This window comes from Mustela nivalis (genome assembly GCF_964662115.1).
Source record: "Mustela nivalis genome assembly, chromosome: 7".
In the NCBI taxonomy this organism is placed as follows: Eukaryota; Metazoa; Chordata; class Mammalia; order Carnivora; family Mustelidae; genus Mustela; species Mustela nivalis.
Genome location: NC_139026.1, coordinates 66,879,000 through 67,023,178, shown reverse-complemented (window position 1 = coordinate 67,023,178; position 144,179 = coordinate 66,879,000). Strand labels below are relative to the sequence as shown.

At 40.0% G+C, this 144,179-nt stretch overlaps 1 protein-coding gene and 3 pseudogenes across 4 annotated transcripts; 3 read left to right on the top strand and 1 right to left on the bottom strand.

The window, feature by feature from the left end:
- Nucleotides 1-43,356: 43,356 nt before the first annotated feature.
- LOC309870263 (MANSC domain-containing protein 4 pseudogene) lies at nucleotides 43,357-44,031 on the bottom strand (annotated as a pseudogene). Its single transcript has one exon. The product of its transcript is annotated as an MANSC domain-containing protein 4 pseudogene (transcript).
- A 9,037-nt stretch (nucleotides 44,032-53,068) lies between these two features.
- LOC309869081 (kelch-like protein 42 pseudogene) lies at nucleotides 53,069-54,645 on the top strand (annotated as a pseudogene). The gene has a single exon. The product of its transcript is annotated as a kelch-like protein 42 pseudogene (transcript).
- A 24,280-nt stretch (nucleotides 54,646-78,925) lies between these two features.
- Nucleotides 78,926-131,836, top strand: LOC309870262 (liprin-beta-1-like; the record flags this gene model as incomplete). The annotated part of the gene is made up of 24 exons (XM_082742445.1): nucleotides 78,926-78,982; nucleotides 80,239-80,334; nucleotides 82,033-82,107; nucleotides 83,044-83,157; nucleotides 84,081-84,212; nucleotides 93,179-93,271; nucleotides 93,594-93,686; nucleotides 95,040-95,154; nucleotides 97,000-97,032; nucleotides 98,374-98,435; nucleotides 101,580-101,664; nucleotides 111,768-111,922; nucleotides 117,101-117,216; nucleotides 118,190-118,246; nucleotides 119,551-119,620; nucleotides 121,823-121,994; nucleotides 122,458-122,490; nucleotides 124,621-124,753; nucleotides 125,040-125,168; nucleotides 126,660-126,810; nucleotides 127,495-127,606; nucleotides 127,755-127,843; nucleotides 131,448-131,570; nucleotides 131,810-131,836. The coding sequence occupies 24 exons, from the start codon at nucleotides 78,926-78,928 to the stop codon at nucleotides 131,834-131,836; spliced, it is 2,322 nt and encodes a 773-aa protein (XP_082598571.1).
- A 6,619-nt stretch (nucleotides 131,837-138,455) lies between these two features.
- Nucleotides 138,456-139,221, top strand: LOC309868696 (rab15 effector protein pseudogene; annotated as a pseudogene). The gene has a single exon. The product of its transcript is annotated as a rab15 effector protein pseudogene (transcript).
- Nucleotides 139,222-144,179: the final 4,958 nt, after the last annotated feature.

Here is a 144,179-nt window from a genome sequence, read left to right as displayed (position 1 = left end):
CCCATGGAGCCACCCAGGCACCCTTGAAATCTACTTTTAAAGAGATTCTAAAACTTTCTGCCCAGAAAAGTAGAATATCATTTAATATTGTTATAGTCCTTCAACTTCTTTATTTCGTGAAGCAAAATATGTCATATTCAATGCTTCAGTTGGTAGCATCTATAATGATTTATGAACTATAAGCTTTTTTTTGAAGATTTTATTTATTTATTTTTGCAAGATAGAGGGAGCATGAGCAGGGGGAGGGGAGGAGCAGAAGGAAAAGAAGACTCCCCACTGAGCAGGGAGCCCAGTGCAGGGCTCAATCCCAGGATGACCTGAGCCGAACACACACACTTAACCAACTGAGCCACCCAGGTGCCATGAACTATAACCTTTTTAAAGAAAATATGAATATGTTTTGCCTGAGAAGGCATATCTTAGATGGTTCATGTTATATACGGTAAAATTGTCATAAACTGTGTTTTCCACTCTATGAGAATCTTTTTCTTCTTTTTTTTAATTGGAAGTATAGTTAACACACAATTTTACATTAGTTTCAGGTATACAACGTAGTGGTTTCACAAGTTTTTGTGCTATACGGTGCTCACTACAAATGTAGCTAGCATCTGTCACCATACAGCCCTATTACAATATCATTGACTATATTTTCTATGCTCTACCTTTTGTCCCTATGATTTACTTACTCCATAACTGGAAGCCTTTATCTCCCACTCCTCTTCACCCATTTCTCCCATCCCTCCATGTCCCTTCCCCTCCAGCCACCAGTTTGTTCTCTGAATTTAAGGGTCTGTTTCTGCTTTTTGTTCATTATGTTTTTAGATTCCACATGTAAGTGAAATCATATGGTATTTTCTTTTTCTGACGTACTTCACTTAGCATAAGTATGCTACTTTTATATGCTACTTTTATATGCATCGCATATATATATGTTTAGTATTGAAAAACCGAAAAACAAAAAATAAATTGCTAAAAGATGGTAGGTAAAAAATGAGATGGTAATATGGAGAAGGAGTTGACTGCTGCTAGAGAGGGGTAAATGAAATTTGGAAATCTGAATGTTTCAAGGGATAAAAGAAAACAAACATTGAAGAAATTTATCATTTCTTTAAATGAAAGAAGGAAACTTAGTTTAGGGGTGTTTGGATAGCACAGTGGTTGAGTGACTCTTGATTTTGGGTGAGGTCATGATTTCAAGGTGGTGCGATTGAGCCCCACATTGGGCTTCGCACTCAATGCGGAGTCTGCTTGAGATTCTTCTCCCTCTCCCTCTGCCCCTCCCAGCTGTGTGCACACATGTGCACGTTCTCTCTGTCTCAAATAAGTAAATCTTTAAAAAGCAGTTTCTACTGAGGGTTGCTGGGGGGAGGGGGTTTGGGAGAAGGGGGTGGGATTATGGACATTGGGGAGTGTATGTGCTTTGGTGAGTGCTGTGAAGTGTGTAAACCTGGTGATTCACAGACCTGTACCCCTGGGGATAAAAATATATGTTTATAAAATGGTTTTCCCTTGGGAAAAAAAAAACATAGACCAAAAAAAAAAAAAAAGCAGTTTCTAGAACAGTATGAATCCATTTATGTAAAATCATATACATGTATCTGTTTTTTAAAGAGATGTCTAGAAGGATGTTAACCAAAGTGTTAAGACTGTAGAACCTTGAATAATTTTTAGTCTTTTTGTATTCCAGGGAAATTAAGATGATTAAACAATAATCTGTGTCCTTGAGTGCTTTTAGTTTTATAACTAAAATATGTGTACCTGTAGATTTTTGGCAGGAAGAGTACTATAAGAACAGCATTTTTCCCCCCACAACGGCCAGTCATCATAAGATACATCATGAATCTATATTTCCCAGAATTCATTTATTGAATTCATAACACATGTGACATAGAATTAATATTGTAAAAACTAGATTTTATTTATTACAAGGTTTGTTGTGCTTAGGATTTAGTTTTATGAAATTTTTATTTTATGTTTTTGAGGTAGTAGGTGAATTTATCCTTTAAATTTCTCTATTTTAGATCCCCAATTTTCTGCATTTAACTCCTGTAGCAATTAAAAAGCACTGTGAAGCTCTTAAAGGTAAGTGATTGTTTCAGTATATGAACTTAACAATAACTTTGAACATAAAAATTTCATTTCTAATGATAAAGGGGTCAGTTCATCAAGAAGATATAACATTTGTTTATGCACCTAAATTTACGCATCTTAGTTTATGCACCTAAGATAGGAATACCTAAGTATATAAAGCACATATTAACAGAACTGAAGGGAGAAACAGATGGCAGTATAGCAATAGGAGACTTCAATATACCATTTCCAACAATAAATGGATCAGTCAGAAAATCAGTAAGGAAACAATGAATATAAACTATATGTTAGACTGGATGGGTTTAGCAGATGTTTACTGAACGTTGCATCCAAAAGAAGCAGAATACAGATTCTTCTCAAGCACATATGAAACATGCTCCAGAACAGATCATATGTTAGACCAAAAGACAAGTCTCAACAAATTTTAAAATACTGAAGTCCTATCAGGCACCCTTTCTGATCACAGTGGTATAAAACTAGAACTCTATTACAAGAAAAACCCAGAAAGTCTTCAACAAAATATTACTTAATCAAATTCAACAGTACATTAAAAGGATCATGTCAGATCAAATGGTATTTATTTCAGGAATGCAAGTATGGTCCAACATAAAAATCAGTCAGAATGATGTATCACATTAACAAAACAAAATTAGAAGAAAACATAGGCAGTAAGCTCTTTGACGTGAGTTTTGGCAATGATTTTTGGATTCGATACCAATAGCAAAGGCAACAAAAGCAAAAATAAACAGGTGGGACTATACCAAACTATAAAGCTATAGCACAGCAAAGAAAACCATTGACAAAAGGATAGGGCAGTCTACAGAATGGGAGAAAATATTTGCAAACTTCGGGTCAGAGGTTAATATCCAAAATATATAAAGAATTCATACAACTCAGTGATAAAAAAATCCCAGACAACTCAATTTAAAAATAAATAGAGGATTGGAAGAATTAATATTGTTAAAGTGTTCATACTACCCAAAACAAAGTACAGATTGAATATAATCCCTATAAAATACCAACAGCATTTTTCACAGAACTAGAAAGAAGCATCCTAAAATTTGTATGGACCCACAAAAGTCCCTGAATAACCAAGAGTCTTGAGCAAGACCAAAGGTGAAGATAACACAGTCTCAGATTTCAGGATATACAATAAGCTACAGTAATCAAAACAATATGATATCAGGACAAAAGTAGACATATAGATCAATGGAATGGGATAGAGAGTCCATATAAGCCCATGCTTATATGGTAAATTCAGCTGTGACAAAGGAGGCAAGAATATGCAATGGGGAAAAGACAGTCTCTAATAAATGATGCTGGGAAAATGGGACAGCTGTATGCAAAAGAATGAAACTGGACCCCTGGCTTAAGTCACACACAAAAATAAACTCAGAATGGATTAAAGTCATAAATGTGGACCTGAAATCATAAAACTGCTTAAGGAAAACATGGGCATTTCTTCGACATTGATCTTAGCACTATTTTTCTTGATGTGTCTCTTTGGAAAGGGAAATAAAAGCAGAAATAAACTTTTGAGACCACCAAAATAAAAAGCTTTTGCGCAATGAAGGAAACCATCAACAAAATGAAAAGGCAACCTACTGAATGGGAGAAGGTATTTGCAAGTGATATATCTAATAAGGGTTATATAAAATATATAAAAAACTTACACAACTCAACACCAAAATATCCCAAATAATTTGATTAAAAAATGGGCAGAGAACCTGAATAGATAGATGTCTTTCCAAGGAAGACATACAAATCATCAGTGGACAAGTGAAAAGATGCTCAGTATAACTAATTGTGGAAAGATTAGTGCAAATCGAAGCCACAAGGAGCTGTTGCCTCTCACCTGCTAGAAATAGTTACCACCCAGAAGGCAAGGGATACCAAATGTTGGTGAAGGTGTGGAAAAAAGGGAAACCCTATTGTACTAATGGCTAGGGATGTAAATTGATATAGCCAGTATGGAATATAGTATGTAGGTCCCTTAAAAAATTAGAACTCCCGGGCGCCTGGGTGGCTCAGAGGGTTAAGCCTCTGCCTTGGGCTCAGGTCATGATCTCAGGGTCCTGGGATCGAGTCCCGCATCGGGCTCTCTGCTCAGCAGGGAGCCTGCTTCCTCCTCTCTCTCTCTGCCTGCCTCTCTGCCTGCTTGTGATCTCTGTCTGTCAAATAAATAAATAAATAAAATCTTCAAAAAAAAAAAATTAGAACTCCCATGTGATCCAGCAATCACACTTCTGGATATATATATGTATGTGTGTGTGAATATGTGTGTGTGTGTGTGTGTGTATATATATATATATATATATATATATATATATATATATATTTTTTTTTTTTTTTTTTTTTTTCAAAAGAAAAGGAAACATGGTATTGAAGAGATATCTGTACTCTTCTGTTCACTGCAGCATTATTTACCACAACCAAAAAATGGAAACAACCTAAGTGGGGAGTGCCTGGGTAGCTCAGTCATTAAGCGTCTGCCTTCAGCTCAGGTTATGGTCTTAGGGTCTTGGGACTGAGCACTGCATTGGGCTCCTTGCTCAGTGGGAAGCCTGCTTCTCCCTCCCCCACTTCCTCTGCTTGTGTTCCCTCTCTGTCTCTCTTTCTGTCAAATAAATAAATTAAAACCTTAAAAAAAAAAGTGGGGTGTGTGTTTGATATTATTTAGTTATTAAAAAGAATGTGAAGCAGACTCCTTGCTGAGTACAGAGCCTCACAGGGGACTCAGTCTCATGATTTTGAGATCGTGACCTGAACCAAACCAAGAGTCGGCTTAACTGACTGCACCACCCAGATAGCCCTCACTCACTTATTCTTTTTCCTTCCCACATGCACGGAGGTAAAGGCAAAGAATGTTTTTTTCATAGTTTTATGCATGTTTTCATATATACATAGACTCAATTTCTCATCTCATTTGCATTGGACTTCATACAGAAGGACATTAGAATTGTTTTAGGTTCACAGCTGTTAGTGATTGGTTGTGTAGTTTAATTCAAGAGTTAGTACCTTTGAATGAATTCTTCATGCTAATTAAAAAGGAGATATATAAATGCTCAGTACACTTGTTAAGGCTTTTCAGAAAAGAAATGAAATGCAAAAGCTCTTCGCAGGTAACGTGATAATGCTGGAAGGAGAAATAGTATAGTGATCATGATTATGATATAATTTGAGCTTTTGGAAGGGCCTTTTCTTGAGAAATGTAAGGAAGAAATAAAGAAGTCAAAAAGTAGGAAGAATGACTTTACTCTTACATGAAGGAAGAACAGTTTCTCCTATCTTCTTTCATGGATGTGGTCTTTTTGGGATAGTAGAATGCATTTGTATCCTTTTAGTATGTTTCTGTTTATATTGGTGCCTAGTGATAGACTGTCACTGATCATTATTCCAGATTTGTTCCTTGTTTGGCACAAACCATGTAGCACTTTTTGATCCTTTGTGAAGCCAGTTAAGGAATGTTCTGCACTGTGATAAATCTCATTTTTTTCCTTTTTAAACATTATTTTGGAATGTGCATTTATAATGTAGAAATGGGTTTTTAAATGAGGTACTTCTAAAATACTTCATAATTCTTAAATGAATGGTTTTCATATAGCACATTCAGAAAAGTTGCATTATATTTTAAGTGTTTAAGTGTTTAATCTTTCTTTGATTTTGTCTTTACACTTTTGCCAGCTTCTAGATTTAGCTTGTATCTTCCAAATAACTCAAAAGCTTTTAAAATATTTCTTCTCAATTTTCTTTTAAAGTAGGTCAGTTCAGATTTTATATCTAACTTGCAAGTGGAAAATCTGAAGCACAGGAAAGTTAGGTAATTTACCCAAACTTTAATAATCAGTGGTAGAAGTTAAGTAAAAACCAAGGTCTTTCGAAGTCTAGTCTATTGCTCTACCTATCAGATGAATAGGGGTCTATTATGTACTTTCCAGTTGGCTGTATTTTTTAGACATATAATCCGGTAATTTAAAAGTTGTAATTATCATCTGGTTATTGAAATGACTTCTTCAAAGTTATAAAAAATAAAAGAGTCAGTACAAACCCAAGAACTCATAAAATTCTCCAAACTAGTCTCTTATAAAGTGCTTGGCAGTGTGGCATCTTAGAGTGCAGGATATTGGAATTGTTCCATGATGGGAATAAAATTTAACTTCAGTAATCATGCTCTTTCCATTTTATTTAAATGTCAGAATTGTGGAGCTACTTCTTTCCCCTCAAGTGTGTGAGTATTGCTCTCTTAAGCAGGGTGTTCAGGGAATGGTGTGAGCTATACTTAATTTGTTACCATATATTTAGTTATAAATCTTGGAGAGTCTTTGTGGCATTTTGCTGACTGGTATTAAAGCCTATAAAGGGAGCTAAATATAGTACCTACTATAAGAAAATTGTTAACTAGGGTAAAGCCTCTGCCTTCGGCTCAGGTCATGATCCACGGTTCTGGGATCGAGCCCCACATCGGGCTCTCTGCTCAGCAGGCAGCCTGCTTCCCTTCCTCTCTCTCTGCCTGCCTCTCTGCCTACTTGTGATCTCTGTCTGTCAAATAAATAAATAAAATCTTTAAAAAAAAAAAAAAAGAAAATTGTTAACTATAGGAAATGTTATTGACAAAGTACCTTTCACTGTCCCTTAAATGGTCACGTGGAAGGGTTTCCACATATGCCTGTGCTTGTGACCAGCCTCTCCTGCAGTCATGCTTTTTGGAGAAAGCACAGACCCCCTGAGATTTAATAGGTTTGACCTAAGAAACCAATTACTTTTAGGTATTCTTCGAATGAATGAAGATTCTTAGAATGCAGTGAAATTTCCATGGAGGGGAGGCTGATAGTGCCAGAAGTACATCTCAAGCTGAGAGCCCTCTACCTCACTAATTTTATAGGAATAGGGCAAAATGAAATCAGCTACCTTCTTACGGAGTCCCTCAATACAGATAGCTGTAGGACATGCCAGGAGCTCTTTTTCTTTTCAGCCCCCTCTCCCCTATTCCCCACCCCTCCACTGAAGGCCTGAGTTTGTATGTGCTGTGGAGATCTGTGCTGTGGAGATAGACGGTGCACCACATTTTTGTCACAGTGCTTGAAACTTCCCATTGTGGCCCACTTCTCACAGCCAGTCCCATCTCCCCTTTAGGCTAGTTGTGTTGCCTGAATCTGAGGACAAGTCTGTTCCTTTTTCCATTTAGCTTCGTTGGCACAGAAGTCACCTAGAGGAAACATGAGTTACTGTAAGGATCTATTTAGTAATGCCCTAGCCTGTACCTGTTCAGTTTGAGGCCCTATTCAGCTCAGTTTCTGAGAGAATGGAGACCATATCTCTCTTCTAAGAGCTCTTTCAGAGCCTTTTTCAGTTCCCCTCAGAACTTTAGTAACTTTCATTTGGGAATGAATTACTATGAACTGTTGCTTTTCTCAAAAATAATTAACACTCTGAGCACTATGAACTGTTTGCTTTTAGTTGGTGAGTGAGGGGGGATTAAAGTGCCCCATAACTGGGTATGTGCAAAGCTATAATAAGCTTCTATCAAGTCATAGCTTCCTTTTAACCAAGCTTACTGCTCCTCACCAAACCCAAGTTATCTGAGTCTTTCATTTAATCACATTCCCTAACGAGGATTCATCTGAGAAGAAAAGGGGTGAAGGATGATGATGTGTTTGTGAGGTGCAGAAGAGAGTCTGCTCTTTCATTCCATGTAGCTCGAGAGTCATCTCCCTCAGTGATGTGGTCTGGTAGCGCACATTGCAACGAGAATGTACTTGGCGAAATTATACTTGAGATTATTTTTCTTAATTCTCAGATTTCTGCACTGAGTGGCCAGCTGCTCTGGACAGTGATGAAAAATGTGAGAAGCATTTTCCCATTGAAGTGGACACAACTGATTATGTTTCAGCAGGACCATCTATCCGAAACCCCAAAGCACGAGTAATAACCTTGAGGGTAAGGAATATTTTTCTAAAAATAAGAATTATTATAATACATTAATTCAAAATAACATTTTGTATATAGAAAACTGATACTGTAGAAAATTTGGAAAACAGTGAAAATTTTAAAGTATTAAATAAAATTGCCTCTAATTCTACTACTTATAAATAACCTTGACTACTGGAATTCATTTTAGTATATATATAGTCAACCTTTGTGTATGTTAATAGGATGATACTATATTTGATTAGTTATCTGCTCTTTTTTATTTAACAATGTGAATTAAAATTTTTCCAAGGTTATTAAACATTCTTTAATTTTTTTATTGAAGTATAGTTGACATACATTATTATATTAATACCAGGTGTACAAGCTAGTAATGATTATATACTCACTATGATAAGTGCAGTTACCATCTGTTAGCATACAAAGTTATCACTCTTTAATATTATTTTTTTATTTTATTTTTAAGTTATCTCCATACCCAAGGTGGGGCTTGAACTCAAAACCTCACATCCTCCACTGACTGAGCCAGCCAAATGCCCCTCTTTAATATATTATTAATGGCTACATAGAATAACGTAAATCAGGGTCTTTTCTATGCTAAGAGAGTGTTTGAGGCTGAACACTTATATATAATAAGAGACCAAAATCTGAATATTTGGGCTTTTTGTTTACTCTTTCAGAGATTTCTTAGGAAATGAGTGATAAATAAGAGTGGTTTTAATTCTCCTTTTTAAATATCTATACCTTATTTTTATCTTTTCTTTTTGTCTTTTTCATTAGGTGAAACTTCTAAAATAATGTTTATGTAGTCCTTTATGCTGTTCTATACAATGGATGTGCCTCTGGCTTTTAGCTTCTAAGTATACACTGGTATTCAGTTTGAGATAATAGCCTCTATTACGTTAACGATGTGTCCTAGTCCTATAGCATTTTTGAAATGATCTCCTTTGAATTAATGTAGTAATGAATTATATGGTTGTATTTACACTTACTGAAGTGTTCTGAACCCTGATTATTTCATAGTACATCATTCTTTTGCCTTCCTATGGATCTGCTCTGTTAGCATTTTCTTTAGGATCGTTTGTTGCTTGGAGAAACATTAAATCCCTGCTCCTACCCATCAGAGCATGTCACATACTATTGCAGTTCCAAGTGTCTTGCTGTACTAACTTCCAAGTTAGTATTTGAAACCACTGTTTTCTCCGGTAAGAGTCTTGATCCACATGGCATAGCTTTCTCACACAGCAGTCACAGAGCAGTTACCTGATGGGTTTTTGTTATTTGTTTTTTTGTTTTTAACTAAAAAAAATTTAGATTTATGGAAAACTTTCAAGGATAGTTCACAGAATCCTCCTATATTTCACACCAAATTTCTTATGTTGTTAACATTTTTACTATTGTGGTACATTTATTACAATGAGCCAATATTGATACATTATTAATTAAAGTTCATACTTTATTCAGATTTTCTTTTTAAAGATTTTATTTCTTTATTTGAGAAACAGCACTCATGAGACAGAACATGAGTTGGAGTGCATGGGAGAGGGAGAGGCAGGCTTGCCGCTGAGCAGGAAGCCCTGTTGACACCAGGCTCTGTCTCAGGACCCTAGGATCATGCTCTGAGCCAAAGGCAGATGCTTAACAGACTGAGCCACCCAGGTGCCCCTATTCAGATTTCTTTAGGCACCTCTTGACTGTGGTGGTTTCTCAGAATTTACTTGTTTTTAGTGACCTTGACAGTTTTGAGAAGTACTAGTTATGTATTTTGTGGAATGTACTTCATTTTAGATTTGTTTGATTTTCTTCTCATGCTTAGACTGGTATGTATTTTTGGGGAGGAAAACCTCACCAGTAAAGTGCCATTTCGTCATATTATAGCAAAGGTAGAGACTCCTTTTTTTTTTTTTTTTTTTTACACTCAAAAAATTAGATTTTGTACTCCATGTAGTTTTTATTTTAAATCAGAACAGCCCATGTTTGGGGTGCCTAAGTGGCTCAGACAGTTAAGCGGCTACCTTTGGCCAGGGTCATGATCACAGGGTTCTGGGATCAAGACCTACTTTGGGCTCCTTGCTCAGCTGGGAGCCTGCTTCTCCCTCTACCCCTCCCCCTGCTCATGTGTGCTCTCTCTCTCCCTCCCTCCCCTTCTCTCTTTGTCTCTTTGACAAATAAATAAAATCTTTTTAAAAAATGAAAAAGAAAGGGCTCGTGGGTGGCTCAGTGGGTTAAAGCCTCTGCCTTTGGCTCAGGTCATGATGCCAGGGTCCTGGGTTCGAGCCCCATATCAGGCTCTGCTCAGCGGAGAGCCTGCTTCCCCCTCTCTCTCTGCCTGCTTCTCTGCCTACTTGTGATCTCTGTCTGTCAAATAAAATCTTAAAAAAAAAATGAAAAAGAACATTCCATGTGGACTGCAAAAATATGTTGACAGTCTTGCAACCATTTTTACACTATAAGGTAACAAGTAGATAAACTTTAATTTCTAGAAATATTATTAGAGGTATATCCATGTTTGATTTGTAATTTTCTTTCTTTGAAAGGTTTTGGTATCAGGATTGTGCCTTCTTTATGAAATAAATTTACAAAGCTCGTCAGCCTTTTTTCCCCCCTAGAATAGTTTAAATATCATAGCATTACATTTATATGTTTGGAGAAATTGAAAATATTAAAATCACAAAAGACAATACATGTTTACTGTATAAATTTTAGAAAATCTAGATAAAGGGGGGGAAACCTTAAAATTATGCTTGGCCAACATTCCACAGGTTAATATAAATTGCCTAGGGAGTAAGGCGCCTGGCTGGTTCAGTCAGAGGAGCATGTGACTCTGGATCTCAGGGATGTGAGTTTGAGCCCCATGTTGGGTATAGAGATTACCTAAAAATGTTTTTAAAAAAATTTTTAAAAAGTACCTAGGGGTAATTAATACCTGATATTTTTTTAATAATTTAGTAAATGTTGCCTCTTTTTAATAATAATGATGATAATAACAACCAGCTGTTGTCAAGCTCCATGTTAAGTGATTTAAAAAATCTCTGAACTCAGAATCAGGAAATCTAGAATTTTGCCTTACTTTTTGTGGGCCTTAATCTTCAGTACCAGAATAGATATCCGGTTCCCTACTTGTTCTGTTTGTTTATTTTATTTTACATAAAAATAATCCGACTGCATTATTTGAAGTATCCCACAAGATACCACTTACCTATCAGGCCGCCATCCACTTTAGTCTCCTTTTTTAAAAAAATTTTTTTTAAAGATTTTATTTATTTATTTATTTGACAGAGAGATAGAGAGAGAGATCACAAGTAGGCAGAGAGGCAGGCAGAGAGAAAAGGGGAAGCAGGCTCCCCGCTGAGTGGAGAGCCCAAAGTGGGGCTTGATCCCAGGACCCTGAGATCATGACCTGAGCCAAAAGCAGAGGCCCAACCCACTGAGCCACCCAGGGGCCTCCTGTCTCCTTTTTGTGTTATACCACCATGTGAAACCTTCATCACTTCTTTGTGTTCTTTTCCTAACTCACATCTGCCCTTCTCGGACTCTTCACTCTACCCACTGACAGTTAAAGCTCAGTGGTGGTGTCCTGAATGGTATCATGTAGTTCAAGGGTAAAAGTAGGTAAAACAGTAGGACTAAAGCATGTGCATTCCTGTATGACTTATTTTTTTATTTTATTTATTTTGGGGGGGGAGAACATGAGAGAGAACCTGAGTTCTCTTCGGGGGTATAGGGAGGGAGGGAGAGAGAATCCCATGCAGTCTTCTTGCCCAGTGCAGAGCCCATTGTGGGGCTTGATCTCACAACCCCAAGATCATGACCAAAATCAAGAGTCAGATATTTAACCAGGTGTCGCCTGGCATGATTTAAAGTAATATTGTGAAGCCAGTCAAATAGTATAAAGTACTATATTAAGAGATACTCGGGGCCACTGGGTGGCTCAGTGGTTAAAGCCTTTGCCTTCAGCTTAGGTCATGATCTCAGGGTCCTGGGATCGGGTCCCGCATCGGGCTCTCTGCTCAGTGGGGAGCTTGCTTCCCCCTCTCCCTCTGCCTGCTTCTCTGCCTACTTGTGATCTCTCTTCTGTCAAATAAATAAATAAAATCTTTAAAAAAAAAAAAGATACTCAAATTTTTAAATTCAGAGAAAGAAAGATGGTATCATATTTTTCTTGATAGTCATAAAGGTAGTGCTGAATTAAAAACAATATTTGGGGGCGCCTGGGTGGCTCAGTGGGTTAAGCCGCTGCCTTCAGCTCAGGTCATGATCTCAGGGTCCTGGGATCGAGTCCCGCATCGGGCTCTCTGCTCAGCGGGGAGCCTGCTTCCCCCCTCCCTCTGCCTGCTTCTCTGCCTACTTGTGATCTCTCTCACTCTGTCAAATAAATAAATAAAATCTTAAAAAAAAACAAAAAAAAACAATATTTGTGTAGGACTTTTCTTTAAAAATGGCTTTCTTCTATTTATTCTCATTTATTCATGACAAAAATCCTGTGAGTACTTTGTTTTGTAAATGAGGAAACAGTAAGATCAAGTGATTTAAGGTCACTTAGCAAATAAAGTTGCAAATCTAGAAATCAAACCCAGGTCTTGTCTTTTGTATATAACTATAGTTCTTTAACTGACGTACTATGCTTCTAAATAGAGAAGGTACTTCACACAATTAGGTTTATTTCTCAATTTATGTAACTCTTAAATATGGGCATTTGAAAGTATATACATAAAACCATGATCTCCTATGATGTGAAATGTCAGTGTTGTTTTGGGGGATAATGTTAATACAGTATTGATGCTTTAAAATGTAGCAAAAGAAAAGTCCAAGCATTCTTTGGAATTTTGGAAAAAGAATGGTAATGATTGCTGCTCAATTTCAGAGTCAGACTGTTCATCTAGTTTAATGACTACAATTTTGCAGTGCCTTTGAGTGCTAGCAGGTGGCATGAGTGTACCACATGGCTCTAAAATATTTTGAGTTTCTGGCATAAACGCTGTATAATTTTTGAACATTCAAAGTGTTAATGTGAATGTTAGTTTTAAAGCAGTTACAATAATCTGCATTGGTGCCATTTTTTTTTTACTACTTCTTACATAAAAAGCTAGAACACTTAAACTTTTTAAATTGTAAATTTTTAAATTTATTGTTGAAAATGATTACATTGAAGGGAGTTATAAAAGGAAAAAAATCATTCCATTCTCTTATTCTAACGTAAAAACTATTCTTTGTACTGTATCTGTATGCATGCATATGTACAAGTATGTTAATAATTAGGGGTACATTCATTTCACTATTTCCTTTTAAGTAATTCTTATCGTTAATAATCAGAATTATATTTCTTATACCTCAAGCTGATAAACTGGTTGTTGATACGTATTCTTTCCAGGGTACTGTGGTAATTTGCACTGCCTGCACATAGGACCATTCTGTTAGGTTGATATTTAATAGTCAATGTTTTTCCTGCATTTATTCTTTAAAAGTATATTTTTATTTATTTATTTCCTATATTTTCTTAGTTCAAATAAAAATTCACAGTGCTTAAAAAAAACATGTATCCTTTCTTTTTTTCATTTATGTGTTCATTCAACAAATACATGTCATATGTTCTTTAAGTGCTAGGCCATCACCAAAAATGGGACTGATACCGTTCTTACCCTGGAGAGTTTGCAGGCTAGTGGGAAAAATGGAAAAATAAATAAGCTCTTCTGCTATAAAGGCTTGAGGGAAGTGCAGGGTTATTGAAGCTAACGAGAAGTAGATGTGATTGTAAAATCTTATTGAGCCTTTTTTTCTCTTCATATAGTTATGGATTTTTCTTATTCTTAATGCCGTCCATGGAAAAACAGTGTGTGGCTTACCTTACTTAACTGTATTCTCATATCTAACCTATTTTTCTATGTCAAGTCTAGTTTTCTTTTAGATACCTTCAATCCATGCCATAATTCTCTCCAAATTAAAAACTGTTCATGTAGTCCAGTGTTTCCCAAAATATGTTTTAAGGAAGACTAATTCCATGAACTGTCCCTTGAAAAATAGAATATGAGGTCAGATAAATCTGGAAATTGAAATTTCAGAATGCTCATTAGCATATTACCACTTCTAAGAAGTCCTTCTATAAAGAACCCAGTTTAACTCTGTATTATCTGAATATATTCAACAAAAATAGCCTTTTTAGAGAAATAATTCTTTTTTTTTTTAATATTTTATTTATTTATTTAACAGCCAGAAAACACAAGTAGGCAGAGAGGCAGGCAGAGAGAGAGGAGGAAGCAGGCTCCCTGCTGAGCAGAGAGCCCGATGTGGGGCTCGATCCCAGGACCCTGGGATCATGACCTGAGCAGAAGGCAGAGGCTTTGACCCACTGAGCCACCCAGGCGCCCCGAGAAATAATTCTACTTAACAGCCTCTGGGACTAGTATTAACATTTTGAGAAATGTTGAGCTGAATTTCAAATGTCTTGATCCTTCATGAATGCTCTATACCATCTTCCATGAGATACCTGTACCTTTTAAAATAAATACCCCTAAGCAAGTTGCAATGATAAAAGTCTCATAATTGCATGGTAGAAATATCTTAAAGCATTTTTGTTTTATCCCAGTATTCTTATATTCCAGCTTTACTAATACTAATTGAGTTTAATTCTTAGTGCTACTCATAAGCTGTAATATCATTTATTTAAGAGACTTATTGGTTTTAACAGGAAAGGTGCTAATGCCCAGAACTTTCAACTCAAAACAGTTTCCTCCTCCTCCTTTTTTTTTTTTCCCCATGAGTAAGATCAGGCTTCATAATGCATGCCGTTTGCTAACTCTACATAGACAACAGTACAGGTTGCAAAAGTTTCTTTTTGGTTAGTTTAACATTAAATGATATTGTTACTGGGTTTTGGGGTTTTCTTTTCACTAAACAAAGTATCTGAAATAATTCTTTTCAAATAATTTTTTCTTGTATTTTTAATGTTAAACTTTCCAGTTTGAATTTAGATGATCATGCAAAGAAGAAACTCATTAAACTTGTGGAAGAGCGATGCTGCAAGACTACAGATGTACTTACCATCAAAACAGACAGGTAAAGAAAACTTCAGCCAATTGGTCATTGTGTTGTTTTTATTGGTCATTGTGTTGTTTTATTATCTTCCAGTCTTCTGGCAGTCCTTTCCTTAAGAAATGACATTGAAAATCGGGGTATACATAAACAATGAATTCTGGTACACTGAAAAGAAATTAAAACAATAAAAAAAAATCGGGGTAGCCTTATACATCAACATAAACTAACGTATTAGGTCAGTGAAGTTGTCCCATTCATGTGTTTATTTATTTTATTTTTTTCTTAAAGATTTTATTTATTTGACAGAGAGAGACACAGTGAGAGAGGGAACACAAGCAGGGGGAGTGGAAGAGGGAGAAGCAGGCTTCCCACCAAGTAGGGAGCCCGATGCAGGGCTCCATCCTAGGACCCTGGGATCATCACCTGAGCCAAAGGCAAACACTTAACAACTGAGCCACCCAGCCAACTACATTTCATGTGTTTAATATCTTCACACTAGTCTACTGTTGCTGTCCTCTTTATGGACATGGAGAGGCTTGCCTAACTGCCTAGTTAAATTATTATTGTTATTTTTCAGTCTGGATTCTAATACATCCATGTGAATAAGACTCAGGGAAGATGTTAGAAGAGAACAAAAGTGATTTTTACAAAGTCAAAGATCTTTCAGTTCAAAATTTAAATGATTAAATACAGAAATTTAATTTACCCAGGCAATTTTGTAAATATGAATTTTAGTGAATTTGCTTCATAAAAACAGTATTAAATTTACCTCATATGAATTTATAAATTGTGTTATTTGAGGTGAAGAAGGGTTATTGGTATGTTTTTACAAAAGGGTTATTTTATTTCTGTTTCTGGAAGGCGGGGAAGGGTAGAAGGAAAGGGGGAGAGAGAGAATCTTAAACAGGCTCCATGCCCACCACGGAGCCCAACACGGGGCATGATCTTGTGACCCCAAGATCGTGACCTGAGCAAAATCAAGAGTCAGACACTTAACTGACTGAGCCCCCATGTGCCCCAGGATTATTTTATTTTTATCTACCATATTTGGCTGTTTCTGAATTATGTCAAAATATAAAGACCTGCCTTTAGAGAAAAGCAAGTGGGCAGATATCTTCTCTCCCTTCCCATTCTAGTTTCAAAGCTCTTGGAAGTCATTTAAGTTTTATGTCCTCCTTCTTAATGGTGAGAAGAAGTAGTATGGCATATATAAATGAAGGCAATAATGTGGGGTGGAAAAAACTTGGGAACCCTGGTTTTAGAGTATTATAGTATGGGGGAAAATAGATTTGAGATATATTAGTAATATTCTTTTTTACTGTCTTTAGAAAATGTAAAATAAGGTTGAGTTTTTAGTTTGTGCAGCTTAAAAAATTACTTTTAAAGTGTTGCTCTTTGAAATTCTGTAAGTATCTGACAGAGTTTTTCCCTAAGTTTTCCAGTGTTGGTGGGTGTGTGTGTGTGTTTATGGTAGCAACTATTTAGAGAACTATTAAACCTAAATATATAGAATAAACAGAGTACTGTTAAAGTGACTTGTCCTGTGATGGGTTTTTTTTTTTTTTTTAAGATTTTATTTATTTAATTGACAGAAAGAGGGAGAGAGTGAGTACAAGCAGGGGGAGCAGCAGGCAGAGGGAGAAGCAGGCTCCCCACTGAGCAGAGTCCAACATGGGACTCCATCCCAGGACCCTGGGATCATGACCTGAGCCAAAGGCAGATGCTTAACTTACTGAGCCACCCATGTGCTCCTGTCAAATGATGATTTTATTTTATATTTCAAGAAATTGGAATTAATGATTTCTAAAAGCTTAATTTGTTATCTCCTATATATATAGAAGTTTTATGTAGTATTTGGTCATTAATTCTATTTTTTTTTTTTTAAGTTTTATTTATTTATTTGAGAGAGAGTGGGTGACAGAGAGCATGAACAGTTGGGAGGGGAGCAGCAGAGGCAGAGAGAGAAGCAGGCTCCCTGCCGAGCAAGGAGCCCAATGTGGGACTCGATCCCAGAACCCTGGGATCATGACCTGAGCCGAAGGCAGAGGCTTTAACCCACTGAGCCATCCAGGTGCCCGATTTCCATAACCTTTTGAAGTACAAGTCTTCAAAAGTAAGGTGACAAAGTATCAAACTCCCTTTTTAGTAAAAACGTAGCATACTTGTTAGATGTTAGCAATGATTAGCTTACTGTTCTAGCTTAATGATCTATTGAGAAAATTATTAATAATCAGCAATCATAATTGTGCCCAGTTTATAAAAAATATCTTTGCAACAATTTGAGATACTTAATTTTCATGGATGTATGATTTATGTGTAGATTAGGTTTGCTTTTCATTTGATTATGTTTTCTCAAATATTTACAAAGTATTCTTAATTCCTTATTGTTTTGGAAGTTTTCCACAAACATTTGCTTCTATGAGTTTATTTCCTGATGCTAATTTATATTTGACTATGGTAGTATCCTCTGTATTATAGAAAAATACTGGCTGCTGTAACAGGGTACATCTCTTCAATGTGAAATGTATTTATGCATAAACTTCTGAATAATCTAATTATGCATAAACTAATATTACAGTGTTTATTAAAGAAAAAATAACTAAATACATTAATTGGATTCCCATGATGAGTCTGAGCATTGTTGTAGAGCAGTAACAATAAAGAGTGCTTACTTGCTACCTTTTCCTTGATTCCAGGCAAATAGCACATCTGGCCTTTATTTAATTTATTTTTATTTTTATTATTGTTATTGTTATTTTTAGAGAGGGAGCAGAGAGGAGAGAAAGAATATTTTTTTTTCTTTTTTATAAACATATAATGTATTTTTATCCCCAGGGGTACAGGTCTGTGAATCGCCAGGTTTACACAGTTCACAGCACTCACCATAGCATATACCCTCCCCAATGTCCATAATCCCACCCCCCTTTCGGAAACCTCCTCCCCCCAGCAACCTTCAGTTTGTTTTGTGAGATTAAGAGTCACTTATGGTTTGTCTCCCTCCCAATCCCATCTTGTTTCATTCATTCTAGGAAAGAAAGAATCTTTTTTTTTTTTTCCTAAGATTTTATTTATTTTATTTGACGGAGAGAGAGAGATCACAAGTAGGAAGAGAGGCAGGCAGAGACAGAGAGGGAAGCAGGCTCCCTGCTGAGCAGAGGGCCCGATGCGGGGCTCGATCCCAGGACCCTGAGATCATGACCTGAGCCGAAGGCAGCGGCTTCAATCCACTGAGCCACCCAGGCGCCCCGGAAAGAAAGAATCTTAAGCAGGCTCCAAATCTAGCACCCAGCCAGATGTGGGGCTTGGTAGCACAGTCCTGAGATCATGACCTGAGCCAAAATCAAGAGTTCGACACTTAACTGACTGAGTCACCTAGGCTCCCCTTGGCTTTCGTTTTAAAAGAAATTTTTAGTCTTGCTCCAGGAGTCACCTGTGTCTCTTTTTTTTTTACCTTTGCTTTCCAAATGATCACCCTAGATAAAAATAAAAAGGAAACCAAAAAGGGGATGAGGAGTGAGAGAGGAGCTCCATTTTTTTTTTTTAAGATTTTATTTATTTATTTGACATAGAGAAATAGTGAGAGATGAGCATGATGAGCAGGGGAGAGAGGGAGAAGCAGTTTCCCGCTGAGCAGGGAGCCGCATGCCGGTCTCCATACGAGGATCCTGGGATCATGACTTGAGCCGAAGGCAGACGCTTATCTGATTGAGCTGCCCAGGTGCTCTGAGGAGCTCCATTTTTAAAAAGTGCTTTAAAATGGTGTCTTTTTTCTGAACACAATAGTGTTTAGTGTGTCCATCCATTTTAAATTAGTACTGACTTTGAAGATCAGGAATCAGATTTATCTGTTACAACCTCTTCATGATATAAATTGAGAAATCAAGATTTAGAGAGATCCATAGTTTTTCTCAAGTTTACAGAGTTTGTTGGCTGAGGGACTCGAGACTTGAACTGCAGCTTCAAAGTTCATATTCTTCGCATGGTATCATATTTAGTGTTATTCAACTTTGACTTCTATTAAAACAGATTATTAAATAGGAGATGAAATCAAATCTGCACTTTAGCTGCTAGCTTACTATGTTCTCAAACTGAACAATTGACAGTTGAAAATTTATTTCCAGGGCACCTGGGTGGCTCAGTTGGTTAAGCCTCTGGCTTCAGCTCAGGTCATGATCCCAGTGTCCTGGGATGGAAAGCCCTCTATTAGGCGCCCTGCTCAGGGGGGAGCCTACGTTTCCCTCCCCCTTGGCCTCTCCCCCTGCTTGTGCTCTTTCTCTCAAATAAATAAAATCTTTTTAAAAAAAGAAAAAGGAAAGAAAATTTATCCCCCTAACCTGTTTTCAGGTAGTGGTTGCATTAGACTCACCTGGGAAGCTTTTTTTAAATTACGGATCCATGAACTCTTCATAATTAACATCTCTAGTGGTGAAACTCAGGAAGGTTTCATTTTAAAGTCTCCACAGAGGAGTCTGATATAAGTTCTGATTGTGAATAATTTCCCCAATCTTTGAGTCTTCTTAATAAAGAAACTACACAGAAGGCTGGTATATCTCTTTTAAGATGGTTTTTGTATATGTGTCTAGTATCAGTTAGTTGAGTGACCGCCTTCAGCTCAGGTCATGATCCTGGAGTCCCAGGATTGAGTCCCGCATTGGGCTCCCAGCTCCACAGGGAGTCCGCTTCTTCCTCTGACCATCTACCCTCTCATGCTCCCTCTTACTTGCTCTCTCTCTCAAATAAATAAATAAGATCATTAAAAAAAAAAAAAAAGAATAAGGGCAAAAAAAATTGTCCATAATACAGACTTTTTTGACTTGATGTGTTAGGCAATAGGCAGCTGTTCTGTATTCTTGGATGATGGCACAATTAAGGTGACACTTCTCTTTGCTGTCAGGGAAAACATCATATTACATCCTTTAAAAATATTTTCTCTTCCTGTTGCCTACTGCTACCACTCTGAGTCTTCATCATCTTTTAACTATAATAGCCTTATTGATTTTCCCATCCCGTCTATCTTCTGGATTTCTGTTAAAGTAATTGTTTCTAAAAAGCAAATCTATTGTGTCATATTGCTTTATAAAGTCCTTCAGTGAGTGGTTCCCTATTACCCAGGATAAAATCTAACCTACATAGCCTGTCTGTTCACAACAGTTTGCCACCTCATTACCAGTTCTCAGGAAATATAAGCTATGTATTCTGTATCTCAGCCGTAATGAACATAATGTGTTCTTTTATAACTTTACATATGCTGTTCTTTCTGCTTATGATTTTTTTTTCAAATTGATCAGCCTTGCCGATTCATATGAATCTTTTAATACACTTCAGATGTAGCCCGTCCTAGAAGTTATCAGTGTATCCTTTCCTCCTCCTCCTGTTAGCATTCTTCTTATTGCTTCTATGGTAATTGTCTGACTGACCCTGTTAGACTGTGAGATTACTGAGGAGAAGGACGTATCTTTCATTTATTGTTGCATTCCCAACCCCGAGTACAATGTCTGACAAAATAGCATTCAGTAAATTTTTAAAAAACCAATCTGAATTAAATCGAGTTCCTTGACATACTCAGTTAAACATTTGGCCATGGTAACTGAAAGAATTGGCAGTAGTCTTTCTTTTTTTAAAAAATCCACTATGGATATTTACCTCTTCTTATTTTTTATGATTTTCAAATAACTTGAATTTTCTTCTAATGCTTAAACTGTTTTTTCCTCATGTAGCACAATGCCTTACTTATAATCATGAGAAGTGGAATATTACTGTGATTCATGTTCTAGGCAAAGGGAGCTGTAATTAAGATGGTAAAAGGTGACAACTTTGTGTGTTCAGTGGAACAGCTATTTCTTTGCCTTCTGCTACATCAGAATACACTGACCAATGCATGGAATGCAGTGTTTTTCTTTGTATTGAATTTATGCTTACAAGAGGACAAAAAGGTGATAGATGCAATTAAATTATTCTTTTGTTCTTTATATTCTTTTTTACAGTGTATCTGTGTTCCTTGGAATATGTTGTTCTGCCACTAAAAAGCAGTATGATTTGGCAAATTATTTAATGGGTCTGGGCTTCAGTTTTTGGTCTATAAAGCAGATAGTAATAGTACTACCTCATAGGGTTGTTGTGGAAGTTAAGTGAATTATTGTATGTATGGTGCTGACATACGTAGTAAGTATTCTAAAGTAAGTATTCTAATAGCTATATTCATCCCATGCTGCTTTCCTCACCTTGGCCTCCATTCAGTTCCGTGATTATACTGAGGTCTTTGCTATCTCCAGGTCTTTCTGGATGCTCTTTTCTCTGCTGGGGTTGCAGTCTTCCATTTGATTGGCTCCTACTCAACTCCAGGTTTCCTACTAGACTGGCAATTGCAGGACAGCACAGTGTGTGCCTGGCAGGGTAGTTGTGCAATAAAGATTTATTGAGCAAATGAATAATTGAGGCTTTGTAGAAAGGAGAACAGATCGTGTAGAATGAAAGGTTGCTTCCTCTAGGGTTGTAGTCAGAGCAGGTTCTCTCGTTGTAGGCAGGGAAGAAAAAAGAGAGCCCAGATATGTGTATATGTATTATATACACACTCATACAAATTAAATGCTAAAATTATAAATGTTTAGTGGTTGAAGTATTAAAATAGGAGTCTATAGGTTAATCAAACTCTGCCTAAATGGTGATCAATTTAAGCTTAGTGATATTTTTAATTGCCACCCAGTAATTTGAAGATGATATTATTTATACTTTAATATATTGCAGCTACACTTCAAAAGAAGAAACTCTTGGGGCGCCTGGGTGGCTCAGTTGGTTAAGCATCTCCCTTCAGCTCAGGTCATGATCCCGGAGTCCTGGGATCAAGCCCTGCATTGGGTTCCCTGCTCAGCCAGGAGTCTGCTTCTCTCCCTGCCCCTTACCCCACTCATGCTCTCTATCTCTTTTGCTCTTTCTCTTGCTGTCTTTCAAATAAATAAACAAAATCTTTGGGGTTGCGGTGGAGAGACTGGTTGAGGAGTACGTGAGAGTTTATATAGTGCTATCTCTTTTGTATGTGTTTGAAATTTTCTGTAATAGACTCCTTTAAATCACAAAAACAAAATGTATTTAGCCTCATAGAAAATGATTAACTTAGAGGTGCCTGGGTGGTTCAGTCAATGGAGTGTTGGACTCTTGATTTTTGGCTCAGGTCATGATTTCAGGGTCATAGGATCAAGCCCCCAGTTGGGCTCCGTGCACAGCACTAAGTTGGCTTGTCCCTCTTCCTCTGCTCCTCCCCCTGCTAGCATGTGCCCTTTCTCTCTAAAAAAAGAAAGAAAGAATTAGGAAAAAAAAGAAAAGAAAAGAATTAGCTTATAAATTGGATTTTGGGGGCGCCTGGGTGGCTCAGTGGGTTAAAACCTCTGCCTTCGGCTTAGGTCATGATCTCAGGGTCCTGGGATCAAGCCCTGCAACAGGCTCCTTGCTCAGCGGGGACCTGCTTCTCTCTGCCTGCCTCTGCCGACCTGTGATCTCTGTCTGTCAAATAAATAAATAAAATCTTTTTTAAAAAATTGGATTTTGTTCCACTACATTATTATTGTATTTGAATAATGAGGATTTTTTTTCTGTTTTTTATTTCATCAGCAGATGCCTAATACGAACAAGCATAGGTACCCTTTTTCTAAAATGCTTGGATATGAAAACATTCATTTTTAGCCAGGGTACCTAGAGACATCCTGCTTCTCCCCGTACTGCCTAGCACATGGTGGGTTCTCAGGAAATGTTTTGTGAAAGAGTATGCAGGAGCAGTCACAGACCGAAAGGGAGTTTTGTCTGTTGAGCTCTTTCATTGCAATTTATTTGTTGAAGAAACCTTGGGCTCTTGTTTGCTGTGGGCTTTCCCATCATTTGAATTCTGCTGATTGTATCACCATACTATAATTTTTTAAGTTGATAGTTGTATCTAGAGCTTCATCAGATTCTATTTTGACTTTTTAAAAACTACTGTGTAATTAGTATTGTGCTCTTCCATCAGGAAGTCTATGGTATCAGATTATTTTTGTGAAATTTAACACTATTCTTTAAGTTTGAAGTTATAGAAAAATTATGTTTTAGATGGTGAAAATTATAGGCTTTTAAATAAACTTATTGGGGGCGCCTGGGTGGCTCAGTGGGTTAAAGCCTCTGCCTTCGGCTCAGGTCATGATCCCAGAGTCCTGGGATCGAGCCCCGCATTGGGCTCTCTGCTCAGCGGGGAGCCTGCTTCCTCCTCTCTCTCTGTCTGCCTCTCTGCCTGCTTGTGATCTGTCAAATAAATAAATAAAATCTTTTAAAAAATAATAAATAAATAAATAAACTTATTTAAGAAAATTGATCCAGACTAAATTTCCCAAAATTTGTTATTGCAAACTTAAAAAATAAGTTTTGATTTTTATTTGTATAAGACATTGTCTTATTCCATTTAGGTTGCTATAACACAGTACCACAGACTGGTCTGTTTATAAACAAAAGAAATTTGTTTCTTGTTTTTTTGAAGTTTGAGATATCTAAGATCAAAGCATTGGCAGGTTGGGTGTCTAGTGAGGGCTCACTTCCTGTTTCATAAACAGCTATCGTTTTGCTGTCTCCTCACATGGCAGAAGGGGCAAGGGTTTTCTCTGGAAGCTCTTTCACAAGGGTGTTAATCTCATTCATGAGGGCTCCACCTCATGACCTATGTATCTCCCTGTGGCCCGCCAACGCTCGCCCGCGAGGAAGGAAGACCACCGACACAGGATTCTTCTCTATCACGCTTTATTGAAGTGCACTTGGTTGAGGTTTGTAGGGTGATGGAAGCAGGAAGCGCCTGGGTAGAGCCAGGGCTGCACATATATACAGGCTAGCTGGGGCGTGTCTCATTCTGGGGTACGTGGCTCACTATGGTAGGTCAGCCTTGTTGCTGGGCAGAATAAGCTTAAGGCCACGCGTCCAACCACTTGTTTACGAGGCTCTCCGGCGCCATCTTGTAATGGCGGCAACGGGTTGCCACATCTCCCCCTTTTTCTTTTATTTTGCAGTCATGGCTAAAATCAGAGGAGTGTCCCCTAGTAAACATGTCCTCCTTTGCCTAGGGACGGGAGAGAAACGGAGGTACCCGTATGCAGACACTCATGACTTTCAGGGTGGCTCACCCTGTGCACTCCTAGGTGCAAACCACCCGCGGAAAATGCAAGGTTGTCTCTATTCGGGTGCAATGGGCTACTCAAAGCCCTCCGAGTGCAAGAGCACAACCTATGTTTCATTTAACATGCTGAGCCAAGCTTGGGGAGATGTTCCAGCCTCTATAGCGGCAAAGGCACGCGCTATGGCCACCTTCTCTCTTCTGCGAGCCCTCATTACCCTCAGAATTAAGAACAAAGCCACCAGTAGTCCTGCAAACATTAGCATGCCCATGACTCCTACTCCAGGAGTGGTAAAGCACAAGGTGCCTTGAAGGTTGAAATTTGTAGCGTTATAACGCTGTACCTTATTATTGATTTGTTTACAGGGTAAATCAAAAACACATTCTGGAACATACAGATGGGGTAATATTTTTGTCGCGTTTGTGACTGGCATGGGGATGGGCCATGTTCTTGAAACGGCCCAAAAGGTAGCTCCCTCAACTCTGGTCAGGCAGATCATCAGCACTATCAGCATCTCCAGGGTTGGAGTCCATGTCTGCTTCTTTGGTGTTGTCATCGGTTCTTTCATCCAACTTTCGCGTCAGTCGTGATGGCACCCACACCGGATCCGAGCGGTCCTGTGGAAAAACACAAACAGCTCCCCTGGATCTCCTAATCACGGGATCCGGTCCATACCATTTGTTATCCAGGATATCTTTCCACATTACACGTTCCTTTATGGCCTCAGCCTCTTCTGCGTGTCTATCTGCCGCACTTTTGCCATTGGCATCCAGAATTAAAAAATTGATAGTAAAGATTGCTAGGGATAGGCGATCTCGAGGGGTCATAACCGCCTCTATTCCCCCTTTTTGTTTTTGTATTAGTTCTTTAAGCGTGCGGTTAGCGCGCTCAAACCCAATCCCTTTCTATCATTTTTCAAGCTAGGACTGACTAGCTCTGATTCTCTCTGCAAGTATTTACCTAGGCCTTTGCCTGGCATATAGCCTTGTTTCATCATCAAATCTTTGCTCTGTTTGGAAAACGTTCCCTCATTAGTCAGAATTAGATTTAATTGACTCTGGACATCTCTTCCCCAGAGATTGATGGGAAGGTCCAGTACGAACGGCTGAAAAGTCCCTTTGTTCCCTTCCATCCTCCAATGTAGAGTTTTTGCACTAATCTCAGGTGTGTTTTGATAGCCTAGCCCCTGTAATGTTTGAGAGGCCTTTTGCAGCGGCCAATTCCTTGGCCAGAATCGTTGGCTCATGACGCTTCGGTCGGCCCCCGTATCTATTAGACCGGTGAAGGCCTTTCCTTCTATCTCCAAACTACACATGGGGCGACCTGTTAGCTCCAAAGATAAGTAGGCCATATCGACTCCAGAGGATAATGCCAAAAGGTGAGTGACACATAACCCTAATTGTACCCTGATAGTCTGGGTCAATGATCCCGGGGAGGACCAATAAGCCCCTCATGGTGCTGGATGATCGGCCTAAAACCAGCCCAGCCGAGCCTACAGGAAGAGGTCCTGACATGTCAGTAGGAACCGCTTGTATACCCATACGAGGGGTTAAAACCAGTCCGGCGGTGGCGCAGAGGTCCAGCCCCGCGGAGCCTGTCGTGGCTCGTCGGGTGCTCTCGGCGGCTGAAGGATCCCCTCCTGAAACGCCCCATATATTTTCGGGCCCTGAGGGCGTGGGCCCCTCTGCATGTTTTTTGACTCCGGGACATATGGGTTATTTATAGGTTGTCCATTAATGTCTTTTGTGGATCTACACTCATTGGCCCAATGTTTCCCCTTCTTGCATCTTGGGCATGTCCCTGGCTGCTTGGTATTTGGTCCCTTTGCCCTAAAGCCTTCCTTGTTAGGACAGTTTCTCTTTACGTGTCCCGGCTGTCCGCAAATGAAGCAGCCATCACGTCTCCCGTGCTTAGTAGCCGCTATCATAGCTCTGGCCAGTCCTTCATTGGTGAGTGGTCCTCCTATCTCTCTGCAGGCCTTTAGCCACGCATCTAAACCTTTTCCTTTCCATGGTGTGATTGCTCGCTGGCAATCCTTAGTGCATTGCTCATAAACAAGCTGTTGCACTAGAGGCATGGCCTCCTGAGCGTCTCCAAAAATTTTTCCAGCTACCTCTATCATTCTAGCCACAAAATCTGAAAAAGGCTCATTCGGTCCTTGGATTATCTTAGTCAGGTTTCCTGATACCTCTCCCCGTTTAGGTATCATCCTCCATGCTCTTTTAAATATTTCTACGATCTGCTGATAAACAGGCACCGGGAAGGCCGTCTGGTTATCAGCCCACTGTCCCTGCCCCAGTAGCATATCAGCAGTCCAGGGTGCTGTGTTTGGTGTACGAGCATTCACTCGCGCCTGATTATGCGCGGCTTCTGTAACCACTGCTCTATAGTCTAGATACTGTTCTGTGTTTAGGCACGCTCGAGCTATCTCCCACCAATCATTTGGTGTCAGGGCTGCGGTGGTGATCCTATCCAGTAAAATTAACGTATACTGTGCATTGGGCCCCCAAGTACGGGCGGCCTCTACTAAGTCCTTCAACTGTTTGTAGGGTATGGGCTCATGATATCTTTGCTGGTTTTGGTTTTCAAAGACAGGGAACGCAACAGCGTCCAGCGGGGTGAACTCGGCAAGGCATCTGAGCGTTTTTCGAGAGAGCCTATGGGCCCCTCCGTTCTGCTTGCCTGGATAAGGCGGAGGCGGAGCTCTTGCCGGAGGCGGCAGTCCGTATCGCTCCTCCTCATATCTAGCCGCCTCTTCCTCTAACTCCTCCTCCTCGTCCTCCGTTAGTGAGTCATCTCCCGAGTCCCTCTCTTGCTTTACACTGAGAGCGGCGAATTCCTCATAGAACTCATCTAAACTCGGGTAGATGGGTGCACTGGGAGCGGTTGCCTGATGTTTTTTGTGCTTACTTTTATCATCTGTTTCCTTTTGTTTTTCACTTCCTCTTTTATATCCCTTTTCTGACTTCTTCATTTGTTTTTTGTTTCCCCCTTCCTTTATACTACTTGGTTCCGAAAGGCTGTCCTGATGTTCCGCTAAAGCACGCCTGCCCTTTTTCAGATGCTCTACGTGTTTTCCGTCCCGTAAGCACGCATGTATAACTCTCCATAAGGGTAGGGTGCCTGATTTAAGCTGCTGATTGGCCTTGGCTGCATCCAGATCTCTTCCTAACTTTTCCCAGCAGGGAAGGTTTAAGTCCCCCGACACGGCAAACCACGGGGCACACTCATCTATGTCTTTAAGAACGGATTTGACTGTCCTCTCTGAGATCCTTAACCCCCTCTCTTTTAATAGTGCCTGTATGGGGCTCACGAAGTCTGGATATTTGCACTCACGTATCCAAAAGCAAAAAAGCAAGGCTACAACTGCAAGGACAATTATAGCTATAGCAGCTACCCAAGGCTCAAGTGTCCAAAATAACATACCGGGGAATACTTACCGGCGCCGACCACTTCGCATGTAGAGTTCTGAATCCTTTCTAGGCTCCCCGCGGTGTCCGCCGAACTATCCCGGGTCTCGGCACCAGCTGTGGCCCGCCAACGCTCGCCCGCGAGGAAGGAAGACCACCGACACAGGATTCTTCTCTATCACGCTTTATTGAAGTGCACTTGGTTGAGGTTTGTAGGGTGATGGAAGCAGGAAGCGCCTGGGTAGAGCCAGGGCTGCACATATATACAGGCTAGCTGGGGCGTGTCTCATTCTGGGGTACGTGGCTCACTATAGTAGGTCAGCCTTGTTGCTGGGCAGAATAAGCTTAAGGCCACGCGTCCAACCACTTGTTTACGAGGCTCTCCGGCGCCATCTTGTAATGGCGGCAACGGGTTGCCACATCTCCCAAAGACCCCACCTCCAATGCCACCATTTGGGAGTTCCATTCCTACAAGAATTTAGGGTGGGCATTGGGGGGGCGGAGACCCAAGCATTCAGTCTATAAGAAATATGTTAAGATTTGTTGGAACTTGTTAAGTAGAATCATTGGGAATCTTGGAGTTATATCATAAAATATAAAAAGATTTCAGAATCTCATAGTTATAATCCCATAGTACAGATCTGATATATATAGCAATGTAGTTTTGTGTTGGTCTGTTTTGGCATTCATTAATTCTGACTTCTGCTCTATCTAGACTGTTATTAATCCCATCCAGCTCTTCCTTAGGCATAGCCTTCAAGGCTTTTGATTGGGAACTTGGTTAATCAACTTCTATATCTGCTGTAGAGTCATTTGTACTTTTCAGAAGTTTTGAGCTTAGCTTGGTGTAACCTCTAACCTTGAAACAGAATCTGGTAGATGTTTTAAAAGGGTGATTGGGGTAGGGGGTGCCTGGGTGGCTCAGAGGGTTAAGCCTCTGCCTTCAGCTCAGGTCATGATCTCAGGGTCCTGTGATCAAGTCCCACATCAGGCTGTCTGCTTGGTAGGGAGTCTGTTTCCCCTTCTCTCTCTCTGCCTGCCTCTCTGCCTACTTGTGATCTCTGTCAAATAAATAAATTAAAAAAAAAAAAAGGGTGATTGGTTGTGCATTTAAAACACACTTCTTCCTTCTAGTGCGACTTTGTCTCCTAAACATTCTGAGATTATGGGGGATTTTACTTTGCTTTTTAGAGGTGTGATTATGATTTCCCAGCTTCTCCATAAGTAACCCCAGAACTAAAACCAGTCATGTTTGGGATTCTTCAGTTCCAGTCTGTTTTATAGAGCCCTGTGTAACAGCTCAAATTTCACGTATTCCTCTATACCCAAGAAGAATCCTGCATTTGCCAAGTGCCAGTCTTGTACAGAATTGGAAAATGCCCTCAGGAAAGAAAATGTTTAAGGATTTTCAAAAGGATCCTTCTCACATCCTTGCAGCCTGGAATTCACATTCGTCTAGTCATCACTGATTCTGTAACTCTGATATCTTTTTTTTTTTTTTTTAAGATTTTAAAATTTATTTTAGAGAAAGAGTGAGAGTGGGGGAGGGGCAGAAAGAGAGGGATTCCCAAGTAGACTCCCTGTTGAGGAGGAAGCCCTACTGGGGGCTCCATCCCAGGACACTAAGATCATCACCTGAGTTGAAATCAAGAGTTGGGTGTTTAACTGACTGAGTCACCCAGGTGCCCCAAGGATTTTATATTTATACCTCTTAGAAATGAAAAATATTCTAACGTGACAAGTAGTATGGACAGTATTACTGCCTTTATATCATTGACAAAGATTAAGATGTTTTAGAATAGCTTCCTAATATATCATTTATAGAACAGCATCTCTTTTAGTTAGTTCTGTTCTCTCTTCAATGACAAGCTCTATTTGGTTGTTACTCATCTGTGAAAGCTTATACATTAATGAGTAGTAAAGATTTCCCTCAAAAAGTAAATAAATTGATAATAATTAGCTTTTACTTTTCCTGCTTGAAAAACAGAGACATTCTAAAGATGCTGTAAAGATATTTTCTTTCATTTAACTCAGGACTTCAAAAAAGTAAATTTCTTTTTCTTGACAAGAATGCTATTTTGTGTGCGTGTGTGTGTGTCTGTGTTTTCTAATCTACATCTGATTAGACATAAAATGCCTATATCCGAAGCAGACTGCAAGAAAACTGGAGATAACTTAGTAAGAATAGGCAATTAATTGGGAAAATTTAATCAGTGATAGCATTTATCAAGAAGACATGAAGTTACAAGAATCACGAAAAACATTACCTTTATATCAGGGATAAGAAATAAAGACCTCTTGTTTCTTTAACTATTTTATCTAAACATTATAAAAATAATGATACAATTTTGTGAGTGGGAATAATTGCAGAACATTCGAACAATTTGGTTTGTGTTTATATTTACACTGAAAGTTTCTATTTATTGTTTGATGGGGGTAGTGATGCCCTTGACATAGAAACACATTTTGTAGGTAGGCTAACAAGGATTTGAATCCCACTCTCTTTCATTCATCTTCATAAGCTATGTTTTATTCGTAGCAAGCATTTATTTAGTGTTTACTCTTAGCCAGTTGCTCTAAGTGCATGGATATTCCTTACCTATTTTATTTTATTTTTATTCCTTACCTCTTTTAATTCACAGAACAGCCCTTGGAATCACTTCTTCTGTAACACAAGTCTGTCACAGTAGTAAGTGATGAAGCTAGGATGTAAACTGAGTTCCGTAAAACACCAAAGCCCATATTAAATATTGTGTCATACCACCTCCCTGTGCGATCCTGAGCAACCACACACACACACACCCTAACTCTGTAACCCCCAAAGCTTTGGAAATTGCTAGTTTTTTCATAACTTATTTGGTGGCAAAATGAGACTTGAATGGATGAAAAACATTTACAGCCTTTGTTTATCCCATTTAGTGTGACTGCATACATGTTGCTGCAAAAATGGTGATGTATTTGATTTAGGGTGTCCTGTGGTTGATCTTCTCTGGAAATGTTAACAAAATATATGGTGTATGCACTGTATTAATTTTCTAAAATGTAAAAAATTCTGAAATCAGAAACATTCCCAGGTGGCTATGGCCCCTATTTAACTTCCATATTACTTTATTTTCTTTCTGTAGAGATGTTAACATCAAACCCAGTAGGTTTTAATAAGAATTATATGAAATAATTAACGTATGTAAGCATTTAAGGTCCGTGGCATATAAGTATTTAATTTATTGGTATTGTTACTATCATTATCTTGGAATTTATATTCAACTGTGCAGAGTTTGGATCCTAAAGTTATTAGAATTGTTGAAAACATGAGTTTTGTTTAGCTTGCAGCTGAAGCCCAACACTGCTTTGTGTCTGTGTAGGATTAGTAGGAAACTATGCCTTCTACACATTGTAGTCACTTTGACTTACCACTGGCTATTTAACACAGTATGATTTTCTCCTGTAAGTGTTTGTTATCCCTTAGTGCAGTATTTCCTAACCTTTTTTGTGTCGCTGCACACAGAGAAAAGTCTTTCCTGAGATCAGTGAAGGAAGAGGGTGCTTGTGCACCGCTGCTCCAGGGTCTCCTGGCCACCTGAGTGCCGAGAGAATCAATAGCATGGCACACTGTAACACTTTGACAAAGCAGCCTAGAATTGTGTACACCAAACATAAGCGGAAGATAAATGAAATGATGAAGATTACATTCAATTTACTTTTGTTACCTCTTTAAGTATCTATTTCAGAATAGGTGAAAAAATCCACATAAAACTAGGTGAAAGTTATAATTTTTTAAATTGTTCATTTCTTAATTGTCTTCTAGCAGTCAAGAATGAAGTAGATTAGAATTTTTTTTAAAAAGTAAGAGGTAGATTGACTGTTTTACATAGTGCTTTATATAATGTATTTGTTGGAATCTTAAGGATACTCATTTGTAAGTTAGAATTATGAAGAAACCATGACACTGTTTCATCATTTAAAGCACTTCTAAGAGTAGATAGGACCAAAGATACATTTAATTTAGGGCATTTGTTTTTTTTAAGGGTCTGACATTTATTTTTTCCCCAAATATTACAGTAAAACGTAGGTAGGGTAGGATGATTTTGTCAGTTTTCTTTTTAATGTAAAATTCAGAGTTTGGCTGTTGGAAGTTATTTGCAACAGGCTTGTATGCACAGGATACAAGAAGTTGTTTCACATTATTCACCCACCCCGCCCCTTTGCCAAGTCTATGGGGTGAATCACAGCCAGATTAAAAAAGGAGTGTAGAGTTAATTCTCAACCAGATAATATGTTTCTAGAATGTTAGTTGCGATGTTTTCCTCAGCTATAAATTCAGGATAGGGAGGTGGGGCAAACAGTATATAGGGAGTTGTGAGTATAGCCCCTTTGGCTAAGGAATTTGAGGGTCAGGGAGACACTCCACATCCTATTGGTTTATCTTGAAGGAAAGGTTATTTAGTTTGAAGGATATAAACAGGATTTCTTTTTCTTGTGGTTCTTTGTGGAGGAGACTCTTTCCTTGCCTTCAGTTAACCCAAATGGGTTTAGCTGAGTCCATGGCATATCCAGGGGCCCATTTGTAGTTGGTGGGGCTCCTCTTTACCTTTTGAGGGATGCATTTCCTGTGCTTTTTCTCTTTTCCTTTTTTGTTTCTTAAGATTTTTTAAAATTTTTATTTATTTGATAGAGATCACAAGTAGGCAGAGAGGCAAACAGAGAGAGAGAGAGGAGGAAGCAGGCTCCCTGCTGAGCAGAGAGCCTAATGCCCCAGGACCCTGGGATCATGACCTGAGCGGAAGGCAGAGGCTTTAACCCACTGAGCCACCCAGGCACCCCTCTTGTGCTTTTTCTTTTTTCATGGACTCGAATAGTAAGGTTGGGGACAGGAGGGAGGCAGAAGTGGAAACCGACTCCTTGGTACTCACTTAATTCTGAACAGACATGGAGCTCTGTCTGCTCAAGTTGGGGTCTTTTTCAAGAGGAGTTTTCAGAGATAAAATAATTTTGACAGCCTTACAAATCTTTCTTTTAATACTTCAGAAATGTTCTAATTTGCGGGGTTTACCACCTTCAAAAGCTTTAAGAATATTGGATGATTCTATAATAGTATATAGCTCAGAATATGTTATTTTGGAAATAAATATTGTTAATATGTTATATTATGTTAGAATATGTTAGTTTGAAAAGAATGTGGCTGGCATTCAGCACTTCATTGAACCAGGGCTTATTATTTATCAGCTGCGTTCCTTAATTTTTCACAGAATGTTACATCTTCATCTAAATCACGAATCTGAATTATATTACTATAAAACCTAACAGTGTTCCCTAAGATAGCATAGTAGTAACTTTTGTAAGAAAAAACATGTTAGTGGGGAGCCTGGGTGGTTCAGTTGTTAAGCATCTGCCTTCAGCTCAGGTCATGATCCCAGAGTCCTGGGATTGAGCCCTGTATCAGGCTCCCTGCTCCAAGGGAAGCCTGCTTTTCCCTCACCCGCTCCCCCCTGCTTCCCCTCTCTCACTGTGTCTCTCTCTATCAAATAAATAAATAAAATCTTTTAAAAAAAAAAAGAAAGAAAGAAAGAAAAGAGAAAACAAGTAGTAACAAAAATTGTTTCCCTTAGAGGAATAGAAAATAAAGATAATAACAAAATAAAATTCCAGAATATATGAAGTCATTAGGACTAAAAATCATGTATTACACATGTATTTTATATTTTTATATTATTGTAATGATTGGTATTCCTTGTCATCCCCACAGGCATGTTACAAAGATAAATACAGTCTTTTCTCAACTCTTTATTATTAACCTCAGAAATGTGCAAGTGTTGATGTGTTAAGAGTTTAGGGATTAGAAAGCTGCAAAAAATGAGTTTTCTGTCTCTTTTGGGAAATAGTGTTGCTTTGTGAGTGGAATTTGCAAGCCAGATAAATTCTGTAGAGTTAGTGAGTGGTAATGTAGTAGTCACTTTACAGAGTGTGGGGTCCTGAAACAGTTGGCGCAGGTGGATAGCAGTGCTGTAAGGGAGGGAAATCAAAGTTCACATACAAAGTATCCATAGGGACTCCACATTTTACAGATTCTCTTTCCCTAAAACAAAAACAAAACTTTGTTTTTGGATCGTATTTCTCAGATTTCAGAACTCATTTTTTTCCTTTCAGAAAACTGAAGAATGGGAGAAAGATAAGACTGAAGCAGACATGGAAGAGTATGTATGGAACAATAGCTCCTCTGAAAAAAATATTCTGGAAACACTTCTCCAAATCAAAGCTGCTGAGAAAAATCTGGATGTAAATAAAGAAGAGCTCCTTGCTACGAAAGAAGTTGAAGAGTACAAAAAGTCTGTTGTTAGTCTTAAGAATGAAGGGGACAATGAAAATACCCTTTCTCAGTACAAAGAATCAGTGAAGAAACTATTAAATCTAATGTGATTTATTTAGAAAAATCTCCTTGATTTAATTTTTATTTTATGATTTTTAAAAATCTCCTTGATTTAAAATCTCCATGATATAATTTTATAATTATCTCACTTTATATAAATTTGAAAATGCTAAAAAAAAACCCGTTTTTACACATTTCAGATTTTTTTTATTAGTTTCAGAGGCTTAGTGATTATTATTAGTTTAGTGATTCATCAGTTGCATATAACATACCCAGTGCTCATTCCATCGGTTTCCCTTTTTAATACCCATCCCCCAGTTACCTCATCACCCCACCCACCTCCCCTTCAGCAACCCTCAGTGTGTTTCCTAGAGTTCAATGTCTCTTACAGTTTGCCTTCCTGTCAATTTTCATCTTATTTTATTTTTCCTTATCTTCTCCTGTGTTCATCTCTTTTATTTCTTAAATTCCACATATGAATGAAATCATATGGTATTTGTCTTTCTCTGACTTACTTATTTTGCTTAGCATAATACTCTAATTCTATCCACATTGTTGAAAACGATAAGATTTAATTCTTTCTGAATAAAAATACTACTGTGTATATATACCTCATCTTTATCCATTCATCTGTCAGTGGACATCTGGACGCTTTCCATATTTTGGCTGTGGTGGACGTTGCTACTCTAAACATTGGGGTGAGATGCCCCTTTGGATCACTGCATTCGTATCTTTGGGGTAAATACCCAGTAATGCAGTTGCTGGTTCATAGGGTAGCTCTCTTTTCAACTTTCTGAGGAACCTCCAAACTGTTTTCCAGAGCGGCTCACCAGTTTGCATTCCTACTAACAGTGTAAGAGGGTTCCCCTTTCTCCACATCTTCACCAACATCTGTTGTTCCTGACTTGTTAATTTTAGCCATTTTGACTGGTGTGAGATGGTATCTCATTATGACTTTGATTTGTATTTCCCTCATGCTGTGTCTGCAAGCCATTTGTATGTTTTCTTTGGGGTAAAGTCTGTTGGTGTCTTCTGCCCATTTCTTGACTGGATTTTTTGATTTTGGGGTGTTGACTTTAATAAGTTTCTTTATAGATTTTGGATACTGGCCCCTTTTTTTTTTTTTTTTTTTTTATTTACTTGACAGACAGAGATCACAAGTAGGCAGAGAGAAAGGGGAAAGCAGGCTCCCCGCTGAGCAGAGAGCCCGATGCGGGGCTCGATCCCAGGACCCTGAGATCATGACCTGAGCCGAAGGCAGAGGCTTTAACCCACCGAGCCACCCAGGCGCCCCGGATACTGGCCCTTTATCTGATAAGCCATTTGCAAATATATTCTCCCATTCCATAGGTTGCCTTTTAATTTTGTCAGCTATTTGCTGTGCAAAAGCTTTTTATCTTGATGAAGTCTCAATAGTACATTTTTGCTTTTGTTTCCCTTGTCTTTGGAGACATATCTAGCAAGAAGTTGTTGCAGCTGAGGTAAGGTTGCTGCCTATATTTTCTTCTAGGATTTTGACAGATTCCTATCTCACGGTTAGGTCTTTCATCCATTTTGAGTCTATTTTTGTGATGGTGTAAGGAAATGGTCCGGTTTCATTCTTCTGCATGTGGCTGTCTAATTTTTTCAGCACCATTTGTTGAAGACACTGTCTTCTTTCCATTGGACATTCTTTCCTGCTTTGTTGAAGATTAGTTGACCATAGAGTTGAGGGTCCATATCTGCTCTCTGTTCTGTTCCATTGATCTATGTGTCTGTTTTTGTGCCAGTACCATGCTGTGTTGCTGATTACAGCTTTGTAGTAGATTTTGTCTTTATTTGCTGCTCTTTTCCCAGCTCCTTTCTGTCTAAGGTTAGGTTGTGTATTTGGGACTTCTCTTGTTTCTTTCTTTCTTTCTTTCTTTCTTTCTTTTTAAAGATTTTATTTATTTATTTGACAGACAGAGAGAGAGAGAGAGATCACAAGTAGGCAGAGAGGCAGGCAGAGAGAGGGGGAAGCAGACTCCCCACTGAGCAGAGAACCTGATGTGGGGCTCGATCCCAGAACCCTGTGATCATGACCCAAGCCGAAAGGCAGAGGGTTTAACCCACTGAGCCACCCAGGCACCCTACTTCTCTTATTTCTTGAGAAAGGCTTATGTTACTATATACTTCCCTCTTAGGACCATCTTTGCTGTATCCCAAAGGTTCAGAACTATCCTGTTTTCACATTTATTTCCGTGTATATTTTGAGTTCTTCTCTAATTTCCTGATTGATTCTTTAATAAGGTGCTCTTTAACCAACATGTATTTGTGTTCCTTCCCATTTTTCTCTTGTGATTGAGTTCAGGTTTTAAAGCATGGTGTTCTAAAAATTTGCATGGTATGATCTCAGTCTTTCTGTACCAGTTGAGGCCTGATTTTTGATGCAGTATGTGATCTGTTCAGGGGAATGTTCCATGTACACTCAAGAAGAATGTGTATTCTGTTGCTTTAAGATGAAATGCTCTAAATAGATCTCTTAAGTCCATCTGGTCTGGTGTGTCATTCAAAGCCCTTGTTTCCTTTTTCATCTGCTTAGATGATCTGTCCATTGCAGTGAGTGGGGTGTTGAAGTCTCCAACTATGATTGTATTATTATCAGTGTGTTTCTTTAATTTTATTAATTGGTTTGTACAATTGGCTGCTCCCAAGTTAGGGGCATAAATATTTACAGTTGTTAGATCTTCTTGTTGGGTAGACCCTTTTATTATGATACTGTGTCCTTTTCATCTCCTATTATAGTCTTTGGTTTAAAAAGTCTAGTTTGATGTAAGGATGGCTACTCCAGCTTTCTTTTGATATTCATTAACATGATAAATGGTTCTCCACCCCCTCATGCTCAATTTGGAGGTATCTTTGGGTCTAAAATGAGTCTCTTATAGACAGCATATCAATGGGTCTTGTTTTTTATCCACTCTGATATCATGTGTCTTTTGATTGGAACATTTAGTCCATTTACATTCAAAGTAATTACGTAGGAAGTTATACCATTGTATTTTCAGTAAAGTCACTGTTTCTGTAGTTTGTCACTGTTCCTTTCTGCTGTTTGTTACTTTTGGGTTCTCTTCCCTCAAAGGATCCCCTTTAATATTTCTTACAGGGCTAGTGTAGTGGTCAAAAATTCCTTTAGTTTTTGTCTAACCTGGAAACTCTTTATCTCTCCTTCTATTCTGAATGACAACCTTGCTGGATAAAAGTATTCTTGGTTGCATATTTTTCTCATTTGGTACCCTGAATATATCATGCCAGTCCTTACTGGCCTTCCAGGTCTCTGGGCAAGTCCGCTGTCAGCTTTATGTTTCTACCATTGTAGGTTATGGACCTCTTGTCCTAAGCTGCTTTCAGGTTTTTCTCTTAATCTGAAATTTGCAAGCTTCTTTATTGTATGTCCAAACACAACTCCAAACTGAGAGTAAGGGGTTAGAGAACCATTTATCATTACCTCAATCTTTTTATTGATTTTGAGGGGATGTCTCTGTCCCTCCTGGATTGAATGCCTATTTCCTTCCCCAGATTAGGGAAGTTCCCAGCTGTAATTTGTTCAAATAAACATTCTGCCCTCCCTCCTTCCCCTTCATCTTCTGGGACCCCTATTATCTGGATATTATTTTGCTTTATGGAATCACCGATTTCTGGAAGCTTTCCTTCGTGATTAAGTAGTTGTCTCTCTTCGGCTTACTTATTTTCCATTATTTTGTCTTCTATATTACTGACTCTCCTGTGCCTTATTTATTGTCACTTTCAGAGCCTCCATTTTTTACCACATCTCAGTAATAGCATTTTTAATTTTGGCATGACTGTATTTTAGTTCTTTTATTTCTACAGTAAGGGATTCTTTAGTATCTTGAATGCTTTTTTCAAGCCCAACTTGTATCTTTATAATCATTGTTTTAAGTTCTAGTTCAGACATCTTACTTATATCCATATTAACTCCTGTTCTTCTTTCTTTTGTTATTAAGTTTCTCCATCTTGTTATTATGTCCAGAAAAGAAAAGAAGAAAGAGAGAGTAAAGATGACAATATTTCTAAGAAGTGGCCACTTTTCTCTTTGTAGCATTGCAGCATTTCTTTGATCAGATCTCTGGTTGAAAATGCAAGTGTTCAGAATGATTTGATAACTATCTAGCTGAATTCCAGGGATAAGACTAACATAGGGTCCTTACTCCTCCACCATGTTAACTCTAGAAGCCACATCACATTTAAAATATTTTCTCATACTAATGCATCATGGCAATGATTATTCAGCCGTTTTCTTATTTGTATGGTGTGGCAGTAGAACTGATTAGACAACCTGTGTGATTCCTTCTGGTTTGAAAGTATTTTAATTTTATTTCTGCCATCACTTTAATATTCATGTATATACATATGTTGTTATTTTATCTCCTATTTCTTTTTATACAAATTAGCACCTATTGGTTGCTTTTAAATCCAGATCTTCCTCAACTTAGGATGGGGTTATGTCCCAATAAATCCATCTTAAGATGAAAATATCGTAAGTTGAAAATATATTTAATACACCTAACCTACCAAGCATCATAGCTTAGTTCAACCTACCTTAAACGTGCTCAGAACACTTAACATTAGCTTACAGTTGGCCAGAATCATCTATCACAGAGCCTATTTTATAATTAAGTGTTAAATATCTCATGAAGTTTATTGAATACTGTACTGAAAGTTAAAGAATGGTTTTATGGGTACAAAGTGGTTGTCATTATACAGGTTGTTTACCCTTAGGATCACATGGCTGGATAGGAGCTTTGGCTGCTGCTGCCCAGTATCATGAAAATGTATCATCATATATCACTAGTCTGGGAAAAGATCAAAATTCAAAATCTGAAGTATGGTTTCCTCAGTATGTTACTGCTTTCACACCATTATAAATTCAAAAAATCGTGAGTCAAAATAAGTCAGGACCAGCTGTAATGACTTTGGTTATTTAGGAGGCTAAGTCCAGAACGTACTTCCCTGTATATAGTTCAGTGCTTTTTTTTTTACATAACTACTGTCCACCCAATGCCTTTTCTACAGATGCCAATTGTGATTAGAAACAGGTTCTTGGAAGTATTTTTCTAAACTGAAAAGTTTGCTCCATTCCTCTCTTTTGGGCTCACTTTATGTTAATTCAACTCTGCTTAGCATCCTTCTTTCTGTTTTCTGGGGCTCACTTCTCCAAGCCAATGCTTGCAGAAAAGTGGAAATGGAGGTTAACTGGTATTCATCTCTTTAGATTCCCCAGTTAGAGTTTCTGCAGCTCAGAAAAGAGATGAGGTGTAAGACCTTGAAATTAATTGGAGTAAATGACAAAGTAAGACTTGTCCTATGAAACATTCCATTCAATTTAACTGTCAATTCAGTATTTTTATCTATTATGTCTACCACTTCCAAAGTTGTAAGTGGTTAAGTTAATTAAAATAGAATTTTATTTTCTATTGAGTTTAATTACTTGGAATTAATGAGTTTGTTACTTGTCCAAAACTTACCTTGCCTAACAGAATTAGAGAACATAAATGAAAGCCAAAAAGAATTTGAAAACAGTTACCCAAAGGATTTATATGAAATGAAGGTATGATTTAATATTAGCAAGTTCAAGAATCTGTATGTTATTAAGTATGATAAGATGACCTTGACTGCAAAAAGAGAGATACATTGTAACCCACTGCATAGAAATAGTAAATTAGGGTGCTTGGGTGGCTCAGTGGGTTAAGCCGCTGCCTTTGGCTCAGGTCATGATCTCAGGGTCCTGGGATTGAGTCCTGAATTGGGCTCTCCGCTTGGCGGGGAGCCTGCTCCCCCCACCCCCGACCCCCCCGCCTGTATCTCTGCCTGCTTGTGATCTCTCTCTGTCAAATAAATAAATAAAACCTTTTTTAAAAAAGTATAAATAAGTAATAAAAATAAAAAAAAATTATTAAAAAAATAAAAATTAAAAAATAAATTAAAATTAAAAATTAAAAGCATACTTTAAGTGTATTGAAATGTTCTATTTCTTAGAGATTCATGGAGTTTAAGGAATTTCAGATGCAGAAACAGTATTGAAGAAGGGAACATTTTGAAAATAGAGGTTGAGGAGAAATCCTTTGGGAACATGTAAAGAGATGGTAGGTTAGGGTCATCCATCTTTTGAAATAATACTATAATAATAGATAAAACAGAGGAGGTAATGCTGTGTAATAAAAAATCTGACCTGGCCCAAAGAGAGGTCTGGCCTTTGCTTGCAGCTTCTAGGAGGTAATCTATGTCATACCTCATAGGAATATCTTTGTTTAGGGTGAGAGCCAGTCACAATGGATTTTAGGGTGGGGCTGGCCACACCTGACAGTCTTAGCCATGCCGGCAAAACCACATGATTTAGAGGAAGGGGCATTAAGTCACCTGGGATCAGTCCACCTGGCAGCTGAGATCAACCACCCAGGTAATCACTCGGTCATACCCATGCAATAGAGCCTCTATAAAATCTTTGAACTGCTAAAGTTTGGGCAGGTTTCCCTGGCTGGCAGTACTCTGGGCATATTACCATACACTGGTGCAGGAAAAGTAACATATCTTGCCTCTAGGGGCAGACACCAGAAACTATAACTTTGGAACCCTCTGTGACTTCATTCTATGTGCTTCTTTCCTTGGCTGACTTTAATCCATATCCTTTCCCTGTGATAAACCATAACCATGAGTATAACAGCTTTCCTTGAGTTCTGTGAATTATTCTAGTGAATTACCAAACCTGAGGGTGGTTTTTCAGACAGATCTCCCCGCTCCAAATTTATACTTGGTGTCTCACAGAGCACTGTACCCTCTAGCCTTTGCAGTTTGGGTATCTCCAGGCAACTGATCTGAAGATAGGCTGTAGCACAGACACCTAATGGCAAAATCTTAGAGCTGTGAGATTAATACAGAACTGCCTCAGATAGAAAGCAGTTACGATCATTATAATTTTAGCAATAATTAAACTACTGTTTTTCATTAATCGGATCTTTACCCATCCTTTAAGATATTAATTGAGCCATGGACGCCTGGGTGGCTCAGTGGGTTAAGCCGCTGCCTTCGGCTCAGGTCATGATCTCAGGGTCCTGGGATCGAGTCCCATATCGGGCTCTCTGATCAGCAGGGGGCCTGCCTCCCTCTCTCTCTGCCTGCTTCTCCATCTACTTGTGATTTCTCTCTGTCAAATAAATAAATAAAATCTTTAAAAAAAAAAAAAGATATTAATTGAGCCAATATATACAATGAACATCATATTTATCCTTTAACCAAGTCTAAGGGATATTTGCTACATTGATAACACATTGACTGCTGACATCAAACTTAAAATTATATAACTCAGAAGTTGCTTAAACACATAGGCAACTTAGAAGTAGGATAAATCTGTTCCCTTAATTGTGACATGCTTTAGTTCTTTCTTTGCATATGTCTTCCCCAACAGTGGTAAGTATTTCATAATACTGGACAGTTACAGACTTTTTAAAAGAGGTCTGGCTAGTTACAATGTTGGGAGGATTTCAGTATTATCATTACTTTGCAATTGAGTTTAACAATCTTGGCCTTGGTTGTTGACTGGTTGTTGGCCTTGAGAATCTTTTATTGTTTCTTAAGAAAGTTTTAAATTCTATTCAGAAGTTCTCTTTTGGTCCTTGTGGCTTCCAGGAAGGACATGGTTTCTAGGCTCGGCGATTTTTGCTTCCTGGCTGACACTGGCCTGGTTGCATCTGCAGTCTAATAAATGTCTTCAGTTTATCTAATGGTCACAGATAGTGGCTGAAGAAGAGGAGTATGAGTTTGGTTTCTTACAAATGTAAATATGTTTTCTCAAATTATGGTCATTTTTATAAAACTACCAATTTTAGGAAATGAGCAAATTCTAAGAAACCCCAAGGAAGAAAAATGTTTTTCTAGCACCCCTGGTTTTTTGGAAACCTTTAAAAGCTTGTATATAAAAAATAAAATAAGGTAAATTAAAAACTTGCATATATTTTAAAGAAAAATAATCTTTTAAAAGATTGTACAAATAATTTTTAAAGACTGCTTCCTGAGTTATTTATTGAAATATAATTTTAGGGTAATTTAAGTCTTTATATCCTCCCTATGTAATATGAATAATTTTTTTCCTAATGAATTGGGAAAGAAATTGATAAAATTTAATATTTAATATCATGACTAGTAAATAAGGGTAAGTTGATGACATTTTAAAAATCAGATTTTTATTTGTAGCTAATATTCCACTGATAGAGATTTTTTATATTTCTTCCTTATATTAAAAAAAGAAACAGACATATTTTTCCCCCACATAGTATCAACACTAGGGAAAGAAACAGAAACACCTCTTAAGCCACTGGACAGTTTGTTTTAACATAAGAGAGAACAATACTGTTTTATTAATCCTGTAATAGGGCTTTCTTTTATCTATTCTTGCTTATTGGCTGTCTTTTAGTATCTCTCCTCACATTTAAAAAGAGTTTCAAGGGTTAGATTAAGGGTCTAAAGCTTAAAATCATTGGAGACTTGATTGAATTAAAGTGTCTGCACTTCAGGGTGGGGGTGGGGGTAGATCTGGTGTAAGATTTGGACAGAGCTCAAATACCTACAGCTAATGTTTGCACCTGGGAAAACACTACATACACGTGAGGGCTGTAAACTAAAACTCCCAAACTTTATTCAACAGAGATCAACACAATTCCAGTACCAGAGTTAAAGGCATGTCAACTTTAAAAAATGAAGATGGTTTAGGATTAAGAAGAATTAATCAGTCGAACATCAAAACTAAATTTTTTTAAAAGGCAGCATTTGCACATGTGTTAGTAACTGTAATAATAGCACTTTTCTGTCCAATCCACTAAAAGATTTTATTAACATACATGACAATTATTTGACCTTGACAGGAAACATATGATATTATGGTGTTTTCCTCTCTGTATTTTTTTTTTCCATGTTATTTGGAGGCTTTTAATCTAACAGTGATTTCCAGCATGAACTTTTGAACCAGATATCTATTAAATCCTGCCCTCCCTAATATTAAGCTATGTGTCTTTAGGGAAGATAGCCTCTCTCTTCTCATTTTCCTCATCTGTAAAATGTGATAATAATACTATAGTCATTTTAAAAAGTATATCTAATTCATAAAATTATATCCATGAGGGAATACATGTATAGCACTTAGAAGCATATCTCTCACACTGTGCTAAACAAGTGCAGGGGTCAGAATTTTGGAACTTTGGCAAAGGGTAGACTATTCACAAAATAGAAATGATCAAAGCAGTTAAGTTTATGAAGATTATGGCCTTACAGTCCTGTGCAATATTTATTTTTTTTAAACAAACAGCCCTTGTCTTACAGAAAACTAAAAACGATACCCTTGAAAGCTTACAATCTTGTAACTTTTACTATGAAGAGTTCTTCTTTAGAGTGTTAACTTTTTGACATGCCTGGATCCTGCCTTTCTCTGCCCTGGCTTATACTGGCCCTGCTGCTTTCTCCAGCATCCAGATGCTAGGATGATCATACAACAGCAAAGAAAGATGACAGAGGTACAGAGGGCCACTGGAGCCAGCCACATCTTTGAAGTCACAGATGCCCCATCAGGTGTCATGTCTTCATTCTCAGCTGTGTGGTTTCTGCTGTTGGACCCCTTGGTTTTATTTAGTAATTGCTTGCTACTGTTGAGTCGGGATGGAATAGGCCTATGAAAAGCTTTTGTGTCTATGGGAACAAAGAAAGGAGAAATAGTCTTGTTATCTGGATTATTGATGAAATCAGTGCTGTGTGACACCATATTTACCTCTGTGGTAATGGAGTTATTCAGGGAAATGAGTTTTGCCCAAGAATCTGTGGTTAACTCCTTGGAATACCTAGTACTGTTTGTGTTGACAACCAAATCTTGATGTGTGGTTGATGCCGGCATCTCTGTTGATGGTAGCATTTGGTTTATCACTGTGGTTTGTTGTTCATCTAAATGCGTAGCTTTTAAAATCCTTAGTCTGTCCCGTGTGTTAGATGAGGAACGAGTATTTAGATATGTGGGACGTGATTGTTCAAAAACCAGCAAATCTGGATCTATACCTGAAAGATAAATAAGGCATCATTCATTTTATTTTTTATTTCAAGGAGAGAATATCAAAGCACAGCTTGGAGAAGTCTTGGGTTTGCCACCAAGTTAGTGAACTGAGCTTAAGTTCAAGTTCTACTATTGCATATTTCTGGAAGGCTTAGAAACGTCCTGGCCACATTTGAATTTATCTTAACTTTCAAGAACACTTTCTGTTTCAAAGAGCTGGCTCCATCATGGAGGATTCTTTGTGTCTGCCAGGGCTTCTGGGTAACAATAGCCAATGTTAGTGCAAGAATTGCAAAAAAACAGTAACCATTTGAGATATGTAGCATCTTAAAGTTTAAAAAAAATAAATAATACAGAAGTATAACTGTATTCAAAATCATGAGCAAAGCCCTCTGTCTCCTCCCTTCCCAGTTCCTGAAGGTAATGACTTTGTCTTCAGTATTTTCTCTCTTGTAAAGGAACTCCTTTCCCTCTGACTTCAGACACAAGCAAATATTGCTCTATTGTCTATAAAGGGGAGGGGAAAAAACTCCTCAACAGCTTTTCAGTTGTCTCTCCTATCAGTTTCTGTCTCTCTGCCTCTCTCCCTCTCAACATAACGATATCCATTTCCTTTCTTTGTTGTTTGCCTTCTGCCATCTTGTTCCATCCACACTATTCTGTCAGAATTATGCTTCTGAGATAATCAGTAGTTTCCATATTTCCTGGCCACCTCATTGTTCTGACTTCTCTTTTACCCTCAATCCTGCTGGCCATCCTTTCCCTAAAATTCTCCTTTTGTGACTCCCTGGAATGCAGACTCTCTTGACACTTTATCTCAGATTGCCCGTTTCTCATTTTTTCTTTCTTTAGCTGGTTCTCTCCTTGGTTCAAATTGGTTGTGTGCTTTCCACAATCTTTAGTCTGTTCTCTTTTCCCTTCATCTCACCCCTTCACCACACACACACACGAGTATCCTCATCGGCTGTCACCATTATGTCAGTGGCACTGAAATCCGCATCACCTGTTATTTCCTCTTTCTCGGTCCCTGGTCTCATTGCTCCTGTGGTCTACTGAAGGTTCCCACCTAGACATCTCATGTCATCACTGAACAGTCCCAAAGCCAAAATCATTTTGTCTGGCTCTCTATCCCTTTCGGTGACCTCACCAATCTTCCATCACCCAAGCTGGAATCTATGTACTGCAGAGCAATCTTGGACTCCACTCTCTTCTTTTCCTTCATCCGAAAAGTGGTTCCTATCTGGTTCCCTCCCAATGTGCTGGTAATCATCCCTCCTCTTCATTGCAGTTACGGTCACCTTCTCCAGATCTAATGCTTCCCTGACTAGATATTCTAATTCGCATCCTGCATATTATTTTTCCAGACTAAAGACAATCACACTCATCACTTTAATGATGACGTTCTCTCACTAAATTCCTTTGCTGGTTCTCTGTTGCTGACAATGTCAAGTCCAAACACTGCTTTGTCCAAAACACTTTTGTAACCTGGCCTACCCTATCCATACCCAGATTTTCATTGCAACCCCGAAAGTGCCCCTTTTGTAGCCAGATCTGTTTTCTACTCTCCCGTCGTGTGATACAGAACTCCTTGTCTTGCCTCTGCCTGGCCTCTTCCACGAAGCTGCCTCTGAACATAGGTTTCTTTAGTCTCCTCTTCTTTTGAGTGCTTGTACTTGAGGCAGTATCACACATTTTTGTATTTAATTAGGTTCTACACTAATTGTGAGCCTTGTCATATCAACTAGATTGTAAGAAACTCGAGGGCAGACATAGAGCTGCCATCTTCTGCAATGCTGCTCCTGGCCTGAATTAGGTGTTCAGTAAATAAAACCAATGACGAAATTTAGCGCCTTTGTATCCGGATGGCAAAAATCTATTCTTTCACATTTACCAATTTGTACCATGTGTTTGTATACATGGGCAAGGCACGCTTAAATGTGTATTTATCTAAAATAATGGTTATCTTGGGACCATTGGTAGGCTAATGTATGTTAGTATGTGCATTTCCTTGTCCTTGACATCAATCTTTGTAGAAGCCTTGTATACAGTGTCTGTCCATAGACCTCAAAACTGCCACTAAGCATTTTCTTTGTTCCTAGTAGTACGCTTAGCCCCTCCAGTAGGAATGCCTTCTTCTTTTTTTTTTTTTTTTTTTTAATTTACTTATTTTTTTCAGCGTAACAGTATTCACTATTAGGAATGCCTTTTTGGGCTTTTGCTAGGGGCTCCTGGAATATAGGTAATGCTTAAGCTCTTCTTTGATCACATACAATTTGTTATCATCTGGAATGAATTCATCAGTGCTGAGCATGCCAAACTAGAGCAAATTTATTTGTAGTTTTCTGCCCTGGATGCCCAAAACTTTTCCAGATAGAGATCATGGGAAAATAGTGGTTCAGGTTGTTACCAGCCAGTTTCTAGGTTATACATCTCTACTAGAGCGTTACCAACATTCTTCAGCATAAACACAAAATGCACAAATCATTACCTTCTGTTACGTTGTATAAAATGGCACTGGTTCCAGGCTCTAATATGCAGCTCTCCAGTGTGGGGCAGTGAACATGGAGGCAGTTGACATTGTCATGCATGGGATCATGGTAGAAGACAGCCACGTTACAGGAAACTGAAAGGAAAAGTGCATCTGCAGGTGGTTTTGGTTTCTCCCAGCTGGAAGAGCTCTGAGTAGCTTCTATTTCTTCCAAGAACATGGCATTCACACCAGTATATTGCAGGGCTATGTTCAGACATCTCACAGAACATGGTGAACTACAGTAACTGTTTCTATAAATGTGGAAAATGCCCTTTTAAAAGAAACTGTCCATGGATTTTTCTCTAATCTTTCACACATTCCATTCCACACAGGATTACCTGGAATCATTTTCCAATCCCAGGATTTTATGTTCATGAAAAGTTCAGTTGGCTACAGAAGCCCCTGGGGCTTATCAGATTTCTAGTTGCAGTGCCCTCTCAGAATGCTAATGCACCGGAGTTCACCAGAGAAAGAAAAACAAAAATCAAGTGACAGATGTTGTAACAAAAGAGGGAGTCATGGGAAGGCAAACACTGCAATTACTGGGAGAGGCCCAGATGGTAGAAAGGCAGCAGGCCAGGTGAACGCTACCCTGACCCTGATTATAGGGGAGCACTAGCCCCATTTGCAAATCACTCATCCAACGGAAAGCCCATTCAATGTCCTTTAAAGAGGAAGAGAGTCCACTGACAAGGATGTGAACATTTGGAATTCTAGTGGGTGGGGGTACGTCACTGATGCTATCCCCCTTCTCCTAAATAACTTTGCTCCATAAAATGCATCATGTTATTTCTGGAAACCCTTAAGTCTGATTTGCTGAGTGCCAGTATCCAGTCTGTCCTCCCTAAAGTACAAAACAGACTTTCCTCCTGCTGCAGTGTAGTAGGAACCATGCGCTGGGAAATCTCCATTGACCAAAGGTATCAACTTCTTTAATAAAATAAGATTACAGAGGGATAGCATACAATTACCAGACCTCAGAGTATCCCTAAAGCTGTTGTGGAACTGTGGTTGGCCAAACCTTTGCTGCTTCTGTGTAAGGTTAACTGTGGGGAGCTCTATCCCACCCCTCCCCCGTTACCTCTGGGCCAGCCAGGAGGATAAAGAAGAGGGCAGAATTCAATGAATAATACATTGCTAATACATTTTAGATTACAAATGCATTCCTTAAAGACTGGACGGTCAAGTTTAAGGGAAAGGATTTAAAAATATGCAAATTTAGACATTTAAATTTTTGATAAGAAAGTAGTTGATGCTGTAAAGAGAACAATTTTAAAAGAAGTTTTATATTCCTCTTCGTGTACATTTTAGAGTTCCAGCTCTGAACAGGTTAGTTATTGCAGGACTGTGGCTTTTTAAAGTTCTGGCTTCCAGCTAAAAACAGACGTGTGTTCGTGCCCTTTCTTCTGGAGGAAGAAAACCACAACTTGGAAGCTACAGAGGCTCTAAAATCATGGAATTCTACTGGATGCTTAAAGTATCCCTGGAAGTCCAGAGGACACAGTTTCCCTGCGATGGACAGTCAGGTAAATGGATACCATGGGAAAATGCTGAAAGGTACACCCCCACACACACCTTCCCTTCAGGCTTATGGGAGTTAGAAGCATCTTTAAGGTGAGAATCTAGATTGGCAACCTTTTCCAAAAAATTTCCCTTTGGGGCACCTGGGTGCCTCAGTCAGTTAAGCGTCTGCCTTTGGCTCAGCTCATGATCCCGGGTCCTGGGATCAAGCCCTGCATTGGGCTCCCTGCTAAACGGGAAATCTGTTTCTCCTTTCCCTCTGCTGTTGCCTCTGCTTGTACTCTCTCTCTCTCTCTCACACACACACACACACACGCTCTCTCTCTCTCTCTCAAATAAATAAATTCTGTAAAAAAAAAAAAATTCCCTTTAAAAAATTAATTGCTCTCTTGTGTGCCTGATTAACTTTCTAGGGCTTAGCCCGGGACAGCTTCTCACACTGTGGTCAGTTTACACCCTTGGGTAGCCTCAGTACACATCCCAGAAATCTGCCATGTGTACTTGGATAGGAGGCACTGGCAATTAATAAGTCAGTATCAAACCATGGAAAGAAAGTGTAGAAGAACCAAGAGAATTATTTTAACGTATTGTGTTTCTTTTGCTATTTCTTTCCAAGTAGCTTTAAAATCTTGGAAAAATGAAAAACAAATGAAAAAACAAATTGTCTTTAGACAATTATAACTGGAAATTCTGCAATAATGAAATGTTTTCCTTATTATAAACCTTGATCATATGACATGGGTGATGCTTAACTCTGATTCTGGACTTCAGACAAAAAAATCAGAATATTTAAAATATATATTTATTTTCTTTCTTTTTGCTAGTCGACATATATCTACCTATGTCCTTCAAAACATCTAAACAATCTAAATTCTTGCTCCATGCAACCCACATTTGCTCAACACAAGCAAGCACATTTCAAAAATTTGAAATATTGAGATCACCAAAAGAAGTTTGAAAAAGAAATTATTGTATTATTTTTTGAAGCCAAATATGCCATTTTGGGGGGATGTGGAAATATTGTTAGTTAACCCTCGAGGAAATCGTTTCATTTAGCACTTTAGTGAAGAAAAGAAGATTCTGTGTTACCTGTGGGTTCCATGGCACTCTGGATCATCACCAGATTTGTAAACTGAGCCAGAACTGATCCAAATGGCAAAGTCAGCCTCAATCTCTCTCCGGCCTCCCCCATCCCCTTGTCTCTCCCTCATCTTCCCTAGTCCTGATCATCTGTTCCCAGGTGATTTACTAAGATGTTTGGAAAACACTGACTGCAAAAAAAATGGAAGTTTTACTTACATTAAGATGCTCAATCGGAATTAAATATGAACGATTTTTTTTTTTTAATATTTATTTGAGAGAGAGAGAGTGCACAGATGGGGGGGTCAAGGTGGGGGTAGAGAGTGAGGGGGAGGAAAAACAGACTCCCTGCTGAGCAGGGAGCCTGACCCGTTGGGGGTGGTATAAAGATGAAAGGGGTTGGATCTCCTGTCCCTTTCCAGAGATCATTACCTGAGCTAAAGCCAAAAGTTGGATAGCCAACACACGGAGAATCACCCAAGAGACCCTGAGCCATTTTTAAAGAACTGTACTACTTTATAGTCATTTAAATTGTCCCACATGCTTGCATGAAAGGAAAATATTTCAGTTTTGCTTGTTAAAAAAGAAAAGGAAATAATCTTTATTAAGATGTTTTGCTTTTTATTAAATTGATATATGTTTCACTTTAAATACCCAAACTTTTGGGGCACCTGGGTGGCTCAGTTGTTAAACATCTACCTTCGGCTCAGGTTGTGATCCCAGGGTCCTGGGATTGAGCCCCACATTGGGCTCCCTGCTCCATGGGAAGCCTGCTTCTCCCTCTCCCACTCCCCCTGCTTGTGTTCCCTTTCGTGCTGTGTCTCTCTCTGTCAAATAAATAAATAAAAATCTCTAAAAAATTTTAAAAAATAAAAATAAAATAAAAATCCAAACTTACAGAAAAGCACAAAAAGGAATAAAAACTACAGTCCTATAGTCTTAACACTTTCATTAATATCCTTCTAGACATCTTTATAGAAAAAAAATATATATATATATATATATATGCCATTGTACGTAAATGGATTCATGCTGTTCCAGAAACTGTTTTTTAAAGATTTATTTATTTATTTATTTTAGAGACAGAACATGAGTGGGAAGGGCAGAGGGGAGGGAGAGAGAATCTTAAGCAGACTGTACACTGAGCATGGACCCCACTCAGGGCTCAATCCCACGACCCCGAGGTCACGACCTGACTTGAAACCAAGAACCTGATGCTTAACTGACTCTGCCACCCATTTGTCCCTCCAGAAACTGTTTTCTAAATACCCAGGGTAAAATTATATTTTTCAGGGTTTCTAAAGAAGGATCTACATATTTATCCTCAGTTGTAATGGCTCTCCAGTATTTCATTCTACGAATGTACCAAAATTTACTCTGTACTTCAGCTTCCTCAGCTATGAAGCAAAATAAAAAATTGTATTGTAACCCACAAAATCACCGACAATAGTGCTTGGCATATAATAAATACTCAATAAATGCTGGCTACTAATACTATTATACGTTATGTTTTCTAATTTTTTATTATTAAAAGCAACAATGTAATAAACATCTTGTACTTAAATATTTTTTTTCTTCTCAGTCATTAAGGTTGTATTTTCCAGAAATTCTTAAAGAAATAGCCTGTGTCTGACACTTACTGTAGTCTTTTGTAAAAAGATCATAAAATATAAAGTGTCTGAAGTGAGTCATAGTACCACAAAGGCCAGTCTTTATTATTCATTGTTCAGTCAATAACAGATCTATAAAATTATACCACCAACTATATATGAGCAATATTTTCAAAAGGCTTAGAAATAATATTTTAGATCTTTTATAAGTGAGTTTATATTGCTTTGACTTTGCATTTCTAGCTCAACAGAAAGCTTACTGTGTAAATTATAAAAATGATTTGTCTTTTAAGATACTTCAAATCCTAAGTGACATTATTATCATTATCAGGGTCAAAAAGCTTACAGGTTTAGTGCCTGGTATTGTCAGACTCACACCCCAGATTCCCTGCCCAAGCAAATCTTACTCTGATAATATTACTGTGCGTGAATTGCCTTTCTGATGTGCATCATTCTTTGAGTGTGATTTTTTTGGGTCTCTTTTTAGAAGGCAAGAAAATACCAGTCTGAGGCATATCCATGACGTTTGGAAACAAAAGCATCCATTGGTGAAAGATTCTAAAAGGACAGGGAAGAGACTAAGAGCCTGTTCTTCTTGGCTGACCCACTGAATCTGGCATTGTTGCCAGTGGAGGCACAAATAAATCCCAAGTCCAAGCCTCTTTAATAGAGGATGTGCCTCCCAGCAAAATTTGCCAGTTTAGGGCCTAATACTAGAGGTGGCGCTTTACTTTCCCAAAGAGGTTGCTAAAGTCATGGTTGCCTACACCCAAGAAACTTAGAATGTCTTGACTGCACCCTTATTGAGAACAGAAGTGTGAGAAGTTGCTTGAGAATCATTACTTTTATCAGTAATGATTTAAAGTCCAAGAAACAAGGCGAAAAGATAACGTTCACAGATTTAAAAACAAAAAACAGATGAATAAGGCAAGTCATAGATCCATCCTTGTCTCCTTCACTTTTCCCAGGGAGGCCAGAATCTACTAGAATTTTTTTCTATGTCTTTAATATGTTAGTTCCTTATCCATGGTGTTTTATAGAGAAGATAATGGAGGACAACTCACCACGAGGCAGTTAAGTTACATAGTGAGAAGAACAAATTAACCAAAAAGGTGCTGAAATGATTTCATGCTTTACCAATCTTTCTTCTCTGGTTTTTAATGCTTCCCCCCTTACTAAGGTAAAATGTTAATCCGGTTGTAGGAGATAACTTGTTTCAAAAAGCGGAAATGTATTTATGAAGAAGGTGTCATTTAACAACTTGCCATTCCAGAAGACAGATGAAGCTTGTCATAATAAAAACAAAGCCCAAATACATCTCCTCCCCAAGTTGAGGACTATTACGGAAGAATCTTGGTCTGGGAAAAATTTCAAATTTTTTTTGTTTTTGTTTTTTGTTTGTTTTGTTTTTTAGGATAGGGTGCCAGTTCCCTCCCAATCCTTATCCCTCCATCTACCCAAAGCTAACCTAACAGTATCCCTCTCACTCTCTTCTAAGATTAATTCATATCTCATGAACAACACGAGGTCTTCATTATTTGGCCTGAGCTTTTTACTCATCTCTTTGCAACGTCCAGTGACAGAAGACCGGGAAGTTGCCCCTCCTTCAGTAGTCCTCATGGGCTGGGGAACATAGGGTGGCAAGAAACGCCACTCGGTAGGCCAGTATGACTAAAGGCGGCCAGATCTTCTGCTCAGACCATCTGTCATGGCTAGCCCAACCAAACTGAAATAGGAAAAGCAATAACTTTTAGACGAGGTTTTAAAAGAAGTCACGTGTCCTCACTTAAATTGTCTTTCTTTTAATAGCATAAAAAGACTTAACGGGCCCCAGCAGCAAATACAAGCTCGTCTGCTTCCCGACCCGTTTCATCTGCTGTACTGTGCAGCCCAGCGAGCCCTGCAGAACCTGCTACCATCTGCCTGGACCTTCTTTCTGCAAGATGGCTCCTCCACGATGACCCTGGCGAAGAATCAGCTCTAGGTGTCACCTGCGTGTGCAGGGACGGCCTATGTGCCTCAGGCCCCGGGACACTATGCCGGATTGGGCTAGATGGGCGATCCCAGATGTGATGTCATTTTGACTCCCAGGACCCCCGACTCCCATCATCCCGGTCCCCCCACGCCTGTTTCTTCTCTTCTCTGTCTCCCCGCTCGTAAAGCAGCGCGGAAGAAACAGCGGACTGGCTTCACCTCGCCTCCAGTCCCCCTCCCAACCCGCGCGTCGCTGCGGAGCCCGCAGGCCGCAGAGCCGCTGCGCCGGGCGTGCGGGGGAGGCTGCGGGGACGTGGCCGCAGCCGGAGCGCCGGGGCCCGCAGCCCTCCCCGACAACGGATCCGCTCGCAGGTCTGGCGGGCGGCAGGGGTCCTGCGGGCGGAAGTGAGAAGCGAGGCGTGGCAGGAGGCTGCGGGCTGGGGGCTGGGATCCCCTCGGCGGCGGACGCGGCCCGGACAACCCGGACGAGGACGGCGGCCGCCTCCCGACGCCCGGCGCGCGGCAACCCGGCCTTTTGTGGCGTTGAGGCAGAGCAGACCGGCAGGGCGGCCGCTGCGGGGGAGCGAGGCTGAGCCGCCGCCCCCGGGACCAGGAGGAGGGGCTGCCTCGGGGGCGCCGCCGCGACCCAGAAAGGCTGGGCGGACGCGGGAGCGGGCGGCGGCCCGTCGCCTCCCTCCTCCTCCGCGGCGCCATCCCTCGGCGCGCCCAACCCGGAACCCGGCGAGCGCGTGGGGGCGGGGAGGAGAGCGCGCAGAGCTGGCGGGCACCCCCGCGGCCCCCGGCCCCCCAGCCATGTCGGCCGAGGAGATGGTGCAGATCCGCCTGGAGGACCGCTGCCACCCGGTGAGCGAGAGGAAGCTTATCGAGCAGAGCGACTATTTCCGCGCCCTCTACCGCTCCGGCATGCGCGAGGCCCTGAGCCAGGAGGCCGGCGGCCCCGAGGTGCAGCAGCTGCGCGGCCTCAGCGCCCCGGGCCTGCGCCTGGTGCTGGACTTCATCAACGCCGGCGGGGCCCGCGAAGGCTGGCTCCTGGGCCCGCAGGCGGAGAAGGGCGGCGGGGTGGAGGAGGAAGAGGAGATGGACGAGGTGAGCCTGCTGGCGGAGCTGGTGGAAGCGGCCTCCTTCCTTCAGGTCACGTCTCTGCTGCAGCTGCTGCTGTCCCAGGTGCGGCTCACCAACTGCCTGGAGCTGTACCGCCTGGCGCAGGTGTACGGGCTGCCCGACCTGCAGGAGGCCTGCCTGCGCTTCATGGTCGTCCACTTCCACGAGGTGCTGTGCAAGCCCCAGTTCCACCTCCTGGGGGCTCCTCCTCAGGCTCTCGGGGATGTCAGCCTGAAGCAGAGGCTGAGAGAGGCCCGGATGACCGGGACTCCGGTTCTTGTAGCCCTGGGGGATTTCCTGGGGGGCCCCCTGGCCCCACACCCCTACCAAGGGGAGCCCCCGTCCATGCTCAGGTATGAGGAGATGACCGAACGTTGGTTCCCGCTGGCCAACAACCTTCCTCCCGACCTGGTGAACGTCAGGGGTTACGGGTCTGCCATCCTGGACAACTACCTCTTCATAGTGGGCGGGTATAGGATCACTAGCCAGGAAATCTCGGCTGCGCACTCCTACAACCCCAGCACCAATGAGTGGCTCCAGGTGGCCTCCATGAACCAGAAGAGGTAAGCGCCCAGCGGGGCTGCTTCTGCTTCTTTTCCCGTTCCATTCATTCACTTGCTCACTAGTTCGTTCATTCCCTTGATGTTTGCTGGGCAATCGCAGGAGATTTTGCTGAAGTGGGAATGACATCTTCAGGAGTGTCGCTGGCCTGGACTCTGGCAGAGTTCCCAAGGAACTGAGAACTTGCGAGGAAGAAGTGGCCCCCGCCAGGTCAACTAACCGAGTACTTTCCTTGCAGGTCTCGCTCTTTCAGGCAAACTGCCTTTTTGCCTCTTTCCCAGTTGGGGGGGCGTGGGGGTGGGGGATGTCTGTGGTTTCCTGGAAGGATACTGTAAAGGAAAACTTTTTTTAAGTTTGCTTTCATTTTTACCTTTTTTAAAATTTTTTAGGCTCTAATCCTGATTACAGTGACAGACCGGGCAGTGACCTGTAATGCGGTCTTGGGAGGATTTTTGTTGTTGTTATTGACTTTGAAGCTTTCCACACTGGGGCCCCAATCTGTAAACAGATTACCATTAGAATTGTACCTTGGATTGTCTTTTTTATTTTGTATCCTCTCTTTTGCATCTCCCTTCCTTCCCAGACAGTTTCGTCTTTGTTCTAAAATTTGAGCCTGGCAGTGGTCACCTACAAAATTAGAACGTTTCAGTGCACCCAACCTTCCCCCTCCCATCCTCAAATCCCTCCCAACATGCCCTTGGGTGACATGAAGACAGGTAAAGGAGGAGGGGAGGCGAGGGAGAGTAGGGAATAGAGGTGGGAAAGGAAAAGGAAGAAGAAGGAAAAAAAAAAAAATAAAAGAGCAGAGCAGATACAGGAAGAGATGGTAGGAAAGAAAGATGGAAGGACTCAAGATGGCCCAGAGCCATTCACACTTAAGTGGGGAGAAGAATCAATCAGTATGATCCACGAAAGGACAGGAATACCCTTTTTTCTGCTATTCTTGTATCCATCTCAACCCCCACATGGGCCCTACCCTGAAGTGTGGAACAAGTAGTTGGGGGACTCACCACCAGGCAAAGAAAGTTGTAACTGGAATGGGAAGACCATTATACATACATACTTGACTTAAGGGTACCCCAGCCTAGGGGGGTGGGGGGAACAGTGGCTTTATTTCTACTCTAACATGAAATTCATTTTGGAAAGTGTTCTTTTTTTTCTGGTGATAAAAATAATACATACTTATTTTAGAAAAGTGGAAAATGGAAAAGAATCAAGAAACAGAAAGACTATCACTCCTGCTCCCTCCCTCACAGAGGCAATACTGTGTAGAGATTGGCATGTTTTCTTCCAAGCCCTTTTTAGTGTATTATTTATACCACTGAGATGATACTGTATTTAAGGTTTGGTATCAGAAGTGTTATTTTTAGGCAAATTCTACAAGCTTTAATTGAGGTAACAAAGGGACATTCAGTGGTTACGAATGGTGCTCAGATTTGGGGTGGAAGGCCCAGCCGGTTGTCTGTCACCTCTACACACGTGTGTCCAGCTGTATCAACTGCTGCTCAACAGAACCCCTCCACCCCCAAATCCAGCTTGAGTTCTAACATAACACCTCACAGAATTCTTATTTTTTTAGAGAAGCGGGGAAGGCCACAGGGGGAAAGTGAATCCTAAGCAGGCTCCGTGTCCAGCACAGAGCCTGACGTAGGGTTTGATCTCATGATGCTGGCATCATGACCTGAGCCAAAATCAAGTCAGATCCTTAACCAACTGAGTCACTCCAGTGCCCCCTTTTCTTTCTTTACAAATCCTTGATAGTCGTTTTTCTTTTTTCTCTTTTTTTTTTAGGAATATTCTTTATGTCCTCCAGGGGAAAAAAAAAAAGGTATTCAAGTAATTCGTAAATACATGCTTAGAAAAATTACAAATGACACGAGAAACCACAGAGTGGAAGATATGTGTATCTACTGATATATATTTATATATTATACATTTGTAAATATATGCTATAAATGTACATTTATATAAACATAAGTATGTTAATAATTGTTAGGGGAAAATGTTTGTATGTGTGTACATGTAGGGGTGTCTGTTCATCTTCTATATATTTTTACCATAGGTTGATTAGGCTGTGCTGATTATTATGACAATTCCACTTGGAGAGTTTTTTCTGTATCAACAAATATCAACATACATAGAGCTGTCTCACTCATTAAGAGCTGTATTCTAGCCTTTGGCTGTATGGTAATGTAATCAGCCCATCCCTTACTCGTGAGCATTTAAGTTGCTTCTATTGCCATTATAAACAATGCTATAATGGGATGCCTGGGTGGCTCAGTCGGTTAAGCATCTGCCTTTGGCTCAGGTCATGATCCCAGGGCCCTGGAATGGGTCCCATGTTAGGCTCCCTGCTCCTCAGGGAGTCTGCTTCTCCCTCTCCCTCTGCCCCTCCCCACACTTGTGCTCTCTCACTCGCTCACTCTCTCTTTCGAATACATAAGATCTTTTTAAAAAATGCTATGTTGAACATCTTGGCATAGATGTGCCTCTCTTAGCAGGCATTTTTCAGTAGTCCTAAATAACAAATTCCTGGAATCTCTGGATAGGTGGGCCAAAGTATATATAAGTTTTAAATTTTGGTAGCCCCTGCCAAATTGCCCATCAGAACATTGTTCAGATCTCCTCTCCTATCAACAGTGTCTGAGCTTGCCAGTTCCTGTACTCCTGCCAAGACAGGATATTATCATCATTTTATATTTTTACCAATCCAGTTGGCAAACACTGATGTGAATCTTTCTGCTTGGGAGAGAAATTTTTCCTCTCAGATGTTTATTGGCACTTTGTATATATTTTATAAGTGGCCTTTGCCAATGAAAAATACAATTGGTTTATCTTTTTCCTATTCCGTTTAGAAATTCTGTTTACATACGTAGAATCAATCTCTTGTCTCTTAGGTAATGTTGCACTGTTTTCCCCCTGCCTTTATTTTACTGGAAGGCCTCAAAAATAAAAATCCACAAAGTGACTAGGCTGGTGAAGTCAATGAGTAGAGGGGTGGGTTGGAGTGATGATGAATCGGAGAGCTGTCACCCTACCGCAAGAGGGCCCCACCCCTGTCACCCACAGCTTGTTGCTATCTCCAAGTATAGAAAGCATTGCCAGATAGCCAGATGCCCTGATTTTTAAAGACTGGCAACTTACTGCATTGAAAAAACCAACATCAACAATAACAGAAACCTTGCAGACCAAACAAACTGTAGGACAACACTGGCATTGTGAGCCTCCAATTTTGGACATCAGATTTTAAATCTTTAATATGTAATACCTAATCTTCATTATAATCTTAAAAAGATCTCTTTATACAAATGTATCACGTATTCTTACATGAGGAAATTTAAATTTTGGGGGAGTCAAATTTGTCCTACATACTATTAGCTTTTAATCTTGCACAGGAAAGGTGTCTACAAGTTAAGAATATACAAATATTCATCTGTCTTATAATCTATTTTATCGTTTTGCCTTTTTACATTTATATTTGAATGTGTTTGGGATTTATTTTTATGTAAAGTATAATGTAAGGTTATAGCATGTTTCCTAAATGTCTCAGTGGCCTCAGTCCTCACTGTGATTTGCACAACCAGTTATCAGATGATAATTTTCCTGTTTCCATATTGACATATTGGCTTTTCCTTTACCAATAGCATACTTTTATTTATATTTATTTATTTATTTATTTATTTATTTTTTTTTTCCAATAGCATACTTTTAAATTATTGCAGCTTGGTAAACTATTCTGTTATCTCGTGGAATAGAGACCCATTTTTTTCTGTTTATTTTTTTTTTAAGATTTTATTTATTTATTTGACAGAGAGAGAGAGAGACACATCACAAGTAGGCAGATCAGCAGGCAGAGAGAGGGGGAAGCAGGCTCCCTGCTGAGCAGAGAGCCCAATGCTGGACTCGATCCCAGGACCCTGAGATCATGACCTGAGCCAAAGGCAGAGGCTTAACCCACTGAGCCACCCAGGCACCCCTTTTTGGTTTTATTTTTATTCTCTTAGCTATTCTTTGTACATTTTCCCCTTCAGAGAAGCTTTAGAATCCAATTGTCAAGTTCTGTTGGAGTTTTGATTGATATTTATCAGTTAAGTTGGAGGAGGATTAATAGTTTCATAATACTTTGCAGATAGAAAAATTGTTTTTCCATGTATTTAGGTCTTTTGGTCTTTCAGGAAAGGTTTATGATCTTTGTATAGTCTGTATATTTTTTGCAACTATTCTCAGGAATTTTCTAGTTTTTTTTAAAACTTTTGTTTATTTTTTTTTTAAGTAAGTTCTGGGCGAAGGTGGGGCTTGAACTCAAAACCCTGAGATTAAGAGTTGCGTGCTCCACTGACTGAGCGAGTCAGGCAACCCCGAGCTACTGTTTTTTTTCTACACAGATACTTTTTTCCACCAAATTTTAAAATTGGGTGCCATGTTGGAATTTGTAACCTTCTTTATCTCTCTCATACTTTGACTCAGATTTGCGGGTCAGCTCAATTGGATGTCCCTTTCTGAACTCTGAGTTAGGCTAAATATTCAAATTCTTTGTTTCTCTAGAATACTTTCCACCTCGAATTGAAGTTTTCTGCTTATGTCTGCTTCTCTCCCTTCCAGTCAGGTCCAGTTCATTGCTTCTGTGTGCCCCTACTGCTAATGTGGTATCCAATAATTCATAGATGCTCAAAATGCACCATTGTTTTTGAATTATGAACTATATCATATATTATTGTAATAAAAGTGACTATATTATTTTATTTTTTTAAATGTAATATTGTGAATATTTTTATCTTGTAACAGTCACTGTCGTTATTTAGAATAGCAGAAAAATAATATTAGGTAACATTTAACTGAACATTTACTCTGTGCTAGGTACTGTTCTTACTGCTTTGCATGTATTATCTCACTTATTCTTCACAAAGACTGTATCAGGCAGGTTCCCATTTTACAGTCAGAAACTGTAAGTAAGTAATTTGCTAAGGTGTGTAGTAAGTAGCGTAACCAAAATGTAAATATCCATTGAATAGATATAACCATTTAGAGTATTTACAGTTTGGCTTCTAGACTGGCAGTGACCATCTTCATGTGCATTTTTTAATTTTCTTAAAAATTATTTTCTTCAGAGAAGTGGAGCACAGATGCTTTGTGCTGCTTTTAAAAATTTCATTACATGTGTTTGAGCTTCACCACAGCCTTCATTCATGTCTAGCATCTTTCTAGTCACTATTGGGCAAACAACAAAGACAACATGGTTCCTGTCCTCAAGGAATTTAGATGATGAAACAAGTAAAAATGAAACTTAGAATGGGATTGTTTCTGGATAATGTATCTAATACAGTTTCTGGAAACACCAGAGGAAACTTAGAACCTTGAGGAAAAGCAGATTTCAGCCCCTGTGATTACACAGCATTTCACATCTGGCTTGATTCACTGCCTCTGTGATGTACCTTTACATCACAGTACCTTTACTGTTTTACTTTGACAAAGTGGTCAAATGCAAAGCAGCCCACATTCCTCAGCAACGGAATAGGGTGGTGATCTCAGAATCTTAAATAGTATGGGACAGGCAGGAACCCTAGCTTGAGAGATTCTGTAAAGCCCTTTGCACCCTGGATAAAATGGTGCATGTGACCAGTAGTGTTCCCCATGCCCCCCCCCCCCCCGCCCAAAAAGGAAGAAAGAGATGTTAGTGTTGTGCTGGCACACTTGAAAATGGCAGTGTGAGTACACAGCAGAGCAGAGAGGCTGCTTTGGAGTCCAGGGATGCCCCACTGCCCAGTGGTCTGCATGTGGGTTTGATCTCAGGAGTTGTCAGGACATCTGTGCGAAAGTCTGTGTACCCACAACATTGCTTGCCCTCCCTCCTTGCTTCCATTGGTGATAACTTGCAGGAACTGGCCACTGTTGCAGCAATCCTGGTCGTTCATTTCTCCGTCTCTAACATCTCTAGTCTCTCTGATTGCCCTGTACTTTTGCTCTGCAGTTGTTCTGTGTGTGAATACAAAGCCGGGAGAGAGTTAAACAAGTTTCCTGGCTGAGACGGAATTACTGTCGTCAGCCTTAGCTGTTCCCTTTTTCTCTGGGCCAAAGTTTAGTATTTTAGGGCATTTCTGGTCTCCTTTCTAGTTAAGGTTGCAGCCCGAGAATAGTGGGAAGGAAAGAAAACTATATGTCTGTTCATCCCCCACTCATTGTGATTTTGTCCAGTAGTTGCTTCGTGTGCTCCAGTCTCTCAGACACCTAGTAGGTAGCGACCTGCTGGTCCTCAGGGGAGGTTAATCCATAGGGAAGTGGCAGAAGGTAGGCAAGAGGAGGAGGAGGAGGGGACACAAGGACCTGAATGCTCCACAAACTATATGTCTTTTCTGTGTGGTTGAGAAAAGATCTTGCCATTTTTCTCTGATGTTTACTCCAATGGCAACAAACTTTTCTTTGTACCAAACCTTGACAATGGTTCCTATTTCTTGAGCTCTTAACTCTGGGCTACATGTTGTAGACACTGTTTTAGATGTCACTTCCTATTTCACACTCACAGCATCTCTTTGGAGTAGTCTCTTTTTAGATCTTTTTAATCTCTTTTTAGTAGTATTGGCTCCATCTTCCCAAGGGGAAATTGAGGATGAGTTTCATAAGTTTGCATGGTTACAGGGCCAGCACTCGAAGCCGCTCCCACCTCTGTGTCACCGGCCGCCCTACAGCTGTATACAGCTACTGTTGATCTGTGTAGCAGGGTTCAGCATGTTTCATGTCACTTAGTTTTTAAGGATTTGCTGGGCTCTTTATTTCCTTGAGGTGAAGTAGTAATTAAATCAGCATTTTTTCCCCTTTATTTCTAAGTCAGTCAAGGATGTAGCTACAACACATCATTATTTGGTTTAAAAATTATTCTTTTTACCCCCTGAAGGTAGTATGTCAGGGATCAATATTAAGAAAACACTAGAGATGAATTTTTTTTTTTTAAAGCCGTAGCTTGGATTCATACTTTCACCCTTCCAGTAGGTGAAGAGTGAAAGAGTTACTTTCAAAGAGTAGGAAATGAGGTGCTTCATGGTGAGAATTTATGGATGAGAGAGCACTTTGTATGTAATTCCAGAATACATTCCAGCCGGTGACTGTTGCAGTTAACAAATGACAAAGAGATCCTCTCGGAATTAAGAAATTTAGTCTTATGACACCCAGAAAAAGCATTCCCTCTTGTGACCCCTTTCTGCAGGTGTTCCCCTTTTCAACTCTTCCTGTGTGATATATGTTCCTTTCTCTACTTCACAGGTGGGGAAACTGAGGACGAGATGAACTGAGATTTAGTGACTTATCTAAGGTCACACAGCCATTGAGTGGTGGAGCTAAGATCTCCCCGTGTGAGCCTGGGCTCACAATCCTCAGCAGGACGCGTGTTCACTAAGTGGTCCGCGTTGGGGTGGCAGTTTCATCTTCAACTCAATATTGAAAAGCGTCTTCTCTTCAAGTGAATTTGAGCATGCTGGGTCTGGAGAGATGGAATTGTTTACTTTTAACTGCTTACTCATTCAGCCCTTACATGTTTACTTAGGACAAATGCTTATGCTGGATGAATATTAAAATCCGTTTTGATCTTAGAAAATTTACTATCTGTGTACCTTTGGGAAGCAAAAACAAATTGCAGACTGGTAAAATTTAGTCCTTATTTGCAAGCTTTATTTCATTTGGTTCCCCAAATTTGCACACACAGAGAGGGCATCATGGTCAGATTTTTTTTTTTTTTTTTAAAGATTTTATTTATTTATTTGACAGAGAGAAATCACAAGTAGATGGAGAGGCAGGCAGAGAGAGAGAGAGGGAAGCAGGCTCTCTGCTCAGCAGAGAGCCCGATGCGGGACTCGATCCCAGGACCCTGAGATCATGACCTGAGCCGAAGGCAGCGGCTTAACCCACTGAGCCACCCAGGCGCCCTCATGGTCAGATTTTAAGGACCATTGGCAGCAGGAAAAGTAAGCAACATGAAGTAGAGACCCCCCCCCCCCCCCCCCCGGTGGCTGCCACCCCAGTGAAGTCGGTTGGCATAAAATGTGACTGGCTGGCTAGGTGTAATGGACAATGTGAGGTTCTTGCTGAAGAGTACTCTGTTCACTTTGTCATTTCAAAAACAAAATAAAGACTCATTTAAACGGACACGTTGCAGGCACCTTTGAAAACATCTTACTGTTTTAGTAGGTGTAGGTGGCTATTACCCACATGTCCTATGTCATGGTACATCAGTGTTGATTAGACTCCTGCTAGGAGATCACACATGGCCAACTTGTTCCCTGTTTCTTCCTCATCTACCCTCTTACCTGCATTTTTCAAATGTGGGTCTCCCCATTCTTTCTTAGGATATTGTTAATTTTGAAGACATTGTTGTATTAGTGGTAGATGTGGTCTCTAAATTTACTACTTTATTTCAAACACTAGAAAACTAAGAAATGATAATGGTAGTATCTTATCTCAGTGTGGTACTTCCTGAGAAACTGTTGCCTGTAATGTCTTGACCATCCTGTGATGAGTATTATCCCCATACCAGCAATAGTGAATTGGTGTGTTTGGACTAGGGTCAGAGAGCTGCTTCAGGTCTTTCTGTTGCATTGTGCTCTGCTCACACTCCTGTAAACTTGAGACCAAGCACCAATCTGGGAGACTGACCCAAATGTGTATCCCATCTGGCCTTCAAGGAGTCATTAATTTCTGTGCGCTACACTGGAACAAATTAGTTTTTTCTTTTCAATTCAGAAGTTAAAAGTTACAAGACTTTTATGTAGCATCTGAAGCTGATGAGCAGTATTTGATTGTATTACTGAATATGGGGCTTAAAACCAGTGTCTTCTCCTTTTAAAATTATTTTATTTATTTGAGAGAGACAGAGATAGTGAGAGAGAGCATGAGCAGGAAGGAGAGGGAGAAGCAGACTCCCAGAACCCTGGAATCATGACCTGAGCCAAAGGCTGACGCTCAACCAGCTGAGCCACCCGGGTGCCCCTAAAATTATTTTCTATTATGATAAATGAGCATTTGTTGATTTAAGTATTTGTTAACATACGGAAGCCCCCGTAAGGGTGCTGTATCAAAATATGTTTAGTTTGGTGCTTATGTAGCCCTTTGTATTGTGTTGTGAAACAGTATATAAGATGCCCTCGGATGGAGCGGTGGGATGGGGGGGCGAGAGATCTGCCAGGAGCACTTGTGGTAAAGGGGTCTTTGAACCACCCTCTAGCACCCACCCTTAGCATATGCACCATAGAAGGTGCTAGTGTGTACCTAACATGGAGCCTCCTCAATGGGGAGGAAGAATTGGAAACATGCTGAGTAGAGAGACAAGGGAGGTTATGCGTTGCTCCCGCAGTTGAAAGAAATATTAAAATATTAAATATTAATATAAATTATTATTTAATGTTAATATGAATAAATTAATATTACTATTAAAATATCTTTGGTTCTTGGCATAAGGCTAAGCAAGACTACTCTTGGTTATATTGAGTTGCTTATCTCTAATTGCTAACATTTGAAAAATGCTTCATTCTTGTGAATTCTGAGATAGGAGTGAAATTTGAGGTGTCATTTGGCCATTCCTCTGTCCCCAGGCAGAATGGCACCCAGCTTGGAGAGCTAATTTTCTTTAGATCTCCAGCACATTCCTCAGTCTGCTTTAGCAGTTGATGCCATTTGCCTTCTTAATGGTTAAGAAAACTGACTCTCTGGGCCTTTGTATCTCTCTTTCAGGTCTAACTTCAAACTTGTGGCTGTTAATTCAAAACTCTATGCCATTGGTGGGCAGGCCGTTTCTAATGTTGAGTGTTACAATCCCGAGCAGGATGCCTGGAATTTTGTGGCACCCTTACCAAACCCTCTGGCCGAGTTCTCTGCGTGTGAGTGTAAGGGGAAAATTTATGTCATTGGAGGATATACGACCAGAGGTAAGTGAAGGGGCCAAGTAAGTGATCCTCTTCCACGTGAGCTTGGGCAGCCTGGGGAAATGCTCTGATGTACATATTGTAATTTCATACATTATATACTGGACATTTGCATATCTGGGAGGAAGAGAGTTGAGTATTACAAGGGTACTTTGGACAGAAGGGACCTTTGATCCCTTTGTGTGAGCATGAAAATTGAATGGGGTAGAGGATGTGATGAAGAGAATACGTATTTTCTTTTTTTTTTAAAGATTTTATTTGTTTATTTGACAGAGAGAAATCACAAGTAGATGGAGAGGCAGGCAGAGAGAGAGGAAGGGAAGCAGGCTCCCTGCTGAGCAGAGAGCCCGATGCGGGACTCGATCCCAAGACCCTGAGATCATGACCTGAGCCGAAGGCAGTGGCTTAACCCACTGAGCCACCCAGGTGCCCCAAGAGAATACGTATTTTCTTTCTGCTCTGGAAGCCCAGCCTTGTGAGCAGCTGTCTTGTGACTGGACTGGGTAAGTGCCATCCTTCTTCCAAACACATTTAACACTATGGAATTTAGGGCCAGAACATCCTTGTGGATCTGTGTTTTCACTTTCTTCGTTCTTGAGCACAAACCTATCAGACAGTTTCCAGAAGCTCAGCTCAAGGCTGTTGTTCACATAGTGTAAGAGGATTACAAAAGACAACAATATAAGAGAACTTTTTCCTGACCAGAGGTGGGAGGTGGTTGTGCTTTTTATTAAGCTGTACTGTTTTTGGTGGGCATTTGGCATTGATAATTTGGAAATAAGTTTTCCCAATAGGTTTTTTACTGCTGTTCTTGGTAGATAGCATCTCACATGATAATGACAAACTTGGTTGTGTTAGGAGGCGGTGGGGCCCACCAGATAGAAGTGTGTCTTGCCTTTTATCGCTCTCCCCCACTTGTGTCCGAGTTACCTCTTGGCCAAAGAAATTTATTTATTTTTTATTTTTTAAAAAAGATTTGATTTATTTATTTGACAGGAATAGAAAGCGCATATCTTTGAGGGAGCCACTGTTGAACTCAGTACAGGTGCTGTGTTTATGCATCTAAGGAGAGGCAGTGACCAAGAGAAATGCATGGGACGCAGTGAACTTTTTTGTTTTTTAATGCCCTCAAGTTTTTACCCTGTGGAGCTAGTCCCAGTGCCTCTCCCTCATGACTTTCCAGTAAAGATAAGATAATTGCCAGCTTTTTGGGGTAATAAATAATTGAAAAAAGAGAGAGAGAGACCTAGCAACCATTTCTTTTACCTTCTACATTGGTGTTTGGGTACGGTGGTCAACTTCATGTGTTTAATGAAACCAAATGTTCTTGTAAAGGCCTGTAAAATACATTGTTTGAATTTTAGAGATAAACCTCATACCTGTCAAGCAGGTTTATATAACACTGAAAAGTAAGCACAAATATGTAAGCAAGTCTGAAGAAAATGATTTTGTTTTGCTGGTACGGCACACATACTTTTTTCTCTCATTGGGATCCTACTGAGTAAAAAATTGACATGGGGTGGGCAATAAAATTTACGTTAATCTCTCCAATTGTGTGTGTGGAGAAAGCTGAATGCTCTCTATGTATGCTTGGTAAGTTTTCACGACAGTTTGGCCCATTATGACATTATTGATTCTAGAATATGAGTATCTAAGGTAACAAACACTTGTCTAGTGCAACTAGCTGAACTTTGTAGGTTTCAAGGTTGAGCGGTTCACTTGAAGGAGTTGTTTTAGTTTTGGATATTATGATAATGGGAATCCCAAAATGTTTTGGTTATTTCGGTTAGCGTGTGTCTGGCAAGTGCGGTCATTCGAAGCTTAAGATCACAGCAAAGGTAGGACCTTCCAGGGACCACTTCCATTTTGCTCTCAGTCCTTTTGATGTATAATGGGCCTCCTCTAACCCCAGCCCCATGTGTGTGACAAAAAGTGGAGAACCTGGTCGTAGTTTAACATGTAGCTAATAGCGTCATAGCATATTTGACACCATAATGAAGAGGAGATAATGAAATATTTCCTGTTTTTAAGCACTCTGACTTGCTTTCTGAGATATAGCATGATAACCCCAATGAATATTTCAAATTCTGTTTCTTACAAAGAACATTTGTTGTAAAGGCCTGTAAAATACATTGTTTGAATTTTAGAGATAAACCTCATACCTGTCAAGCAGGTTTATATAACACTGAAAAGTAAGCACAAATATGTAAGCAAGTCTGAAGAAAATGATTTTGTTTTGCTGGTACGGCGCACATACTTTTTTCTCTCATTGGGATCCTACTGAGTAAAAAATTGACATGGGGTGGGCAATAAAATTTACGTTAATCTCTCCAATTCTGTGTGTGGAGAAAGCTGAATGCTCTCTATGTATGCTTGGTAAGTTTTCACGACAGTTTGGCCCATTATGACATTATTGATTCTAGAATATGAGTATCTAAGGTAACAAACACTTGTCTAGTGCAACTAGCTGAACTTTGTAGGTTTCAAGGTTGAGCGGTTCACTTGAAGGAGTTGTTTTAGTTTTGGATATTATGATAATGGGAATCCCAAAATGTTTTGGTTATTTCGGTTAGCGTGTGTCTGGCAAGTGCGGTCATTCGAAGCTTAAGATCACAGCAAAGGTAGGACCTTCCAGGGACCACTTCCATTTTGCTCAGTCCTTTTGATGTATAATGGGCCTCCTCTAACCCCAGCCCCATGTGTGTGACAAAAAGTGGAGAACCTGGTCGTAGTTTAACATGTAGCTAATAGCGTCATAGCATATTTGACACCATAATGAAGAGGAGATAATGAAATATTTCCTGTTTTTAAGCACTTTGACTTGCTTTCTGAGATATAGCATGATAACCCCAATGAATATTTCAAGTTCTGTTTCTTACAAAGAACATTTGTTGTAGAGGCCTGTAAAATACATTGTTTGAATTTTAGAGATAAACCTCATACCTGTCAAGCAGGTTTATATAACACTGAAAAGTAAGCACAAATATGTAAGCAAGTCTGAAGAAAATGATTTTGTTTTGCTGGTACGGCACACATACTTTTTTCTCTCATTGGGATCCTACTGAGTAAAAAATTGACATGGGGTGGGCAATAAAATTTACGTTAATCTCTCCAATTCTGTGTGTGGAGAAAGCTGAATGCTCTCTATGTATGCTTGGTAAGTTTTCACGACAGTTTGGCCCATTATGACATTATTGATTCTAGAATATGAGTATCTAAGGTAACAAACACTTGTCTAGTGCAACTAGCTGAACTTTGTAGGTTTCAAGGTTGAGCGGTTCACTTGAAGGAGTTGTTTTAGTTTTGGATCTTATGATAATGGGAATCCCAAAATGTTTTGGTTATTTCGGTTAGCGTGTGTCTGGCAAGTGCGGTCATTCGAAGCTTAAGATCACAGCAAAGGTAGGACCTTCCAGGGACCACTTCCATTTTGCTCTCAGTCCTTTTGATGTATAATGGGCCTCCTCTAACCCCAGCCCCATGTGTGTGACAAAAAGTGGAGAACCTGGTCGTAGTTTAACATGTAGCTAATAGCGTCATAGCATATTTGACACCATAATGAAGAGGAGATAATGAAATATTTCCTGTTTTTAAGCACTTTGACTTGCTTTCACTTTGACTTGCTTTCTGAGATATAGCATGATAACCCCAATGAATATTTCAAGTTCTGTTTCTTACAAAGAACATTTGTTGTAGAGGCCTGTAAAATACATTGTTTGAATTTTAGAGATAAACCTCATACCTGTCAAGCAGGTTTATATAACACTGAAAAGTAAGCACAAATATGTAAGCAAGTCTGAAGAAAATGATTTTGTTTTGCTGGTACGGCGCACATACTTTTTTCTCTCATTGGGATCCTACTGAGTAAAAAATTGACATGGGGTGGGCAATAAAATTTACGTTAATCTCTCCAATTCTGTGTGTGGAGAAAGCTGAATGCTCTCTATGTATGCTTGGTAAGTTTTCACGACAGTTTGGCCCATTATGACATTATTGATTCTAGAATATGAGTATCTAAGGTAACAAACACTTGTCTAGTGCAACTAGCTGAACTTTGTAGGTTTCAAGGTTGAGCGGTTCACTTGAAGGAGTTGTTTTAGTTTTGGATATTATGATAATGGGAATCCCAAAATGTTTTGGTTATTTCGGTTAGCGTGTGTCTGGCAAGTGCGGTCATTCGAAGCTTAAGATCACAGCAAAGGTAGGACCTTCCAGGGACCACTTCCATTTTGCTCTCAGTCCTTTTGATGTATAATGGGCCTCCTCTAACCCCAGCCCCATGTGGGTGACAAAAAGTGGAGAACCTGGTCGTAGTTTAACATGTAGCTAATAGCGTCATAGCATATTTGACACCATAATGAAGAGGAGATAATGAAATATTTCCTGTTTTTAAGCACTCTGACTTGCTTTCTGAGATATAGCATGATAACCCCATTGAATATTTCAAATTCTGTTTCTTACAAAGAACATTTGTTGTAAAGGCCTGTAAAATACATTGTTTGAATTTTAGAGATAAACCTCATACCTGTCAAGCAGGTTTATATAACACTGAAAAGTAAGCACAAATATGTAAGCAAGTCTGAAGAAAATGATTTTGTTTTGCTGGTACGGCGCACATACTTTTTTCTCTCATTGGGATCCTACTGAGTAAAAAATTGACATGGGGTGGGCAATAAAATTTACGTTAATCTCTCCAATTGTGTGTGTGGAGAAAGCTGAATGCTCTCTATGTATGCTTGGTAAGTTTTCACGACAGTTTGGCCCATTATGACATTATTGATTCTAGAATATGAGTATCTAAGGTAACAAACACTTGTCTAGTGCAACTAGCTGAACTTTGTAGGTTTCAAGGTTGAGCGGTTCACTTGAAGGAGTTGTTTTAGTTTTGGATATTATGATAATGGGAATCCCAAAATGTTTTGGTTATTTCGGTTAGCGTGTGTCTGGCAAGTGCGGTCATTCGAAGCTTAAGATCACAGCAAAGGTAGGACCTTCCAGGGACCACTTCCATTTTGCTCTCAGTCCTTTTGATGTATAATGGGCCTCCTCTAACCCCAGCCCCATGTGTGTGACAAAAAGTGGAGAACCTGGTCGTAGTTTAACATGTAGCTAATAGCGTCATAGCATATTTGACACCATAATGAAGAGGAGATAATGAAATATTTCCTGTTTTTAAGCACTTTGACTTGCTTTCTGAGATATAGCATGATAACCCCAATGAATATTTCAAATTCTGTTTCTTACAAAGAACATTTGTTGTAAAGGCCTGTAAAATACATTGTTTGAATTTTAGAGATATACCTCATACCTGTCAAGCAGGTTTATATAACACTGAAAAGAGTGTTTATATAACACTCTAGGATCATGACCTGAGCTAAGGGCAGTTGCTTAACCAACTGAGCCACCCAGGCACCCCTGCTTATTGCAATTTCATATTGTCACTTATTAAACAAGTGCTTGGAAATTTTAAAAAAACAATGGTTCTTCACCAGTCTGAAAACCATGGTCTAGGTTCTCATACCTCCGTGTCAGAGCATTTGAAAGGCTCGTTGAACGGAACAGAGAAGAAATACATAACTATCTGTTGTCACCTTGCGTGAAAGATCTGAAACTCATTTTATTAACTGGTGGAGTGTGTGGTCTTGCAGTTAGGTAGACAGTCGGCCACTGCGTGTTAAGTGACTGAGGTAATTCAGCTCTGCCGGTTCAGAAAATTTCTCTTCCCTAGCTGACGTCTAAGTGGGGTTGTAATTTGGCCTTGAGCTGTCACACCTGCTGGGAAGCATGTGTCATTTAAAAGGATATAATGGTAACATCATTGTTTTTTCAGATCTAGGTTGGAATTTGCCCTTGACAAACACAAAATGATGAGTGACGCAAGTGATATGTTGGCTGTGGCGTTGGAGCAGATGGATGGGCTTACAGCAGGTAATCTGCGTCCTCTGAAAGATGGAATCATGACATTTACTCTGCACTTTTGGCTTTTTCATTCCAACTCTTTTATTACCTTTTCCACTTTATTTTCATTTATTGGTTGCCTTTAGATTCCTCGTGGTTTCACATTAGCCCCTCTTCTCTATTTTATACCAGTATCATTCTCAAACTTTGTTTGAAAATGTCTAATTCAATTTCCATACTGTAGTTCTGACTCAAGGAGAAAGAAAGTATTCTCTGGCAATGCTCTCGGGTTCCCTTCCTCCTCGGGAGCTTTGTACTATCTGTACTTTACTGTACTCCCAATAAACCTTGCTTTGCTGCCGACCCCCCCCCCCCCAAAAAAAAAGTAAGTAAGTACATCTCATGGGATTTCGGTGCAGGTAGTAGCTGTAGGTCACACTTTGAGAGATACTGCTCTACCTAGGATCCATGGATATTCTGATCTATTCCCTTGAATTTGACATTTACTTTGCCACCAGTAACTCTCACCTCTATTTACTTTCTCAATTCTCTGCTAAGCTTTGGGTCTCTAACTGCCAATCAGATACCTCCTTTGAAATAGCTTATATGCATATCCATGTCATCACAGAAAGAAAAAAGGAATGGACTCTGGGTCCATGACCTGAGCCAAAGGCAAACGCTTAATGACTGAGCCACCCACGTGCCCCTTAGCCATTCCTTTTTTTCTCCTCTGAAGTCTGTCCTGTCTGTGCTCTGCCGTGCTTTGTCCTGGCAACCCTCTCCCTTGATGTTCTTGGCATTCTTGCTTTCCCGCTGTAGTTCCTCATTCTCTAGACCACCAGAATTTTCTTTCTGAAACACAGATCTGGTCGTATTCCTCCCTTATTATGAATCTTGAGTGATTCTCTGTTATGGAAGTAGAGCAAAAACAGTGTAGATCATGACCTGCTTGTTTTCTCATCATGACCAGAGGGACTGAACAGTAGGTAAACCCTTTCAGATGCTTGTGCTCTCCTAGGGGTAGTGGCTCCTTAAGGTCTCATGTCACATTCTGCGTTTTGTCACAGGAGAAGTACCTTTATGTATTTAGGAACCCATGGTCATGAAGAAAGGTTGAAGGGGCCAGTGGGTGGGGTTGTCATCCATCTGATGGTCTGATGGTCAGGGTCGAGGTGTGGGTAGCATCTACTGTTCCTCCATTCTAGCTACCTAGCCCCTGTTGCTTATCTTTTCTGGTCATAAATTTGACCCTACTCTGTTTCAGTGGTTTGAAGAAACTACAGGTGTTTTCATTGTCAGAGGTTCTTCCCTTGAATGCCATGGCAAGTCAAAGTTTGGCCTCCTTTGTTCTACTTGTATATCCCGAGACCAGATTTTAATTTGACCTCCTTTGTAGATTAGACCACATCTTGTGTACTGTGTTTAGTTCTTGGAATATCCGTTTCAAAGAGGTTATTGGTAAAACTTAAGAGGAGGTGACCGTGAAGGCGAAGAAACAACTTCATTTGGTAAGCAAGTATATTCTTGCTCAGGGCATGATAGATACTTTCACACAGTTGAAGGACTATTACGTGGAAAAGAGATTGGACTTACTGTGTCACAGTTTCGGAAAATAGAACCAGAGCCAGATCCTAGGCTGTTATCAGAGGTTATAACCTCAAATTCTTAGTGGAACTCCGTAGTCAAGACAAGTGATGTTTCTGGACAGTAGTTGAGGACTGACGTTTTACATACTCTACTAGATGAGTATATTTGTTCCTTAGCCCTGGCAGGGCTTCAGGACCAACATGAGAGTTCTTCGGAAAATCAAGACTTCCTGGGTCTCAGCTCACACTGACGCAGTCAGGAGCTTTTTGGGTAGGACCTGGCTTTATTTTCTCAAATTACTATCAGTAGCTCTCCACCTAAGGTAGAGGGAGATGTGATTGCAAATATTTGAGGAGTTTTTCTAAATATGCATTTCTCCCCTATCCCTCACCTTGTTTTGTGATGGAGACTTAAAAGAGTAGAAGGTTATTGTGGGTACATCTATTGTGAATAGTATTATCAGGTGATTGTAGTGCTTTAAACTACTGGAATAGGACACGATAGCCTGTTTTGTTTTTAAAATGCTCTACTGTTCCTCCCTTTCCCGGACATACTCTCCTCAATTTCTATTTTTCTGGATTTTCCTCTCAGCCTTATATGGTTCCTGAGGGGAAGATCATGGGAAGTATTTAACATTGGGCCTAGCATATCAGTGGTTACCATTATTACAGTTTGGCAGATTTGGGTCCTCATCATTTGGTCTAGTTCTTTGGAAGGTCAGTGGAATGGACTAACTGAAGGAAAATGCCTCTCCCTGTGGTTGGAATTGATCAAGCTGTGTGGCAACTGGAGAGAGAATTTACACATTGGTTCACACTTTTCTTCCCTTTATAAGACCCTCAGATTAATGAGGTGGTAGTCAAAATATCATAATTATTGACACTTAAAGTTAGTACTTCTAATTAATATGTATATTTGATAGACCAGAAAATAAAAATCAAAGAGATGAAGAGGTATATATGAGTGATTTCTGAGCAGGCAATGGGTTAGTTATGTACATTCCAGTCATAAAACGCTTTCCCTTATAAGTAATAGGGAAAGAAAGGCTGTAAAACTATTTTTTAAAGCTGATATTAGCAAGAGTTTTTGATGCTAGGCTGCAAACAAAATCATGGGAGAAAATGTTAACACACACACACTCCTGTACATACGCAAATGTATACATGTAATTCATTGAAATTCTCCAAAGATTAAATTCTGGTAAATTAACCGGAAGCCAGTCCTGTTACCCTTGACATTATGCTATGCGGTTTCCACCAAATTGTGCAACTTCTTTTACAGGGAATTTCTCAAAATCTTATGGTACCTAAATTTATATTTTGGGGAGTACTTGGCTCTATCCACACTGATCTCTACCTTCTTAGCCCTTATTTCCATGAGGTCAGCACATCTTTCACCAAAGTCCATTCATTATGTTCTTACCGTAATACACAGTTGACGTCCCTGTTAGGTATTTGGTGATTGATATTTACCATCAATTATATGGATTTTATTTTTGCACCGAATCACTATGACTTGGAGAGATTCACACGACTCCTTTATTTTCTTTTCCTTTTTGCTTATTTTGATTATTCCTCACTGTGACTGGACTTGCTTGCCCCCCTCAGCTTTAGGACATTATGTAATATAAACCCTGTTGTTCTCTCTGTGATTTTTTTTTTTTAAACTTAGGTTCTAAGGCCCTGGAATATTCCAATGGAATTTTTGATTGCCAGTCTCCCACCTCCCCGGGATTCATGGGAAGCCTGCGAACTCTGCACCTTGTGGAAGACCTGCGTGGCTTGTTGGAGGTGATGGACACAGATGAGAAGGAAGGGTTGAGATGCCAGATCCCAGATTCAACAGCGGAAACACTCGTCAAATGGCTTCAGAGTCAAATGGTAGATAATGGCACATTACAGATCCTGCGCTCGGAATCTCTTGTGGCTTCTTCCAAAATTTAGAACATAGAGTAGCTGATTAGAGCAACAACAACAAAAAAGTACAGGGCAGCAGGTTCACTGTGATTTTTATCCCTTAATGCATCCCAGTTCCCTTTAAGGATAATGTTAGTGTACATTTCATGGGCTCCAGCCCACCACCTGATTTTGCCTCTGAAGGTGGACTCGCTTTCTTGGATGACCTGCTGTGGCCTAGAACAAATAGTCCTGTAAAGGAAAGAACCTTGCACGTAATAGATGCTTTCTCAGTACTATTGGAAAATTTACTGTAAAAGGACCAAGAGCAGTTCAGATAGGAAGCAGAGTGAATAGAACCTCCAAAGGCAGCGAGGCAGAGGTCTGCAGTATCTGATAGGAAGTGCCATCTAGTGATCTGTGGGGGTCATGTCAGTTCTAGGGTGTGAGGGAAGCTATAGAATTGGGCTTCCAATCGCGTTCTTCTTCCCGGAACAGTGAAGCCCCTTTCTAGGCATCCGTCTCAAAAACGGATGGCGTGGAGGATCTGCCCTTTCCCTGAACACATTGGTATATACCATGGTTTTAATACATTTGGAACAAATAAAATCTAAAGAATGCCACTAAAAATATTGAGAGAAGAAGATAGAAAAAGTGTTCTTTCTGTAATACGAGTAATGCCACTGAACTATATGCTTAAGAATGGTAAAAGTGACAAATTTTCTGGGTATATCTTACCACCACCCAAAATGAGAACATTAATACTGTGATAAAACTGATGGTTGGATTGTATCTTGGCATTTCCCAATGCAGGTGCTGGAGACAACAGACCTGAATTTCAATTTGGGGGCTGATTCTTAGAAGCTTGCATGATTTGGGGGAGATTTTTTAAGCTGTTTGTCTCGTTTCCTCGTTTGTGAAACAGGGACAACAGCTTCTGCCGCACGGGAATGTGAGTGCCGGGAGCGAACTTATGAGTGCTTGTCGGTGCGCCTGGTAGACGAGTCGAAAATACAACACTGAAGAGATTGTAGAGGATGGAGGGGAAACTACGGGGTCCATCTGCAAAGAGGGAAAGAAAGTGTTGGCTCCAGTTCCGTGTCACTCCTACATGGAGTGATAAAACTGATGGTTGGATTGTATCTTGGCTTTTTTACAAGACTACAGACATTTTTCAGACTATGGAGAAGCTTTGACAATATTTTAGAGACTTCTTCTCAGTTACATAATTAAGATTTCATTTATGTTTAATGATAGCCACCTTGGGAGTCCATGTCCTTAAGACTGATACCGATCTTCTCATTAATGCCACTGGCCCTTTGCAGTTCTAATTACTTTGTCTGGGCCAGGAGACCCCCTGGTTTCCTGTCGGGTGTCGCGTCTTCCTTCCCTACTGATTTCTGCTGTATCATTCTTTCATAGGATCAGAAGCTGGTTCAGAAGAAAGAAAATAGTCACATTAATAGTTTGTTACTTGTGAGGGGATATTAAATCACTAAGAATGAATTTGTTTGAATAAAGTAGCTATAGCTGTAACCTTCTAAACACTGACAAGTTTAAGACTCCGAAGTTCCTCTCCTGTGGTTAAAACAAAACAAAAACCCAAATCTGTTGAGTATGCCGTATTTGGTCAAGTACTGAGATATCGCTATCCTGTTAATAGAGATATTAATGGTGGAGAATTAATGGTGGAGAATTACATGCTTTATCAAGCTCTAAGTTCAAGAGGGCAAACAGAAAAATATGTCAAATTATTTGAGCCAAGCAACTCTATGAGTTGCCTAGAACATTCATACTATGCTTTTCCCAATAGAAGACGTTGAGGATCGTGACCTTGATCAGGGCATAAAATCCCACAAGTGACCAGTTGCTTAGCAGCTTTAGTATGAGGCATTCGCAAAATCAGCAGAAATGACAAAAGTGCAGTTTTTGACAAAGTGAGTGGAACTGCGATGATAGAACTTCAAATCGGCATCGTGGCCGATAAGATAAATTGAAGTGTGCCTCACTGGCTTCTGACCTGATAAGTCACAATACATTTCCATCGTATTCCTACATTTAAAAAATAGGTCCTATTAATTGCAAGTGTATCTTCTAAAAAAGTTTTTAGAACAAGTTTCATAAAAATAAAAATACTCATGACGTGAGACGTGGGGCACATTCTCTCCAGTCCCTGACTCTCCGCCACATGACCCATTCTAGGCCCGCCGTCCCCAGAATCCCCCACTGCTCTCTGCCCAGCTTCCCTTTTCATGTGTGTCTCCAGGGAATGTTTGTTCCAGCTTTGGCAAACAAGGCCCATCTTAAGATTGGGTCACAGAGTCACAGATCATCTGAGTTCAGCAGTGTCTCACTGAGACATCCTAGCTCACGTGAAAGCTTCTCACCCCCAGAACACTTGTTTCTTGCTCCCGTTGGCTATTGAGTGAAGAAGATGTGTTCTATTTCTGGAAAACAAACACTGAGAAAAATTACAACCCAGAAATAAATCCATATTTCTGATTTTGACCACATCTGCTCTCTTGACTTGGAAAGTACAGGAGGTACTCAGGCTTATCCTGAGCTTCGGGCTTTGAAGCACTTTCTGGCGACTTTGAATAAACAGGCATCTTTTTCTAGGAGAGGGTCATGAGTGGGCTTTTTGGGTGTGACGCTGTATATGTGAGATGGATTTCTCCCTTCGGATTTCTTTTTGAGCAGACCTGATGAGATTTTGGAAGAAATAGACATCTTCCTGGAAAGATTGTCTGTATTGCCCCGGGTTCGTATTTATTTTTTAGAGTCATAACAGAAATTTCAGAGACAATAAATGGTGTGTTTCAAGATTGATGGAGGCAGACCTGCTAGTACATAGCGTCATCAGCCAATCAGTGGGGACACTCCAGTGGGGATGCTCCAGTAGCTCCCAGTGGCAGTGCTGTTGCCCTGAGATCATTATGCATGGCACAAGGTCAGAGCCTCACCGCCCTGATTCCATCACACTTGGAGAGAGGACAGGGGAGTGGAGTATTGTTGCCTGGTGGTTTGACTTCCAGTGCTCTTGCCATCACGTTCATTTATTCTTTGGACAACAGTGTATGAGATTCCTTCTTGTGCTGGTAGGCCCTGGTGAAATGTGACTGTGGTGTTCGTGGCCTTCCTGTCTTTCTCCGTTTCTCCTCCTACTCCAGTATCTGGTAGAGAGCAGGCAAACAAATGTCTGCACGCAGCAGTAGAGAGGTAATGCTGGTTAGGGTGCACGAGGCCCTGGTGTGAGAGGGTTCTTTGAGTGGCTGGAGATAAATTTAACCAAAGGAGATTTAGAGGGCTGCGCCTTCCTTTTTTTTCCTTGATACAGAATTTTGAAAAATGTCATCATGAAATAAAAAACTGGATGGCAGTTTTTAAAACTAATTTAAAAAATAAGTGTATTGAGGGGCGCCTGAGTGGCTCAGTGGGTTAAGCCTCTACCTTTGGCTCAGATCATGATCTTAGGGTCCTGGGATCGAGCCCCACATTGGGCTCTCTGCACAGTGGGGAGACTGCTTCCTCCTCTCTCTCTGCCTGCCTCTCTGCCTACTTGTGATCTCTCTCTCTGTGTCAAATAAATAAATAAAATCTTAAAAAAAAATAAGTGTATTGACTTTGGTGGAGACTGTGTATCTGTGTGTGTGTGTGTGTGTGTGTGTGTGTATGTGTCTGTGTGTGTGTGTCTGTGTTATAGCAGCAGTCCAACTGTTTCTTAACATTTGTTGTCCTTATAAAATGGAACTGATTTTCTTTTCCATATTGTCATTTAGCTACTCAGCACTCTGATTTGGGAATGTTCTATTCAAACTGAGTTCTGTGTTACAACAGAAGTTAAGTGTAATTGTGGCAAATCACTGCTTGCTTGTTGGTTTGGGATTTAGACAGGACAGTAGAGCTCTGGAAAGAACAAAGCAAAACGAAGCTGGGGAGAGAGGGTAGTCAACTGGAGACCAGTGCAAACCAACAGAACTAAGAAAATTAAAGGAAAATATAGCACGATACTTTAAGTGAACATAGCAGGCAAAACATTCCTGCCTACCTTGAAGTAGTAACCGTTGATATTGTTGTGTGATGGGTATTTAAGGTCTCTACTTTCAGATACAAATGAAATTTTGTATAATAAAACAGTTTTTGAAAGGGAGGCATGGGAAGCAAGATGCTAACATTTATTACATCTTTATACTTGATCGTGGGTCTACTTGACCATTAAAAGGAAAATAATATAAATAGAAGAGCTTCTATCTAGATGACTGTGGGTGAGGTATATTGTGCCTTTAGCATTATATGGAGCATCTGCTCCATGAATTCAGACAACTCATATTCCCAGGGGTGGTTGCTGGCTAACTTTTGGACTCTATAATTCTGTAAGGAATAGAGCCATTTAGACATTTTACCCGTCGTGCCAGGAATATCCGGCAAACACCACAAGTTCCTTAATTAAAGTATCACTGTTGCATTCGAGCTGGATCCCTTGCCTTGCTTTTCCCTCCCAAGTGTCCCATACCCTCCTCCACACGCACTGTTAGTTGGCTACAATACTATTGAAATCCCCAAGCTGATGCTGATTTTGACTTAAACTTTCAGTTGTATCGAATGTGGTCAGGATGGAGTTGCATCATGAGTGAAAGTAGGAAGAGTTATTTTGAAGGCATCTCTGGGATTTTGAGTAAAGTAATTTGAGCTGGTGTTCAGTGCTTTGGATGTCAAATAGACTCAACAAGAGTTGATACTCAATGTATTTTTAACTCTCTGCCCATGATTTTATAAGAATCTTGGGAGAATCAAAAGAAATGTAAGGTAGTTTTGCCTTGAGGGATCATTAAGGAGAATAAGTGACCAACTCTTGTAAGGTCATGAGGAAGCCATCCATGGCAGAATATGGTGAAAAGCTAAGTGGTGAAGGACAAGACAAGACAGAGAAGGGAAACCAGTGTAGGGGCAGAAGAGAGTATGGCATAAGGTAAGAAGGAGGAGGTGAGAACTGGCTAAGAAAAATGGATTTGTAGAGGCCGAGAGGAATGATGAGTGAGTATAGTGGTGGACACACAGCCTTGGAGTAGATGTTGGAATGGCCAGTGGAAGAAAGTTCACTAGGAGGAAGAAACTGAGAATAGTATGGGTAGAGGTGGTAATTGTAAGTCTCAGGGAAGCAGGAAATTAAGGATCCAAAGGTTATGTGGAATAATGAGCTTTGAGCAGGAAGTAAGACTCAATTCCCCCAAGATGGCGGAAGAAAGGGAAGATGTCGGAGGCCATATATACTCTGCTTTGGAGAAGATAGTATGTAAGGGAGTTCATGCAAGATAGTCTCAAGTATAGTCCATTAAAAAGGCTCTGAAAACACCTCGTAAACATGGTAGCAAGAGGGAGTACAGGCTTCAGGTCAACCACGGAGTGAGAAGTGAGAGGGCCAACTTGCAACCAAGTGTTCATTCATCCTGTATTCATCTGATGGTTATTGAACACCTATCATTCGTTATTCATTCCATAGTCATTTGGTTTGAACTCACTGTGTGCCAGGTGCAAAGGCAAACCTACTCACAAAGAAGGCAGTTTGTTGGAAGAGGGGAACATACATGTAGCCACGTCTAACCTCATCTGTTCAGTGTGTTGCCTGCCACGATGAGGATTCCACGATCTGGAATCTCTAACTGGCCTATGAGTGAACAGTTAACTCAAGGAACACTTCACAGGCCAAGCCCAGGTTGAGCTGGACTTTACAGAGCGAGGAAAGATGAGGAAAGGGTGGGAAATACGGCTCGCGCCAAAGGAATAGAATTCGAGAGTGCATGCCACGTGGGGAGGTTTTGAGTGGTCAGGTTGGTAAAGCTTGGGAGTTGGAGGAAAAACAGAGGTGGTAAGGTATTTGCCTAATGGAATTTACCTCCTGCAAGGATTCTTAAGTCCAAGATAACAGAATTGGCAGAAATAGAAATAAATGTGTGAAGAGACTAGACTTTCACCTGCTTGACTAGGTCAGTGCACTCCTTGAAAAGTATTTAACTACTCCATTGGTGATTCTTAACTTTGGCTTTGTTTTGCTGTGGTGACCTGTGGTCTTTTAAAAAAAGAACTCCTTGAGCATTATGAACTCTTGTAAATATCACTAGTCTCGAGAAGTGTGAGTATGTATGCTCATAGTGAGTCAGTTTTTAGTATTTTGATTCTAAGATCGTTTTGTGATACTGATTTTGGAACATCTGATTTCCATTTCAAATGCAGTAGCTTCGTGAAACCCTTCTAGAACTTGCTATAGCAGCATTTCTAATCTTTCCATCGGAAGAAATAACAACTTTTACTTTTTATCCTCAGTGAACAGAAACCTTTTTTTCTACCTCATGAAATGTATCTGTTTATAAAAGCACGTGGGGTTTTAAAAGCAGATGCCTGCTAACATTCATCATCAGAATGAGGAATTCAAAGCTGTAGAAGGCCAGTCTGAGTACTGCTTCAGATTGAGAACGTGTATCATACATCCTGGCTCTGTTCCAAAAAACTGTCCTTAAGAAATTATGTAAATTTCATTTTCATGGCAGTCCCTGGGGTTGGAAGTCTTTCAGGCCACAACTTGTAATGTATTTGGATACTTCGGTTTACAATATGACCAGAATTATGCAATGGTTATAGGGCAGGTATGTGGTCAAGCTGATGTTAACAAACTTTATCCACTCTAAATACATGTTGCAGCCTTCCTCAATTAGCTTCTGATTCTTTTGTGGCCTCATGGGCAATGTATCCAGTGCATCTAAGTTTTTAGAAGCAACATGCTGCAATTTCCTTTTTTGTTAGCATTTGCATGTACGTGTGTGTGCGTGCGCTCAACACATGCCTTTTATTACTTCCAGAATTTATATGGGAAACTGCATTATTTGGAAAGGTAGTATAAGAATACCAGTTAATTCTGGAAAATAATAGATGTCACATCTGCTGTGTTCTTGGACAATAAGGTTGAGTTTGTGTTTCTCTGGTTTAAACCTAAAGTTATTTGCTCTTTTTTTTTTTTTTTTAAGATTTTATTTATTTCAGAGAGAGAAAAAATGAGAGAGCATGCACAGGGAGGAGAGGCAGAAGCGGACTCCCTGCTGAGCAGGGAGCCTGATGTAGGACTCCATCCCAGGACCCTGGGATCATGACCTGAGCTGAAGGCAGATGCTTAACCAACTGAGCCTGCCAGGCGCCCCTGAAGTTATTTGCTTTCTTCATTGACCTCTGGATGGCCCTATCTAACTAATTTGAGCTCCAGTGGCTTTTATTTCTGTTGTAGTTGAATGAGGAATCAGGAAATTCTATTGGGATTACCCCTCATATGATTATGAGCTACTTACATGAGATAACAAGGGACATATCAGATATACTGCTGTATTTCAAAATGATGTTTTTATATTGTGTGCTCTCCGTGAGCCTTTTTGTGTATCTCCTTAATGGCTTTTATATATGAGACAGCTGAGAAAAAGAAAAATGTGACTCGCTTTCCCAATCGGTGTTTCCTTCAGCATTTACACCATGCACAGACATGTCCGAATCTGATAAAAACGTGCGGGGCTGGAGGGAGGTGAAGAAAGTGAGCACGAATCTAAGCAGAGCCCCAGGCCAGTGCTGTGGTTGCAGGATGATACCTGTTTCCAGGCTCTGCAGGAGCTTGGCGTAACCTAATAGAGTTGAGCAAAGTCACAAAGAGTGAAGTCAGAATGGGAGCTAATAAAGTTCCTGGTAAGGTGTGGATGGGGACGGTTGGGGAAGTAGTTGTGGACTGCTTCCTAAGCTTTCAGGGGAAGGAAGAAAGGCTTCAAAGACAAAGGGAAGGCTTGCCCTGAGATTTGGTCCTGAGTAACAGGGAGGAAGCTGATATGAGCTGCCCCCAAGGCCTCCTCTGTAAAGACAGGCATTTGCAGTTCTGGGTTTGCAACTTGGGAGGAGAGGGGAGGCACATAAGGGCAGCCCAGGACATTCCCAGTGCCCCCACCCAGAAATAGCACAGATCATTCAGGGGGCATAAGTAATTTCTGCCTGACCACACACTCGCGAAACTTCGTATGACCCAGCTATGCGTCCCTGCGAGCATGTTAGTAACCACTGTTCCTTTTAGGTCATGATTTTTCTGCTTGATGGGAACTTGTCTGGTTTGGTGATAACATGCCTACCATGCCCATTTTACCTATTTTGAGGCAAATGGACCAAGTTTTAGACTCGTGTTTTCTAGCAGTGGTGGCAGCAGCTGGCTGAATTCTATTCAGGTTCCTTGGATTAAGAATGTATGCCATTTTATTTGCTCACAGTCGTTTCAGTTTTAAAGAGAGTCAAGCCTTACACGTACTCCTTCATCTTTTCAGACAAATGGAAATGGAGAGGTGTATCAAGAAAGGCTAGCACGTTTAGAGAATGATAACGAATCTCTCGTTCTTCAGGCAAGTGATTTTTAACAATGCTATTCTTCCTCCACAACATATTTACAAAGACCATTTTAAATTGGGATGGCATATTCAGATGCTTGGGAGCCGGATTGCTGATAGAAATAAGTGCTGATAGAAATAAGTACGTACACACAATAGGGAGTGGTGAGGACTGTGGTAGCACCAAGGTGTGCCTCCCCGGTCTAGAGTGAGCAGCCTCGGCTCCTCTGATGACAGCCACAGTGTCATCTAAGCTGACTTTCTGATCTGGTCTGTCATCTTAGTTGATCTGGTGTTTTTAATTTACAGCATAAATTGCAATTTTATACCACAGATTTTCATAAACCTGAATGTTTTTGAATCTGAATCTATTTAATTTTCAATTTTAAAAATGATCCTGTGAGCTGAACAGAACAGAAGTGAGTAGCGGACTCTGGTTTAGTGGCTAAATTTGAGTTTTCTTCTTCTTAATGTTTTAAATGCACGACAAACATTTTTATTTTGGTATTTTGAGTTAAGTAAATTGCAGTGTATTTATGGGATTGGTGATCGTGGGGAAAGACTCACGTGTAGTCCTTGACAGCTTCTCTTTCAAACGTAACTCTCTTAATCTCTAATACTACCTCCCACTCCCATTCCAACCTCCCCAAAATGATGATCTATGCACATACCCTCTCGCATAAAATGGTTGAAATGAAGTTAACCTATAACTACAAGGTATTGCATATCCCCAATCAGCCCTAACCTCCTTAAAAATTGGGAGTCTGCAGGTCAAGAAGCATCACTTAGATAGGATTGTAAAGGACTGCTGTCTTATTGACAGCTTTTTTTTTCCCCTTACAACAAATGGGTAGTGACATCATTCCAGTTTTTGTTCTATTTAGAGAAATAAAGTTTGTAGTGGGACCCAAATCCTTCCTAATCTATTGCAGTATTTTGCTCTATATACAGGTAAGTGTGTTAACAGACCACGTGGATGCTCAGGGGGAGAAGATTCGAGATTTGGAATTTTGTCTTGAAGAGCACCGGGAGAAGCTGAATGCCACAGAGGAAATGCTGCAGCAGGTATGTTCAGAAGCCGTCACTGAGGTGGGGTATTCTTGCTCGCCTGTTTGAAGTTCTGCACTTGTTTGTTGTGTCCCCTCGGACGCAGCATTGAAGTTCATGATTCACCGAGACTGGCATAGTTTAAGCAAAAACCGAGGGTAACAGGGTCTCAAAACACATGCATAACATAGAAAGCGTTCATGTAATTTGAATCTGGAATAAAATACTGATAGGATTATAGGTAGTGTTAATGTTCTTCTTTAAATTTGCATATGGTTTCCTAACCCCCAGATATGAGCATATATTTTATGATTAAGAAAAAAGATACGTACCATATGTGACTTTTATGGGGAAAAGAAAACACACCCAAACTTGTAATACACCACACACACACACACACACACACACACACACACACAGTGCTCGTAGACGAGAGGGCCTATAATATAGCGGGTAGGGTACGTACTGGAGGGAGACTGTTTCAGTTTGAGTCCTTGCTCTGCCACATCCTTGCTGTATGACCTTTGGCAGGTTTTCAGCCTCTCTGTTCCTCACCTTCCTCATTTGTTGAACACAGATAATTCCTGAGTTATCTTTAGTAGGAGTTTCTGCTTTAGAAAGTTGTTTTGAGGATCGAACCACATCAGAACAGTGCCTAACACAGAGCGACCCTGTCAGCATCAGTGTTCTCATCAGGCTTTGAAGCAGTTAAGATTTCTGCATATCTAGAGCATGTACGTCTCCCCAGGAAGTAAGCGCACACTTAGTTCTGCTCCATGAAGGTTCACAGAAGCAGATAATATTTTCAAATTTTATCTGTTTAGTGATTAATCTTTACCACATTCCCGACTTGATAGTTACTGCTTTGCAGGGTAAGACACAATCATATGTGGTGATTTGTAATAAAACAAGTTTTGAGTGTATCTCTTAAATTCCAATAGGAGCTTCTGAGTAGGACATCCCTAGAAACTCAGAAGTTGGATCTGATGGCTGAAATATCTAACTTGAAGCTTAAACTGACCGCTGTGGAGAAGGATAGATTGGATTATGAAGACAGGTTCAGAGACACGGAGGTAAGTGATACCCTCCCCCTTAACATACATATGCGTGTGCGTCTGTATATGTCATACACATATTTCCAGAGCAAGTTGAAATTCCTTGTAGGCGTGAGGAGGAGGTAGTTAATGGCTACGTGCTCTCGTTCATCCGTGCTCCTTTTTAGGAATAATCTTTAATTACATTGGCTTTTTTTACATTGACTTTTTTTTTTTTTTTTTTTTTTTAAATGTTGTGCATGGTCTTTTTATAAACATATATTTTATCCCCAGGGGTACAGGTCTGTGAATCACCAGGTTTACACACTTCACAGCACTCACCAAAGCACATACCCTCCCCAATGTCCATAATCCCACCCCCTTCTCCCAAACCCCCTCCCCCCAGCAACCCTCAGTTTGTTTTGTGAGATTAAGAGTCACTTATGGTTTGTCTCCCTCCCAATCCCATCTTGTTTCATTGATTCTTCTCCTACCCACTTAAGCCTCCATGTTGCATCACCACTTCCTCATATCAGGGAGATCATATGATAGTTGTCTTTCTCTGCTTGACTTATTTCGCTAAGCATGATACGCTCTAGTTCCATCCATGTTGTCGCAAATGGCAAGATTTCATTTCTTTTGATGGCTGCATAGTATTCCATTGTGTATATATACCACATCTTCTTAATCCATTCATCTGTGGATGGACATCTAGGTTCTTTCCATAGTTTGGCTATTGTGGACATTGCTGCTATAAACATTCGGGTGCATGTGCCCCTTTGGATCACTACATTTGTATCTTTAGGGTAAATACCCAATAGTGCAATTGCTGGGTCATAGGGCAGTTCTATTTTCAACATTCTGAGGAACCTCCATGCTGTTTTCCAGAGTGGCTGCACCAGCTTGCATTCCCACCAACAGTGTAGGAGGGTTCCCCTTTCTCCACATCCTCGCCAGCATCTGTCATTTCCTGACTTGTTGATTTTAGCCGTTCTGACTGGTGTGAGGTGATATCTCATTGTGGTTTTGATTTGTATTTCCCTGATGCCGAGTGATATGGAGCACTTTTTCATGTGTCTGTTGGCCATCTGGATGTCTTCTTTGCAGAAATGTCTGTTCATGTCCTCTGCCCATTTCTTGATTGGATTATTTGTTCTTTGGGTGTTGAGTTTGCTAAGTTCTTTATAGATTCTGGACACTAGTCCTTTATCTGATATGTCGTTTGCAAATATCTTCTCCCATTCTGTCAGTTGTCTTTTGATTTTGTTAACTGTTTCCTTTGCTGTGCAAAAGCTTTTGATCTTGATGAAATCCCAATAGTTCATTTTTTCCCTTGCTTCCCTTGCCTTTTGCGTTGTTCCTAGGAAGATGTTGCTGCGGCAGAGGTCGAAGAGGTTGCTGCCTGTGTTCTCCTCAAGGATTTTGATGGATTCCTTTCGCACATTGAGGTCCTTCATCCATTTTGAGTCTATTTTTGTGTGTGGTGTAAGGAAATGGTCCAATTTCATTTTTCTACATGTGGCTGTCCAATTTTCCCAGCACCATTTATTGAAGAGGCTGTCTTTTTTCCATTGGACATTCTTTCCTGCTTTGTCGAAGATGAGTTGACCATAGATTTGAGGGTCTATTTCTGGGCTCTCTATTCTGTTCCATTGATCAATGTGTCTGTTTTTGTGCCAGTACCATGCTGTCTTGATGATGACAGCTTTGTAATAGAGGTTGAAGTCCGGAATTGTGATGCCACCAACGTTGGCTTTCTTTTTCAATATCCCTTTGGCTATTCGAGGTCTTTTCTGGTTCCATATAAATTTTAGCATTATTTGTTCCATTTCTTTGAAAAAGATGGATGGTACTTTGATAGGAATTGCATTAAATGTGTAGATTGCTTTAGGTAGCATAGACATTTTCACAATATTTATTCTTCCAATCCAGGAGCATGGAACATTTTTCCATTTCTTTGTGTCTTCCTCAATTTCTTTCATGAGTACTTTATAGTTTTCTGAGTATAGATTCTGTGCCTCTTTGGTTAGGTTTATTCCTAGGTATCTTATGGTTTTCGATGCAATTGTAAATGGGATTGACTCCTTAATATCTCTTTCTTCTGTCTTGCTGTTGGTGTAGAGAAATGCAACTGATTTCTGTGCATTGATTTTATATCCTGACACTTTACTGAATTCCGGTATAAGTTCTAGCAGTTTTGGAGTGGAGTCTTTTGGGTTTTCCACATATAGTATCATATCATCTGCGAAGAGTGATAATTTGACTTCTTCTTTGCCGATTTGGATGCCTTTAATGTCCTTTTGTTGTCTGATTGCTGAGGCTAGGACCTCTAGTACTATGTTGAATAGCAGTGGTGATAATGGACATCCCTGCCGTGTTCCTGACCTTAGTGGAAAAGCTTTCAGTTTTTCTCCATTGAGAATGATATTTGCGGTGGGTTTTTCATAGATGGCTTTGATGATATTGAGGTATGTGCCCTCTATCCCTACACTTTGAAGAGTTTTGATCAGGAAGGGATGCTGTACTTTGTCAAATGCTTTTTCAGCATCTATTGAAAGTATCATATGGTTCTTGTTCTTTCTTTTATTGATGTGTTGTATCACATTGACTGATTTGCGGATGTTGAACCAACCTTGCAGCCCTGGAATAAATCCCACTTGGTCGTGGTGAATAATCTTTTTAATGTACTGTTGAATCCTATTGGCTAGTATTTTGTTGAGTATTTTCGCATCTGTGCTCATCAAGGATATCGGTCTATAGCTCTCTTTTTTGGTGGGATCCTTGTCTGGTTTTGGGATCAAGGTGATGCTGGCCTCATAAAATGAGTTTGGAAGTTTTCCTTCCATTTCTATTTTTTGGAACAGTTTCAGGAGAATAGGAATTAGTTCTTCTTTAAATGTTTGGTAGAATTCCCCCGGGAAGCCATCTGGCCCTGGGCTTTTGTTTGTTTGGAGATTTTTAATGACTGTTTCAATCTCCTTACTGGTTATGGGTCTGTTCAGGCTTTCTATTTCTTCCTGGTTCAGTTGTGGTAGTTTATATGTTTCTAGGAATGCATCCATTTCTTCCAGATTGTCAAATTTATTGCCGTAGAGTTGCTCATAGTATGTTCTTATAATAGTTTGTATTTCTTTGGTGTTAGTTGTGATCTCTCCTCTTTCATTCATGATTTTATTTATTTGGGTCCTTTCTCTTTTCTTTTTGATAAGTCGGGCCAGGGGTTTATCAATTTTATTAATTCTTTCAAAGAACCAGCTCCTACTTTCGTTGATTTTTTCTATTGTTTTTTTGGTTTCTATTTCATTGATTTCTGCTCTGATCTTTATGATTTCTCTTCTCCTGCTGGGCTTAGGGTTTCTTTCTTGTTCTTTCTCCAGCTCCTTTAGGTGTAGGGTTAGGTTGTGTACCTGAGACCTTTCTTGTTTCTTGAGAAAGGCTTGTACCGCTATATATTTTCCTCTCAGGACTGCCTTTATTGTGTCCCACAGATTTTGAACTGTTGTATTTTCATTATCATTTGTTTCCATGATTTTTTTCAATTCTTCTTTAATTTCCCGGTTGACCCATTCATTCTTTAGAAGGATACTGTTTAGTCTCCATGTATTTGGGTTCTTTCCAAACTTCCTTTTGTGGTTGAGTTCTAGCTTTAGAGCATTGTGGTCTGAATACAATGGTAAAAATATTAGATTGGCAGCTGACTTATCCACAGAGACCTGGCAGGCCAGAAAGAGCGGGCATGATATTTTTAGAGCACTAAACGAGAAAAACATGCAGCCCAGAATACTATATCCAGCTAGGCTATCATTGAAAATAGAAGGAGAGATTAAAAGCTTCCAGGACAAACAACAACTGAAAGAATTTGCAAATACCAAACCAGCTCTACAGGAAATATTGAAAGGGGTCCTTTAAGCAAAGAGAGAGCCTACAAGTGGTAGATCAGAAAGGAACAGAGACCATATACAATAACAGTCACCTTACAGGCAATACAATGGCACTAAATTCATATCTCTCAATAGTTACCCTGAATGTGAATGGGCTTATGCCCCTGTCAAAAGACACAGGGTATCAGAATGGATAAAAAAACAAAACCCATCTATATGTTGCCTCCAAGAAACTCATTTTAAGCCCGAAGACACCTCCAGATTTAAAGTGAGGGGGTGGAAAAGAATTCACCATGCTAATGGACATCAGAAGAAAGCAGGAGTGGCAATCCTTATATCAGATCAATTAGATTTTAAGCCAAAGACTATAATAAGAGATGAGGAAGGACACTATATCATACTCAAAGGGTCTGTCCAACAAGAAGATTTAACAATTTTAAATATCTATGCCCCCAACGTGGGAGCAGCCAACTATATAAACCAATTAATAACAAAATCAAAGAAACACATCAACAACAATACAATAATAGTAGGGGACTTTAACACTCCCCTCGCTGAAATGGACAGGTCATCCAAGCAAAAGATCAGCAAGGAAATAAAGGCCTTAAACGACACACTGGACCAGATGGACATCACAGATATATTCAGAACATTTCATCCCAAAGCAACAGAATACACATTCTTCTCTAGTGCACATGGAACATTCTCCAGAATAGATCACATCCTTGGTCCTAAATCAGGACTCAACCGGTATCAAAAACATTGACTTTTTAATCACTAAATGCTCATGGCAATATTTATTGTGAGACTTTTTGTTGTTCATACCTTTTTTTAAATTGTGAGACTTTTGATATGAAATTTTAATGCTTTCATTAGTCTTTAGAAAGAACTTTTCACTTTGTGACATTTGGAGCTTCTCTCTGTTCGTCTGCCTGTCTGTCCTCCTGTCCGTCCTCCTGTCCATCTGTAGTGGTTTTCTTCATTATGGAAATAATGGGTTTAAGTGTATCACTTTACTAATAGCCATTTTAAAATTTTACTGATTATTTTCTATATAATAAGTAGGTTTGAAAATATGTACAGAGAACATGCTTTTATTATATAATCATAAAAATCAGATTTTTAGAGTTTATTCAGTTTGGCCTTCTACTTTTGGTCTCTTCCACACATAAATCATACCAATTAAATAAAGCTCAGTATACTTTTGTGAAATTTGGGATAGATTCTACAACTTGAAGTACCCATTTTTGTGGTTAAACATGTTTTGTTCTTTGGGCTGTTTTATTGTTAATCTGGGTCTTTTATTTGCTTATTATTTGTTGTTGGGAAAAGAGAGCATATCCGTTTGAAATCTGTTTATTTGGAAAAAATTTGAAGATCTGCAGGACTCCCTTATCTCCCAGGGAATCTCTTCCTTTCTCTCTCTTTTGTTTCCTCGGTTGGAGTATGGAAAGTTGTCATACTGCATTAGAAACTGCGTCCCAAGAAGCGGAGAGGAGAACTCATTTAAGTATTCTTCCCCCTCTGTTTTCTTTGCACACGTTTCTTTGAAGCCAACTCTGTACCATCATGATAACGGGGTCCCTTAGGTATGTTACTAGCTGTGGGCAAGTCCCGCATAGACTGGCTTTAGTGAGATTTACTCCATTGCTATTTTCCAAATTCAATTTTCTGCCAAAATGGAACTGTAATGGAAGGTCTTGGCGTATGTGTTACTTCCTCAACAGCAAAAGGAAATCCCCAACTTAGTTCACGTTCAATCTTCAAAAGTTCTTTGTCAGTCACCTATATGAGCATGTTCCTCACTTGATTGAGGCTGGGGCTCTTAGAACAGAGCTGAGAAAGTCATCCAGTTTCTCTAAAATTGTCCCTTTTGTGCTTTCTTGAAAAAATCCATTTGGATATTTTCCTCTATTTCCTCTCTGTCATTCCCTGACTCCACACTTGCTGCATAACATGACAGAGTTCAGTCAACAGATGGACTGCGTGCCATGGAGGTTACTCTGGTGCAGGGAAAGACGTCGCAGTGTTCTGGTCAAGAGTTGGCCCTTTCCCTTGTGTCCATAAAGCTGAGGGGGAGTCATCCTGCATGACTGGTTAATTTGGATCGGGGATGTTAACCAAGCATTGGGACTAAATAGAAGTGGATGTGTTAGGATTTTTTGGTAAGACTCCAGAGCAGTAGTCACATCTCTTGAGTTTGTCTGCGTTTTTTTAAAAAAGATTTTATTGAGTTGAGAGAAAAAGAGCGTGTGAGCAGGGGGAGAAGGTGAGGGAGAATCTCAAGAGACTTTGTGCTGAGTGAGGAGCCTGTCGTGGGGCTCGATCCCATAACCCTGAGCCGAAGATCAAGTCAGAGATGTAAGCGATTGAGCCACCCAGGTGCCGTGTCTGCATTTTTTTAATAAAACTTTTTTTTTTTTCCTGGTGCTTCCTTCCTTTACTCATTACTCATGCATTTTCAATCATAAACAAAGTGATCCTGTCATCAGACTTTCAGTAAACTCAATCCTTGATTTTTTTCTAAGATATTTAACACTATTGGTAAAATACCACATGCATATCTAGAGATTATAAACTATAATCTGATCAACCTCATTACATATAACAACAAATAAAATAGTCCTCAAAATTAAAACCGAATTGAATATGCTCTTTCCTATTTTTGTTCCCTTAATAAAATGTTTGGTGGGGGCGCCTGGCTGGCTCAGTAGGTAGAGTGTGCAAGCCCCATATTGGGTCTGGAGCCTCCTTTAAAAACAAACAAAAATTTCCCTGGCTGTTTCATGAATCCAAAATTCCTTAACTTTGTCTTAGAATTTTAGATTATTTGGAGATTAATTTCTAAGAAAATATTGGAGTGGGGAAGAAATACAGGCACTTCTGAAAGATTAAGGGTAAAAGTCTTGAAATCCTGGAATTTTGAAGACTTGCCTGGAATGGCTGATAGGAGATGCTTAACACTATTCAACAGTGCCCCCTTCTGGTAAGAGTACAGATGCCAGAAATGACGTTTCTGCGGAGCCTGAAGTTTCTCGGAGAGGGAAAAGGGACTAGTAACAGGGGTTTTCTTTTTATAAAGAACTGAATTGGAAATAATTTGAATTCCATTATTTTAAAGTCTTATATTGAGCTATTTCCAGATTTTCCAGCTTGAGTGACTGTGGAAAAACAGGACTTCTTTCAGGTTGGAGATTTACATTCATACTTAGTGTTGCCAGAAGGGAAATTTGGGTAGGGTTTGTTTGTTTGTTTGTTTGTTTGTTTTTTAACAGAAAAATTATCTCAATTTATAATTGTGGTTTTTTTAGTTACTTCTTTTTGCAAGTTGTCACTGTTTCTAAAAGAAGAGTTAAAATAAGACAATACCAAATAGGAATTCAAAGCTGCTAGCCATGAAAAAGTGGCAAGATATATATTAAAAAGACCAGGAGATGAAGGAAGGTCACTAAGAATTCTAGTATGCAAGAATGATTAATAAATGGGGGATAAATAAATGGGAGAAACTGACTTTTTCCTTAGACTTGAATTCCGAACCTGTAGATAAGGAATCACAGCTAAAATGTTATTAAATGATGTCAAACAGTTCCTGACCTCATTCGTGAAAGGAGGAAACAGCTGTTCCCTTACTGAGGTACTGTACTAATAACAACTGTACTAGGGGCACCTAGGTGGCCCTGTCAGTTAAACCTCTGACTTGAATTTTGGCTCAGGTCAGAATCTCATTGAGCCTTGCCTAGGACTCCATGCTTAGCGGGAGTCTGCTTGAAACGTCTCTCCTTCTTCCCCCCTCTTTAGGAAAAAAAAAAAAAAAAGAAAAAATAATTATAATAATAACTAATGAGTAATTATTATATAGTACTGTTAAGTAATTTAGGAAAGGCATCCCTCTCCCCATGTGTGAATCATTACTCATAGAAGTTTAGTAAGAAAGTTTTATTTCTTATGGTATTGCTTCTTTTTTATGGCATTTTTGTATAGTTCTGTCATCTGTTTATTTGTGGCTCAGGAGTAGAGGACTTGTAAAATGAGGAATAAAAACATGTTAAGCATTGGTGGAGTCTTGATGGTTTGTAATCAAAAAAGAAATCCTTTCCACAGTATTTGAAGTTGGTATTGTGTGGCATTCTGATTCCCTTTTCCTACTGTCTGGGCTCTAGACAAAAATATGTTACTGTTTCTTAGAACACTTAGACAAGTTTTACAAGCAAATTAGTTTTTGTTTTGTTTTGTTTTTTTTAATGTGAAAGAGAAAAGCTTCTGGCTGTATTTGTATTATGAAAACCTTAGGATTATTTTCTTTTTTCTGTTCCAAATGTAACATTCATGTTATGACAATGTATTTGTAAATTACAGGGCCCTCATCCACCCTCAAGCTGAGAATCCTTGGTTTAAAAGGTTTACATTTCAAAAAAAACAATAAAAGGATTTAAATTCCATTCCATTCTCCCAGACTGGGTTGATGAACAATCTATATTTTTGTTAGACAAAGGAAGAAATTGTAAAAATATTTTTATAAATAATCCACAGATCACTGAAAAGGCCCTAAAAGTAATGGCTTTACTAAAGAAAATTTTTCTAGTTAATTTTTAAAGTTGGAATCTATATGGTGATTTTTAGTCCAGAAATAGCTGATGATTGATGTATGCGATTGGCTACCTTTGTTAATCAAAATTGAAAGTCACCTTTTAACTCTTAAGCATAGGAGACAAACTGAGGGTTGCTGGAGGGGTGGGGGGTGGGGGGATGGGGTAAGGGGGATGGGCATTAAGGAGAGCAGTGATGTGAAGAGACTGGGTGTTATATAAGACTAATGAATCACTGACCTCTACCTCTGAAACTAATGATACATTATATGTTAATTATTTGAATTTAATTTTTAAAGAATTACCTTTGATTTCCATAATCTCATGATTGTGGGCCAGATGCATGGAGAATTTAAAATAGTGTTTTAACTAGAAAGATGCTTTGGGCCTCAGGGAGATACATTTATTTCCATTTGTCTGATCCAATTCCTACAACCTGAACCCAGGGGCTTGTTGACTAGGTTTCCAAGCTGCTATTTTGGCCTACATAGGTGTGTTGTTGCTTTCCTGATATGTTTCATTGTTCCTCCTTTGACAGGGGCTAATGCAAGAGATCAATGATTTGAGGTTAAGAGTCAGTGAAATGGACAATGAAAGACTTCAGTATGAAAAAAAGCTGAAATCAACCAAGGTAAGCTTTCTCAATGGCAAAAATTTGTAAACAGCCTGCCTCACTTACCTATGATCCATAATACAAGTTCTCAACTCAATAGATGATAAAGAAGTTATCTTACAAGTGAATGAAATTTCCCCCCAAGCTGGAGACTTTCTTGAATTTGAACACCACTATTCTGAATTTTTAAAAATTGGGGCTTTAACTAATCTAGTGAAACATAACCTGTTATTTCTGTTAGTTAACCTAACCTCCTTTATAAACCGATACTATTTTCTTGGATATTTAGGCTTGTCTTTTTCTATCTGTGGTTTCTTTCACACCTCTGTCTCTCTACCAGTCTTTAATGGCCAAACTTTCTAGCATGAAAATCAAGGTGGGTCAGATGCAGTATGAAAAGCAGCGGATGGAACAAAAATGGGAGTCACTGAAGGTGTAGTAGACTTTGGGTAATGGGGTCCTGGGCCTGTTTGCTTTCTGGCTTGCGCTGTTTTGCCGTGATAGTGTTTTTTAGTAGCATGTGCATTCATCGTGTGTGTGTCATCTGTTTTTTTAAAAATACATTTAAAAAAGTTGATGGAAGGGCCAGTGCGATCCCTGATGTTGTTTTCAGAAACATATGAAATAATTAATGAAAAATAATAAATGGGCAAAATAAAAATATTCATTTAGAAATTTGATCTCATTCTCTTAGAGTACCTGAGATCCAAGCTTGGTAAAATAGTTGTAAAAATGCACCTGGAAAAAGATATCCATTTTGCCTCAGACTGCTTCTTCCTTTGGGACTTTCTTACAGGTTAACTGTATCATGACAGTGAGTTGAAATTACTGCTGTAAAGAAGCTTTTTGCCAGTGCTACTGAAAATTCCTTGTACTTGGGATCCATGCCTATCATAAGTAAAAAGTATAGGGCCAGCTTTCTTGCGTCTTTGGAGATCTTCTCATAGTACTAAACACAATACCTACCTTAAGAGACTGAAAATAAAATGTTTATCAGTTATAAAAATACACTTATTAGCACTGCATAGCTTTATTTTCTGTGCTAAAATACAGCCAGCAAAATTTCAGTTTGCTAAAGCTAATTCTTCACCAAAATTAAACTGAAAATTTAACATTAGTAAATAGAATATTGGACTTGGAATCTTTAATAGCTACATAGTAGACAAGAAGGGGGGGGGATTTAAAATCTGTTAAATCTTTTTTCCATTGTTGTGGGAGACTCTGTCCTTTTATTTTGGTGATGAAGATGAATTAGTTAGTCCCATGATTTGGCTAACATTGTTCACCACTTGCTACCTTACCCATCAATTAAGCTCTGCCTTGTTCATGCTCAGGGAACATGAATGCCATCTTGAAATACTAAATAAATCTCAGTCAAGTCTTGATATATATTTTCCAATTTGCATTTTATTTTGCTTTTATGACACTCGGGGTCTAATTTGATTATCATCCTGGATTAACTGGGGGAGGGTTTTTTTTGTTTGTTTAACATAAGCTTTAAAACTTAGGCTACTCAGGTCCTAATTACACTTTAAAGCATTTTGTTTTAATTTGGTCACACAGAAACTTGAAACACTTATTCCAGAATTATTAGACATTGACCTTCATTAATTGTCTTGCTTCCTGCTTCCTCTTGCCACTGTCTGGTTTCTGAAGTCTGCATCTAGATTCCTATCGTTTTTGTTTCATTCCCAAAAACTCATTATTGACTTAAGAGTTAACATGCTCCCTGAATATTCTCCTTTAGTCATAATTCCCTGTTGTAAAACGAGCTTATCATTTGTAGGACGAACTGGCATCTTTAAAAGAACAGCTGGAAGAGAAGGAATCTGAAGTAAAAAGGCTACAGGAAAAACTGGTGTGCAAGATGAAAGGAGAAGGGGTGGAAATTCTCGATCGAGGTGGGCACATACATTTGACATTTGTTCTCTTACTTTCTTAGAAACCTCCCTGTGCAGCCCTCCCTTCCTCCCCACACCTGCAAAAGAACCCCGTGTCAGTGGTGAGTCCTTTCAGAGAAAGGAGAAGGGTAGCGGAAACCAGCTGAGGCCAGGACAGCAGGGCCTCCTCCGAAACTCTTCCCTGTGCCTGGGGATCTAGTAGCTTCCTCTTCAGCAGCTGGAGGAGAGCAACTCTGTACTTCATGCGGTGTTTATTATGCATTACTAAGTTGTGAATTCTGTTGAGACAGTTCTTGTTCTGATGGCAGTACAAGGAAGTGATAAAAAGCATTAAAAGGGAACATTATCATGTCCCAGGTTTAATCTCCCTCTGAACTGAACTTGAAACAGCATGAACTAAGAGATTTAGAAACCGTTCCTTACACTTTTGAGAGAAGAGAGGAAAGGACTTTGCATCTTTGGAAGATCAAGGAAAATTTCTTATGGTGGACTGAGCCCTCAACCTGCTAGAAAGCAAAAATAATCCTCTTTTTTGAAAACGTGTGTGAATTTATCAAAAATTTTTCTCATAACTGAGGAAGTTTGTCTTGAATATTGTATGGACTGTCATTTTTAATACACGTTATATGTGATAGAAAATAACTTGAATGAAATGTGTTTTTTATGTTATATTTGGAAATATAAATGCACAGAACACCTGACAACACTAGGTTTGATTTAACCTTTCTTTGCTATTATAAATCACTGTGGCATGCAAACTACAAAGCAACTTCTGACTCTTGAAACTAAAAATTCCATTGAGTGTAGCTTTAGTACATTTTTATGTGAGCATCGGTAACCTCACTGTCTGAATAATGAAGGGCTTCAGTTAGGTTACCTATAATGTCTTTCTTGGTTCTAGAATACCCTGGCTTTATATCCCTGTAGTTGTAATTCCCTATGGATCAGAAAGCTAACTCATCAACCATTGAAGGATTTTTCCCCCCTTGTGTATTTTGGCATATAATAGAATTCTGGCGTTGTGTTTTTTTGTTTTTTAAGGAAGCTCTACACTCAACATGGGGTTGGAACTCACCTCCCCGAGATCAAAAATCACATACTATATACTGACTGAACGAACCAGCAAGGCATCCCTAGATTTGTGTAGTCTTTAAAGGACGTTCACAGATAGGTCATGCCTTTAGGGTTTTAAGAATAAAATGGAATCATGTTGTGGGCTAGAGGACGTGTTGGAGTAGTGGTTCCCAAAGACGGACGCTGGTCTATGAACTGCTTATCGCCAACACACAGCCCGATAAACACAAGAGTCGGGAGCAATGTTTAGAAACTTCATAGCAATCTGATGTTGGCATAAGATCTCACTGCGTGATCAGTGGACTCATCTCATTGAACGGGAGGTAGACCACGTCAGAGTCATTGAATTTGAGTGGTGAGGTTCATGTGTCCTAAGCCAAGTGCTGGGCACATTCAGGAAAGCCATGTGCTGACCCGTAATGGAAATGTTACAACCAAACATCACTAATGGTGTTTTCACCCCGTAGAGTATAAGGACTGCTTGTATTCCACAGACCTAACTTTAATATGCTAGGAAATCAGGGTTCACAGAGAAGAAGTGACAGAGGTAGGAACTCAAATCTAGGTCTTTGGATGAATTATATTCTCTTTCTAACCTTACACAGAGCATCATGCATTGCAGTACCATTCCTAAAGCCACAAAATAGTGTTTAATATTCAGTTTTTATAGGGTTAGCTTCTTTATCTTAGGCAAAAGACTAAATAATAGTACTTTAAAAATATTTATTGTTGTATATACTGACTTCCAATTCGATGGGTTTTCCTGCACAGATGAAAATTTTAAAAAGAAGCTCAAAGACAAAAGTAAGGTTCTTGGTGTCTTTCCATCAGCCTTTAAATTCACCAAAAGTACTACTTGGACTGTTCTTTGCATGTGTTTTAAAAACATTTATCTCACCAAAGATGTGAAGTTGCTTCATCGATAAGCTCCCCATTTCTTCAGAGTGCACAAAATAGAGGGTAAATAAACAAACAGTAAAAACAAGGAGTAAAAGGTCATTTTGCTGATTTCTCCCCCCTCCCCCCCCCCCCCCCCCGTTTCAGCCCTTTTGCTCCACAGGGTATAGCAGAACACCCAGAGTAACAGAGGGGAGGAAGAATTTTTTTTGTAGTTCGGGAGACAGAGTATCAGAGGAGAAAATTACTTTTCAAGGTTTTGTAGCCCACTTCTTCCCTGAGATCTACATTAGGAACTAAACATACCCTGTTGGTGTTAGACAAGATTGTACCCAGGCTGATTAACAGAACCAGCCTCATCGAGATAAATCATTAATTAATAGACTCTTTCCTCCAGATGTTGAATTCTTACACCCAGAGAATTGGGCATCAAAAAAAAAAAAAAAAGGCAATTTCTACAGAATATACCTTCATATTGAAAGTGTTGTATCAGTGATGAATGATGCATTTTAAAACTTACCTTAAGTAGTAGTTTGTTTGTTTTTCTCAGAAGCAGGTAACCTTAGCTCAATTTTTTTTTCTGTTTGAATTTTTTTAATTTGTGATTTCGTTTTAGGTTGACATTTCATCTTAAAATATTGGTTCTTTTATTATTAAAGTAATGTGCTTTTGTATTTGACTGTCAAATTTTAAGGAAAATCACATTTACCTTTTAAAATAGTGTCATAAATGATGTTTATAGATGAAGCAAAGTACTTATCCTTCTGTATGGAACCTACAACCACCTTCATAGCATGACTGCTATAGATGCCACATTCCATCAGGCTCTTGCCATTCATGCCTCCATCTTGGTTAAAACTGAGTATCCTGTCCTCTGCTTATGTCATTGTGTACACCGTCCATCGCTTTCGCCCACTGCTTTCTAGGTTTCTTGTTTCTTTTTTTTTTTTTTTTAATTGAAAAGCCGTGTTTTTATGGTTGTAGCACTGAAATTTCACCTTCCGTGTTCTCGTGAGGATTTTGTTATTGCTTCGAGAGAGGGTAGTTAGCTCTGACCCATATTGTTTGCTTCCTGGAGTGATAACTATTCAGGCGACATGGAAGGTGTTCATTTTTCAGATTTTCCCCAAAAGAGGATATGGACGGTAAACATTTCATTAAAACACTTCAGTCTGAAGAGTCAGCCCCTTGTTATTGTCACACACCTTAATAAAACTGACTTCTGACGTGTTCTTGTGATATTTTCAGATATTGAAGTGCAAAAAATGAAAAAGGCTATGGAATCTTTGATGGCAGCAAATGAAGAAAAGGTATCTAGATGAAATTAAAGTATTTATGTGGGTGTGTACCACCATTTTGATCACTCCATGAGTTTTCTTGAGATATGCCAGGTTGGAAGAACCCTACACACTACTGATGTTGAGGGACAGCCGTTCTGCCTTTCTACCTTCATGTGCCTGCTCTCGGTGATGGCAGTTGTCATTGTGACTGTGTGGGTAGAGTGGTGACCGGCAGCACTGGGTCCACTGAGATCTCCCTCTCCCACCTCCCTGTGAATCTGGAAAAATGTTCAAGCCCTCAGATCATTTCTTTATATTCAGGTGGGAAATGAGAGAAAGGATACAGTCCATAGTGCATCCTTTCTGGGCTCGCATGAACTCTGAAAGGGGTGGTCCCTGACAACTGTTAGCTTCCCGATGAGGTTAATTTTCTTCATATCATTTTCTTCACACTCCTGGATTCTTTCACATGAGGGATTGTCTCTGTTCTCCTGAGAGGTGAGATACGAGAACAGAGGCATCAGTACCATGAAATAAAATATGGCCCTAGGCTGTCTTTTAGCTTTGTTGGCCAAATGCCAGGGACTCCAGAGTCTTCTTTCCTGTTGCTTCACTGATTTCATTCTGATGAGAGCAGGGAAACAGTGTCCTCTAAAGCAAGGTGTTTTTTCATGGCCTACCTGATCAGCCATATACCCAGCGGACAGCATCAGTCGGGTTCAGCTCGCATCATCAGAACTACTCTTACACCTCATGTTACTCAATGAATAGGACAAGGAGGCATTTTCCCAAGAAAAGAGTCATTTCAAGGAAGTAAAAAAACAAGCAACTGCCAAAGAACTTTGCCTTGATCTTTTTGTCTCAGCTTGTTTCTTTCTCTAATTCTTGTGTTCTCTGTTTTACTCTATATTTTTGCCGTTCATTCTCTTTATTTGCTCTTTATTAGGAAATAAACTCATTGCCCTCTCCACCCACCTATATTTAGGTTTCTTTTTGCTAGTCTTTACCACTGTGGAATAAAAAGGAAAGTCATTAGCAAGGGGCCCATGTAGTTTTTACTTTTTTTTTTTTTTTAAGATTTTATTTATTTGAGAGAAAAACAGCGAACAGGGAGCTTGATATGGGGCTTGATCCCAGGACTCTGGGATCACTACCTGAGCCAAAGGTAGACGCATAACTGACTGAGTCCCCTCGGTGCCCCCATAGCTTTTACTTTTAAAAAAGTAATCACAAATTCATTTAGTCTTAATTTCTCTCTCTCAAAAAGCATCAATAACAAACAAATCTCCCAGTGTTGACTGAGGGCTTACTAGACATTCAAACTGCTTTAGGAGCACCAACGCTGACATAAGTTTTTAGTAGTTCCAGAAGGCTTCAAAGAGGTTGCATTTGAGCAAAATCTGAGGAAAGGCAAGAGTTGTTTATCAGGAAAACGAAAGCTGCTAAGGAGAGTATCTATGAACTAAACATGTCTCAAAAGCCCAGACTTGGCACAGCCTAGTGCATGTTGGGAAAGTTCAGAATGAGATAAGGTAGAGGGGTATATGACGCTGACATTTACACAGGTTGACAGGGTTTTTGAAAACCTTATTTTGGATTTGAGGGCTCCTGGGTGGCTCAGTTGGTTAAGCACCTACCTTCGGTCAGGTTACGACCACAGGGTCCTGGGATTGAGCTCCACATCAGGTTCCCTGTGGGAGCCTGCTTCTCCCTCTCCCTCTGCCCCTTCCTCCTGCTTCTTCTTCTCTCTCTCTCACCCTCTTTTTGTCTCGAGTAAGTAAAAGTCTTTGAAGTAATTTTTTTTTGGGGGGGGGGATTTGAGAACAAGTTTCTAGTTTGAGTAATGAGGTGAATGATAGTGCCCTCAAAGAGTTAAGGGAATCTAAGCTCAAGTACCAGGGGCAAATAATGAGCTTAATTTTAGAGACATTCACTTCGATGTGCTCATGGGACTTTTAAAAGGAGATTTCTCATAGAAAGTTGGAAAATGAATCTAAATTTGGGGGTTAATGTATAATTATAGATGGGGTAGGGAGTGAACCCAGTCCATTTTAGGAAAAATACAGAATTATAGATTTTCGGAGACTAAGCTATAGTTGATATGTAAATTAGCTTTTGCTCCATGACAAATCACATTTATTATTTCTCATACTTCTGATGGTTGATTAGGGGGTTCTCCTGGTCTGGGCTGGCTTTGTTGATCTCTGCAGTTAGCTGGTGGGTGGGATGGGGCTGGATGGTCTAGGCTGTGTGACTCACATGTCTAGTGATTAACATCCTTGCGTAGATTGGGCCCATCTGGGATGTCTCTTTTCCAAAAGATATCTTGTCTTCCATTAGACTAGCCTGTGCTTCTTCACATAGTGAAGGTTCCCTGGAGCAGAGAGAGAGGGCAAACCCTAACCACATTTGTTGATATCTCTTTGACCAAAGCAAGTCACATGGCCAGGCCCAAAACCAGTGAGAGAAGAGCTAGGGAGCCCATTTTTTTAGGATCCACCAGAGTGGGGGTAAAGGACAAAATCTTAAAGCACTAACATTTTATAGACTGGGCTGGGTAGATAGTGGAAGTAGAATATCTATCTGGTCAAGGGATTAAGAAATCAAAATAGAAGAAAAGAAAGAGTGGAAAGAAAAGTGAAGGAAAAAGGAGGAAAGAGTGGGGTCAGTCAAGTATCAGAGGTCAAATTAGAAAAAGGATGAAAAGTTCTCTTATTTTTAGTAAATGTGAAGTCTCTGATGACTCTGATGACTAATTGGTACAACTTTGTTTTGAGAAGAGAAAGGCCAGATTATGATTGATGACAGCAGGTAAAGACAACAGGTGTAGTAGATCTTTCTTTCAAGACCTGCCCATAAGTTGGAGAGGAGAATAATTAAAGTTGATTTTTTTCTTGTTTTGTTTTTGTTTTTGTTTTGTATCTTATTACCTTGTTTTGTTTTTGTTTTTAAAGATGGCAGCTGAAGGATAGGATCTCTAAATTTAGAGGTACTTTTTCTCTATCTCTGATGTACGTAGGAAAACTGGTAAAATGTAGATATTACCAGTTTTACTAAAGTTTAGAAATATTCCTTGAATAATGTAAATAATTCATGTCTCCCTATTCTTTGTGTTGCAATTACTTTTACTGTTTAAAGTCATAGTTTAAAGATGACAATTTATTTTATTAATAGGATCGGAAAATAGAAGATCTTCGACAGTGCCTGAATAGGTACAAGAAGATGCAAGATACAGTGATACTGACCCAAGGTAAAAAAGGTACTGTAGCTCTATAGGTTTTTCTACTTTACTTGATTTTAAGTGGCTATGAACTTTAACATTTGTTTTCATTTTCCTGGAATATCCATTATTCCAAAATAGTTTGTTTATTCATTTATTCAACAATATCATTAGGAAACAATATCACACACTTTCTTGGTGAGTAGGCCAAAGAGAATACTGTGGACTGGTTGGTCAAGGAGAACCTCTGTGTGGAGTTCATCAGATAGCATTCTAGACAGAACAGTGTGTTCTAGAGCCTGGGGGGAGGGGCATCTGGGTGGCTCAGTGGGTTAAGCATCTGCCTTCAGCTCAGGTTATGATCCCAGGGTCCTGGGATCGAGTCCTGCATTGGCCTCCCAGATCAGCAAACAGTCTGCTTCTCCCTCTACCCTTCCCTCCTGCTTATACTTTCTCTCTCTCAAAAATAAATAAGTAAATTTTATTCATTCATTCATTTATTTGTTTGTTTGTTTGTTTGTTTGTTTATTAAAAGAGCCTATGGGGAAAATGGGCTCGGTGTATTTAAGTAGTAAAAAGACCGTTGTGACTGACTGGAAGGAAGTGATCAGGGGGAGGATGAGAGGAGATGAGCCGAGCGGATAGAAGTTAGCGTTGGCCAGGTCAGGCAATGTGAGGCATTCAGCTCTGTGAGCCCAGAGGGATCCACGGAAGGGTTTTTACAAGTCTGCGGCATTTTCGTAACAAATGGACCATATTGGGAGGAGGGAGCAGTATCAGAAGAAGAGAAGCCAGTCAAGAGGCTCTTGCAGGATTCCAAATGGAATGTTAATAATGGTACTGATTAGAAACACATTTTGGTGTTCGAACTAACACAGTGGTGTGACGAATTAGATGAGAGTGAAGAAGAGGAAAGAATCAAGAAAGACTGATGTTTTTGACTAAAGCGACCGGGGGTGGGGGGTGGGTGTGTGATGATTCCATTTACCAAGGTAGCGAAGCCTAGTGAGGGCGCACTGAAATGATTAAGGGGGGTTGTGTTCAGCTTTGAATGTGTTAAGTTAAAACATAAAATAAAACCAAAACCATAAGACATCTAAGTAAAAATAGTCACGCTTTGATGGGGATTAAGGAGTGCACTTGTTGGGATGAGCACAGGGTGATGTTGGGAAGTTTTGAATTACTATATTGTATACCTGAGACTAGTATTACACTGTATGTTAATTAGAATTAAAAACTTAATAAAATAGTTATGCCTTTTGATGTGGTATTATTCTATAGGTGCATGGTTCAGTTGGCCATCCTCAAATGTGGAAAATCTCTGGGGGTCATTTAAAACAAAAGTGTTAAGAACGTTGGAAGTTTTCTCATTCATTAGCAATGCAAGGTGGGGTTATTTGCTCTAAAAGTAAACATGAGTAATAAATTTTTTCAGAGATACTTGTGAAATACTCAGATTTTGGAATTTCAATTTCGATGAGTTCAAAAAGAAAGAAAATCCTACTTCAGACGAGGATTTCTGAGAGGGGAAAAAAAATGGATCTTCATCTTATTTTCCACAGGACTTAGTGTATGTTAAAATTTTAAATATCCAAATGAGCAAGCAAATGAACCTCTGTCAGTGTTCTTACAGCGATTCTCATCACTCAGCATTTTCTCTGCCTTCAAGAGAGTGTCTCTTTTTAGACAGTATTGCAAATTAACAAGTGATTAATTTTTACATAGTCATAACATTTATTTTTTTTTAAAGATTTTATTTATTTATTTGACAAAGAGAAAGATCACAAATAGGCAAAGAGGCAGCTGAAAGAGAGGGGAAAGCAGGCTCCCTGCTGAGCAGAGGACCCTGAGATCATGACCTGAGCCGAAAGCAGAGGCTCAACCCACTGAGCCACCCAGGCACCCCTGTAGTCATAACATTTAAAACAGTATTTGATTTTATAGAATCTCAATACTGTAGTTTTTATATTTAAAAATCAAAGGAAAACATTAATTTCTATAATTATGAAACATAAGAAAATCAAGAAAAGAGGTATTCTTCATAATTGCACTGACATGATCATTTTTGTCAGTTTCATGGGGTTTTTTGTTGTTGTTGTTGTTTGTTTAATCTGGTTTTGTTTTAAAATAGACTCCATGACCAGCATGGAGCCCAACATAGGGCTTGAACTCACGACCTGGAGATCAAGACCTGAGCAGAGATGGAGTCTGACGTTTGGAGCACCTGGGTGGCTCAGTTTGTTAAGCGTCCGACTCTTGCTTTCAGCTCAGCTCATGATCTTATGGGTCGTGAGATCAGGCCTTACCTTGGCTCTGCACTCAGGTGGAGGCTACTTGAAGATTCTTTCCTTCTGTCCCTCCCCTGGCTTGTGCGTGCATGCAATGCTCTCTCTCTCTCAAATAAGTAAATAAAGCTTAAAAAAAAAAAGAGAGAGAGAGAGACACTTAACCAACTGAGATACCCAGGCACCCCTCCTGTACTTTTTTTCATCTTTTTTTAATGCATATAAAATGTGTAGAAAAAGGAGGTTGTTTTTCGTTTTCTTTTCCAAAGTTAGTTGTATTATTTTACATTGCCAACAGCAATGTATCACTTGCCAACACTTGGTATGGTATTTTAAACTTCACAATCCTGTACATTTGATATGATTTTGATTTAATTGGTTTAGTGTTTAAGTATTCTCGTCACAAGTCCCTCATGATGAAAAGTATTGGACATCTTATCATGTACTTACTGACATTTGTATATTAAAAAGAGGGAGTTTTTAACCACCATTGAAAATTATGTCCTGTTCTAATGAATAGTTTATAAACAGTGATTTCTAACTAGTATTTGTATTTACTTAGTCCTTAGAGAATGCGAATAATACCTACATTTTAATGAAATTAGAATAAATGCCTAATAAAAATATAAGAAGGTAAGTCTAGTTAACAGCTTTAAATGAGTTTAGGATTTTGTACTATTCAGAGAATAGTGTTTTAAGCATCAATTTTTGGTTTTAAAAAAGAATATCTGACATAGTTGTTCAGCAGCTAATCCTTTTCATTGCTGAAGATGTAGAAGTAGTTCTCAAAGTTGGCCGCTTTCCTGGGTATGTGGTTGCATTTGTCCATAAGGCTGTTCTTTCTTCTTTAAAATAAATGGCACAGAAGGATCATCTTAAGGAATCAGAAGATTGCCTATTGTTGTTTTTTCTTCTTTATATGTATGTGGTTTTTGTTTTGTTTTGTTTTGTTTTGCTTTAAGAACACAGAAAGGATGATGTGAGTGCTGTGAAATGTGTAAACCTGGCAATTCACAGACCTGTACCTCTGGAGATAAAAATACATTATTAGTTTATTAAAAATTAATAAAAAATAAGAACACAGAAATGATGAATGATGAATATTGAGTTTCTCATGGTGACTGTGTTGCTGTTCAGAATTAGTTTTTTTACCACTGATATTCTCCAGCTTGGTTGTTTCTTTCTTTTTCTTTTTTTTTTTTTTTTTTAATTTTTTATTTTTTATAAACATATATTTTTATCCCAAGGGGTACAGGTCTGTGAATCACTAGGTTTACAAACTTCACAGCACTCACCAAAGCACATACCCTCGCCAGTGTCCATAATCCCACCCCCTTCTCCCAAACCCCCTCCCCCCAGCAACCCTCAGTTTGTTTTGTGAGATTAAGAGTCACTTATGGTTTGTCTCCCTCCCAATCCCATCTTGTTTCATTTATTCTTCTCCTACCCACTTAAGCCTCCATGTTGCATCACCACTTCCTCATATCAGGGAGATCATATGATAGTTGTCTTTCTCTGCTTGACTTATTTCGCTAAGCATGATATGCTCTAGTTCCATCCATGTTGTTGCAAATGGCAAGATTTCATTTCTTTTGATGGCTGCATAGTATTCCATTGTGTATATATACCACATCTTCTTGATCCATTCATCTGTTGATGGACATCTAGGTTCTTTCCATAGTTTGGCTATTGTGGACATTGCTGCTATAAGCATTCGGGTGCACGTGCCCCTTTGGATACCTCATTTGTATCTTTAGGGTAAATACCCAATAGTGCAATTGCTGGGTCATAGGGCAGTTCTATTTTCAACATTTTGAGGAATCTCCATGCTGTTTTCCAGAGTGGCTGCACCAGCTTGCATTCCCACCAACAGTGGAGGAGGGTTCCCCTTTCTCCGCATCCTCGCCAGCACCTGTCATTTCCTGACTTGTTGATTTTAGCCATTCTGACAGGTGTGAGGTGATATCTCATTGTGGTTTTGATTTGTATTTCCCTGATGCCGAGTGATATGGAGCACTTTTTCATGTGTCTGTTGGCCCTCTGGATGTCTTCTTTGCAGAAATGTCTGTTCATGTCCTCTGCCCATTTCTTGATTGGATTATTTGTTCTTTGGGTGTTGAGTTTGCTAAGTTCTTTATAGATTCTGGACACTAGTCCTTTATCTGATATGTCGTTTGCAAATATCTTCTCCCATTCTGTCAGTTGTCTTTTGATTTTGTTAACTGTTTCCTTTGCTGTGCAAAAGCTTTTGATCTTGATGAAATCCCAATAGTTCATTTTTTCCCTTGCTTCCCTTGCCTTTGGCGTTGTTCCTAGGAAGATGTTGCTGTGGCTGAGGTCGAAGAGGTTGCTGCGTGTGTTCTCCTCAAGGATTTTGATGGATTCCTTTCGCACATTGAGGTCCTTCATCATTTTGAGTCTATTTTTGTGTGTGGTGTAAGGAAATGGTCCAATTTCATTTTTCTGCATGTGGCTGTCCAATTTTCCCAGCACCATTTATTGAAGAGGCTGTCTTTTTTCCATTGGACATTCTTTCCTGCTTTGTCGAAGATTAGTGGACTGTAGAGTTGAGGGTCTATTTCTGGGCTCTCTATTCTGTTCCATTGATCTATGTGTCTGTTTTTGTGCCAGTACCATGCTGTCTTGATGATGACAGCTTTGTAATAGAGCTTGAAGTCTGGAATTGTGATGCCACCAACGTTGGCTTTCTTTTTCAATATCCCTTTGGCTATTCGAGGTCTTTTCTGGTTCCATATAAATTTTAGCATTATTTGTTCCATTTCTTTGAAAAAGATGGATGGTACTTTGATAGGAATTGCATTAAATGTGTAGATTGCTTTAGGTAGCATAGACATTTTCACAATATTTATTCTTCCAATCCAGGAGCATGGAACATTTTTCCATTTCTTTGTGTCTTCCTCAATTTCTTTCATGAGTACTTTATAGTTTTCTGAGTATAGATTCTGTGTATCTTTGGTTAGGTTTATTCCTAGGTATCTTCTGGTTTTCGATGCAATTGTAAATGGGATTGACTCCTTAATATCTCTTTCTTCTGTCTTGCTGTTGGTGTAGAGAAATGCAACTGATTTCTGTGCATGGATTTTATATCCTGACACTTTACTGAATTCCTGTATAAGTTCTAGCAGTTTTGGAGTGGAGTCTTTTGGGTTTTCCACATATAGTATCATATCATCTGCGAAGAGTGATAATTTGACTTCTTCTTTGCCGATTTGGATGCCTTTAATGTCCTTTTGTTGTCTGATTGCTGAGGCTAGGACCTCTAGTACTATGTTGAATAGCAGTGGTGATAATGGACATCCCTGCCGTGTTCCTGACCTTAGCGGAAAAGCTTTCAGTTTTTCTCCATTGAGAATGATATTTGCGGTGGGTTTTTCATAGATGGCTTTGATGATATTGAGGTATGTGCCCTGTATCCCTACACTTTGAAGAGTTTTGATCAGGAAGGGATGCTGTACTTTGTCAAATGCTTTTTCAGCATCTATTGAGAGTATCATATGGTTCTTGTTCTTTCTTTTATTGATGTGTTGTATCACATTGACTGATTTGCAGATGTTGAACCAACCTTGCAGCCCTGGAATAAATCCCGCTTGGTCGTGGTGAATAATCTTTTTAATGTACTGTTGAATCCTATTGGCTAGTATTTTGTTGAGTATTTTCGCATCTGTGTTCATCAAGGATATCGGTCTATAGCTCTCTTTTTTGGTGGGATCCTTGTCTGGTTTTGGGATCAAGGTGATGCTGGCCTCATAAAATGAGTTTGGAAGTTTTCCTTCCATTTCTATTTTTTGGAACAGTTTCAGGAGAATAGGAATTAGTTCTTCTTTAAATGTTTGGTAGAATTCCCCCGGGAAGCCGTCTGGCCCTGGGCTTTTGTTTGTTTGGAGATTTTTAATGACTGTTTCAATCTCCTTACTGGTTATGGGTCTGTTCAGGCTTTCTATTTCTTCCTGGTTCAGTTGTGGTAGTTTATATGTTTCTAGGAATGCATCCATTTCTTCCCGATTGTCAAATTTATTGCCGTAGAGTTGCTCATAGTATGTTCTTATAATAGTTTGTATTTCTTTGGTGTTAGTTGTGATCTCTCCTCTTTCATTCATGATTTTATTTATTTGGGTCCTTTCTCTTTTCTTTTTGATAAGTCGGGCCAGGGGTTTATCAAATTTATTAATTCTTTCAAAGAACCAGCTCCTAGTTTTGTTGATTTGTTCTGTTTTTTTGGTTTCTATTTCATTGATTTCTGGTCTGATCTTTATGATTTCTCTTCTCCTGCTGGGCTTAGGGTTTCTTTCTTGTTCTTTCTCCAGCTCCTTTAGGTGTAGGGTTAGGTTGTGTACCTGAGACCTTTCTTGTTTCTTGAGAAAGGCTTGTACCGCTATATATTTTCCTCTCAGGACTGCCTTTGTTGTGTCCCACAGATTTTGAACCGTTGTATTTTCATTATCATTTGTTTCCATGATTTTTTTCAATTCTTCTTTAATTTCCCAGTTGACCCATTCATTCTTTAGAAGGATACTGTTTAGTCTCCATGTATTGGGGTTCTTTCCAAACTTCCTTTTGTGGTTGAGTTCTAGCTTTAGAGCATTGTGGTCTGAAAATATGCAGGGAATGATCCCAATCTTTTGATACCGGTTGAGTCCTGATTTAGGACCGAGGATGTGATCTATTCTGGAGAATGTTCCATGTGCACTAGAGAAGAATGCGTATTCTGTTGCTTTGGGATGAAATATTCTGAATATATCTGTGATGTCCATCTGGTCCAGTGTGTCGTTTAAGGCCTTTATTTCCTTGCTGATCTTTTGCTTGGATGATCTGTCCATTTCAGTGAGGGGAGTGTTAAAGTCCCCTACTATTATTGTATTATTGTGGATGTGTTTCTTTGATTTTGTTATTAATTGGTTTATATAGTTGGCTGCTCCCACATTGGGGGCATAGATATTTAAAATTGTTAAATCTTCTTGTTGGACAGACCCTTTGAGTATGATATAGTGTCCTTCCTCATCTCTTATTATAGTCTTTGGCTTAAAATCTAATTGATCTGATATAAGGATTGCCACTCCTGCTTTCTTCTGATGTCCATTAGCATGGTAAATTCTTTTCCACCCCCTCACTTTAAATCTGGAGGTGTCTTCGGGCTTAAAATGAGTTTCTTGGAGGCAACATATAGATGGGTTTTGTTTTTTTATCCATTCTGATACCCTGTGTCTTTTGACAGGGGCATTTAGCCCATTCACATTCAGGGTTACTATTGAGAGATATGAATTTAGTGCCATTGTATTGCCTGTAAGGTGACTGTTACTGTATATGGTCTCTGTTCCTTTCTGATCTACCACTTGTAGGCTCTCTCTTTGCTTAGAGGACCCCTTTCAATATTTCCTGTAGAGCTGGTTTGGTATTTGCAAATCCTTTCAGTTTTTGTTTGTCCTGGAAGCTTTTAATCTCTCTTTCTATTTTCAATGATAGCCTAGCTGGATATAGTATTCTTGGCTGCATGTTTTTCTCGTTTAGTGCTCTGAAAATATCATGCCAGCTCTTTCTGGCCTGCCAGGTCTCTGTGGATAAGTCAGCTGCCAATCTAATATTTTTACCATTGTATGTTACAGACTTCTTTTCCCGGGCTGCTTTCAGGATTTTCTCTTTGTCACTGAGACTTGTAAATTTTACTATTAGGTGACGGGGTGTGGGCCTATTCTTATTGATTTTGAGGGGCGTTCTCTGAACCTCCTGAATTTTGATGCTCATTCCCTTTGCCATATTGGGGAAATTCTCCCCAATAATTCTCTCCAGTATACCTTCTGCTCCCCTCTCTCTTTCTTCTTCTTCTGGAATCCCAATTATTCTAATGTTGTTTCGTCTTATGGTGTCACTTATCTCTCGGATTCTCCCCTCGTGGTCCAGTAGCTGTTTGTCCCTCTTTTGCTCAGCTTCTTTATTCTCTGTCATTTGGTCTTCTATATCACTAATTCTTTCTTCTGCCTCATTTATCCTAGCAGTGAGAGCCTCCATTTTTGATTGCACCTCATTAATAGCTTTTTTGATTTCAACTTGGTTAGATTTTAGTTCTTTTATTTCTCCAGAAAGGGCTTTTCTATCTCTCAAGAGGGTTTCTCTAATATCTTCCATGCCTTTTTCGAGCCCGGCTAGAACCTTGAGAATTGTCATTCTGAACTCTAGATCTGACATATTACCGATGTCTGTATTGATTAGGTCCCTAGCCTTCGGTACTGCCTCTTGTTCTTTTTTTTGTGTTGTATTTTTACGTCTTGTCATTTTGTCCAGATAAGAGTAAATGAAGGGGCAAGTAAAATACTAAAAGGGTGGCAACAACCCCAGGAAAATATGCTTTAACCAAATGAGAAGAGATCCAAAATCGTGAGTGGGGAGAAAGGGCATAAAAAGAGGTTCAAAAAGGAAGAAAGAAAAAAAAAGAAAAAAGAAATTAAAAAAGAAAAGAATTTTTTAAAAAAGAAAACACCTAAGAAATATGTAAAAAAGAAAAAATATATATATTAGATAAACTAGTAAAAAATCGTTAAAAAAGAAAAAGGTAACAGTTAAAAAAAAAAATTTACCCGAAGGCGAGAAGGAAAAAAAAAATGAAAAAGAAAAAATTAAATTAACTGCAAGACTAAAAAAAATCACAGGAAAAAACCATGAGTTCCGTGCTTGGCTTTCTCCTCCTCTGGAATTCTGCTGCTCTCCTTGGTATTGAAACCGCACTCCTTGGTAGGTGAACTTGGTCTCGGCTGGATTTCTTGTTGATCTTCTGGGGGAGGGGCCTGTTGTAATGATTCTCAAGTGTCTTTGCCCCAGGCGGAATTACAGCGCCCTTACCCGGGGCCGGGGTGAGTAATCCGCTCGGGTTTGCTTTCAGGAGCTTTTGTTCCCTGAGCGCTTTCCGTTGAGTTCCAGAGGACGGGAATACAAATGGCGGCCTCCTGGTCTCAGGCCCGGAGGAGCCGAGAGCCCAGGGCCCCAGAGAACAGCGCCCAGTTACTCCCGTCTGCCTGACCTCCAGCTGCGCTCCGAGCTCACCGAGCCTGCGACCGGTTCAAGGTAACACTGAGCTGTGAGCCTACTGTCCGCTCTGTCTCTGTAGCTGGCTCTCCCGTTCCAATACCCGCAAGCTCTGCGACACTCAGACACCCCCGATCCTTCTGTGACCCTGCGGGACCTGAGGCCACGCTGACCCCGCGTGGGCTTCGCCCCGGTTTAGCCTCTGGAGCGATGTCCCTCAGCGGAACAGACTTTTAAAAGTCCTGATTTTGTGCGCGCTTGCTCCGCTGCTTGCCGGGAGCCGGCCCCTCCCCCGGGGTCTATCTTCCCGTCGCTTTGGATTCACTTCTCCGCCGGTCCTACCTTTCAGAAAGTGGTTGTTTTTCTGTTTCCAGAATTGCTGTTCTTCTTCTCTTCGATCTGCCCATGGATTTTCAGGTGTTTGCAATCTTTAGATAAGCTATCTAGCTGATCTCCGGCTAGCTGAAGCAGTCTCAGCTTGCTACTTCTCCGCCATCTTGACTCCTCCCCAGCTTGGTTGTTTCTGAACTGAAATTTGTAAAGCCCCCAATTCTGAAACAAAATTAGGGAAGGTTGTTGGACTAAATGAACTTCTGATTTCAAGGCTGTGAGTCTGTGGTAATAGCTATTAATACCACCCTCAGGCTCCAGGTGCTCATAGTTTAACATTTCTCCTAGAGGTCCTCTTGTTATTTTTCTAAGGATTTCAAAGGAAACTCACTTTTGATTTTTGAGGATGGGAAAAATGTTTATATTCAGTTGGTATTCTTCCTCCAAAAATGAAATGTAAATGAAAAGCTGCCATTTTTCTCCTTTTCCTAGACCAAGATGGCGACTTGGACGGTCTGCTCACTTCTGGTTCCGTCTCCACTTTGCTGGATGCGCAGGGTTTTAGTGACCTGGAGAAAAGTGTATCATCTACACCAGTCACGGGATCTCCCAGTCGTGACCCATTTAACACAAGTGTTCCAGAAGAGGTATTTACAGACTCTCAACATTATCTTTGTAGTGAAGAGACTGTGTCATTGAAGGTTAAAATGCTGTTGACAGCAGGAAAGACCTGGGATCTTTTCTCAGTGTGGCTACTGACTGAGTCTTAGCAATTTTCATGTCAAAACTCAGTCTGCTAGGACTTTATTTGAAAGATTGGTTTTCCCCCCTCTTTAATAAATAAATACCTTGGGCAATGTCAAAATTGCTTAAATAATTCAGGAAGAACATGGGAGAAAGATGTCATCCTAAATGGATTACAATCTACACAATAATAATCTTTATTAGTAAAGAACAAATAGGGAATAAATGAAGAGGGATAACGTGAGATTATATAAAGAAGTTGGTTTTAGTCACTTCCAATGTTGTCTCTGAAAAATTCTGGTCTAAAATCTTCCCTGACTTCTTTAGACTTGGAAAAAAGCAGCTGGACAGGAATATTTAGTCTTGAACTCATCATTAACTTTTCTTTCACACATCAGACTGGTGCCAAAATCTGTTTCCATTACCTATTGCAAACCACCCCAAAAATTTGTGGCTTGAATGACAGCACTTGTTTTGCTAACAAATGTGTGATGTGGGTAAGGCTCAGCAGGAGCATTTCTTCTTCGCTCCACTGGGCAATAGTTGGAATGGTGTGAAGGCTGGAGGCTTGAGTCATCCGAAGGCTACCCATTTGTATATCACATGGTTGGTTGGTACTACTGTTGGACAGGACCTCAGCTGAGGCCCTAGCTGGAAATACCTGTGACTCCCTGGCTTTCTTCTAGCAGAGCGTTTAGATCCTAAGGATGAGCATCCCAATAAGAGGACTGGGCATATTTATATCATCTTTTATGCTATGACTCGGAAACCCTGTGGCATCTCTTCTCCTGTAGTCACAGGCCCACACACATTCACAGAGAGGAAACAAAGACCCTACCTCTTGATGGACAAGTAATATCACATTTGAGAAGAACACATGGGATGGCATATACCCCTACGACCATATTCGACTAGTACAACTGCCCTCCACTCTCTGGCTACAATCATTTATATCCCTCCCCCATGCAAAATGTCCTCATCCCCTCATCAAAGACCTCTTGGTCTTACTCCAGTCAGGCTTCCGCATCCCAAGACCTTGTCATCCAGACCCGGTCAAGATATAGGTGCAGCTGCTCAGGTTTGGCTTCTCGAGTAGCACTCCATTCCATGTAAAGAACCAGGAAATTCAAGGTCAAGTCATTTGTCCCCTACACACCTGACATGCAGTGGTGGAATGGGCATAGTAACTACTGGGCATTCCCATTCAAGAAGAGGGAACATAGACATGGAAGACACCCACGTATCATTAGTCAGTAGCAGTTCCCAAATCCAGCCAGGCTCGTGTGGCCAGTTCCTTGACAGGGCCCAGACCTTTGGGCTCTTGGTTGTTCCTTGGGAGTCATCTTTCCATTTCCAGGAGAAAGAACCTGTAATTGCAGATGAGTTGTTTTCTGCAAAAGTATCTATACGGGTCTAGGGCCTTCTGCCTTCTACTATCTCTGTCCCTCTTGGTTCTATTTGGTATAATATTTTATTCATTTGGCATTTCTTATGAATCAATTTATAATCCACTCCATCAGGTAAAGGATATCCACAATTATCTTCACCATAAGACTTTCTCTATCTTAAGTTTTCTGTATGGCTGCTATGGAATATCCCTCTGTTTTTAGAGTTGTCGAACTTTTTGAAGGTTTCAATGAGACAGCTGTACCTTAAGTCTTCCTGAGGTCTTAACCTAGGCACACCCGTGGCTTCCTGACAGCACCTCCGTCTTTGCCCTAGAACTTTTAATTTTAGTGCAGTGTACTGTCTAGAGAAACTGGAATGGGAAAAATTGTTTTTGTTATTGTTGTTTTTGTTTTTTAACTAAATAGTCTTGACTACCTTATGTTTTCCAATTCCCCCTTTGGTCGTCTTTCCTTTAACATATTACTGTATTCAGTGAGAAAAAAACCAAGTGGCATCTTTTCTTTTCCTATCTATTCCTGCTGATTACCTAATGAGAAAATGAAATTTGAATTGCATGAAAATGAATTCAAGGAGGAAACATTTCTCTCTTCACTATAGGAGAGGGCTAAAAGATGTCAGTCATAAGGATTACTGGGTAGGGGAAATTGGAAGGTGGTGATCAAAAGGTACGGACTTCCAGTTATAAGACAAGTGTGCTGGGGGTATAAGGTACAACGTGATGACTATAGTTAACACTGCTGTCTGGTATGCTGGAAGGTTGCTAAGACTGTAGATCCGAAAAGTTCTCATTGCAAGGAAAAAAATGTGTTTTTTTTTCCTTTCCTTTTCTTTTTTCTTTTTAATTTATACGGTACTGCATGTCAGTGATATCCCAATAAAATTGGAAAAAAGAGGCAAAGGATTAGTTAAGGAATAAAAAATATTTTAGAGGGGGAAATAAAAAATATGTTAGAGGGGGAAAATCCCCTAATTGCTAATTATATTTCTACTGAAGGGAAAAATAACATTTGACAGCCAATGAGTATGCTTGCTGCCTATTTACAGAATGGCAGATGTTACATGTAAGATTTGCCCAGATAGTCTCTTTAAAAAAAGTCTTTCCTATGTGAATTGTACTTTAATGAGACTTTTTGTTTGGAACCAGAATGATTTGATGAGGATTGAGTGTGTTCAGCCATATTGTTAAAGAAGAGCTAGAAGGGAGATTGGAGTTGGGAGTTAAAGTCCTAAGTTCAAAACGAAATCAAGGAAATGGATCAGTTTGTTAGTGGGCCATTTCCTTCCCCATGTTAGGAACCCGGGGAGCTACTGTGAACTTGACAACACAAGGGATGATGGCTCAAGAATTCGCCCAGAACTAATCATAAAGATTCAAATTTAAAAAAAAAAAAGAAAAAAGAGAGTGAAGTAATCTCCTATTTTACAGCAATAGGACTTCTTAAAGAACAAAATTCAGGGGCGCCTGGGTGGCTCAGTAGGTTAAGCCTCTGCCTTCGGCTCAGTTTATGATCTCAGGGTCCTGGGATCAATCAAGTCCCACATTGGGCTCTCTGCTCAGCAGGGAGCCTGCTTCCTCCTCTCTCTCTCTGCCTACTTGTGATCTCTCTGTGTCAAATAAATAAAATCTTTAAAAAAAATTCAGCTGAGAAAATTTTTAACACAGGGATGATGGCTCTGTAAATTGCCCAGAACTAATCATAAAGATTCTAAAAAAAAAATAAATAAATAAAAAATCGCGAAGCAACAAGATCAGACTTGTTGTTAAAGAACAAACTTCAAATGAGTAAATTTGCAACATCTTACTGGCTTTATTCAGCAATTTATGAATCAGGCAATGTCCGTTTTAGCAGATGGAAAGGAACTCTACGGATCTGTACAAAATGAAGGGCTTTTTTAGGCCGAAGGAAGCAGGAGCAGAGGATCAGGCTGGTCATTTGCTGGTTGGTTAAGTAGGGTTACTTTCCTTAATGTGCAGCAAAGAGAAGTCTCGGGGCGGGGTGGGTCAGGTAACTTACTAAGGGCAGGCAAGTGCCGATTGGTTGACCTAGGTCTGCCTTTTCTGGGAGTGCCGAGCACGGAAACTTAGCTAAGCTTGGGTTTACTGACATGGAGCTTAACACGAACCACTCCGTCTTGGGCCCAATCAGATTATTTCAACAGACTTCACATGTTATAACCTCTTAGTGTCAAGGAATGAGACCACCGCTCAGTAACTGGAACAAAAAACCACAGAGCTAAATGTATTGCTTATTTAGTTACCTCGGTGAACTTTGTTGGTCAGGGACAGTCTCTTTGATCATATGTGGGGCATGTGGGGTTGCTTGGAGCTCAGGGATTGAGGGACTCTCAGAGGCTAGAGAGAGTTGACATCCGCTGTGGATGTGTGGTTACAGAGGTGAGACTGTCATTGATTGATTGGCATCTAGAAGTGTGTTCCAGGTTGTAAGTCCCTACCTTCCTGGCTGACTTCAGAAGGAGGGACGGTCAATGATTGGTTGGTTGACTGGAAGACTGAATTCACTGAGGAAAATTTTATTTTTTTATCACAATATTTTTTAAGTGATTCATGTATTGTAGTTTATGATGGGCTCTTACACCATAATGCTCTATAGTCATCGAAAATTATTTAACCCCAGAGTATAAAATTTGTTCCATAGATTCCATCCTTAGGGTACACAAAGCATTTGTTTAGGAAGGTGTTTTTAGGCATTTTTGTTGTTGCTGCTGTAGTATTATTAAGCCAAGTGTTTTAAGTGGTATCCACAAAGAACTGGTTTGGGGGGTGCCTAGGTGGCTCAGTCGTTAAGTGTCTGCCTTCTGCTCAGGTCGTGATCCCAGGGTTCTGGGATGGAGCCCCTCATCAGGCTCCCTGCTCAGGGAAGTGGGAAGCCTGCTTCTCCCTCTCCCACTCCTCCTCCTTGTGTTCCCTCTCACCATGTCTCTCTCTGTCAAATAAATAAAATCTTAAAAAAAAAAAAAATCTGGTTTGAACAACATTCTGTATTAGACTAGTGATAGAAAATAAAGTGAAAACAGATGTGTTTACAAAGCACTTTACCCAAATCTCATCTCAAATCATGACAACCCTGTCAGGTAGGCATTGCCATTCTCATGTTACAGAGGAGAAAACTGGTGCCCAGTTAAGTGACTTGCATAAGGTTAGAACCAAAGTTTTTACTAGGGCTTAAAGTTGTCAGGATCAACTATTGACTTACTTGATGGTATTATGTTTTATTCAGAACCAAGTTCAAAAATGACCTTCCTTGGGGCACCTGGGTGGCTCAGTGGGTTAAGCCTCTGCCTTCAGCTCAGGTCATGATCTCAGGGTCCTGGGATCGAGCCCTACATCGGGATCTCTGCTAAGCAGGGACCTGCTTCCCCCCTCTCTCTGCCTGCCTCTCTGCCTACTTGTGATCACTCTCTCTCTGTCAAATAAATAAATAAAACCTTTAAAAAAAAAAATGACCTTCCTCCAGAATGTTTTCTCTGACTTTAACAGTCATTGATGTTTATATCCAGAGACCATTTTATAAATAGAAGAATAGTGTTTTTAAACATAGGTGTATGAAATTTTTTTGATGGACCATGTAATTGTCTCCGTTATTTTTATTTTATCTCTGTGACTTCTGTCTTATTTATTGGATTTTTTACTTTCTCTAATTACATTACAGTTCCACACCAGCATCTTACAAGTTTCAATCCCTTCATTACTGCCAACATCTAAGGGCCTGGAAACGTCTGAAAGCGCAAAATTGCCTCCTCAACCAGAGACTTCATTTGAAGAAAGGTATGTCATTTATGACCCAACATTGCAATATAAATGTTCAGCAGAGTAGATCAAGCAAACACAAGAGTGCATTGCAATTTATTTACAGACACAGGTTTTACTGTGAGAGGCAAGAAACTGTAAGGCATGTGCCAGGGGACCAGTGTAAATCAATCACTACAGTCAGTTCTGGATTATTGAAATAAAGGGTGTGAAGCAAGAAGTCCTAGGGCAGGAGTCCAGGGAGGTGTGGTGTTCAGGTTAGAGAGAGATTTTAGGGGACTCAAGTTTTATGTCCTAAGTCATGGGGAGCCGCCAGTGGGTCCCAAGCCCCATAGCAATGGTCATGTGGCCCAGGCTGTTCGGAAGAAGGATTTGGGACAGGGATACAGTAGTTTCTCCATTAACAAGTAGAATTTTGAGGGAGCATGTTCTCAATTACTTAACCTTATAATGAGACCAAATAAAAGAAAATATAATAGAATATTTTAGGGGCACCTGGATGGCTCAGTGGGTTAAGCCTCTGCCTTTGGCTCAGGTCATGATCCCAGGGTCCTGGGATCGAGCCCCACATAGGGCTCTCTGCTCGGCAGGGAGCCTGCTTCCTCTTCTCTCTCTGCCTGCTTCTCTGCCTACTTGTGATTTCTCTGTCAGATAAATAAGTAAAATATTTTTTTAACAAAAGAAAATATAGTAGAAAATTTTAAAAGAGAGGGGCAGCTGGGAATCCTCAGTAAATTCAGCAGCTGACTCAATCTCAGCTCAGGTCTTAATCTCAGGGTTGTGGGTTCAAGCCCCATGCTGGGCATGGAGCCTGTGTTTAAAAACAAAACAAAAGAAAACACACATGACTGTTTTAAAAGAGAAATCGCTTCCCCAGCACAATTTTTTGTTTTTTTGACAGTTCTGCTTACTTAGAATATATATGGTCTTTTACTTGTGAAGCACACACATTCCATCTTTTTTTTTCCTTTTCTTTTCTTTCTTCTTTTAGTGATGGAAAAATAATCCTTGGTGCTTCTGTTGAAACCCAGCCGTGCGATAGTCTTTCGTAAGTCATGTTCTTGAATGTGGAAAATGTCATTGATACCTGGGAGAGAGGAAGCTTCTGACAAACTCACAGTGACCACTGTGAGAAGCGGATGACTGAGGCCTGAATACATTAATGCAGGTGTGGTGGTTGGATGTCAGGGAAAGGGGAGGTTGTGAGTTAACAAAGAGATTCTTACTCATGGACTGTTATCCATTATCTCGTGCCAAGTGTTTGCACGGCTTTAGCCTTCCTTCATCAGTTTTCATGTGAAGTGCAGTGCTTTGAATTTCAGGTTTGCACTGGCTTGCATTTTGACCCTAGCAGAAAAGAGTCACAGAGAATGATGTAATGGCTGGAAAGGCTGCAGTAGTTTTTTGCATTCTCCATGTAGTAAACCGGTCCATTATCTATGTTTATCCAAGTTCAAGTCTGAATTAGGAAAATCTCTTACCAGAGCAGTATTCAAAGATGAGATCTTCTCTTTTCTCACCAATATCTTTTACTTTATTTGATACTGGACAAGTCTAGTAACTTATGTACACATGAGTACATGAGAATTGCCTTTTAAAAGTTTGTGTATGTGTGTTACTCTGCTTCTTAGAGCTTTTTTCTCTCTCTAAACTGGTCACCTATTCCTGACTTCCATTTTTGAAAAGACAGCCCTGTACACTTGAATGCTAGTTATGTGAAAGGGAAAAAAATCTCTGGATGTTTACAGTGTCACTTCACCTTTGCAAGGATAGCAAACAAATTATTATGGGCAGCCAGAGGGATTTTTCTTGTATGCCTCGATCAGAACTGTAAAATGAACTACTTGGCCAGATTCAGAAAATGGATTCCTTTGTGAATTGAAAAGTAACACTTCTGTGCTTTATTTTAATTACAAGGATTATATATAAATAGTATGTGAGTATTTTAGAAGTTCCCTGGTATATTAACTAAAATTTAAATAAAAATAAAAAATAAAAAAGTTCCTGGTCTAAATGTATACATAAAAGGATACACCACTGGTCCATGGAAAAATGCTGGTTTATTTTCAAATGTTGACATCACAAGGAGAGTCCTAAGTGTTTTTCCAGCTATTCTAACATGTGTGGGACATTTAGAGTTATTGGCAGGACAGTTAACCACCTCTGCTTTTAAAAGAACTCAATGTTATAATTTAGTAAAGCACATAAGTGACTGCCTGAATCCGGATTTTCTTTTATGACCAGGATTCAACCCACACACAGTTTTAGTTTCTTTCCAAGATATTCTCCTAAGAAACAGTGGCACCAGAGCCACTTATTATTAATCCTAATTACTATTATTGTTATTTTTAGAACTTCAAGTCTGCAAAAGTCCAGCAGCCTGGTCAATCTGAAGAAAGAGTCATCAGATGGGGTTGGTTCTGTGTTGTTTCTCTGTCTGTTACCCTGAGACGCAAATATTTAGGGATCCTCACATTTTCCCATTTTCCAAAGAAAACTGTCAAGAAGAGTTTGAGGTTTCTCTAATGCAGATTTATTAGATACCACAGTTAATGGTAAATATTAAGAAGGGTGAATATGAACAGTTGAAACTAGTGTATATAATCACAACTGAAGACTAATTAGCCATTATTGGAAATAAATGGAACTGAGATTGTATAGCTTAGAAGTAGATAAAAGTTTATTTTAATTTCTAGAATTGTGTGTAACAGTTTGTGAATATATGAAGCCATTCCTATGTCCAGATTACAATGGAAAAATGTTTGTGATGTCTGATACATGGGATTGCTTAACTGTCTCCAAAAAACCCAAACTCAGAACCTCCAAAACATGTTATATGAAAGAAACCAGATACGAAAGATCAGATAGTCCACGATTCCATTTATGTGAAGTATGTAGAGTAGATAAATCCATAGAGACAGAACCCAGTTTGGCGGTTGCCAGAGATGGAGAGGGAGGAACGGAGAGAAACTGCTTCCAGGGTGAGGGGTTTTATTCAAAATGATGGAAATGTTTGGGAGCTAGGTGGAGGTGGCAGTTATATAACACCGTGAGTGTACTTAATGTCCCCTAATTGTTCAGTTACTTTTTATGTTTCACCTCAATAAACTGTTGGGGAGGTACAAAAAACAGACAAAACCCCCAACTCTCAATCAGGCTAGTGATATTCTTAATTATCATATTTGGGCTTCCTAAGACCTCACAAAACATCCTTAGGTCACCCGCCCGAGAACAGCTGTTTATTTAATATAGCCACTGTGTATACAGCAAACATTTTGGTGTTCTGTTTTTTTGTCTTTTTTTTTTAAAAGGCCTCATCAACAAGGGCTCTCGTTCTTCCTCCAATTTTCAACCATTAACTCTGTAAAGGCTACCTTCTGGTAGGCCACTTCCAGATGCACTCCCTTGACTGCTGGCTCTGAATGCCTTGAGTTGTAATGTAGGTGTCCCTGATAAGGCATGGACTGTGCACACAGCTGTAATTACAGGCATCCTTTGTCCTTTTTTGTCTTGCCAATTCAATAAATGATTAAATGATTTTGACATCTGTGGTGAGACATAGGTAATAGTTGCACTAAACTGTGGCATCTATAAACTTGTAGTTACGATGAGCAATAAATTCAGAGGATAAAATAACCACCTTCAAAGCTTGTGTCCCCTCTCCCCTTTCTCTACCTCTGCAAAAACAAAAACAGAGGGCAGGAGATGTTAGAGGAATGAGGGCATGCAAATCAAAGCATCTTTGGATCCTACTAAAACAATATAATAGATCATGTTACTGGAACTGCTAATTCAAATAACAAGAAAGCTAAAAAATCAACAGTACTTAGAAGCATAACTTAATTACAGTTAAGTTTCGCGATAAAGACCTTGACCTATTAGAGACAGCCAAAGAATCTTCTGAATCGATGAAGAAAAATTTAATTATAACAAGTTTAGTTTTGGTGTTAAGTGTATCAAGCATGTCATAGTGTTTGAAAATTGGTGATCTGTGTCGGGTAACTTGCAGGCAAGGTAATGAATATGTCTCAGAACACCCTCTCAAAAACAAAATGTTTAACAGTCACTGGTTGTGTCCTCATTTGACTAGTAATTCCTTGAGTAGAATATTTAAATAACTGGAGTAGAATCTCTTTCTGCTGCTGGTGTAGAAGCTTGGAGATAACGCCTACTTTGCACAGTGATTATATTACGCTGGGCTTCTGATGCAGTTACGGTACAAAGACTGTGAACTGCATTGTAGCCTAGTCATGTCATAACCATTCGAAAAATAGGAAGCCTGCTGGTATTCTGGTTATGCAGTACCTTATTTCCATGTCATTGGGGGAATGAGGCAAATAAAATAAAGCTTGAGAATTTCTATGTCCTAAATACTTCACATATGAAGCATGCCGGTTATAGGTCAGTGATGAACATGTTTTTGTTGCTGCTCTTGCTTCCTAAGTAGCTTTCAGAACTGACTTTCTAAATTGTAATATGGTGCTTGGTGTTCATAATCAACTTATCAGTTCTGTGATTCTTTTAAATAAAATCACATGTGTAACAGATCAGGTGTTGTGCCCAGCGTGTACTCCTAATTGTGCACAGCCACGCTGTGTTCCATTTATTATTACTTGTCTTTTAGGATAAAGCTCCTGTAGAAAGCAGCCCATTCAGGGGCCTCCCTCCGAAAGCTCCGGGGCGTGATGCATCCGTGGACGACAACCCCTTTGGCACTCGGAAAGCCAGATCATTCTTTGGGCGTGGCTTTTTAAAAATAAAAAGTAACAAGAGGACAGCAAGTGCACCAAACTTGGGTACGTATGGCCAGCGTGCTTTTGCTTTAATTCACTCAGGACGAGGACAGGGTCAATCCCCTCCCTTCCCTGGTTCATTGATCTGTGCGTTTCTCGTTCTCAGAAATGAAGGTGAATGCAAGAAACTGACCCCTTGGGTTTAATTCGGTGGTAAAGATAGCTCTGTGCAGGCCATCACCCTGCTCTCCTTGTTGGAGTACAAGTGTAGAGGAAAGACCAAAACCCTTGACACTCTCTGAGTTCATTGTAAACAGCTTCTCATCTGTTTCGAAAGTGGACCAATTAACCCCATATTGTTCCTGCTAATGGAGTCTGCGATGTTGGAAGCACAGCGCAGTGCTTGCCTTTCCTCCCCCGTGTGTATTTTGTGAGTAGGACTTTGAGCTGTGTTTCATTTTGTCATTCTCCTGTGTTCTCTCCATTGGGCTGCGTGTGATTGTGTGCATTGTTGGGATATCTGAAGATCGTAAACGAAGTGCCAGTGCACCCACCCTAGGTATCGTACCCCTGCATGCCAGCCTTCGCCAGTGCTGTCCTCCAGGCTGACTAATCCTTGCTCTTGGTATCTGCGATCTCTAGAAAGCAAGCTGGCAGCGATCAGAAAATGTTGTCCTCGACTCCAGAGAGTTCCTTCCAACTGCTGCTAAAGTGAACTTTCTGGAGAGTCTTTGCTTCCCAGCCTACGTGCTGTTTTAACCCCTGCTAATGACACCTTGCCAGGAGCTCTGGGAGGACCCAGAAGCACACGGCACCCTCAGAGTCCAGGGCAGGACTCTCCTGCCTCGTACCTTCCAGCTTTCTCACCCTTCCAGTGCATCCTGTCTCACACTAACTCCCAGGTCCTAACAGTTCCTTCTCCATGTCTCCATTATCCCCAGAGAGCAATGTTTTCAGCCAAATCGAGAAGTCTGTAGAAGACATTGCAAATGATTGCTTTAGACTGACTTTTCTTAAGGGAATGTTCTTCTGACATTTATTGCTTTGAAGATGGAAGTGGCATTTAGTGACACTGGAGGAAGATTTCTGGGATATTTAAGGAGCCTCCCCTAGAGTGATTTTAGGAGAGGGGAAACTCCGTTTTCCTTTTTAAAAGTGTGGGGCATGGGAGGGAGGAAACATCCTCAAAACAAAAAAATGGAAACAGGATGCTTTTAGAATGAGGGTGAGTTAGGCAACATTTTCTGGTATACCCGTACCCATGATGGCTTTGGGGTTTGGATGGAAAGGTTCCTTTGGATTTTCCCTGAGATACCCATACACCAACTCATGTGGGTCAGCACAGGTTACTTTTCTCCCTTTGCAGTCTTACATTTCTAGAATACACATGGGATAAATAAAATCCAGACAACATTTTCAAATGTTTTTGCATCTTTCTTAGAAGAAATACATTGTTAATGCTAAGAGCCCAGTGCTGCTTATTATAACCTATAATCACAGCTGTGCTTCGTAGAAAAGTCAACCTCTGCAACTTTTGTATCTTGCTGAAACACCATTTCTGTGATTTTTGTACAACTTTTTCTTTCCCGTAAAAGTGTCGTCTCACACTGAGGAAACAGTACTGCTTGTGTTTGTTAGTGGGGGATCATGTCTTAAGGGGCAGGTAAAAGAATTAAGAAATAGAGAGTGCTGGGAGAACTGGGCGTAGCAAATTTGGATGTTACTCTTTCAAGGCAGAATCAACAGACACTGATTTTATATCAAAAGAAAAATGTGTGCATATCCAGTACAGTCTTTTCTCAGTAGGACATAGCAAGTTATAAATAGGAATAACTCTCTTGAAAAAAGACTGCCAGGGCTTGGTGACTAGGATCTGATGTAAATGCCAAAGGAGAGGAGGGAGTGAAAAGAAAATGCCAAAGAGTGTGAATGGGAGTAACAGGAAGAATATTAATTAGTATCAAGGGAATATTAAATAAGAAAATCTAAGAGAATTCTTCTGAGAATTGGATGGATTTGTTGAGTCTAAGATGTTCCTGGCACAGCACATTGGGAATATCCATAAACGTTCAGATCCTGAGTCTGGGGAGAGAGATTAGGACCAGAGATTGTGATACTGGCTGCTTATGAATGAGGGAAGCCATCATTTTGTGCCAGGCACGGAGTGGGTGAACTTGTTCAGAGATCCTGCTGGCAGGAGCCTAGAACAGAATCTCGGAGTGGAAGAAGAGGAGAAAACAGGTCCTATAGCAGAGAAGAAACGATCAGATGACAGATCTGGGAGATTGTCCTAACAAGATGAAGGAGATGATGTTTTTGAAGAATGTGGGAAGAATGTCAGCAGTACCAAGTGCTGCAGAAAAATCGAGATTAATTTAAGTGATCTCAGATCACTTAAAGAATGTGGCAATCCTATCCCACCTTTGAACTTCAAAGAGGTGGCAATTTGTGAGTTAATGAATTTAGGCACAATATCATATGTGATATTATACACATCATTCACTGATACACAGCAGACGGTAAAGCAGAACATAAATTTGTGTTCCATCTGTAATATTTGTAGGGTGCTCTTTACAGACCAACAGAAGAAGAATTTGTGAAGAGTTGCTAAAGTTAAGAAGGGTAGCATCTAGTCATGTTCATTCCGTACTTTAAAACTCACCAAGTATGTATTCTGTTCTTGGGATAGCTGAAACAGAGAAGGAGACAGCTGAGCACCTAGATCTGGCTGGTAGATCTTCCCAGCCGAAAAATTCGCAGATATCTCCACCATCGCCGGATTCCAAAAAGAAATCCAGAGGGATCACGAAACTCTTTAGAAAGTAAGTAACACAGCAGACAACCGGAGGGGGCTTTGTGTTGTGTGTTGCTCAAATGTAGGAATAAATGGAAGATTGCCTAGAAACAAGTATGCAGTTGTAAGGCTTTGCTGTTCCTTTGATGGAAGGAAGATTGTGATCTGGGATGCACTGACTCACTGGGTCTCAGTTAAAGTGTAAATCCAGACATCTTTTCTGACCATACATAAGCAATGTTCTCATTAACTTTAAAGTCCTAAGGTCTCCTCAGGTCTCTACAAGGCAATGTGATGTTGTTTCTTCTATTCAGACTTAGGAGAAGTCAGTCAACTACATTCAACCCAGATGACCTGTCTGAGCCTGAATTTAAAAGAGGAGGGACAAGGGCAACTGCAGGGCCACAACTGGGTTGGTCTCGAGATTTGGGACAATCTAACAGGTGAGAAAAACTGAACGAATGGACTTTGACATCTCTACCCACATGTCCAGGCTATGAGCACTTGCAATGTTAGTATTGTCCCTGGGCTGAGCAGTAGAATCCCTTGCTTACCCCTTTGCCTGGCAGAGGGGTCCGTCATCTTTAGAGCAGTGCGGGTTGGCAGTGGTTGGTGAAAATCATGCAGAAGATGAGGGCTGCGTGAGCCAGGGGAGGAACCAAAGCTAAAGTGTCAGCAACATCTGTGTAAGAATGATTCTTTGACTTCAATCTGACTGAGAAAATAGTTACTCCAAGTACTCTAAAGCATAGCTCTAGAGAGATGGGCTAACATAGCGGTTAAGAGTAGGTTCTAGAGACAGACTGCTTGGATCTGATTGCTGGCTTGGCTGCTTCCTGTAACCTGGGTGACCTTTGAGCAACTACATCCATACTCTACACCTCCGTGTCCCCTGGTATGAATTAGTCTAATTATGAAGATTAAAGGAGTTTATATGCGTTGAGTATCTGGTAAATAGTAACTGTTCAGTGAACGTTAATGACTAATGGATTCTGTGAACGCACCTACATAAATTCATTAAGACACAAATTCTAACGGAATTTAATCAGGATTAAATAATCCTGAATTTATCAGGACTATGTAATGCTTTATCTGTTAAGACTCTAGGAACTTTTCCTACACCCTTACCACAATTGAGGGCTGTTTTGAAATTACTGTACTGACCTACTGAGCATGAGAAGGATGGGGTTGGCAAACATCTAGCACAAACCATTACACTTAGTCTTTGGAACATGGTCTCTCCTACCCTCGCAGAAGACTGGGCACAGGTTTTATCAAGGAGGAAACCCTGGCTTTCTCCAAACACATGAAGGTCTCATTTGCCATGTGTTCTCTTTATACACAGTAGAGGATCTCCTTGTGCTGTTTTAAAAAAAAATAAAGAAAATTTTTGTTTATCTACATTTTTTTTCCCCCAAAGAGGAACACGATTTACATGTCAAAGTAGAAAATTTGACCCAGAAATTACTGTGATTATGTTTCCCTGTACTCAGTGATGGCATGTTGCGCTCTTCTCACTGATAACCATTTGGAGAGAAACCATAATTCTGCTACAGTTCAAGTTAGACTTGATTTCTTTCCATCTAACCTAGTGTTTTCTGTTTAGAAATTCAGTCTTCAAACCACGTTGACTGAAACTAGTACAGTGACTTGACTTGTTGGTTCAACTTGTTTTTCTTCCACAAATATGTTTCTTGCTCAAACATATTGAATCTTTTGTGGTTTCATTTGAAAATGAAAGCTGTGGTCCTTTTGAGGTAACTTTCAATGCCAGTACCACCTCCCCTAAACATGGACTGAAAAGTAAGCTTTTCATGGTCAAATAGGGCATTACTAGGGAATTTCTACATTCATTCAGTATAAGTTGGTCAACCTTGAGAAGCCACAGGGCTGGCTTGGAATTGTTCTTCACACAGTTGTTCGTTTTCTTATAGCGACTTGGATATGCCATTTGCCAAATGGACCAAGGAGCAGGTTTGCGATTGGCTTGTGGAGCAGGGCTTGGGGTCCTACGTGAATTCAGGCAAGCACTGGATTGCATCTGGCCAAACACTTCTGCAGGCTTCTCAGCAAGATCTGGAGAAGGTGACTGCTTCTCTGTTTTGTTTAGACAATGGCTACTGAGAAAGAGAATATGATTGTAGAATTGTTTTATACTCCAGAAAGGGGAGTGGGGGGAGCCAGTCAGTACTCTTGAAAAACTGTGTTTTCTGCTTCACACTTTTTTTTTTTAATTTAATCGCATGGATTTAACAAGAAGGACCTGATCTTAATGATTCCTTATGAAACATGTAAGCCACTGGCTATTTTAATGAGAAATAATTGTATAGACATAATAATAAACCTTAAGCTCATATTTCTCAGAATCTTTGTGAGGCTTTAGCATTGGCCCAACTTCTCAGTGTAATGTATGCAATTCAACTTTACTTTGCAAAAAGGAAAAGGAAAGAGCCCTACATCTTACGTCAAATTATTTAACATATTTCCTAATTGTTTAACCTTTTGTACAGAAAGAATAGAATTCCAGTCTTGCTGAGGAAGGAGCCTACTAGGGAATGGAACATCCCACTAAACTAGTTGCTGTGGTCTTGGCTTTCTAGGGGCCTTTTGTTCAGCAACATTTCACCAACTTGACTTGGCATGCTGACTGAACAGGATTGTCGGGTCTTTAACACTGGCTTCGTTTGGGGGGAGCTGGCATCTTTTGCCAGTGGCATCTAGCCCATAGTGACAGAATGGTCAAACCAGTGTTTCTGCTTATTATTTCAGGAACTTGGGATTAAGCGTTCACTTCATCGAAAGAAGCTCCAGCTGGCACTGCAAGCCGTGGGGTCTGAAGAAGAAACCAACCATGGAAAGCTGGATTTCAACTGGGTTACTAGTAAGAGATTTTTAAATTCACTCATTCATGAATGAGTAAATGAGTGACTGACTGAATGAATGAATAAATGAATGAAGCTGCTTTTTCTTTTGAATCACAAGTACAGGTGTTGCATGGCTTACTAACAACACCGATTTCTCTCCTGTAGGGTGGTTGGATGACATTGGTCTCCCCCAGTACAAGACCCAGTTTGACGAAGGACGGGTAGATGGTCGAATGCTCCATTACATGACTCTTGTAAGTGATTGGCTCCTGGGAGTTGGGGAAGGGGAGTGTCAAATTGCTTTTCTCTGGAAAGACACAGAAATAGTGAGCAAAATACATTGTTTTCACAATGATTCCACCAGAGTTTCAGGGTGTTGCCTTAACTTGAGAAGAGCCAGAAGAGTTTCTGTTAAGTTGAAGTCAGAGGATTTGGTGATTGCAGTATCGTTGGGAAATTTAAAACTTGGATTTAAGCTGTATGAAGGCTAATCTAAACTCAGCTCTCCAGGAAGATGGTTTTATGTATATTCGACAATGTAGACCCTGAAGTGCACGCTTTGAAGGGGTAAATTTTCGCATAATTTTATATGCGAATTATATGTTATGAAGATGCTTTGTTTTATTTTATTTTAGATTTTATTCATTTATTTGAGAGAGAGGGTGAGATAGAGCACGAGCCCGGAGAGGGTCAGAGAGAGGAGGAGACTTTCACTTAGAAGGGAGCCTGATGTGAGGTTTGGTCCCGGGACTCTGGGATCATGACCTGAGCCGAAGGCAGCCACTTAACTGACTGAGCCACCAAGGCGCCCCTCTCCTAACGATGTTTAAAAAATAGAGTGTAGAGTGTCGAAGCCCTGGGGGTTTCTGAGTTACACATTCCTATATGCAGTGACTGCTCAGAAGAGACCACCCTTTTGACCTGACATCTAGAGACCCGTCTCCTCTCCTCCCTTCTGCTTTGGAGAATGTTACCCAAAACCTGCCTCCTTTCTCTCTTTAGCCCCGTTCCACTAGGGGAGTAATCGCAGAGGCAAGAAGTAGACTGAGGTGGACTCTCTGATTCCTGCATTACTGTTCCGTATTTTTATCCTTCCATCTAAGAGGTAGAAGGACTTTACAACAGTGGAAGAGACGGTTTCCAGGAGAACTTGTTCTAGATTCCGCAGTCCTGTTAGTGCACTGCTGCTTTAGATTCTTTTCTTTAAAAGGCCTTTTGTGAGCTACGCTCTGGAACCAACCCCGAGAAGTATCTTCTTTAAGTTTGTTGAAAATTTGGGGCATCTGGGTGGCTCAGTGCGTTAAGCCTCCGCCTTCAGCTCAGACCATGATCTCAGGGTCCTGGGATTGAGCCCCGCATCGGGCTCTCTGCTCAGCAGGGAGCCTGCTTCCTCCTCTCTCTCTCTGCCTGCCTCCCTGCCTACTTGTGATCTCTGTCTGTCAAATAAATAAATCGTTTTTTAAAAAAAAGTTGTTGAAAATTTCAAACAGCTTATTTTTCAATGTCAGAATTGTGGGGTACCTTTCATGGGATTCATTTTCTTCTCTGTCATTGAACCAAAGTCCGTACCTTGGTGGGCACCTGCTTGTAATAACACGAGCGCGTGGCACATTGCATGTATACTGTGTGCCAGACACTCTTCCAAGCTCCGTACTCCTATGAATACTCCAGTTTCAGCAAGCCTTGAGGTGACATTCTTGTTATCCCCCAGTGTTTAGGTGAGGGAATGAGAAACTTGAGAAATGGGGTAGTTCAACCAAGTTTCCACAGCCAGAAAGTAGTCAGAAGTCACAGGGTGTTTGAACCCAAGATGTTTCCAGATTCCTCCTCTTAATAGCTCAGCCTGCAACAAATTCAGTAAATACTTGCCTGCTTGTCTAGGTAGGTATGCTTCTGCACGAACATGAGTAGATTCAGGCTTAAAACCACAAGAAAAGTGCACATAAATTTTGTGACTATAAAAGAGTAAATCATCTTAGACAATTAGACCTCAAAAGTTCTGAGTCACAAAAATACCTATTTGAACATGATATCCTGGGCTGGATCCTGGAATAGAGAAAGGACCTAGTGGAAAAGCTGGTGAAATCTGAGTAAAGTCTGTAGTTTTAATTACCATTTTTTTGTTTATGTTAATTCCTCAGTTTTGATGACTACATTATGGTTATAGAAGGTGTTAACCATTAGGGAAAGCTGAGTGAAGGATATATGGAACTATTATCTCTTCTTTGGCAACTCTTTGGTAAATTAAAATTACCTAAAAGATTTTTTTAGGGGCACCTGGGTGGCTCAGTGGGTTAAGCCCCTGCCTTCGGCTCAGGTCATGATCTCAGGGTCCTGGGATCGAGCCCTGCATCAGGCTCTCTGTTTAGCAGGGAGCCTGCCTCTCCCTCTCTCTCTATGCCTGCCTCTCTCCCACTTATGATCTCTCTCTCTCTGTCAAATAAAAAAAAAAAAAGAAGAAGAAGGCGGCGGCACCTGGGTGGCTCAGTGGGCTAAACCCCTGCCTTCGGCTCAGGTCATGATCTCAGGGTCCTGGGATTGAGTCCGGCGTCGGGCTCTGCTTAGCAGGGAGCCTGCTTCCTCCTCTCTCTCTCTCTGCCTGCCTCTCTGCCTACTTGTGATCTTGCTCTGTCAAATAAATAAATAAAAATCTTTAAAAAAACAAAAGATTTGTTAAAAAATCTAAAAATAGTATCTGTTTTGATTTAAAACAGCCCTCTAAAAAAAATGTCTCAAGCTAAAATAATTTGCATTGTATTTACATTGTAATCACGTATTTAGATTTTTTTAAATCTGAAAAACTTGAATTAGTTGAAACTGACCCACGTGGAAATGTTTTGAATGGGTGTCTCAATCTTAGATTAAAATGTGTTGAATGCCTTCTAACTTACCATAAGGAAGTGCCTTAAAGAAATTGATCCAAAAAAAATTCAGGAAATAATTTTGCTGAGTAGCTTTAAGAATTTAAGCTGATTGTCCAATATTTTTATTTAAAAACTATTTCTATAATAGATTATCACCCCCCCACCACCACCAACAAATGTGTTTATCAGTAAGGTGTGTCTAAAATGGATATTTTTCTTGTTTTATTTTCTTGATGTGTTTGGAAATAGACTGGTGCTTATCTTGACACTGCCCTCCACATCACCTTCTGAAATAATTTGTTTTGGTGTGTTTGGTATGTTTGAAATGTTCCCAATAACCACAGACAGGAAAGTTACACCTGGAAGGAACTGATGGTGATACATGTTGCTACTAATAACTTCTTCATGTCTCCTTTCTCTTTAACTCTCACCAAAACCTTCTCATCGATCACAGACTCTGCTGGATAGAGCATAATAATCAAGAACTAGAGATTCCTTGAGGCTTGGGGAATACTATAACAGAGATACTTTTCTGATTTTCTCCCAAATGGTGATGTGCCTTAGTTCAGCAAACCTAGTTCTGCTGTCCTCACTGAACATCATGGGCTCTTAACTCTTTGCTTTATCACACCAAATCAAAGTGTAACCCAGCCAATTCCTTTCCAACTGTGCTCTACAGAGCTGTGGGGTCTCACGATCCTGTTTCAAAGTGTCCGGAAAAGAAACAGGTGAAACTTGGCTTCTGTTGATACAACACTAATTTTTTGGTGGTTGTTTTTAATTTGGGGTCCTGGAGAGGATTTTGTTGGGAACAGGAAAAAAAGTGTTCTGTTACCAAATAAAGGGTTTGAAAATACAAGCGCTCGAGGCCTGTTGGTAGAGGGGTTTCCTAGTTTTACTTGTTTTCTGAAATTTCCCTGAGAAGGTCCTCCTGCTCTAGGCCAGCTCAGTGAACTCCTCTTTTTGTTGTTGTTTTGTTTTGTTTTTTTTTCAGGATGACTTACTGTCTTTGAAGGTCGTGAGTGTGCTACATCATCTCAGTATCAAAAGGGCTATCCAGGTCCTGAGGATCAATAACTTTGAACCGAACTGTTTGGGGAGGCGGCCGTCTGACGAGGTAGCACCTGAGGTTGAGATTCCCGCTGCATGCGCTCTCCATGCACGGGACAGCTGTGCGGGCAAAACAGACACACGAGTCTTCATGGGCCGGCAGGGAAGGCTTCTGCCATCCTCAGAGCCTCAAGTCCAGCCTCATTACCTTCTCGGGCTTTATTTTCCTATATCCCCCCCATTGTGATGGGTCTACCTGTGTAACCACAAAGATTGTGTTTTAATTTCCCTCCCTCCTTTTCTCAGGTGTCTCTTATTTTCTTGCCTCCTTAAGCCACAGAGTTAAATATCACTCTAGAGACTTGTTTTCCTAAAGCACTGCTTCATGAGTTTGTGAAAAAAGCTTGGAACACTGGCACGGATGCCTCAAAACAAAACTGAGATTAGCAGACCCCTTTTCACCTTTTCTGTAAATACTTAGTGGGATGTCGAGGGAATTGTGCTCTAGAAGGCAGACTTTGTAGAAGGTGCAGTTTGAGTGTTTGGGATCCCACAGTCAATGGACTAACGCTCCTTTTATTTTACTTTTTTCATAAAAAATAAAATGTTCCAGATTTCATTGTTTATGCACCACACCCAGTGTTCCATGCAATACGTGCCCTCCTTAATACCCACCACCAGGCTCACCCAACCCCCTACCCCCCTCCCCTCCAAAACCCTCTGTGTGTTTCTCAGAGCCCACAGTCTCTCATGACTGAAGCTCCTGGTGGTTGTTTGTTCTCACAGAACAGCGTCACCCCGTCCGAAGTTCAGCAGTGGACCAATCACCGGGTGATGGAGTGGCTGCGCTCCGTGGACTTGGCAGAATATGCCCCCAATCTCAGAGGCAGTGGTGTCCATGGTGGGCTCATGGTAAAACTCTCTTTTAATTGAAAAACTGACTTCTCATTTTGTTTCCATCAGTCAAATGAGTTAGGACATTATCAGTTTGCTTGTCATAATCCTAGCACCATCAAACTGAGCCCTCCTGTAACCATTTCTAGGGAGTCTTTACTTTCCGAGTATTTTTCCCCATCATGTATTTGTATCATGTAGGGTTAGATCAGATTTCAATCCATTGTCTGTTATCTTATGTGACCATCTGGCCACCGGTTCTCATGTGAGGCGCAGCACCAAAGGCGTGAAACACCTGCCACATCCAGATTCTATTTCTGCACAGTGATATAAGGAGTCGCCTTCCAAAGGCTCCACTTTGGGGAGCTACAAGCCCTAACTTTGGAATGCATGGATGTTGGGAACGGCTCTACTTCTCACTGGCTTAGGCAAAATAAAGATCTATAGCTTGAAAATCGGTCTCTCTGGGCTGTTGTGGGATCATTGGTGATGACTAAATGAAGGAACTTTGCCAATTACAAAGCACAGGGCAGACATGCATGATACACAGTGCCTTAAATGACTTTTTTTTTTATAGGTTCTAGAACCTCGTTTTAATGTAGAAACAATGGCTCAGCTATTGAACATCCCACCAAGTAAGACCCTCTTGCGAAGACATTTGGCTACTCATTTCAACCTTCTGATCGGGGCCGAGGCCCAGCACCAAAAGCGTGATGCCATGGAGTTACCAGATTATGTACTCCTGACAGCCAAGGCCAAAGTGAAGGTTGGTTTAGGCTTCTGTCTTCTAATAACTGGTTAAAGCAAAAACTAAAGCTGGGGCTTGGTTTTGACCTGACTGTCCCATTTTCTGGAGTTTCCTGAGTCTTGTGGATGGGTTAATGGTCTGTGCATCTTTAAGAGTAATTAAGAAAATGCATTTTTGCAAGTGTCTTTCTGGGGGAACCTTTGCTCACATTTATTCTATTAGAGTTAACAGTGATGAAGAAGATGACGTTGGGATGCAGTCAAAGTATTGCCAATGCAGAGTCCATGACTTGGGCTCAAACATTGATTGCAGTTGTTCTATGGATAAATCCAGCAGAAGAGGAAGATTTCTCACACAGATTCAACTTGTCTGGCTTGCAATGAACCAATCTTGCAAGTTAGAAAAAGATACTTAAGAAATGACTCAAGGTAGACCAACAGAGAATGGCTGTTTCTGGGTATACCCAGATTCATGGGTCATACCAAATTCAGATTACATTTTCTTCTTTTTAATCATTTCTCTGTGAACTCTTATGAGTCTGTTATCTCAACCAACTTAATGTGGAGATAGAGTTTATCAGCTCTTCTGCAAATTTGTACTAATTTCTTTATATATAGAAATATAGATATTTCTCTCTCTCTCTCTCTTTTACCTCCTCTACCTGCCTGACACTTTCTCATTAGCTCCCTTTCTCTCTTAAGAGATCTGCCAGATTTGAAACTTCTCAAAGACTCTGTTCTATTTAAATTCTCACCATCAGCCTGATCACCGTCTGCTGAACTGATAGTCTCAGGGACTATGCAGTGACTCAGATGGAGTTTCTCTTCCAAGTATCATTAGAAATTCTCTCTCCAAACAAGCGAGGATTCCTTTAGCAACCTCAGTTCTGTTATGGAAGCATAGCCGGCAGACAGGATAATCATAGCTTCCCCTGAAAAGAAAACACAGTTAGGGGTGCCTGGGTGGCTCAGTGGGTTAAGCCGCTGCCTTCAGCTCAGGTCATGATCTCAGAGTCCTGGGATCGAGTCCCGCATCGGGCGCTCTGCTCAGCGGAGAGCCTGCTTCCCTCTCTCCTGCCTCTCCATCTACTTGTGATTTCTCTCTGTCAAATAAATAAATAAAATCTTTAAAAAAAAAAAAAAAAGAAAAGAAAACACAGTTAGGACCATTCTCTTTTCCTGATCTGAGATGGGAAAACCTTGCAAAACTGGATTCATCCCTGAGAAATATCATTGCATTAAGTCCTGTTTAATCAAAAACTAAGGCTCTTGGCATTTTTTTGCGTATCACCGTGACTGCGCAGCTAATTGGGGTGAATAAGTAGAACAAGCTTAATCTTCTGAGATTCATAATCTGGATCATTTATTATATTTGGGCACATCAGTCATACACACACAGGGTGCTTTTATTTTTGTCACACCAATTTAATCATCCAATTGCTTTTCTCTGTAAATGGAGTGAATATTTGAATCATGCATATTCTCAATTCTCTGCCATATGAGTTTTATTAAATCCCTGGATGTTTGCTTTTCTTTTAAAGCCAAGGAAACTTACCTTCGGCAATTTTTGGAAACTGAGAAGGAAGAGACAGGAAGATAGGGAAAAATATATTTGTCCTATGGAACTGGGACATCCATCAGGAAGTACCTCTAAGAAGGGATTTAAACCTGGATTGGACACGCGTCTGTATGACGAAGATGATTTGGACTGGTTGGAGCAGGTAAAGGCAATAGGACATGCCTGTTTTCTTTCAAGTTCCTCCAGCCATGAAACACTAAATGGAAACTTGATGCACTGTGTCTACTAATCAGTTTTTTCTCTAATATCTGAAAATATAATAAGAAAATAATAGTCAATAGCTTCCCAGTTGCTTGCTATGTCCCAGGCACTATCCTCAGCAGTTAACGTATGTCAGCTTTCACTGACAGAGCCTTGTCATCCTCAGTGTAGGGGGAAGGAAACCGAGGCACGGAGAGGCTGAGTAACTCACCTGAGATAGAAGAGCAGCTTGAAGACCTGGGCTTCCAAGCTGCCAGGCTGGGCTGCTCACTGATGTTATACTGTCTCTGGGTTATGGAAATCTGTGTATTAAGTCAAGTGGAAATACACAGCTCATGTAGTCTTTTTCAATGCAAAGTCCTGGATTTGAGTATTGCCCCCTAGTCACCAATCCTTTGATGTCATTGTCAATATCAGAGCATTAGGCTAGAGGTGCCAGTAAAGGGACATTTTGGCTCATTCTTAGCCTCTGGTTGCTGTAACGAAAGGAGGTATCCCCAGAAGTGTTCTGTTGCTCCCAGCCCGTTTCATATCACTTGCATTATTTCTTCTTCGACTTCTCATTTTGCTGTCCTTTCTTTGAAATGATGCAACCGAGTAGGTCACATGATGGGTGTGTTCTTTACAGATGGAGGATTCAGAAGACACAGTGAGACAGATACGGGTGTTCACCGAAGGCATCAACAATCTAACGGTAAGTCTGTAAAACGAAGTTAAAATGTTATTCTACAGGGGCACCTGGCTGGCTCCGTTGGTGGAGCGTGCGATTCTTGATGGGGTTGTGACTTCGAGCCCTACGTTGGGGGTAGAGATTACTTAAAAATAAAATCTTTAAAAATGAGAAGAAGTTTAAAATAAAAATGTTATTCTAAAAAGATATTTAAAATAACCCCAAAGGACTGCATGTTTTAACGGAGCGTGTGTCGTGCCGAGCTCCTGCTTCCTGTTTCATGACCCCATCCCCTTGTTTTCCAGCGCAAGTTAAAGGAGGACGACATGTTTCGGGATTTTGCCGCCCGTTTCCCCAGTGCCAGCATCACTGACGAGGACTCCAATGTTTAATCTGAGCACTTGGACGAGCATGAGGAGCCCCTTGGCTTTCCTCCACCTGATTTTTCAAACAACTCAAAGAATCTAGAACAAACAACAGATTATATACAATTGATCATTCCACCTTCTCGGAAATGGACACGGAGGCCTGGGTTGCGGGGGACAGCGTGTGCCTATTCCGAAGACGCCATGAAAAATGAGACACTGGTGAATGAGAGTGTAGTGGTCTGTCCTCTATTTAATGTAAAAATCTGTGATATATTTAAAGTGTTGCATTTAATATGAGTGTTTTACTGTAGCATTTCACGTTCCCATTCAACAGTACCCAGGATTTGGGGGTCAGGAAGCAGTGCGTGGATGATCTCGTCACGTCAGTGTGACAACACTGTAGCTGTCAGCATAGGACATCACATGCTTTCAAAATCCGTATGTGGAATTTCCTCAAGTGTTCCACGTGCCTGCTAAATGCCAGCGGCCACCTCCACTTGCCACCTCTTGTCCTATTTTATATATTTTTCTAAATACGTGTATATATTTAGTACATAGAAAATAGAACTTTTATTTTGTGACATACAGGAGATGATGAAAAGCAAATGCAGTGCTCCAAACAGTCATATACCAAGTGGTCCTCGAAAGGTTGGGATGATCTCTCCTTCTCCAAGCTGAATTTTAATGATATTAAAAATGAGTTAATATTGATCATCCCAACTAAATTAGGGTATATGAAATGCCCCTTCTCTGATGACACATCACCCAGTTAATTGTTGAAGAGTTGAAAGTTTCAGCCTTCATCTTGGATCCTTTAGCCTCAAAAGGAAGAACACCAGGGACATTTGAATACTATTAACTCAAATGAATTCAGAAGTTCCCCCCCAAATTTGTAGAAATTTCTGAAGAAATCAGACCCAAACAAAAACCTTCACAGTATTAAGCTGCTTATTTTCCTTCTTGCTGAGTATCTCATGACATCAAAATACTAACCATCTACCTACTGTTATTAATTGTATATTTCTCAGGCTATCAGTGGATGGGATTTTGTTATGTTAAGCTGAATATGCATCTGAACATTTCGTCTCAGAGTTCAGTAACGCTGAGGCTGCACAAGGAGTTTTAGAATGGCTATATATTGATGAGAAAACGTAATTCATGTTTTTAGCACAGGGCCCAGATGACATTTATTTCTAAAGGAAATAGCGGTGGCAAAAACTTACTGTGTTTATCATTATTTTTAGGGGTAGTCGAAAAAATAACCTATTTTTTATTCACTACTACACTTCCCACGATAGCCAACATGGTAAAGACACGTCACAAATTGGTGTGGGGAGAGGCAGTTCAGTATGTGCCCATGGATTTGCTTATAAATTCTATTTGAATATCAGTGGTGTGCTCTTGCAAGTTCTTAGCAGGTTACCAAGCTTTTCAGCAAGGGCCTATAATACCAAATTACTGTTTATTCGTGACTAAAATGATCTGATGCTAATAATAATCCTTTACTCTCTACTATTCATTGTCTGGTAACTGTATTGGACTCTTACATACTAGTATTTTTTTTAATGTGAACATATGTCACCATTTGAAAAACAATTTCTTATTCAAACCTGGTTAAAAAAAATATGCCAGAAGACTGTTAGAGATGCCAAATATTCTTTATTCAGGGCAGTGTAACATAACTGATGATATGTGATAAAGTTAAATATTTTTTTGATGAGATATATTTTATTTACAAAACATTGTGCACTGCTGGTTTTAACATATGAAAAGAAATAAAGTCAGTTGATAATTGTCTCCTGTTTTTATGCTCTGTGACTTTATTTTCCTTTGTGCAGAATACCCAGTAGGCTTTATTTCTGACCTATTAGAACAGTGACACAGATGCTTTATCATTTGCAAACTCCCATAAATTTCATGGGGGAGGGTTATAGCATATATCGACAGGTAGAAATTTGAGGGCTCTGAGGAATTTCTGTACAAAAGGAAATAGGCAGCTGGACTGGGTGGGGCGTAAGGAATCCTAGTAGAGGGGTTATTAGAAAAGCAAAGGGAAATGACTCGCCATCAAAGTTGAAGAAGTTTGTTTTAGAAGGAGATGTATATTCCTTTAAAGAACTAAATACTGTCTTTAAGTAAAATTTGAAAAGCGGAAACCTATCTTGGAAGAGATTGCCCAATATTAGAAGTGGAGTGAACATCGCTAGAGAAGAACAGATGTTTTGGTGAGAGTTAATCATCTCTAACTTAATAAACCAGCAGGAATGTGTGAATACAACACACCTCATTGGCAAACAGAGAGACCGGGCATGTTTGTTTAGCTGTGTGTCTATGTGCTCAGCTACGCCACGTCAATGCTGAGTCAGAAAACTGGGACTGCATTACCAGACATGACTTCACTGTAAAACACCGTAAAACTTCTCCGAAGAAGTCATTCTGCATGAGCTTCATACGTTCGATCTCCGGAAGCAGTATTGATCAGGTGAAGAGGAAATATGGGGCAAAACTCATCGCAACAGTTGCCTCCGAAGGACAGCAAAGAGGATTCCAGCATCTGTGAGGTTGTCAGCGAGGCTATAGTCCATGCAGCTCCGAAAGTGAGGGAGTATCTTGGATTCGAAGATCCTCTGAGCAATCTGTGCCCAGCTTCCAACACTCTGAACGAGATCTTCTTAATCCACTTCATCACTTTCTGCCAAGACAAGGGAGTGGATGAATGGCTCACCACCACCAAGATGACCAAGCACCAAGCTGTACTGTTCGGGGCAGACTGGATTTGGACTTTCTGGGGAGCCGACAAACAGATCAGGCTTCAGCTGGCAGTGCAAACTCTGCAGATGTCTTCCCTCCCTCCTGTGGCATCTCAGCCCTGTGACATGTCCCCTCCAGAATCCAGGGCAGGGGGGTCTTCCAGGAAGAGAAGTCGATTTGATAAGCTTGAAGAATTCTGTCACTTGATAGGAGATGACTGACTGGGCCTGTTTATCATCTTTGGGGTGCCAGGTAAGCCCAAAGACATCAGAGGAGTAGTCCTGGACAGTCAAAAGTGAGACCGTGCGGGGCCAGTTGCCAGGACGGAAGGCCGTGGCACAGTTTGTCCTGGAAACGGAAGAGTGTGTGCCCATCAGAAAGCTGCTGGGGAACTGTCTGAGTAAGAAAGATGGGCTGAGAGAGGTGGGCAAGGTTTATATTAGCATCCTCTGAACTGGACGTGGGCAAAGAGACTGTAAGGCAAAAAGGAAAAAGTATTTCAGCGAGCTCATCCACATGCATCATCCCAGCATGGGATTTTTTTTTTTTTCTCTACCCACCCTCCATTGCAAGAAAATAATCACCTGGATCAAAGCATATAATGTCATGACAACAGGGGGGGAAAAAACCCTGCTCATATTGCAGGGAAAATTAATTTATTCAATAATAAAAATAAGAGGAGAGAATAAAGTCAGCCTTGAAGTTTGATTTGCTAAGAAAAAGTCTTTAATTGTTTAATAAGTCTAGAACTGTAAAGTGTAAAATGTATTTTTACTGCTTGGGTGGGAGGTGGCAGGGTGGGGGATAAGCTGGTCCGTGAGACTACAGAATGGGATTAATTACACTGACAGCACCAGTCCGATTCAGGACCCCTAAACAAAACCTCATTCCCTCTCTTCCTATGAGCTCTGCCCTTGATCCCATCTCCTCCCCAGCTGCTTTTTCTGCGCACAGAGACTCTTGGTAGGATTCACTTTGGCACTTGCTTGAAGTGTCCACTTTCCCTATGCGTTAAACACAGTGACCCCTGAGGTGCCTGGGTGGCTCAGATGATTAAGCATCTGCCATCAACTCAGGTCATGATCTCAGGGTCCTGGAATTGAGACCCACATCAGGCTCCCCGCTTCTGCCTCTCCCTCTACTACTCTGTCTGCTTGTGCTCTCTCACCCGCCCTGTCAAATAAAACATTTAAAATAGGGGCGCCTGGGTGGCTCAGTGGTTTGGGCTGCTGCCTTTGGCTCGGGTCATGATCTCAGGGTCCTGGGATCGAGCCCCGCATCGGGCTCCCTGCTCCGCAGGAAGCCTGCTTCCCTCTCTCTCTCTCTCTGCCTGCCTCTCTGCCTACTTGTGATCTCCGTCTTTCAAATAAATAAATAAAATCTTTAAAAAAAAAAAAGACATTTAAAATAAATAAACAGTGACCCCTATAGCAATCCCTCGTAATGATGATTAACATGTATCCACTTATAAAAAGCATCTTTGCTTAAAAGCCTGGGTGGAATTGTAATAGTAGTAAAAGAGAGGAAAACTAAGTGAAGCAAAAAGTGCTTAGGAATGTAAATGAAAGATTCATTCACATGATTGGTAAATGCCTAGTTTTATGTCAGGTGTTGTCCTACACCCTTCCAATCCAGTAGTAAGAACAAAGTCCCTACTCTTGGCGATTTCTCTTTTAATGATGGAAGACTGACAATTGACAAATATATGATTATATAAAATGCATCTTAAAAATATATCTAGTGTTATGTGAAAGCACGGATAAAGGGATAGTGAGTGAAGGGGGTACTACTATATATGGGGTTTAGGTTAAGGAAGACCTCTGAGAAGGGATAATTGACCAGAGATCTGAATGAAAAGGGAGAGCATTAGTACAGAGAGATCTGGGAAAGAATGTTCTAGGCTTAGAGTACTGCAAAGGCAGAGCCTGAAATGGGAGCAGAGTCAATGTGTGTAAAGCAAAGCAGAGGCGGCTGGTGTGAATGGAGTCCAGGGAGCCCGGGAGAGAGTGATAGGAGTTGAAATTGAAGTACCCAGCAAATGAAACAAGCAAATCACCCTTGTGAGGACCCAATTTTATTGTGAGTGATAAAGGGACAGACAGACATGCCTTGATCAGATTGATCAGACTTACTCTTCAAAAAAAATTTCTCTTAGGCACCTGGGTGGCTCAGCTGGTTAAGCCACTGCCTTCGGCTCAAGTCATGATCCCGAGTCCCCGGGTGGAGTCCCGCATTGGGCTCCTAGCTATGCGGGGAGTCTGCTTCTCCCTCTGACCCCTTCCCCTCTCATGCTCTCTCACTCTCTCTCTCTCAGATAAATAAATAAAATCTTTAAAACAAAAAACAACACCTCACTTGATTACTGGGTGGCGACTAGGCTGTAAGGAGGAAAGAGTGAAATCCGAGCCCATGGGAGCAGCTGGGAAGCTGTTAAAAGAGTTGAAGGTAAAGCATACAGCGTTTGCTGATGATTGGATGTAGGGATGAAATCTACCACAATTAATGCTGTATTTCCAAACATCTTAAATATTAAGGATGCAAGGGAAGAAATAAAGGCACACACTTTGAATGAGCCTGGAAGCTACCCTGACACTCAATGTTTCCTTGGCATATGTGGACCCTATCTGTAGCAATGCTGTGTCAAGGAAACTATCAAGAAGGTGGTTAGGGTATGGGGATGAGTTCAATTAATTTGAAGGAGATGATGCTTGTGATAACATTTTTCCATACTAAATTATAAGCTAACAATAATTTTGGGAACTCTAGTACAAATTGTAAATATCCATGTTCTAAACAACTGGAAGATATAAATCAAAGACGTACCATGTCTTCTTTTTTTCATGAAAATAAAAATGTGAAGGTTTTGCTGATTTAAAAAATATTGTATTTTTTAAAAATCTGCATTCTGCTGTAAAAAAGTATGGAAATACAGAAAGTTAAGCCTTCGGGAGTCTCACCCTCTCTCCATACCCACTCTCTCCAGTTTGCTGGAGAGTTAACATTAAGAATATTGCTTAATTAACAATTCTGCTTAATTAAGAATTTGCTTAAGAAATTTGCATAATTAAGAATTAAGAATTTTGCTATTAACTAAGACGTTTTGAAGAAGTTTTAACTAAAAGTAGCTCTCTGACAGAAAGTCACTGGATTAATCTGGGTTTTAGATATAATAAAACCCCATTATAAAAATCCTTAATATTTAAAATTATTCCACGCAGCATTGGCTATAATTTGCAGGGCCATAATTTGGTAAGAAAGCTGAACAAAAAGTTTTTATCCTAAGTGAGCAACTGCACTTTTAAGAATTCTTCCAACTGAAAAATTATGTAATTCTTAGTGACTCCTAGGTACATGTGTTACTGTTTACACTGCATGAAACATATTATTGCCTGCTGACAGGATTGCAAATGAGTTCTTTTAATTCAGAAGGAACCTTACTGTACTTGATGTCTGGGAAAACAGTAAGTATTTTTCTAGGTCCTCTAACTCTGGTCATGTCTGTCCACTAACGTCTTAGGGAGATAGTAAGACAAAAAGAAAACACAGGAGGGCAGGGTGAGGACAGGAGTCTCAACTTCCTGCTCAGAAACCGAGAGATCCCTGAATATAAAGTAATTCTGTAAAGATTCATAATTCTTTTGTCCCTAAATTTGTATGGTATAGGTCTTGTAATTAATTCACTGTCCTAGAACATACAAACTGGAGAGTACAAAAATCACAGCTGTATTGACCATGAGCTTAATTCCAATGACCACCATTTATTTATTTTAAGATTTTATTTATTTATTTAGCAGAGAGAGATCACAAGTAGGCAGAGAAGCAGGCAGAGAGAGAGGGAAGCAGGCTCCGTGCTGAGCAGAGAGCCAGATGCGGGACTCAATCCCAGGGCCCTGGGATCATGACCTGAGCCAAAGGCAGAGGCTTAACCCACTGAGCCACCCAGAGGCCCCATGACCACCATTTATACTCTGCCTTCTGCAACATAACTACTTAAATCACAACAGCTCTGAGGAAGATCTTAAGGTTCCATTTTCCACGAAACTGAAGCTCAGAGATGTTAGATTTTCTCCAGAACACAAAAAAACAGAGCCTGGATTCAAACCCCATACCCATCTGACCAAAAGGCTGTACTTTTAATCTTAAAAACAGAGGAGACGGTAGCTCACCATGTGAAGACAGAAGCAGGGATTGGAGCCATATATCTACAAGCTACTGCAAACCATCAGAAGTGAGCAGAGAGGCATAAACAGATTCTCAGAACTTCCAGAAGGAACTGTTAATCTTAAAACTGTCAATTATTTTACCAGCAAAAATGAGTTTACTAGGGATTAGCAGAGACTTGCAGTTTAGGACATGAATGCTACAGCAAAACCATTGGCATGTATGGAGAACAAATGAGATGACTGCTTTGTTACAAAGAAGGGAGTTGGGAGGGGCTGTTATGGATGAAAAGTCCTAGAGAGTAAACTGGGAGTTTGTTGAGGCATGTTGCCTTTTCCTTAGCTAATCCTGACAGTCTCTTCCTGACTGGGCTGTTTCCTGCGGGGCTTAGTAAACTGGTATCCACTGGCAAGACCTGCAAGGTACTCTCTGTTCCTGGTGGGGTCTGTACTTGCTGGCTAGTGGTAGGATGTGAGAGCTCCCTCATCTGGCCTCTAGACTTCATTTTAAATGATATTTCCTTTTATTAATTTCTCCTGCTAACACCTGGATTTGGGGTTTTTCGCATCTAGAACTGGTGAGAGAATAAATGTTATTTTAAGTCACTCAATTTGTGGTACTTTCTTAGGGCAGCCCTAGGAAACTAGTCCATTTAACACACTGTACTTCTGCTTTGGAACAGTTATGGGATGGTAAAAGGCCAGGAAAGATGAGAATGGTGATTATCACGAATACTTGTCCCTATCTGCCAATTACCCTCCCCCACCCCCCAACAATACTGATTGATGTCCATAGCACAAGGAATGCTTGCACACACACTACTCTGGGACACCTGCACCCCCCTGCTCTACTTGGTATGCTTACCAAGAGTCAGTCGTGTTGGTTCCCAGTTATTCCTGTTACTGTAATTTTGTACTTTGGTTAAATATTATAGTACCTATTAAAAACAATAGAGGATAATTTTTTAATGGTTGTACATTAATCCATCCTAGGGTTGTCAAAATAGGTTTCAATCCAAGATGCCTCGAGGCAGGAAGACCTTGAACTCACCTCCTTTACAGACACACAAATCTACAACTTTTTATTGAAATAGAGGAGGGCAGAAAAAAAAAAATCTCATTTTAAAAATGACCATTAGGGGCGCCTGGGTGGCTCAGTGGGTTAAGCCGCTGCCTTCTGCTCAGGTCATGATCTCAGGGTCCTGGGATCGAGTCCCGCATCGGGTTCTCTGCTCCTGCTTCCTCCTCTCTCTCTCTCTGCCTGCCTCTCTGCCTACTTGTGATCTCTCCGTCAAAGAAATAAATA